Below are 115,788 nucleotides of genomic sequence, written 5' to 3'. Positions count from 1 at the left end.
AAATGGATAGAACTGCAGTGGTTTCGGAGAGGGTGGCGATTTATGTTTTAAGGCAAATGTGGAGAATCTCTGGCTATTGCAGATGTTGCTGATGACATCTCCCATCAGCCCTGCCCAGTGGGCATCCTTGCGAGAACCAATCAGAGTTTTAGTTTAGCAACATCAGCTCCTCCCTGCTTTAAAAGAAGGAAGGTGGTCCATTCGGGACTTCAGTAATATATTCCATAAATTTGTAGGCATGCATTTTAAAAAGGTAAAGGACCCCTGGTCCAGTCAAAGGCGATTATGGGGTTGCGGTGCTCAGCTCGCTTTCAGGCCGAGGGAGCCAGCGTTTGTCCACAGACAGCTTTCCGGGTCATTGGCCAGCATGACTAAACCGCTTCTGGCACAACGGGACACCGTGACAGAAACCAGAGCACACAGAAACGCCGTTTACCTTCTTGCCAAAGCAGTACCTATTTATCTACTTGCGCTGGCGTGCTTTCGAACTGCTAGGCTGGCAGGAGCTGGGACAGAGCAATGGGAGCTCACTCCGTCACGGGGACTCGAACCGTTGACCTTCCAGTCAGCAAGCCCAAGAGGCTCAGTGGTTTAGAGGCTCAGTGGTTTAATAACAATAAACCTTGAGACTTCGCCTTGAGGCTTCCGCTGGACTCGCTGCTGAGATGAAATGGACAAGGGGCTTCTCTTTAGACTTCGTCTGTGTTTACCCAGAAAGCTTAAAGTGGTTTTTGTTTCCATTGATTTTTGTTTGACTTGGGAATTTCTTGGTTTAACTTCATGAAGACATTGTGCACAACAGGAGAGCACAGACTTCCAGCAGTTTTTGTGTGCGTGCTTTAAATTGTAAAAAGGGATCATAATATGTAATGGGAAGGTGAGAGAGATTAAAGTTTTACTCTGGATTTACTTCTGAGTAGGCATGCATAGGCTTGCACTGCATAAATCCCTGAAGCAATAAAAGTGTTGACGCCTGCTGATCACATTCAGAGTAATCTGAAATCCTCCCATGGACTGAAAAAGACAACTGGAGATCTTGTCTCCTTAGAGTATCAGTTGAACAAAGTCTTTGCACAGGATACAGTGGTGCCCCGCAAGACGAATGCCTCGCAAGACGAAAAACCCGCTAGACGAAAGGGTTTTCCGTTTTTCGAGGCGCTTCGCAAGACTAATTTCCCTATGGGCTTGCTTCGCAAGATGAAAACGTCTTGCGAGTTTTCCCCCTTCCCCCCCCCTTTTTCTAAGCCGCTAATAGCGCTAAGCCGCTAAGCCGCTAATAGGGATGCTTCGAAGAGACTCGCGGAACGGATTATTTTCGTCTTGCGAGGCACCACTGTACTAACAGTGAAATCCTATATTTGTTTACTCAGAAATAAGTCCTACTGAGTTCAGTCTGGCCTATTCCCAGGTAAGTGGCCATAGGATGAAAGCCAAAGTCAAGAATGTCAAGTCTCTTTTGCCACTCTGCTCCTTCTAAGGTAGTTTGTCTAAGATAGTTTGTCTTTTTTTTTTTAATACATATTTATTAAGGTTTTTGAATAAAAATACATAAATAAACAACATTACTTATATTATAACATAGTTTCATCACTTCTTTGGACTCCCCCACGTCTCCCGCTCGCACTTACATCGTTACAGAAAATAAAAATTTTTCCAAGCAAATTACCCACTTGTTTACAATCTTATCTCCGCTCATTTAAATAAAATCTATCAGTTCTCCAATAAATTTATATTTTACTTAATCTCGCTTATCGTCAAAATCAAATCTAATTCAGTGGTGGGCCATTATTTATGATCTAGCATCCTTCTTAACATTCAACCAAATTGCAATATTTTTGTAGGTAAATCTTAAATTTCCTCCAGTCCTCCTCAATCCTCTCATCTCCCAGGTCTCGGATTCTACCAGTCATCTCGGCCAGTTGCATATAGTCCATCAGCTGCAACTGCCACTCTTCCAGTGTGGGTAAATCTTGAGTTTTCCAGCTCTTAGCGATAAGTATCCTTGCTGCCGTTGTTGCGTACATAAAAAATGTTCGGTCCTTCTTTAACACCTTCTGGCCGACAATGCCCAGAAGGAAGGCCTCTGGTTTCTTAGTGAAGGTATACTTAAATACCTTTTTCAACTCATTATATATCATTTCCCAGAAGGCCTTCACTTTAGGGCAGGTCCACCAGAGGTGAAAGAATGTACCTTCATGTTCTTTACATTTCCAACATTTATTATCAGACAAATGGTATATTTTGGCAAGTTTAACTGGGGTCATGTACCATCTGTATATCATTTTCATTACATTTTCCTTCAGAGCATTACATGCAGTGAAGTTCAGCCCAGTGGTCCACAACCTTTCCCAGTCCTCAAACATAATATTATGCCCGATATCCTGAGCCCATTTTATCATAACCGATTTAACCATTTCGTCTTGTGTATTCCATTTTAACAGCAAGTTATACATTCTTGATAATACCTTAGTCTTTGGTTCTAACAATTCTGTTTCCAACTTCGATTTCTCCACCTGGAACCCTACCTTTTTATCATTCTTAAAAACTTCTTTAATCTGAGTGTAATGTAACCAGTCTCGCACTTTATCCTTCATTTTCTCCAAACTCTGCAATTTCCAATTATCTCCATCTTTTTCTAATATTTCCCAATATTTTGGCCATTTGGCCTCCATATTGGGTCTTTTTCGGGCCTTGGCTTCCAGAGGTGAAAGCCACCTCGGAGTTTTGTTTTCCAATAAGTCTTTGTATTTTGTCCAGACATTAAATACTGCTTTCCTGACAATATGGTTCTTAAAGACCTTATTGATCTTAACCTTGTCATACCATAAGTATGCATGCCAACCAAAAGCGTTGTTAAAACCTTCCAGGTCCAGTACATCAGTGTCTTCGAGAAGTAGCCAGTCTTTTAGCCAGCAGAAAGCTGCGGCTTCATAGTACAGCTTTAAGTCTGGCAGGGCGAAGCCCCCTCTTTCTTTTGCGTCAGTTAGTATCTTAAACTTAATTCTGGGCTTTTTGCCCTGCCAGACAAATTTAGAAATATCTCTCTGCCACTTCCGGAAACACTCTGTCTTGTCCACAATCTGCAATGTTTGAAACAGAAACAACATTCTTGGCAATACATTCATCTTAACAGCAGCAATACGGCCTAACAAGGAAAGCTTCAATTTTGTCCAACTATCCAAGTCTCTCTTAATTTCAGACCAACATTTTTCATAGTTATCCTTAAATAGACTCAGATTCTTTGCTGTTATATTACCCCTAGGTATTTTACTTTTTTAACCACAGTTAGTTCTGTTTCTCTCTGAAACCGTTCCGACTCTGTATCTGTCAATTTTTTTCCCAGCACCTTAGTTTTCTGCCACCCGACCAAAATCTTGAATCAATTGTTGTACTATTGAATCAATTGTTGTACTCTTATTGTACTAGATTCTGGCTCCTGCAGGGTCAGAACCAGGTCATCTGCAAAAGCTTTAAGTTTATATTGTTTCGCTCCGACCTGAATCCCTTCCACCAACCGGTCCCCTCTAATCATATTCAAGAGCACCTCCAGAACCGATATAAATAACAAAGGGGAAATCGGGCAGCCTTGTCGTGTTTCTTTTTCAATTTTAAACTCTTCTGTAACCACATTATTTACTATCAATTTAGCCTTTTGTTCTGAATATATTGCATCAATCCCATTCTCAAAACCCCGACCCACTCCCATTTCTTTTAAATTTCCCTTCATAAATTTCCAAGAGATATTATCAAAGGCTTTCTCCGCATCTATAAAAATTAACACTGCTTTTGTATTTATGTCTGTTTGCAGAAGTTCCAAAATGTCAATAATGTTCCTTGTATTAGCAAACATGTGTCTACCTGGGAGAAAGCCTGCCTGGTCCTTGTGAATTACTTCATTTAAAACTTTTTTAAATCTGTTTGCCAGGACATCTGCGAATATTTTGTAATCCACATTTAACAGGGAGATGGGACGGTAGTTCTTAAGTTGTGTCTTTTCAGAATCCGATTTAGGTATTAATGTGATGAATGCCTCTTTCCACGAATCCGGCGCCCTCCTCCCCTCCATAATTTCATTGCTAACCTCCATCAGTGGTTGTATCAAGTAGTCTTTTAGTGTCTTATAATACTTGGAGGTTAGCCCATCTGGTCCTGGAGATTTGCCCAATTTCATGTTCTGAATGGCATTTTCAATCTCTTGAGGTGTTATTTTACTGTTCAGGAGTGATCTATTTTCTTGTGACAATTTTTTAAGTCCATTTTTCTCCAAAAATTGTTTAATCTCAACCTCATCCTGCGGCCCTTGAGTATATAATTTTTTGAAATATTTCTGGAAGCACTTTCTAATCTCCTTGGGGTTCTGAATGTTTCTTCCTTCAATTTCCAAATTTGTGACTGTATTTAATTTTTGTCTCTTCTTCAACTGCCAAGCTAGCAGTTTCCCACATTTGTTTGCCGATTCAAAAGTTTTTTGTTTCATTAATTTAATCTTCCACTCTATTTCCTGATTTATCAGTTTCGAATATTGTGCTTGATGAAGTTTAATTTCTCTCAAAATCGGCTGTGACTTCGGGTTTAGTCTTAACTTCTTCTCTAATTCCTTTATTTTCTCCAAAATCTTATCTTTTCTGTCGTTTTGTATCCTCTTCCTTACAGCATTCTGTTGTATCAAGAACCCCCTCATCACAGCTTTACTTGCATCCCAAATAGTTCTTTTTTCCACCATAGTGTTCAAATTTATCTCAAAATAATCCTTCAATGCTTTCTGGGCCTTCTTAATAATCTCCTGATCTCTGAACAAATTGTCATTCATCTTCCATCTGAAGGAGCCGGTTGGTAATAGTGTCATATCCATTTTCAGTGTGTTATGGTCGGAGCAGGTTTTTGGGCAGATTTCCATCTTTCTGACCTTGGGTGCCAGACCTCTAGTTATCCATATTTGGTCGATTCTTGTCCAAGTCAGCTGGGCTTCAGAGAAGAATGTTCCTTCTTTTCCCAAGGGGTTCTTCGTTCTCCAAATGTCAATCCAGTCCATATTGTCTGTCAATTCAAAGAAGGTCTTTGGTAGTCTGCCATCTTTTGTAACATTTTGACTTTGTGATTTATCCATGTTAGTTGATACGACCCCGTTCATGTCTCCCATCATAATGATGTTGTCATAATCCAGATAATCCAGCATAATCTCATGCAACTTCTTGAAAAATTCCGACTTCCCTTCATTTGGTGCATAAATTCCTAATATCAGAATCTTTTCTCCTTGATATTGTATTTCGATTGCCAAGATTCTTCCATGTTCATCTTTAAATAAAAATTTAGGTGACAGGCTCTCTTTTGCATATATCACCACGCCTCTCTTCTTTACTTTGTCCGAAGATATAAATTCCTGACCAAGTCTTTTGTTTATTAATACTTTTCTGTGGAGCCTAGTCACATGTGTTTCTTGTAAGCAAATAATGTCCAATTGTTCCTTTTTTAATATATGAAAAATTTTCCTCCTTTTTTCCGGAATGTTACAGCCATTTATATTCCAGCTCAAAAGTTGCAGAGACATCCTGAATAAATCTGATTATTTTTCTAGGGGTGGTACCTTGTTCGCTGGGTCTTCAGAATCCGAGGGTGCAGGCACCCCTGGTGCTCCAGGCCCTGAAGGTAGTTCAAGTCCTTTTTGAAGGTCCTCTCCGTAGGCGGTCAGAAACTTGTCTCTATCTTGCAGTGTTCTGATTTTAATCTTCTTCCCTCTAAAAGTGAAAGATAATCCTTGAGGAAAATCCCACCTGAAGATGATTGAGTTGCTCCTCAACAGTCTTGCTAGTTCCAAATAGTCAGATCTAAGGTCCAACAGCTGTTTAGGAATATCCTTGTAAATTTCAATTCTTTTGTCCAGAATATCCAGTGACTTTCCGTAGTGCAAACCTAAAATCTTGTCCCTTTCCTCCTTTGATCTCAATGTTATTAGACAGTCTCTGGGCTTCTCTTTCTTTATAAGTCTTCCAAGCCTGAAAGCTGATATGATTTTAAAGTCTTTCTCCTCTAAGTTCCAGAACCTGGAAAATTCTTTAGTCAGAAACTCAGCTAGGTTATCTTCTTCCACCTCTGGCACCGACCTAATCCTTAAATTGGTCTCCCTATTCCGCAGTTCTATCATAGAAAGATAGGTCTGGTGTTCACCTACTTGTTTGCTGAGTGGCCTCACCTCTTTTTCTAAATTTCCCAGTCTTTGGCTGGTATCCTCAGCCAATTTCTGATTTTCACCTGCAGTCTCCTTTAATTCTCCAATTGCTTGTACATTCTGTGCGACTTGTCCAGTTAATCTATTTAGACATTCTGTGTTTTGGTCAATTTTAGCTATGTGCTGATCAACTTTTTTATCCAAAGCTTCCAATTTTTCAAGAATTTTCTCTAACATAGAGCCAGTTGCTCCTGAGGCCATCTCTTCCAATTGTAATTCCTCAGTTTCTGCCCGTGGCAGAGAAGCAGCTTCTTCCTCAGAAGTCAAAATAGGCAAAGTAGGCAGAGTAGGCACAGATGATCTACGTGCCTGAGAGGCTGCAGTTAGAGTTGTTAAAGTCGTTTGTCTGGTTTTCGGTCCTTTTTTTCTTGCGCCACTCATTCCAGAGATATCTAAGAGTCAAGGTCAAGCTGAGTTTTTCCCATGAGAAAGCTACGGCCCAGATGGTAACAGTCAAACAGGAGGCCGGGAAAAGGAAAGTAAAACAATGTCACTGCTGTAAATCCCAGATCCTCTAGAGGGAGCTTAAAATGTCTTTAAGGAAGAAATCAATTCCAATAGAATTAATAAAGTCTAATTTAATGTCCAGGAACCTTCAATAGGGTAGGTTTTAGCAGAGTTAATATTTAAAAAGTCACAGTGTTTCAAACAGTGCTTACTGGTATTCCATAAGGTGTTTCAAAATAGCCAGTCCAACTCCCTCAGATTGTTTCAAAATTTAAGTTCAAAGTATCCAACCCTGCAGACTGACTGCTCAGTTACTCAGGCAGTTCCAGCACCTGGGTATCTTGCTTAAATTGTAATCCAAATGGAAGAAAGGTATCACAGTCCAAATAGAAGTCAAATAATCAGTTGCTTAAGATCCTTATTCTGCTTAAAAATAATTTCCACGGATGCTCAGATCAATTAAGTTGACAGTTCACTCTTTGCCTCCACTCCTCCCGCTCTTTGCTTTAAAGTTCAGTGTCAGCGGAAGACGGACTTCCCTTTTTTTCGTCACTCCGCTTTGCCAAATTCAATATCTTAAAGTCTCGAAGTTTGTAAAATCCAAATTACTCACGGATTGTTGCTTTCCGAATCAGAGGTTTGGGAAGAAAGGTCAGCGCTCACCGGCAGCAGCAACGCGGCTTCGCTCCGTTGATCGCGGAACGACCCACAGCGCCGCAACCCCCTCCGCGATCCGGAGCCCCTTACGGGGTTCCTTCAACGTTTTGGGGGCTGCTCCTGGCGCCCGCCGGGTCCCAGGACCACAGGTTTCTGCCACCTGTGGTTTTTCAAAGCGGGTCTCCGCTTCGCCGCAGCGGACGACCCGTTCTCAACGGAGCTTCCCTCTCCCAGTTAGAAGAGGGCAGCCATTGCCGTTCGCGCCGCCTCCGGAAGTCTGTCTAAGATAGTTTGTCAAGCACTCGGCCCTCACCTCTTGGTTCCTAGAAGTTGTCCTCATGCAACAGCAGCCACACCCTGGGACACTAGCCAATGAGTCTCAGACCCTCAGGGAGATGGGAACATCCCCTTCAAGGCAGATAGAGCTGAGAGACCAAGAGTGAGTCCACGGGTGAAGAAGGAGGTTTCTTCAAGTGCTGCAGAGGGAAGTGAGGGGCAGATGGGGCTCATCAACCTGGGAAGGCAGCCCATCTAGGAGAAGGAAAACTCTGGTCCTAAACCTCCGCTACCTTGCGGGATATCTTCAGGAGAAGAAAGGCTCGAGAGTGGCTGGGGAAACCATTATTATTATTATTATTATTATTATTATTATTATTATTATTACTAGGTAAAGGGACCCCTGACCAGGATGCTGGACTAGACTATTGGCCTGATCCTGCAGCCAGGCTCTTGCTGGGTTTTAATGTTAGGCTAGTTTCTGCACATGCTCTCACATACAAGCCTCTATCTCCTCTCCAGGCAAGCAAGAGACATGCTCAGAGTTCAAGGACTCGTTCCAGTCAGGCGAAATTATCAAGGACTATGCAGAGCAGAGCCAGCGAGGAATTGTGGCCGGGGGGAGAGGTCCAGAGAGCTGCATTCCTCAGGTTCCTCAACCATGAAGCAAAGCTTTTCCTGCAATTTAATATCTGTGCTGGAGAAAAAAAGCGCTTTAATTGAATGAATATGTGACTTCCATATAGCCGTGAAGAGCCCTGCCAGGAAATAAAAATCACACTGGTTCCCCTACTTATGGAGCCTCTTCTCTTTATTGCATCCCCCCAAACATACATCCAGAGTCTTATATGGGGCAGGGACCCATTTGTCCTTTGCTCATGTGACTCAAATACACCCAAGTTACGTTCCATTATAAACAGACACCAACGATGCGGTCAAAACATTAAATCCATTTCATTTTAATGGGGTAAAGGTAAAGGGACCCCTGACCGTTAGGTCCAGTCGTGGCCGACTCTGGGGTTGCGGCGCTCGTCTCACTTTATTGGCCGAGGGAGCCGGTGTACAGCTTCCGGGTCATGTGGCCAGCATGACTAAGCCGCTTCTGGCGAACCAGAGCAGCAAATGGAAACGCCGTTTACCTTCCCGCTGGAGCAGTACCTACTGTATTTTTCGCTCTATAAGACGCACCAGACCACAAGACGCACCTAGTTTTTGGAGGAGGAAAACAAGAAAAAAAAAAATCTGAATCTCAGTGAAAGCAGCAATCCCTCTTGCTGTTCTGGCTTCTGGGATAGCTGCGCAGCCTGCATTCACTCCATAAGACGCACACACATTTCCCCTTACTTTTTAGGAGGGAAAAAGTGAGTCTTATAGAGCAAAAAATACGGTATTTATCTACTTGCACTTTGACGTGCTTTCGAACTGCTAGGTTGGCAGGAGCAGGGACCGAGCAACAGGAGCTCAACCCGTTGCGGGGATTCGAACTGCCGACCTTCTGATCGGCAAGTCCTAGGCTCTGTGGTTTAACCCACAGCGCCACCCGCATCCCTTTTATTATTATATAACCCAACACAAATTCAGAGTTGAATCCCTAAGGCGGTTGGATGGCACCTTGTACGCCTCCTTCTGGCAACTGCAGCCAAGCTGGTGCCAAAGTTACTGCTCTTGTTTCCTTTGGACCACATCAGTAAGGCCGAGGGGGGGGGGGATTGTGTCGTCTGGCCAGCCCAGGACCTCACATTGCCACTGCTATTGCAGCGGTTTGACTTCACCCCCAAATGCACACTGCATTGCCTCTTGAGACAGACAGATGCCAACAACATCTGTTCAACAACAACAGTTCAAGAAGGACACTGACAAACTGGAACGTGTCCAGAGGAGGGCAACCAAAATGGTCAAAGGCCTGGAAACGATGCCTTATGAGGAACGGCTAAGGGAGCTGGGCATGTTTAGCCTGGAGAAGAGGCGGTTAAGGGGTGATATGATAGCCATGTTCAAATATATAAAAGGATGTCACATAGAGGAGGGAGAAAGGTTGTTTTCTGCTGCTCCAGAGAAGCGGACATGGAGCAATGGCTCCAAACTACAAGAAAAAAGATTCCACCTAAACATTAGGAAGAACTTCCTGACAGTAAGAGCTGTTCGACAGCTGCTGCCAAGGAGTGTGGTGGAGTCTCCTTCTTTGGAGGTCTTTAAGCAGAGGCTTGACAACCCTGATGGTCTTTCCTGCTTGGCAGGGGGTTGGACTCGATGGCCCTTGTGGTCTCTTCCAACTCTATGATTCTATGATTCTAACAACCGGGTAGGCATGCATTGCTACTTGTCAGCTTGTGAGACCGGTGCACCCATTGGCTGCCCTGCTCTGACATCATGGAATGTTCACGCACACTCTTAATGGCTCAGGTGACAGAGCAGCCATCACCCACCCCTCAGTGGGTATGGCAGAATGAATATGGCATATGGGGGCACAGTGATACAGTACACATGCCCTAGGAACAAGAAGGCAGTGGTGCAGGAGTAGAGCATGACAGCTGCATGTACTTGAGGCTGAGACGTTCTGTGGGGAAGAAGGATGGAGGTGAGATCAAGGTCCAGCCCCGAGGGCCTTCTGGCAGTTCCCTCGCTGCAAGAAGCCAAGTTACAGGGAACCAGGCAGAGGGCCTTCTCGGTGGTGGCACCTGCCCTGTGGAACGCCCTCCCACCAGATGTCAAAGAGAACAACAACTACAGTACCAGACTTTTTAGAAGACATCTGAAGGCAGCCCTGTTTAGGGAAGCTTTTAATGCTTGATGTATTACGGTATTTTAATATTTTATTGGAAGCTGCCCAGAGTGGCTGGGGAAGCCCAGCCAGATGGGTGGGATATAAATAATAAATAAATAATATTTTAATAATAATAATAATAATAATAATAATAATATAATTAAATAATAAATGAATAATGATGATGAGGATGATGATAATGTTAACCAAACAACAACCATCGCAATAATCGAACGCGAGGCAGCTGCTAAATGCACAGGAGCAGGGAAAAACATTTGGCAACCTTCCCATCTGCCACGGAGCAGGGGAAGAAGGAAAGGAAACTGGGCCACCCTGTTGTCCCCTGGCTCCAGCTCATCTGCTAAATGCACAGGAGCAGGAAGCGGCGAGCAAGCTGGCAGCACTCCTGCCGAAAGCACAGGAGCCCTGTCAGAAGGGGGAAGCAGGAAAGGTGGCGATCTCTGAGCAGCTCAGCACGGATCTGCGTTTCCAGCAGGAATGGAAGGGTTAAACATCCGAGCTGAGATTCCTAGAGAGGCCCAGAAATTGGGGAAGGAGTGGGGGCTCTCATACAGAGCAGGCTGTTACTTCCTGCCCAGCCTTCTTTTTGTGTGTGTGCATTGGGGAGGGGGGCGTATTGGCGTGTGTGCATGTATTTTGGATTTCCTTTTTTTTTTCCTTTTTCCAAATAGCGACTCAGGAACAGCAGAGGCGGTGAGAGAGGCAGGTAGCTATGCACATATCTATAGACCTATATTTTGCATTTTGCATTTCGCAGGAGCTGATGAGCGATTTGCAAGGCTGGAGGTGTTGGGTTGGGTCCCCCGGATAATTTATTATTAGTATTGTTATTTATGAGGAAGATCTGCAGCCTCCCTAGCTTCTAGAACAACCTTGCAGACCTTTTGATTTTTTTGAACGAACAGCCTGGATTGAATTCCCCTAGTTGCCCTCCCATCAGTTCTGACGTTTTGCATTCCATCTTTCGAAAATCCGCTCTCTCCTTGTCCCGAAACGCTGTGCTGGGTTTCGGATCAATTTGATTATTTCTCGTCGATTGTTTTGCGCGTGTGTTTTAAAATGTTCTGATGGGCGTTTTAGAACCCTGTATTTAAAGAAATGAATGAAAGTTTGAAAAACCAGTTATACATTCTTTGCAAGATGCAACCTGGGGCCTTTTAGGAGATGCAGGTTTATGACGTTCACACATTACATTAAAGCAGTGTACAATCTGTGCACTTGTGTACACCAATGGAAGATATTGTCCACATATCCACATGTATGTGCAACTAGTGCAGTTAAAGTGTTAGCCACCCTGAGCCCAGCCTTGGCTGGGGAGGGTGGGATATAAATAAAATAAAATATTATTATTATTATTATTATTATTATTATTATTAAAGTATACAAATCGACATGTATGATCTCTTACATGCAAACACTTACACGTGTAGAGGCAACATGTACCTGCCTTTAGTGTAATGTGTGAGCGAGTCTAAAATGAAGAAGGTGGAGGAAGGGTGGAAGTATGAGGATAACTCAGTGAGGAAAGCTCAGTCGTACTATTTGGGGGGACAGGGGGCAGGCAGGTATGGGGGGCTACCTGGTCCTGAATGGGGTAACTGTGCCCCTGAAGGACCAGGTGTGCAGCCTGGGAGTCATTTTGGACTCACAGCTGTCCATGGAGGTGCAGGTCAGTTCTGTGTCCAGGGCAGCTGTCTACCAGCTCCACCTGGTATGCAGGCTGAGACCCTACCTGCCTGCGGACTTTCTCGCCAGAGTGGTGCATGCTCTAGTTATCTCCCCCTTGGACTACTGCAATGCGCTCTACGTGGGGCTACCTTTGAAGGTAATCCGGAAACTACAACTAATCCAGATTGCGGCAGCTAGACTGGTGACTGGGAGCGGCCACCAAGACTATAAAACACTGGCTCCCAGTCTGTTTCCGTGCACAATTCAAAGTGTTGGTGCTGACCTTTAATGCCCTAAACCATCAGTGTGTTTTTACATGAGTAGAATGTGTCCTTTTATTTAAAATGCATCTCTGGGTTATTTGTGGGGCATAGGAATTTGTTCATAATTTTTTTTACATAATATAGTCCGGCCCCCCCACAAAGTCTGAGGGACAGTGGACCGACCCCCTGCTGAAAAAGTTTGCTGACTCCTGCCCTAAACAGCCTCGGCCCAGTATACCTGAAGGAGCGTCTCCACCCCCATCGTTCACCCAGACACTGAGGTCCAGCTCTGAGGGCCTTCTGGCTGTTCCCTCCCTGCAAGAAGTGAAGTTACAGTTAACCAAGCAGAGGGCCTTCTTGGTAGTGGCGCCCGCCTTGTGGAACGCCCTCCCACCAGATGTCAAGGAAATAAACAACTACCTGACTTTTAGAAGACATCTGAAGGCAGTCTTGTTTAGGGAAGTTCTTAATGTTTGATGTTTTGTCGTGTTTTTAATATTCTGTTGGGAGCCGCCCAGAGTGGCTGGGGAAACCCAGCCAGATGGGTGGGGTATAAATAAATTGTTGTTGTGGTTGTTGCAGGAAACTTAATCTCCGGGTCATGGGTTCGAGTCCCACGTTGGGCAAAGGATTCCTGCATTGCAGGGGGTTGGAGTAGATGACCCTCGGGGGTACCTTCCAACTCTGCAATTCTAAGGGGTTACCCCCCCCCACTGGCAATTATCAGTCTCATGGTTTCTAGGCACAAGCGGAGGTGTGGATGAGTCCTTGGAGGAAACAAGGAAGACCTGAATGCAACGGCACAGCTCTTCCTGCCCGAAATTCCCAGGAGCCATTATTCAGAAGCAATTACTACCTCTTGGAGTGGAAGGTCAGCGTTGCCATTCTGACTAGTAGGCATACTTCCTTTGTAAAGATGTCATAAAGGTAAAAAAGGTAAAGGGACCCCTGACCATTAGGTCCAGTCGTGGACGACTCTGGGGTTGTGGCGCTCATCTTGCTTTACTGGCTGAGGGAGCCGGCATACAGCTTCCGGGTCATGTGGCCAGCATGACTAAGCCGCTTCTGGCGAACCAGAGCAGTGCAGGAAACACCATTTACCTTCCTGCTAGAGTGGTACCTATTTATCTACTTGCACTTTGACGTGCTTTCGAACTGCTAGGTTGGCAGGAGCAGGGACGGAGCAACGGGAGCTCACCCCGTCATGGGGATTCGAACCGCCGACCTTCTGATTGGCAAGCCCTAGGCTCTGTGGTTTAACCCAGAGCGCCACCCGCGTCCCTTGAAGATGTCATAGAATCATATAATAGTAGAGTTGGAAGGGAGCCTATGGATCATCAAATCCAATCCCATGCAATACAGGAATGGTAACAACAACAACAACAACAACTCCAGTAACCTGGAGTACTGTGTCCAGTTCTGAGCATCACAGTTCAAGAAGGACACTGACAAACTGGAACGTGTCCAGAGGAGGGCAACCAAAATGGTCAAAGGCCTGGAAACGATGCCTTATGAGGAACGGCTAAGGGAGCTGGGCATGTTTAGCCTGGAGAAGAGGAGGTTAAGGGGTGATATGATAGCCATGTTGAAATATATAAAAGGATGTCACATAGAGGAGGGAGAAAGGTTGTTTTCTGCTGCTCCAGAGAAGCGGACACGGAGCAATGGTTCCAAACTACAAGACAAAAGATTCCACCTAAACATTAGGAAGAACTTCCTGGCAGTAAGAGCTGTTTGACAGTGGAATTTGCTGCCAAGGAGTGTGGTGGAGTCTCCTTCTTTGGAGGTCTTTAAACAGAGGCTTGACAACCATATGTCAGGAGTGCTCTGATGGTGTTTCCTGCTTGGCAGGGGGTTGGACTCGATGGCCCTTGTGGTCTCTTCCAACTCTATGATTCTATGATTCTATGAACAACAATTTATTATTTATACCCTGCCACTCTGGGTGGCTCCCAACAGAAAATTAGAAACACAATAAAACATCAAACATTAAACATCTCCAAGTCTTTCCTTTTCGTCCTGAATTTCTCACCATTCAGCTTCATCGGTTGATCCCGTTGGTTTCTGGTGTTCTCCAAGAGAAGGGAGAAACCTCCACACAGTGCATCATAATTTTATACATCTCAGGCCGGACATGCATAGGATTGTGCTGTAGGATTGTCACTAACGCATTCTCAGAAATCTGAACGTTTTGGAAAACAAAGCTTGGATTCAAAGCTTTCTACTTTCTCAAATTTTGGAATGTTTTCTTCTCGATTTGTTGGCAGGACGAAAGGGCCGTTGAGCATCATGGAGCCGCCCTCTCAGAGCTTTCTGCTCCAGTCCGCAGGGATACAGTGCCGGGTGAAGCAGGAGCCCGATGAAGGTTGGGGTTCGCCTGAATTCTTGACGGTCGTGCAGATCTCTGATGGGAGGCTCGGAAACCCGGACGCGCCGTGGGATGAGGCGGACGCTCCCATTGAGGGGGCTGGGAAAAAGCAACAGTCGGTGTGCGTTCCAGGCCTCAAAGGGGATTTGGAGCAGATGTATACTACCGGTAAGTGCCCAGTTCAAGTTCTTACAGAATAATAACTGTAACTGAATAATAATAATAATAATAATAATAATAATAATAATAATAATTTATTTATACCCCACCCATCTGGCTGAGTTTCCCCAGCCACTCTGGGCGGCTTCCAACAGAACACTAAAATACAATAATGTATTAAACATTAAAAGCTTCCCTAAACAGGGCTACCTTCAGATGTCTTCTGAGAAGGCCCTCTGTCTGGTTCCCTGTAACTTGGCTTTTCTCAGTGAGGGAACCACCAGAAGGCCCTCAGCGCTGGACCTCAGCATACGGGCAGACCGATGGGGGTGGAGACGTTCCTTCAGGTATACTGGTGTGAGGCTGTTTAGGCCTTTAAAGGTCAGCACCAACACTTTGAATTGTGCTCGGAAACATACTGGGATCCAGTGTAGGTCTTTCAAGACCGGTGTTATATGGTCTCGGCGGCCATAGGATTGTAGAGTTGGAAGGGACCCCAGGGGTCATCTAGTCCAGCTCCCCGCCTCCCCCCTGCACTGCTGTTTTATCTACAAAACAGATCACTCTGATCTGTGGGGCAGCTTCCCCTTCCGACACCCAAAGGTCTCAGAAAGCTTTTCCACCGTGACGCGGGGCTTTTAGCGTTGATGCCCCTGTTCTGTGGAGCAGCATTATTGTCAAGATACAATGGGTACCCACTCTCTGCCCTTTCCGGAAACTTCCATTTTGACAGGTTTCCGGTTAAACGAGTGTCTGCCGTACGTGTCTACTTATTGGGGTTAGAATAACAGCTAACAAATACAGTCGTACCTTGGAAGGCGAACAGAAGCTCCTGCAGCCAATCGGAAGCCCCGTCGGATGTTCGGCTTCCAAAAATAGTTTGCAAACTGGAACAGTCACTTCCAGGGTTGCGGCGTTCGGGAGCCAAAACGTTTGAGAACTAAGCTGTCAGATGCTGGTGGTGGTTGCTTGTGAGTAACCAGGCAGGAATTCGACCTGTCTTTTACAGGTTTTATTGTGCAAACTATTTACAGTGCAGATCCACAAAGTTCATGTCCGTCTTAGTCACTTGCCGAATCCGGGAGTGTCCCCTTCCGGTTTCTCCCCCAACATAAGAACTTAGGCACCCCAAACCTCCTCCTCCCCTCCTTGTGTTTCACCCCTCTGTGCAAGCTGGGCTACGGAAGGGGCATGCATCCCTCCTGGTCACCTGGGGCTCTCCGCAGCATCCTTGAGCCCTTTCCTCGCTCGGCTGGCCCCTTACCTCTCCACTGGAGGTGTGGCTTTCCCCACTGCTGGAAGAGGAACTGCTTCTCAGGAGTTTTGGAGGCTCTCTGTATCCCAACGGCCCCCCTGCCTCCCTCCCCTGTTCCGACGGCAGTCCCCTGACATAAGCTGTTCGAAAACCAAGGTACGACTTCTAAATATTTCTTCCACGTTGGATTAGATGTTGACAGAGCATCTCTGCAAGCCTATGAGGGTCGTGATGGAGAACGGGTGCCAGTGAAGGAAGAGGCCTTTTGCGAGTCGGATGCCCTGGAGGCAGAGGCCTACCGCCAGTGTTTCCGGGCCTTCCTCTACCGGGAGGCTGAGGGGCCGAGGGAGGCGTGCCGGCAACTCTGGGAACTTTGCCGGCACTGGCTGAAGCCGGAGAGGAACACCAAGGGGCAGATCCTGGAGCTCCTGATCCTGGAGCAGTTCCTGGCCATCCTGCCTCTGGAGATCCAGAGCTGGGTCAGGGAAGGCACACCAGAGACCTGCTCCCAGGCGGTGGCCCTGGCCGAGGATTTCCTCCTGAGGCGGGAAGAGGCAGAGGAGAGACAAGGAAAAGAGGTGAGGACAAGATCAGGAGGGAGGGAGACACCAGTGATACCTTAGCCTGGTGGTAGGGCATCTACCGTATTTTTCGCTCTATAAGACGCACATTTTCCCTCCTAAAAAGTAAGGGAAAATGTGTGTGCGTCTTATGGAGCGAATGCAGGCTGCGTGGCTAAGCCAGAACAGGGAGAGGGAGCGCTGCGCAGTGCTCCGTCTCCCTGTTCTGGCTTTGGGCTTACTTGCGCTCCCTCTAGCTATCCTGGCTTTTGGATAGCCCCCGTGAAGCCTCCATAGGGCAGCGGAGGCTTCGTGCGGCTCTTGCGGGAAGTGGGGGGAAAAGACAGAGCGCGTGACTCTGTCCCTTCCCCCACCTCCCAGAAAAGCCCCCAAGAACCGCGCTCCCTTTAAAGAGCGCACGGTTCTTGCGGGAGATGGGGGAAGAGGGCAGCTTACCCGTGCGTAACCTCTTCTGGGCAGGGGGAGCCTTCATCCCGCTGCCCGGGAGAGGGTTCAGCAGCTATCCCAGAAGCCAGATCCCTCTTGCTGTTCTGCCTTCGGATTCAGAATTTTTTTCCCCTTGTTTCCTCCTCCCCCCCAAAACTAGGTGTGTCTTATTGTCTGGTGCGTCCTATAGAGCGAAAAATACGGTAATTTGTGTGCAGAAGGTCCCAGGTTCAATCCTAAGCCTTCAGGTAATGTCCCCTGCCTGAAACGGTGGAGAACTGCTGCCAGTCAGTGTAGACAACACTGTGTTAGGTGGTCTCCCTTGGTATGACACAGCTTCGCCCGTTCCTAGTCCTTTGCAGGGGAGCCCACAGCTCAGCAGTAGAGCACCTGTTTTGCATGGACACAGTTTCCATTCAGTCCCAACATTTTCAGGTAAGGCTGGGAGGGAGGCCATGTGAAACCCTGGAGAGCTGCTGCCAGTCAGTGCAGGCAGTACTGAACTAGATGGACCAATGCCCTGCTTTGGATTCTGACTTAAATCTGGCTACTTTCAGGTGCTGCTTCACCAGGTGTCTGCCAGTCTCCCAGAATCAGATGGAGCTCCGTTGGGTATTGAAGCAAAACAGCTTTTCAGGGAACCTAAGCAGGAGGAGGTAGAGGACGACGACGAAGGCACCGAAACTGGGGGTGAGGATTCCTTTGTGTTGTCCCTCTTCTGGCATAGCCTGAGCGGTGGGGCGGCTCTGGATATGCCCTCGTGCCACTCTTTTCAAATACTGTTGAGCATGGCTTAGGGCCCTCGTATCTACGGGACCGCCTCTCCTGGTCTGCCCCGCAGAGGACCTTAAGGTCCATGAATAACCATAGTTTAGAAGTCCTGGCTCCGACCTGGTGGAATGCTCCGTCCCATGAGACTAGGGCCCTTCAGGATTTAACCTCTTTTCATCGGGCCTGTAAGACAGAGCTATTCTGCCTGGCCTTTAATTTGAATTCAGCCTGATCTTTTATTTCCCTTCTCTTCCCTCCCCCTCCCCTTTTATGAAGATTACCCACTCTGAGACCCCACAGCTAATTCTCCCCTGACCTCCTCGCTGGCCCAAGTAGGACCAATTCAGCCAGCTAGCCCTGGTGACTATCTAATGCTTATTGGATGGATTTCCCCCAAACTGATTTCTGAACTTTGAATTTTATTGTTATTCATGTTTTTATACTGTATTTTATGCTGCTTTTATAATTAAGTGTTTTAAATTTGTTGTTAGCCGCCCTGAACCCGGTTTTTGAACCGGGAAGTGCGGGGTATTAAAAAAAAATAAAATTATTATAGTAGAAGTGGGCTGTGCATAGCATGGATTGGCTGGCACCTGTGATGTCTCAAACCCATTTCCCTTCTCCATTCCTAGAGCAGTTTCGCAATCTGGGCCTGGTTTTGCCAAGTGGAAACTCCAACTAACGCAGAATGTGGTGGCTAGGCTGCTGCTGAGTGGGGAGGGAAAAGTAGATGGCCAAGATATCTGTGGCACCACTGTTAAAACATCTGCACCCGTTGCCTACCTGCTAGTGAGCCAGGTTGAAGATCCTTGTATTCATTTACAAATTCCCGAAAAACTTGTGCCCAGGATACCTTAGCGACCACCTGAATCTTTAAGACCAAGCTTGACTGTGAAATTTGCGGGGGGGGGGGGGGCGGCGGCATCAATAAGAAGCCAAACCTTTGGTGGTACAGTGGTGCCCCGCAAGACGAATGCCTTGCAAGACGAAAAACTCGCTAGACGAAACGTCTTGCGAGTTCTTGCGAGTTTTTTTTCTTTTTCTTAAAGCCGCTAAGCCGCTAATAGCCGTGCTTTGCAAGACGAAAAAACCGCTAGACAAAGAGACTCGTGGAACGGATTAATTTCGTCTTGCGAGGCACCACTGTATTTGCTCAGTTTTTCTGAATCCAACAGAAATCCTGCAGGCATCTTCATTAACTACTAAATGTTTCTTGAGAGGTTTTTTTCCCTAAATACAGTCATACCTCGAGTTGAATACGCTTCGAGTTGAGCACGTTCGAGTTGCGCTCCGCAGCAACCCAGAAGTAACGGGAGTGCGCTACTTCCGGGTTTCGCCACTTGCGCATGCGCAGACGCTCAAAATGACATCACGCGCATGCGCAGAAGCGGCGAAAAGCGACGCACGCGTGCGCAGACGTGCCATCACTAGTTACGTTTACCACTAGATGCGAACGGGGCTCCGGAACAGATCCCGTTCATATCTAGAGGTACCACTGTATTGCTAGACTAATGCAGACGGTTAAGAAAAAGAATCATTTCCATAACAGTGGCTTTACATTTCATCCTTGGCTTTTATTGTGTTTATATTTGCCACAATCTCCTTTGTTGTTTCTAATGGCATGTCTCTCCAAAAAGCCCTGTTATTGCGTGGCCTCTTTTGGGTGGGCCCAAAGAGAAGGGCCTCTGATGAAGACTGCCTGGTCTGGGCTGGTTCATATAGGGAGAGGCCGTCTTGAGGAACTGCAGCGCTGAGCCGTATAGGGCCAAAAGAGGTGCAGAATTTGTGAACCTAAAAACGTGTGGTTTTCCCTCGTTTTAAGAAAATAAATTACAACGGCAAGTGGCTAGTCCATAAGGAAGTATGGGTTTCATTTGCGCTCGATGCAGGATTTTGTCGTTTGTTTTGTACTTACAAAGAATTTTGGGTCATGCCCTAACATTAGGTTTGAGCATACAGTGGTACCTCAGGTTACAGACTCCGCTAACCCAGAAATATTACTTCAGGTTAAGAACTTTGCTTCAGGATGAGAACAGAAATTGTGCTCTGGCGGTGCGGCAGCAGCAGGAGGCCCCATTAGCTAAAGTGGTGCTTCAGGTTAAGTACAGTTTCAGGTTAAGAACAGACTTCCGGAACGAATTAAGTACTTAACCTGAGGTACCAATGTATTACACCGATCCTGGACCAACTGCACTGGCTAGCCATTAATTTCCGGGCGCAATTTAAAGTGCTGGTTCTGACCTATAAAGTCTTAAACGGCTCAGGACCGCAATACCTCAAGGACTGCCTCTCCCCATATGAACCTACCCAGACCCTGATATCATCTTCTGAGGCCCTTCTTTGTGTGCCTCCTCCATGAGAGGTCCGAAGGGTGGCAACATGAGAACGGGGCCTTCTCTGCAGTGGCTCCCCATCTGTGGAATGCTCTCCCCAAGGAAGTTCACCTGTTGCCTTCATTGTACACCTTTAGGCACCAGGCAAAAACGTTCCTTTTTAACCAGGCCTTTGGTTGATCTGTTTGACATCCCTTTTAAAATGTGGCTCTTTTCGGTGGGTGGGGTGCGTTATTGGGTTGGTGTTTTTATTCTCATCTTATATGTTGTGATCTTTTCTGTGAACTGCCCTGAAACCTCCAGGTACAGAGCTGTGTATAAACCCAATTAATAATAATAATAATAATGATAATAATGATAATAATAATAATAAAAACGGCCTCAGTCCAGTATACCTGAAGGAGCGTCTCCACCCCCATCGTTCTGCCCGGACACTGAGGTCCAGCTCCAAGGGCCTTCTGGTGGTTTCCTCACTGCGAGAAGCAAAGCTACAGGGAACCAGGCAGAAGGCCTTCTTGGTAGTGGCACCCGCCCTGTGGAACGCCCTCCCACCAGATGTCAAAGAGAAAAACAACTACCAGACTTTTAGAAAACAACTGAAGGCAGCGCTGTTTAGGGAAGGTTTTAATGTTTAATAGGTTATTGTATTTTAGTGTCCTGTTGGAAGCCGTCTCCATTTGCTTAACAGCAAAGCAACGTTCTCTTTTAGGGAAGTTTTTAAATGTTTGATGTTTTATTGTGTTTTTCCTATTCTGTTGGAAGTCGCCCAGAGTAGCTGTGGAGGTCTGGCCAGATGGGCAGGGTATAAGTATTATTATTATTATTATTATTATTATTATTATTATTATTATTATTAGTTTGCCTGTTTTATGTGTTTCAGCAGGTTTCAATTGGGCTCATGACGATGAGGAAGAGGAGAAGGAAGAGAAGCCGTGTCTGGGGACCCCTGAGCAAATGGAACCGCAGGGTTTGCCCAGAGAAAGACTCTCCTGGTGCGAGGAGAATGGAGGCATTTCTTCTCATCAGCCCGACTCAGAACGGAAGACCCAACCCGGGAAACGACCAGGCAGCTCCCTTCCTCCTTGGGGAGGTGACGAGGATCTTGGCGGAAGTGAAGAGGAGGAGGTCCTCCAGCCCGAAGAAGAACATTCATGCGTTCTGGGCGAGAAGTCCCTTGGTCACATTTGCCACCCGAGGATCCACGCGGGAGAGAAACTGCACAGTTGCTCGAAAACCTTTGCGCCGAGATCTGGGCTGGTTGCCCACGAGAGGACGGCGCTCGCAGGAGAGAAGTCCTATCCCTGCTTGCACTGCGGGGAAAGCTTTGACACGAGCTCCCATTTCTCCTGGCACTTGCGGAACCACGCCGGGGGGAAGCCGTACGAGTGCTTCAAATGCGGGAAGAGCTTCCGCAGCAGCCACTCCTTCGCCAGCCACCTGCGGAGCCACGTCGGGGGTGAGCCCCTCGAGTGCTTGCGCTGCGGGAAAAGCTTCGGCGCCCGCTCGGATCTGACCCAGCATATGGTCGAGAAGCCCTACCAGTGCTTGGATTGCGAGAGGAGCTTCGGCCAGAGCTCGCAGCTCGCCACCCGTCGGCGGGCCCACGCGGGAGAGAAACCTTTCACGTGCGGCGAGTGCGGGAAGATCTTCAGCCGCAGCTCGCACCTCCACGGACACCAGAGGATGCACTGCAGTGAGAAGGCCCACAAGTGCCTGGACTGCGGGAAAACCTTCAGCGGGAGGTCGCACCTCAACCGGCACCAGAGGATCCACACGGGGGAGAAGCTCTTCAAGTGCTTGGTGTGCGGCAAGAGCTTCTGCATGAACTCAGACCTGGTGGCACACGAGAGGATCCACACGGGGCACAAGCCATACAAGTGCACCGACTGCGGGAAGAGCTTCAGCCAGAAGCAGCACCTCACCAGCCACCAGAGGACCCACACAGGCGAGAAGCCCTACGTCTGCCTGCACTGCGGCAAAGGCTTCAGTGTCAGCTCCAACCTCAACACGCACGAGAGGACGCACACCGGCGTGCGGCCCTTCAAGTGCTCCGACTGCGGGAAGAGTTTCAGCCAGAAGTCGCACCTCATTGGCCACCAGAGGATCCACACAGGGGAGAAGCCCTACCTGTGCGTGGACTGCGGGAAGAGCTTCAGCTCCAGCTCGAACCTGATGGCGCACGCGAGAACCCACAGCGGGGAGAAAGCATAGGGTCCTCTGGGAGGGCCGCCGGAAATCCATCGGCTCCTCGGTTTTTAAACTACTCCGTTGACAAACGTTTCAGTTTTCGAACGCCGTAAACCCAGAAGTAAATTCTTGGGTTTTCAAACACACCTCGGAAGTTGAACATGCCATGCAGCTTCCGCTAAGTGCAAGATCCTGAAGTGTAAAGGATAAAGGGACCCCTGGCCGTTAGGTCCAGTTGTGGACGACTCTGCGGTTGCGGCACTCATCTCGCTTTACTGGCCGATGGAGCCGGCGTACAGCTTCCGGGTCATGTGACCAGCATGACTAAGCCGCTTCTGGCGAGCCAGAGCAGCGCACGGAAACGCCGTTTACCTTCCTGCTGGAGCAGTACCTATTTATCTACTTGCACTTTGACGTGCTTTTGAACTGCTAGGTTGGCAGGAGCAGGGACCGAGCAATGGGAGCTCACCCCGTTGCAGAGATTCGAACCACCGACCTTCTGATCGGCAAGTCCTAGGCTCTGTGGTTTAACCCACAGCGCCACCCGCATCCCTATCTGAGGTCCCATCCTGAGGCCTAGCTGTCGGCTATTGAGTTTTCAGTTTTTAAACATTTCAGAACTCGACTGTCTTCCAAAAGGTATTATGTTCGAAAACCAAGGTACCACAGTAAATCCGATGGACAAGGGGTCTCGGTCAAGTAAACGCCCCGCTTTCAGCAGCACTCATTCCAGCGGCTGCCGTTCAGAGACAGCCTCTAGACATGTCCTCCATGAATTTGTGTCACCCCATTTTAAAGCTGTCCAAATCTGGCCTCCAATGGGAGCAGATGTCATAGCTGAACTCTGTGCTGTGTGACCAAGTACCTCTTTTCGTCTCTCCTGAATCTCCCGACGTTCACCTTCATTAGGATAGAGGAAGCTGCCGCATCCCGAGTCAGACCATTGGTCTACTTAGCTCAAGACTGTCTACACTGACTGGCAGCCGCTCTCTGAGAAGTTTCAGTAGGGGGTTATCCTCCTGCCTCCCCGGAAGATGCTAGGGATTTTGAACCTGTGATTTTCTGCCTCTGGTTTATATTTACTCTCAAGAATTTGAATCCGCATTCTCCCAAATAGAATTCCCTTTTCCTTGTACCACCACCCCGATATTCCCAATGGGTGATATTGTAGGATTTGGGGATCTTAGGGGTGGGTTGGAGGGGGGGAAACTAAAGATATAAAGGACTGTGTATGGCATGTTGGTGCTCAGCTGTTGGTGACTTGTAAGGCAATAAAAACTAAGACAGAAGAGGGCGAAGGTTGATCTCTGAGGCCCCCAGACACAGGGTTAGATCTTACCAGCGAGGAAATTTCAGCTGAGCATTATGAGAAACCTCGATTCCGCACAGACTGCTCTTTTATCACAGGGGCATTCTGCAACCTGACACATTCAACGTGCGTTCTGCAGCATGCCAATAACAGTGCAATTGACATGGATTTATACTGGACTGTCCACACATCATCCTTTATCAGTTTGTTCCCGACCCTCCCACATTATTGCATCTACATTTTAAGAACATACAAAGTGGATCAGACCAGGGACCCATATAGTCCAGATTACCCAGTGGGAAGTCTAATTAATAATAATAATAATAATAATAATAATAATAATAATAATTTATTTATACCCTGCCCATCTGGCTGGGTTTCTCTAGCCACTCTGGGTGGCTCCCAGCAGAATATTATTAATAATAAAAAAGCGATAAAACATCAAACATTAAAGACCTCCGTAAACAGGGCTGCCTTCAGATGTCTTCTAAAAGTCAGATAGTTGTTTGTTTATTATTAAGCCAGACCTGAGTGCATCAGCACTTTCCAGCAACTGATATTCAGAAGTGTATGTTGCCTCTTAACTGTTGAGGCAGAGAATAGCCTTTGTGGCCAGTAGCCATTGTTTTGTTTAGTCCCCTTTTAAAGCCAGCCAAGTTGGTGGCCGCCAATGTCCCTTGTGGCCCTCTGCCCATTCTACTGTCTCTGTTCATGCCATCTCTCCAAGCGGAGACTGGACACCGGGGCATAAATTTCCCCAGCATATTATTTTTCCACAGAAAATTCCTCCGCTTCTTTCCCTGCTCTCCCCTGCTCAGTATGCAAGGAGTTGCAGGTGCTGGCATTGTCAAACTAAATGGCCGTGGGCTGGCTATGGGGCCAGGTGGGTCACTGAGGAGGCACGTGGAAGGCTGTGGGCCTGAGGCCTACTGTTTGAGAAACACTGGTCCAGAAGTCAGAGGGTTGAGCCAGGCCCTAAGATGCCAGGGTTGAAGTCCCTATTCAGCCATCAGGCTCACTGGGAGTCCTTGGGCTGGTCGCTCTCTCTCAGCCTGGTCTACCTGACAGGGTTGTTGAGAGGAAAATATATACAGTGGTGCCCCGCAAGACGAACGCCTCGCAAGACGGAAAACCCGCTAGACGAAAGGATTTTCCGTTTTGGAGGCGCTTCGCAAAACAAATTTCCCTATGGGCTTGCTTCACAAGACGAAATGTCTTGCGAGTTCCTGTAGTTTTTTTCCCTTTTTCCCCCTTTTCCTAAGCCGCTAAGCCGCTTATCAGCTGATCAGCTGATAAGCCGCTTAACAGCTGATCTGCTAAAAGCCGCTAAACCGCTAATAGCGCTAATCCGCTAAGCTGTCAATGGACTTGCTTCGCAAGACGAAAAAACCGCTATACGAAGAGCCTCACAGAATGGATTAATTTCGTCTTGCGAGGCACCACTGTAGATGAACAGAAGGACATAAATTTAATCCTTCAATGAAAGCCCCTCGGAGTTCATTTTACACTCCCAAGTGGTTATTCGTAGTAACGGTGGCAGCTGCCCCACATACAATGTCAGGTGTGGGGCAGGCGGCCATTGTTTATGAGGAATGAACTTCCGGGCCCAAATTTAGCCAATAGGGCCAGAAGTTCCCAATCCCTGCTGTTAATAAACCAGTGCCCCTTAACCCCAAATGGGCATGTGGACAGACTTCACCTCTTCCCATTTTTGAAGCTACTTTTTCTACTACAGTGGCACTTCGGGTTAAGAACTTAATTCGTTCTGGAGGTCTGTTCTTGACCTGAAACTGTTCTTAATCTGAAGCACCACTTTAGCTAATGGGGCCTCCCACTGCCGCCGCGCCGCCAGAGCACAATTTCTGTTCTCATCCTGAAGCAAAGTTCTTAACCTGAGGTAATATTTCTGGGTTAACGGAGTTTGTAACCTGAAGCGTATGTAACCCGAGGTACTACTGTATATGGCTTCAGGCCAAGAAATTTGGCTCGGCCTAATCTGGTTGCCAAGGAACATCGATGAAGTTCGAGTTCTGGAAAAAAACAAACCCAAGGATTTCCCCACCAGAAACAGCAGCCAGCTGGTTCACTTTTTGCTTTCTTTCTTTTTTAACTTGATGCCAGGGCTCGACGTTTATTAAAAAAGAAAGAAAATACTTTATTTTTAAAAATAGGGTTTTCGTTAGCTTTCAGCAATGGCAGAACAAACGGCTGTTACGGCGAAGCCTTCGGTTTGTTGACAGCGCTCTCTTTTTAACCCTAATGGGAAAGCATGGGGTGGGTGGGTGTGTGGAAGAGAAAACAACTGCCAAGAGATTAACCGAATTAAAGAATGAAACACGGCAAGCTGACAACTGCAAGCTCTTGTAGGGGATTGCAAAAGGCGAGAGTCAAGGGCTGTAGTTCTGAGGCCGCCTCCTGGTACGGGCCCTGGGTGTCAACGGCCGCCTGGGAACGCCCAGGCGGGAGGAAGAAGGGCCTGCAGGCCGGTGGCTGGATTGGGCCGTCCGTGGCGGCCATGCTTGGCGTGAGGGGGCAGTGGACACGGCCGCCGGAGTGGACGACTGCCGCTGCCATACGAGCAGCTCCAGAAGTTCTGTCTGCCGTTGCATGATGGCAATGATCTGCTCTGTGCCCACCCTGTCCCTCTCGCGGTCCTCCAGGTCTGCTTTGGCGTAGCCGTCGAGTGCAGAAAGGATCCTGTCAGTAGCCGCCTGCATCCGCAGGTCCGCTGCCATCGCCAGCTCCGCGGCCAAATCGTTCCTGGTCTTCTTGTGCCGGTTCCGGATGTTGGCGAGGCGTTCGGCGGCCGAGAGGCCTGTCGGCCCGGGCAAGGGGCTGTGGCAAGGGGTCGGGTGCACGTCTGGGAGCAATGTGGGAAGCGGAGAGGGGGAGAAACACAAAAGCAGAGTGAGGGCATTTTGAAAGGCTGCAAGGGATTCTGGGAAGGGGACAGTCAAGCTTATGAGCCTCGCTTGAAGGAGCTGGGATAGGGAGCCTGTGGCCCTCCCAGATGTTGCTCCAACTCACATCACCCTCAGAGGCCGGGGATGATGGGAGTTGTAGTCCAGCAACATCTTGGAAGGACACAGCTTCCCCGACCCTGCTAATATTAAACCCACTCTCTGGGTGTGGATCTTTAATGTATCAACATGCCAACTTCCTGGAAAAGACCAGGCGACCAACTCCCATCCAACTCCCTGTGGCGCTGCAGAATTCATTCAGCACTCTGAATTCATTCATTGAACATCACCATTCGGCATACGAAATTTATTCTGTATTCCCTCTTACCTGCTGTGGAGCCAGTGGTGGCTGGGCTGCCAGGGAGACTGGGCGGGGCAGGTGACAAGGGGTTAAGCAAATGATCGGCTTCTAAAAAACAAAGGGAAGGGCATTAAATATAATTTTGCATCACAATATACCTCCTCTTTCCACCCGAACCAACTCAGACCTTGCGTTCACCATCAGAGGCTCTGTGTGTTCTCCCACCACTGATGGGACGTGTGGAACGTGCTGACATGGGAACGGCCTTTTCAGTGGTGGCTCCTCTTTTGTGGAATGCTCTCCCTACGAAAGCTCACCTGGCACCACTGCTGTCTGTTTTTAGTCATCAGACAAAGGCATTCTTATTTCCCCCGTCAGGTATGTCAGCGGCCTTTGTTCTGCTCATCCTTTAAGCGGCGTGGGTAGGACTTATCCTTTTAAGCATTTTGTCAGATGCCAATCTTAGCTCTTGTTTATTGCCGTTTTTATGTCTGATTATAATGCTTTCATTTTGTTTTTTTTAACGGTGTGAGTCGCTTTGAGGAAATGCTGAGGCTGCTGATAGCCTTAGCAAAGGCCACTGACAGCAGTAAACCACAGCAAACAAATTGGAATTAACTCTTTATTCACAAAAACAGGAGTGTCAGGCCTAATGAGCAGAGCAACTCATCTCTGGCAGGTGTTGCCCCATGAAGCAGTTGCTGAGATTGAAGGTCCCTGCCTCTTCTCCTCTCCAGGGTTTCCCCCAAGCAATCTGAGACTACGCCTGCGTGAACCTTACTTCTCCCTCCGCCCTTTTCATGCCTCTCCTGGTTCTGGGAATCGGAGGGGAGCTTCTGGCAGCAGGAGGGGGAGACACCTGACCCATCTCTGCCTCTTGGCCTTCCTCCTCTCCTGCTTCAGGTTCTGCCTGATTCTAGACTTCTCTCTGCCACAGACTCTCCCCGCTCACTAAGTCCTCTTTGGCTTCCAACACTGCCTTCTCCCAGTCTTCTTCCTCATTGTCATCCCACCAACACTCCTGGGCTCTGAACCTTCTTCCCCTGTGGGTTCCCCAGCTGGTTCCGCCTACCATTCCTCTCCCATGACAGCCGCTAAACTTAGGTGGCTTAAAACAGCGGTGAGCAACTGCTGGGGTGGGAGAGAGATAATTCCCCGAGACAAGCAGCTGCAGAATGGCTGGATTTAATTTTAATATGCCAAACGCAGGATTTAGATGACGGCAATGCTGGGCTAACCAGGTCATGCATGGAGCGCTGGGCCAAACAGCAGGAGGAAGAGTTAGAGGATTTGCTGAGCTTACCGACATGAAAATTGTGCATCCTCTCAAATTAGCTCAAGGCTGGGTTTCCCACAGGAGGAGGAGGAAAGTGCGAAGTGGGAAACTGGCTCATAAGCTAAAACTAAAACTGAAGGCCAGAACGAAACCACAAAGAAGACTCCAGAGATAAGGATATAAGAAGAGTCAATGGCCCACCCGGTTCAGCATCCTTCTCTTAAGATGGCTGACAAGATGGGGAGTCCAGAAGAAGTACCTGTTTGCAGCAGTGCTCTCTCCCCTTCTGCAGTTTCTGGCAACTGGTATTCGGAGACGCACTGCCTCCGACAGTGGTGGCAGAACACAACCATCAGGGGTAGCAGCCAGCCTTATTCACCTTCGTGAGTTTGTCTCTTAAAGCCATCCAAGATGGCCGTGAAGGCCATGAATGTCCTGTGTGAGTGTCTGGAGGCAGCTGGAGGATGGATGGCGGCTAACAGATTGAGGTTGAATCCTGACACGACAGGGGTACTGTTTTTAGGGGACAGGGGACGGGCAGGTGTGGGGGACTCCCTGGTCCTGAACGGGGTAACTGCCCCTGAAGAACCAGGTGCGCAGCCTGGGAGTCATTTTGGACTCACAGCGATCCATGGAGGCGTAGGTTAATTCTGTGTCCAGAGCAGCTGTCTACAAGCTCCATCTGGTACGCAGGCTGAGACCCTTCCTGCATGCGCACTGTCTCACCAGAGTGGTGCATGCTCTGGTTATCTCCTGCTTGGACTACTGCAATGCACTCTACGTGGGGTGACTTTTGAAGGTGACCTGGAAACTACAACTAATCCAGAATGTAGTAGCTAGACTGGTGACTGGGAGTGGCTGCCGAGACCATATAACACCGGTCCTGAAAGACCTACATTGGCTCCCAGTATGTTTTCTGAGCACAATTCAGTGTTGGTGCCGACCTTTAAAGCTCTAAACAGCCTCGGCCCAGTATACCTGAAGGAGCATCTCCACTCCCATTGCTCAGCCCGGACCCTGAGGTCCAGCTCCAAGGGCCTTCTGGCAGTTCCCTCACTGCAAGAAGTGAGGTTGCATGGAACCAGGCAGAGGGCCTTCTCGGTGGTGACACCCGTCCTGTGGAAAACCCTCCCATCAGATGTCAAGGAAATAAATAGTTTTAATAGTTTCAATCAATGGAAGTTTGATCCTTTACATGAAGCTTTCCAAAACCTTAGCTTGCGAATACTTTGCTTTAGTCTATTTACAAAAAGGGGAGGCGGACTTCCTGTTTTGAGCCTTCCCCGTTCGATGCCGAATTAAGGTATTTAGAAATCCAATTTTTCCGTTCTACTCACGGGTTGTTGTTTAAAATCCAATTGTCCACAGGAAAAAGTCAGCGCTCTCCGACAGCAGCAATGCGGCTTCACTCCGTGAAAGAAGCGGTTGATTCAAAGCACCGCACCACTCACCCCACGTCACTCCGGATTCCCGATACCGGGTCTCCCCGCGAGTAAGGAGGGCGCAAAAGGTGCCAGCCGAATCCCAAGTTCACAGGCTCTTCCACCTGTGATTTCCAAGGGTCTCTGCCTTCGCCGTGGTGGTTCAGACCCTGCTTTCCACAGAGCAAGTTCCTCCCGATCGGAGGAGCTCCGCCATTGCCGGAGGCGGTAACCCAGAAGTCAAAAGCGATCTGACTTTTAGAAGACATCTGAAGGCAGCCCTGTTTTTAATGATGTTTTGTTGTGTTTTTAATATTCTGTTGGGAGCTGCCCAGAGTGGCTGGGGAAACCCAGCCAGATGGGTGGGGTATAAATAATATATTATTATCATTGTTATTTAAAAAAGGACTTTCTTCTGTCTCTCCTGAGCACCCCAAGAATTCTGCTTCGCTGGATGTCTTCCTCTGGGTTCCAGTGTGCCGAGAGAGGAAGAAAAACTTCTCTCTATCCACACTTTCTCCACACACTTCTATTGTGTCACCACACTGCGCACCCAATTATTCCTCTTTGTGCTGAGAGAGGGAAGGAGAAGGGGACAGAAGGGAAGTGAAACCTGACCTCTCGTCTTCACAAATAACCACAAAAAATGGGGGCACTTACCCGCAGCCGGCCGAGGGGTGCTTATCGGCTCCTCAGAGTCGTCCTCTGTTTTGCACACCACGGTGGTGGAATCCACCGAATCGACGAGTTCGATGGAGAACTGGGCAGAGGGGTCGAAAAAGTTCTGGGGCTCGAGGTAGTCCTCAGACTCGTGGGGGCCCCCCTCCTCCAGGCCGCACGGGGGACCATCATCTCCCCCAGACTCCTCCTGGTGTCCGTAACTCTGGGCCTGCCCCGCGGGTTGTGGCGCTCCGGAATCCAGAATCTGCTCCAGCTGGTCGTAAAAGGGGCAGGTGAGGCGCCCTGTCCCCGAGCAGTTGTTCTCTTTGACCTTCTTGTAGTCCCGGCGCATCGTCTTGGTCTTGGTGCGGCACTCCTGGGCTGTCCGCTCGTGGCCCCTCTTGGCCATCTCGTTGGCAATGACCTGGAAGGTGTCCATGTTCCGGTGGCTGCTCTGAAGGACCTGCTGGATCCTCTGCTCACCCCAGATATCCAGGAGATCAATCACCTCGGCGTACGACCAGTTGGTGCCGCGGCGGCTCATCTTCGGGAAATGTGGCATTGGCACGGCAGAGCCAGCTCCTGCCAACAGGGAAGCGGGAGAGGGTGAACCTCTGCTCTTTTTTTTTAGTTCAACTAAGGCAGAGGGGAGACACGGGTGGCTCTGTGGGTTAAAGCACAGAGCCTAGGGCTTGCCGATCAGAAAGTCGGTGGTTCAAATCCCTGCGAAGGGGTGAGCTCCCGTTGCTTGGTCCCTGCTCCTGCCAACCTAGCAGTTCGCAAGCACATCAAAGTGCAAGTAGATAAATAAGTACCACTCTGGCGGGAAGGTAAACGGCGTTTCCATGCGCTGCTCTGGTTCGCCAGAAGCGGCTTAGTCATGCTGGCCACATGACCCAGAAGCTGTAAAGCGAGATGAGCACCGCAACCCCAGAGTCAGCCACGAGTAGACCTAATGGTCAGGGGTCCCTTTACCTTTACCTTTAAAGCAGAGGGAGGTCTAACTTTCTATACCAAGCAGGCTGCAAGAGTACCTTGACACAGAACTACCTTGTTGCTCATTGTTGCAGGGAGCCGAGGCCAAAATGTGAGCCCCCCACCACAGCCCTTGTGCTTCCTTCACAAAGCCAGATAAACTGAGAAAGCGCTAGCTAGGCTTTGGGAAGGAGACAAGAGGATTCTAGGACCCTGTCAGAGCCCTCACACTTCCTTTCCAAGCCCAGTGCTTCCCTTACCTGCCTTTGGCAAGGTAGCATGAGGGCTTCAAATGTTGCCGAGGGCCGCCAAATGAGGCCTCAAGGGCCACATGTTGGACCACAAAGTTGCGGAGGCTCAAGCCCAGAGTCCAAAAGTGGCCCTGCAGACATATTGGCCTGGCCCTCAGGAGCCTCCCCAAGCCACACCCCCTCTTCCCAGACCATTCCCCCCTCAGGGGTTTTGCTCTGTGCCCTCTTAGGAATCATTCTGCATGGATCACTCCTTTTTGCTTGACCGGATGGAGAGAACGGTGCGTGTACAGAAAGGGACATCTCTTTTAGGGGGTGTGGAATGTAAGTCTACATTACAAAGGTTAAGATTACACCTGTTTCTTCGCCCACTTTTGCCTCTGCCCGCCCCCCCGTCACATGGCCCTCGGAGGGCAGCTCATTAGGGAACGCTGCCCTCAGGCCAACAACGGCTCCCCACGCCTGGTGTGTAGATGCATTTCTGAGCTAAGTAGACCCCTGGTCTGATCTGGTACAAGGCAGCGCTCTGTGTTTTCTTCAGCTCAGAAATTTGCACATGTCCTGCAAATACAAAGCTGCACACAGTTCTCCACCCGCCCCCTGCAAAGATGCAAAAACTGCTCCCTCGCCTGCTGGTGGTCCTGTTTCCCTGCCCTGCAGATAGATGTGGCACCCCCCCCCCCAAAAAAAAGCTGTAATCAGACAAAGCAGTAATGGTGGTGACCGACAGGGGTTTTCAGGACGCAAAATTCAGCACACATAATACACACATGCCCCTGGCTGGTGTCTCAGGGGCAGAATGAGCCCTTACCGAGTGAGCTGGCTTCCCTCTCCAGCCTCTGCTTGGCCTCCCTGCGGAGATACCGCCGTCTGTCCAGCAAGGTGTGGTCGGCCTCCGGGGAATGGACGTCCATCTCGTCAAAAAGGACCGGCACCTGGGAACAAAGCCAGAGGGCTGTTGGTTCACACATGCTAAGTCTTCTTTTATTTATTGCAGTGGGTGAGGAACCCCAGGCCTGAGAGCCTCTCCATCAGTGAAACATTGGTCCCCAGGACAGATCTACTCCACAGTACACATCAACCCTCCTCCCTGTTATTCTTTAATTCGTTTTTTGAAATATTTATATTCCACATTTTTCACTACAGTCGTACCTTGGATCCCGAACGCCTTGGTACTCAGACTTTTTGGCTCCCAAACGCTGCAAACCCAGAAGTGAGTGTTCCGGTTTGCAAACATTCTTTGGAACCAGAACATCCGTCGGGGCTTCCAATAGGCTGCAGGAACTTCCTGCAGCCAATCAGAAGCTGCGCTTTGGTTTCCAAATGTTTTGGAAGTCAAATGGATTTCCAGAACAGATTCCGTTTGACTTCCGAGATACCGCTGTATGTTAAATTTAAGAAATTCAATAAATACAACAGTAAAGACATCTATGAATGCTGGTTAGTAAAAAGAAATTGACACTGCAAAGCCCTATGGAGAAATCTCTGAAACAACCATGGGATATCAGCTCCGCCCAAGGTATGATGGAGAACAGCAACAACTGGGAAAAGATAGACATAACATCTTGCAAGGACAGGAAGAAACACCACAGGCAGAATAATTGCCACACGCAGGAGGAACAAGGATATAGTTTGAGTGCCTCACTTGTAGTTCTATAATTAATTTAATGTGTCAACACAAATAGAAGTCATTAATCTTGCAGTTGTTGTATATTATTATTTTGACCGGAATGTAATTGAAATTAGTAAGATTTTGGAACGCAGAAATTAAGAAAATCATCAAACCATCAATTCTAGCACGTGGGGGGTGGGGGTGGGACCTAAATTATATAATTTGGAATTTGAACAATTGGTATTAGTACAGTCGTACCTTGGAAGTTGTACAAAATCCGTTCTGGAAATCCGTTCTGGAAATCCGTTCTGGAAATCCGTTCCAGAAATCCGTTCTGGAAATCCGTTCAATTTCCAAAACGTTCAGAAGCCAAAGCACGGCTTCTGATTGGCTGCTGGAAGCTCCTGCAGAAAATCAGAAGCTATGGAAGCCCCGTCGGACGTTTGGCTTCCAAAAATAGTTCGCAAACCGGAACAGTCACTTCTGGGTTTGCGGCGTTCAGGAACCAAAACGTTCCAGAACTAAGCTGTTTGAAAACCAAGGTACGACTTATAATTTGGTATTGTTATAATGAGGCTATTACTGGATTATAACTGAAAACTAATAAAAATTATTACTAAAAAAATGACATTGCAAAGGCTTGTCTCAACGACACAGGCAACGTCTAAAAGCAGGAATGATTCCTGCTGTGCATCTACCCATAGCTGTCAACGTTTCCCTTCTTTTAAGGGAAATTCCCTTATTCCGAATAGGATTCCTCGCAAGAAAAGGGAAAAGTTGACAGCTATGCATCTACCAGCAGGGAGTTCCACAGGCCACAGCCTGTCATACTACATAGTAAAAGGCAACCAAACCTCAGGGGAAATGAGCAACCACAATAAGTCTTAAGGAGTTCGGTGGTCCTTAAGGCATTTTTGGTCTAAGTTGGTCAGGGCTTTGTAAATCAGCAGAAGCAGCCGACCTGCTCACAGGTGGGCAAGCACCTTGTTTTGATCCCCGGCTCCCTGCTTTTTACCTGCTGCTCCCGTCTCCTTGCTCCTCGTTGCCTCAGGATGAGCTCCTCCGGCTGCTGAGGGGGCCCCCATCCCGAATGAGGCGACTGGATGAGTCTCGGATGCTCCTGGCCGTGGGCTTCCCAGCACTGAGGCACCTCTTCGTCCAGCTCCTGCTTGACCTGCTCCGGCCCTGGCCATCCCAAAATGTCCCTCAGGCTCCCGGCCCGGATGACGCAAGGCCCTTTCGCCGGTCCATCTTCCTCTTCCTCATCCTCCTCTTCCATTTTTATCTGCAGCACTTGGTCTCCTGCCATCTGGAGTTTGACTGCCGCTGCCCGCTCGGCAGCCATTTTGTCCTTTCCAGCCTTGTGTCAACGTTGGCCTGCACCGGGTGTTGCTCACAGACCTCCCTCTCTTGCTGCGAGCATTGGGCAAACGGCGCCGGTTCCTCAAACTGGTCTCCCAGGGTCCTTTTTTTTTTCTTTTTCCGATCGTGCTACAAATTATTTAGGGCGTTTAGACATACAGATGTCAGCATCACACACAAGGTTTTGCTCCTGCAGGGAAGACATACAGAAAACCGAAGGCTGGGGGGAGAGAGAGAGAGAGAGAGAGAGAGAGAGAGAGAGATAGAAAAAAAAACCCCTAGAAAAATTAACCTGCTAAACTGATATTCCATGTCTGGGGTGGGAAATTTCTTTCATTTTTAGGGCCTTATATGCACATTTTGCTTTTGTTCAGTAGGCCAGTTTCTGCTCAAAGCTCTATAACCACATGATGGAATGATGGAAACAGAATATTCAGATTATTATTATTTTTAGCGGGGCAGCTGACAAAGGAGAAATATGAAACTTTTTGCCATGTAAATTAAAAAATACTGTATTTTTCGCCCTATAGGACGCACTTTTCCACCTCCAAAAATGAAGGGGAAATGTGTGTGCGTCCTATGGGGCGAATGCAGGCCCTATAGGGCGAAAAATACGGTACTCTGTTTTGTCAATCACAGTAACGTGGGCATTATTTTTGTGATTAGCCAAATCCTAAAAGGGAGCCAAAGGAAACTTGTGTGAAGCCCTGCTTGGTGCTTTTAAAACTAAACAAACACACACACACTTTCTTGTGGCTAAGACAAATTAATGACACCGGGTTCAGTGTCCTGTCCTGTTTCCTGGATTTTGTAATATCTTAACCAGTCCATGAAACGCAGGAAGTTTATTCTTTTGCACTGTCTTCCTGTAAGCTATGCAGCCAAGGCTCTTCAGTGGGGTTGGTGGAGAAATTTGATTCAGTCTGCTTTTAAAGGCGATCTTACGCAATTGGCATTTTCTGGGAAAAACACGCAAAATGAAACAGCCATCCTTTGAAATTTGTGCTTCTCCAATTTTTGCAATGCAGTCCTTCAGCCATGTAATGTGAACAAAAATGGATAGAGTAAAGTGTGCGTTGAAATGTGTATATTACTGAAAACAAAACAGAATTGCATTAGGAGAAACTGCATACAAAACTATGCATATTAGGAGTAACTAGCAGTAAAATGTGAATTGATTTTCACCAGGACTTGAAAATATAAATTGCAAGCTGATGCGGAAGTGTGGAGAAGAGAACTAAATACTAGAAAGTGAGATATTGAAAGAAATTGAATTTAATTTCTCTTCATCCCTACTCTTACGTATGTGCCATTAATAGCCTGGATAGTTCAGTTGGGTAGAACGTAGTTCTGATAACACCAAGGCTGCAGGTTCGGTACCCATATGGGACAGCTGCATATTCCTGCATTGCAAGGGGGTTAGACTAGATGACCCTCAGGGTCCCTTCTAACTCTACAGTTCTATGAAAAATATTAACACTCTGCATCCAAGCAACTCAAATTTCCCACTGCAAAACACTTGAATTCCGACGTTGGCATAAGTTATATGAAATGTGCATACGTACACTCATTGTGCTAAGAGGGGCCCATAGGAGGCAACTCAGCATGGCTTTAAAAGAGGATTAGATAATTTTGTGGATAAGGCCATCCATGTATATATAGATACAGATACAGATACAGATACAGATACAGATACAGATACAGATACAGATACAGATACAGATACAGATACAGATACACACACACACACACAGATAAAGACTCCATGGCACCTGTCATTCATAACACTTACTGAAGGGGACTGTAAAGGTAAAGGTAAAGGGACCCCTGACCATTAGGTCCAGTCGTGGACGACTCTGGGGTTGCAGAGCTCATCTCGCTTTACTGGCCGAGGGAGCCGGCGTACAGCTTCCGGGTCATGTGGCCAGCATGACTAAGCCACTTCTGGCGAACCAGAGCAGCGCATGGAAACGCTGTTTACCTTCCCGCCGGAGCGGTACCTATTTATCTACCGTATTTTTCGCTCTGTAGGACGCACTTTTTCCCCTCCAAAAATGAAGGGGAATCGTGTGTGCGTCCTATGGAGTGAATGCAGGCTCCTTGGCTTCAGCGGTAGCAACGTGAAGCCTCCAAAGCACAGAGGGAGCGCTCCCTCCGCGCTCCGGAGGCTTCGCGTTGCTTTCGCTGAAGCCTGGAGAGCGAGAGGGGTCGGTGCGTACTTGCACTTGACATGGTTTCAAACTGCTAGGTTGGCAGGAGCTGGGACCGAACAATGGGAGCTCAGCCCGTCCCAGGGATTCGAACCGCCAACCTTCTGATCGGCAAGCCCTAGGCTCTGTGGTTTAGACCACAGCGCCACCCACGTCCCAAAGGGACTGTAGTAGCAGACAAAAACTTAAACCACAATAAATGTGTGCAGTCATTAAGGTTTCATCAGTCTGTCTGTCTGTCTTTTGCTACAGGAGACTGGCATACCTACCATGACTGGAATCAGTAAAACGAACACCCCTGTCGCTTAGAACATTTCACTCTGTCTCAAAATAAACACACAGCTTCTGTTTGGCATCATGGGCATAGCCAGAATTTATGTTGTCTGGCTCCGACTATCAGATTCGGAATGAAGTGTCTGGACAACTTTTTTAAAAAAATTACTTTCTTTCGACCTCAAGTGCTCAGGAAAACCTGTCCAAATCTTTCCACAAATTATACTTCAAGTATTTTTATTTACGTACTTGATGGGGGGGGGCTGCTTTCTTGCCCACGCCTATGTTTAGCATTCAAGTAAACTATAGTCCTGGCAATGAAATTACCTTAGTCTCCATAGAGAACAGGCAGGGAAGAGTCGTGGGCTAGTGACTCTCAGGGCAGAAAACTGTCTGCTTAATGGAAGAGACAAACCAAACTGACACTGAACTTGGGAGAACCCACAACCTAGAAGGATGGCCTGGGAACAAGTATATGGGTCTGGTTTTTGTTGGCGTTTTAGTTTTGCAGGGGAAGTTCTAGACCCTCCAACTGTCCCTCTTTTCCAGAGACGGTCCTGGATTTACTGAAGCTGCCCCGCTTCCTGATTTGATCCCGGAATATCCCGCTTTTCCTTAGGACGTCCCTATTTTCATCACAGAAATGTTGGAGGGTATGAAGTGCTCACACACACACACACACACACTTTGAAATAATACACCCAATAAAAGCCAGATTTGGTGCAGGATCATAGCTGTCAACTTTTCCCTTTTCTTGCGAGGAATCCTATTCGGAATAAGGGAATTTCCCTTTAAAAAAGGAAAACGTTGACAGCTATGCACAGGATCCTTATACAGCATGTTCTTTTGCAGTTCACGATGAACCTCAACACAACTGCAGTTAATATATATATATATATATATACACACACACACACACACACACACACAAAAACAAACAAACAAACACAGTGGGACCTTGGGTTAAGTACTTAATTCGTTCCAGAGGCCTGTTCTTAACCTGAAACTGTTCTTAACCTGAAGTACTTTAGCTAATGTGGTCTTCTGCGGCCGCCGGAGCAAGATTTCTGTTCTTATCCTGAAGCAAAGTTCTTAACCTGAAGCACTATTTCTGGGTTAATGGAGTCTGTAACCTGAAGCGTATGTAACCCGAGGTACCATTGTGTGTGTGTGTGTGTGTGTGTGTGTGTACACACACATATACATACACACACATATATATATATATATATATATATACATAAAAGGTAAAGGTACCCCTGCCCGTACGGGCCAGTCTTGACAGACTCTGGGGTTGTGCGCCCATCTCACTTAAGAGGCCAGGGGCCAGCGCTGTCCGGAGACACTTCCGGGTCACGTGGCCAGCGTGACATCGCTGCTCTGGCGAGCCAGAGCCGCACATGGAAACGCCGTTTACCTTCCCGCTGGTAAGCGGTCCCTATTTATCTACTTGCACCCGGAGGTGCTTTCGAACTGCTAGGTTGGCAGGCGCTGGGACCGAGCAGCGGGAGCGCACCCCGCCGCAGGGATTCGAACCGCCGACCTTTCGATCGGCAAGCCCTAGGCGCTGAGGCTTTAACCCACAGCGCCACCTGCGTCCCTTTATATACATACATATATATATACACATACACATATCTATACACACACACAGTATATAAGTTACGGATTCACTGACGTGGGAAGGGTTTTGTGTGAGCCTTTTGCTCTGGCCTGGGTGGAAAGAGGGAGGGGACGTCACTCCCGGCTGACACCAGCTGTTCTTAACCTCCCTTGCGCCTACAAACATTCATTAAACTCCTTCCTCTCTTTTTTTGCAATTGCAATGAATACAACTCTGCCCCCGCTACCCCTCCATCATAATACAGTGGTACCTCGGGTGAAGAACTTAATACGTTCTGGAGGTCCGTTCTTAACCTGAAACTGTTCTTAACCTGAAGCACCACTTTAGCTAAGGGGGCCTCCTCCTGCTGCTGCTGCTGCTGCTGCGAGATTTCTGTTCTCATCCTGCAGCAAAGTTCTTAACCCGAGGTGCTATTTCGGGGTTAGCAGAGTCTGTAACCCGAAGCGTCTGTAACCCGAGGTACCACTGTAAATGGAAGCTGCATGCCACCCACTTGAGAGCTCACCTCTTCGGGGATCTGGCCCCCTTCCTACGGCGAGCAAGGGCTCGGCTTCCTTCTGCTGCACATGCAGCTGCTGCTGCGAGATTATCGATTATTGCTGCTTGCAAGGATTCCAACAGGCCATTTCCTCCCCTGCTCCCACCAGGAAGCCGCTTCCATGCTTCGCCAGCTGCAAAAAACGGGGGGGGTTGCTGTTTCTCAGGCTTTCTAGGCAAGCGGAGGAGCTCGCTCGGTTTAACCCTGCAGCGCCCCTCTGACACAAAACGGCGCAGGGAATAAATAAGAGCTTTAGGAGAGGCCCCACCCGCCCTACGCATTTATAACGCAATAACACCTGGATCGCTCCAGAGATGGGGGCTGAAACATCTGGAAGGCCGCAGCTTCCCCTCCCCTGCTATCATGCTAATATTAAACCCATTCTCTGGATGTGAATGTTGAATGCAGTCAACAGGCCAGCTTCCTGGAAAAAGAGGGAGATCTCAGCAGGCTTGGGCGGAAAGCAAAGTTTGCAGAAAAAAGGAAATAATAATAATAGCTGGGTGGGTGAGGGAGAATCCTAAGGGGGCTGTAACATCTGGAAGGCCGCAGCTTCCCCTCCCCTGCTATCATGCTAATATTAAACCCATTCTCTGGATGTGAATGTTTAATGCAGTCAACAGGCCAGCTTCCTGGAAAAAGAGGGAGATCTCAGCAGGCTTGGGCGGAAAGCAAAGTTTGCAGAAAAAAGGAAATAATAATAATAGCTGGGTGGGTGAGGGAGAATCCTAAGGGGGCTGTAACATCTGGAAGGCCGCAGCTTCCCCTCCCCTGCTATCATGCTAATATTAAACCCATTCTCTGGATGTGAATGTTTAATGCAGTCAACAGGCCAGCTTCCTGGAAAAAGAGGGAGATCTCAGCAGGCTTGGGCGGAAACCAACGTTTGCAGAAAAAAGGAAATAATAATAATAGCTGGGTGGTGGGTGAGGGAGAATCCTAAGGGGGCTGTAACATCTGGAAGGCCGCAGCTTCCCCTCCCCTGCTATCATGCTAATATTAAACCCATTCTCTGGATGTGAATGTTTAATGCAGTCAACAGGCCAGCTTCCTGGAAAAAGAGGGAGATCTCAGCAGGCTTTGGCGGAAAGCAAAGTTTGCAGAAAAAAGGAAATAATAATAATAGCTGGGTGGGTGAGGGAGAATCCTAAGGGGGCTGTAACATCTGGAAGGCCGCAGCTTCCCCTCCCCTGCTATCATAGAATCATAGAGTTGGAAGAGACCACAAGGGCCATCGAGTCCAACCCCCTGCCAAGCAGGAAACACCATCAGAGCACTCCTGACATATGAAAAAACAAAATAAAAAAATTCCTTCCAGTAGCACCTTAAAGACCAACTAAGTTAGTTCTAGGTATGAGCTTTCGTGTGCATGCACACTTCTTCAGATACACTCCCCTGCTATCATGCTAATATTCAGTGTATCTGAAGAAGTGTGCATGCACACGAAAGCTCATACCTAGAACTAACTTAGTTGGTCTTTAAGGTGCTACTGGAAGGAATTTTTTTATTTTGTTTTGACTATGGCAGACCAACACGGCTACCTATCTACTCCTGACATATGGTTGTCAAGCCTCTGCTTAAAGACCTCCAAAGAAGGAGACTCCGCCACACTCCTTGGCAGCAAATTCCACTGTCGAACAGCTCTTACTATCAGGAAGTACTTCCTAATGTTTAGGTGGAATCTTCTTTCTTGTAGTTTGGATCCATTGCCCCGTGTCCGCTTCTCTGGAGCAGCAGAAAACAACCTTTCTCCCTCCTCTATGTGACATCCTTTTATATATTTGAACATGGCTATCATATCACCCCTTAACCTCCTCTTCTCCAGGCTAAACATGCCCAGCTCCCTTAGCCGTTCCTCATAAGGCATTGCTTCCAGGCCTTTGACCATTTTGGTTGCCCTCCTCTGGACACGTTCCAGTTTGTCAGTGTCCTTCTTGAACTGTGGTGCCCAGAACTGGACACAGTACTCCAGGTGAGGTCTGACCAGAGCAGAATACAGTGGCACTATTACTTCCCTTGATCTAGATGCTATACTCCTATTGATGCAGCCCAGAATTGCATTGGCTTTTTTAGCTGCCTTGTCACACTGTTGGCTCATGTCAAGTTTGTGGTCAACCAAGACTCCTAGATCATGCTAATATTAAACCCATTCTCTGGATGTGAATGTTTAATGCAGTCAACAGGCCAGCTTCCTGGAAAAAGAAGGAGATCTCAGCAGGCTTGGGCGGAAACCAACGTTTGCAGAAAAAAGGAAATAATAATAATAGCTGGGTGGGTGAGGGAGAATCCTAAGGGGTGTGTATGTGTGAAAATGGCTGAGCGTGCTCAGTGGCTGCACAATTTGGACTGTTGGTAGGGAAATGCAATGGAGTATCCTGGAGGAAGGGCATGGCTGGCAAAAACCAGGCACAAGACAAGCGTAGAGCATAGGCCTAGCCAGGGGGCAGTTGCTCCACCACAAATCAAGTAAATAAATAAAAATACTTATCTAACTGACCAATTGTGTTGCAGATAATTTGGTTCTGCCCCCCCCCCCTTAACATAAAGCCTGCACCCCAAATAAATCCTGGCTACACCCATTGCATTCACTATTGGCACATATTTATTATTAATTTTAAATGAAATGAGCAGTGAACAATTGTATTTATTCCTTTATTCTATATTCCACTTAATCACCGACGTCTCTAATAAAATTGCAAAAAGATAAATCTGACAAAGTGGAACGATAAGAATTCGCCATAAAATCTAACGAGAAATGCCTGCTGAAGAAAGGAGGTCTTTGTCATGCGCCTGAAGTTCTGCAGAGAGTATGGCTTGGAATCATACAATGGTGGAGTCAGAAGGGGATCCTGGGGGTCATCTAGTCTGACCCCCTGCAATGCAGAAACCACAGCTAAAGGGTCCCTGGCAGATGGCCATTCCAAACTCTGCTTAAAAACCTCCAAGGAAAGAAGAGTCCACCACCTTCACCAAAAGCATCCGAAGAACTATAAGGGTGTTAAAAGTTGTTCAGAGGCTCTCATTCCCCTCATGGAGCTGACAGTTCCCAGAGTGGTTTAATAATAATAATAATAATAATAATAATAATAATAATAATAATAATATATTTATACCCCACCCTCCCTGGCCAGAGCCAGGCTCAGGGCGGCTAACACCAGTAAAATTACAATAATAATTTTTTAAAAACCAATTTAAAATACAGGTTAAAATATAATTTAAAATGCAGCCTCATTTTAATAGTAGCCCATAGATCAAAACCCTAAAGGGAGGGAAACATAAGGGTCAGACTGAGTCCAAACCAAAGGCCAGGCGGAACAGCTCTGTCTTGTAGGCCCTGCGGAAAGATGTCAAGTCCCGCAGGGCCCTAGTCTCTTGTGACAGAGCGTTCCACCAAGTCGGGGCCAGTACTGAAAAGGCCCTGGCCCTAGTTGAGACCAATCTAACCACCTTGCGACCTGGGACCTCCAAAATGCTGTCATTCGTGAAACTTAAGGTCCTCCGCGGGGCATACCAGGAGAGGCGGACCCATAGGTACGTGGGTCCTAGGCTGCATCCGTTTCCCTGGGTTCTCTCTGCAAATTGTACCTCTGTGGGGAAAACAGGGGTCGTCTCAGCAACTCTCAACACCCTTAAAAAAACTACTGCAAGTGGTATGTACGTCCAAGGGAGACAATGGAGTGTGCCTCTGGAGGTGAACTCAAACTGCTGGACAATCTGTCACTTTGCATTTCTTAGTAAAAAAGTATTGATCTGATGTGTAGAGATCTTTCCTAATGTAATTAGTTCAAAAGGGTTCTGGAAACTTCTCTGCGTGAAAGAAACAAGCAGAAGGTTATTTCTTCAGAGAAGCTGAGTACAGCTGGCTTAAATCGGTCCTGTTATCTCTTTCTGTCAAGGTCATGCTGACTATAATAAGAGGCCAGAGGGAGCCTGGGTCTCACACTTTCTCTTTCTGTCTCTTTTCCCCCTGGTGTGGTGTTTGGTACATAGATAGTGTTAAGGTTTTAGTCTTATTTTATGTTATTTTAAGTTTAAGTGAAGTCTGCTGCAACTGGATTTCTTATGGACAGTGCCAGTCCTGAATATATTGGATTTGTGACCATTATGCTCATTTGACTTCCATACCAGTAAAGCTCTGCTGGATGAAACACAATTGCCTCTGGCCTATTTTGGGGGGATCTTGCAACGTGTTTAAGTTTTTACTCTGCTAACTATACGTTAAGAGTTCTGCTCTGGATCGATATTGAGTAGAATTCATGACAGAATCACAGCACCTGCTGTGGCTGCAGGGACTAGTAACTTGTACCTGCTGCCTCCCGCATGGTAAGGTGTAGTTGTGGCAGCCATTTGCACTGTATTTCTAGATACAGTGGCAGTGGCGTAGCGTGGGGGGTGCAGGGGGGGCTGGCCGCTCCGGGTGCAACATCTGGGGGTTAGGGTTAGGGGTAGGGTTAGGGGGCGCAATTCCACGGGTTTGGGGGCGCAAATTACTTGCCTTGCCCCGGGTGCTGACAACCCACACTACGCTACTGTACAGTGGTACCTCAGGTTAAGTACTTAATTCGTTCCGGAGGTCCGTTCTTAACCTGAAACTGTTCTTAACCTGAAGCACCATTTTAGCTAATAGGGCCTCCAGCCACACTGCCAGAACACGATTTCTGTTCTCATCCTGAAGCAAAGTTCTTAACCTGAAGCACTATTTATGGGTTAGCAGAGTCTGTAATCTGAAGCGTATGTAACCTGGGTTACCACTGTATCAGCTGAGGCTGTTCAGAATGGTGCAACTAATCTGCTGACTGAATGTAAGGGTATCATTTCAGAGATATCAAGGTCTTACAATAAAAGCAATCTGTGATATACTGGATTAAAATATACAGTGGTGCCCCGCAAAACGAACGCCTCGCAAGACGGAAAACCCGCTAGACGAAAGGGTTTTCCGTTTCGGAGGTGCTTCGCAAAACGAATTTCCTATGGGCTTGCTTCACAAGACGAAAATGTCTTGCGAGTTCCTGCGGGTTTTTTCCCCCTCCCCCCCCTTTTCTAAGCCGCTAAGCCGCTTATCTGCTTATCTGCTTATCCGCTAAGCCGCTAAAAGCGCTAATCCGCTAAGCTGTCAATGGCTTGCTTCGCAAGACGAAAAAACCGCTAGACGAAGAGACTCGCGGAACGGATTAATTTCGTCTTGCGAGGCACCACTGTAAATGGAACGGCACCAACTTCCCCCGAGGTTAGCCTATCTACAGGAGGGGAGGGGAACCGGATGCCCACCAGATACCTCCGTTGGTTAGAGTGTGGTGCTGTAGAGGCCAAGGTTGCAGGTTCGATCCCCATACGAGACAGCTGCAAATTCTTGCATTGCAGGGGGTTAGACTGGATGACCCTCAGGGTCCCTTTCATGTCTACAATTACAGGGAACCAGGCAGAGGGCCTTCTCGGTAGTGGCGCCCTCCCTGTGGAATGCCCTCCCAACAGATGTCAAAGAGAACAACAACTACCAGACTTTTAGAAGACATATGAAGGCAGCCATGTTTAGGGAAGCTTTTAATGTTTGATGTATTACAGTATTTTAATGTTTTTTTGGAAGCCACCCAGAGTGGCTGGGGAAGCCCAGCCAGATGGGCGGGGTATAAATAATAAATTATTATATTATTATTATTATATTGCAATTCTGTGATGCTGGACTCCATCTCCCGTCATTTCTGACCATTGGCCATGCTGGCTGGGGTCACCCTACATATTTACAGGCCTCTGTGTGGGCTTTGGCTTCTTCCCCCAAATAATCCTGGGAGCTGTAGTTTGTAAGGGTGGTGACAGTTGTTAGGAAGCAGAATTGGATGCGTGTCAGAAATGTAAATAAATAAAGGGAACTTTTTTTTCATATGCGGTGGACATGTAAAAAGGTAGAAGAATATTGGGAAATGATCTATGATTAGTTGAAAAAATATTTAAAATAACTTTTCCCAAAAGACTGGACTCCATTTTGTTCGGAAAAATTTAGACTGAAGTCCCTTAGTGTCAACAAAATTTATTTATGTATGCAACAACGGCAGCAAGAGTTTGGTTAGCCCCAAAATGGAAAGTGAGGGAGGTCCCAGGCAAAGCGGACTCGCAATGTAAGATGGTAGAATATGCAGAGCTTGCAGGTTTAACATATAGAATAAGAGAGCAAGAAGAACCAATATGGAAAATATTTATTGAGGATATGGAAAACAACGGTACACAGCTGAAAGCGCTGGCAGCCTTAAGATAAAATCAACAGTGTAATTAATGTTTGAGCGATGTAGAAGTGAACGGACTAAAATGGCGACAGCAAAATATGCAGGAATGAAAGATAAATAAAATGAACCGAGGAAAGAGAAGGATGGAAGTCATGGGATATCTAACAGCGTGTAAAATGCTTATTTTAAGATTTAAAACTGAAAATTTAAATTTTTTTGAGAGTTGTTAGGCCTCCTTTCCCCCTCACAAGAGCTCTCTGTAGGAAAAACACTGAAGCCTAATTCGATTAGCAGAATACCTGGCCTCTAGCGGACGGGGCTTTCTTTTTTTTCAAATACAGTGGTGCCTCGCAAGACGAAAAAAATCCGTTCCGCGATTCTCTTCGTCTAGCGGTTTTTTCGTCTTGCGAAGCAAGCCCATTGACGGCTTAGCGGATGAGCGCTATTAGCGGCTTTTAGCGGCTTAGCGGATAAACAGATAAGCGGCTTATCGGCTTAGTGGATAAGCGGCTTAGGAAAAGGGGGGGGAGAGGGGAAAAACCCCGCAGGAACTCGATAGACATTTTCGTCTTGCGAAGCAAGCCCATAGGGAAATTCGTTTTGCAAAGCGCCTCCAAAACGGAAAACCCTTTCGTCTAGCGGGTTTTCCGTCTTGCGAGGCGTTCGTCTTGCGGGGCACCACTGTCATATTTATTACTTTTCTCAACAATTTAAACACTACAAAAAAGAAAAACAGTACAATACAACACCAACACACTAAACCAACAAAACAAAACAAACACAACTCAAAACACATCAAATAATTTCAATATCTTATCTTTCATTCACTTATTGTTTCATATACAGTGGCGCCCCACAAGATGAATGCCTCGCAAGATGAAAAACCCGCTAGACGAAAGGGTTTTCCGTTTTTGGAGGCGCTTCGCAAGACGAATTTCCCTATGGGCTTGCTTCGTAAGACGAAAATGTCTTGCCAGTCTTGCGATTTTTTTCCCTTTCCCCCCCTCTTTTTCTAAGCCGCTAATAGCGCTAAGCCGCTAACAGGGATGCTTCGCAAGACGAAAAAACTGCAAGACGAAGAGACTCGCGGAACGGATTCTTTTCGTCTTGCGAGGCACCACTGTATATCCAGTGAGCTGTTCACCTCACTGGATGAAAAGACAAACTCTGCTAAAGGAGAACATGGAATAAGTTAAGCGGGACGAGCAAGGAGATATTTCTCTGACAGGAGGCCAGATTTTTATTCAAGCCCCCAACAACGCTTGTCACTCCCAGAGCCCCCTAGGAAATCTGTTAGACCACTCTGAGAAATAAGAGCTCCGTGAGGGGAATAAGGGTCTCTAAATAACTCTAAGGTGGCCATATTTCAAACAGTGAAAAAATCTGGACAGAAAAGTTGTTGAGGTTGTTGACCTTTTTTTTTTTTTTTTTAGCAAATTCACCAAAATCTGAAAAATGAACTTTCTGAGCTATTTCTAAGGATAATCGACAAAAACAACACTGCCAACATGGACTGCCATATGTCCAGATTTCCCTGGACATTATTATTATTTCCACCCAGACACTGCTTCCAGCTGTGGTATTCCGGATATGTCCGGGAGATTCTGGACATATGCCAACCCTAAGCAACTCTCACCACCCTTAATAGCTCCCAGGATTTTGGGAGTGGCATGATACTGCTTTATCGTTTTGATGACGCCTCAGAGTGGAGACACTGAAACATAACTTAACTTTGGGCCAGTGGGTCTATTCTGCATAGGACCTCAATAAATCAGCAGTTCCCAAAATGTGGTCTGCAGGTTTCATTCAGGCATGCCCACATTTAATTTCATAATGACTTTTAAATGAATTTCTTTTTTTTTTAATAATATTTATTAAAAATTTTCCAGAATAAAAAGGAAAGATAGCAAGAAAAAAAGAAAAAACAAATATGATTTACACTTGGTTTCAGTGGCATCTTTCCCGGACTCCCCCCCCCTCCCCCTCTTGTATTCCATTTCCCTTAAATTGATTCCACAGATTCTTACCCCAAATTTTAAAACCTTATTTGTAATTTTAAATAAGCCATTTATTCCAAATTAATTTATCTTATTTATCTTAATGAACCATTTCTCCTTATATTTTATATAATTCCCTAAGATCGACCCCATTTCCCTTCCACGAATTTCCCTATTTTCAAACAACAAACATGAAAAAAGAAAAGAAAGAAATAATATATAATTTTACAGCCTTTGGATTCCAAATCTCTCCCCCCCCCCCATTCCCCGGTTCCAATCCCCAAAGTTCATCCATTGTCTACTGCCAGCCTGGTGTATCCACGTCTATATCTCAACTCCACTTTGCCGTCTTTTGATAGCTTTTAATTTCAGAAAGTCCAATCTCGAAAAAACTCTCAGAAAAAGTCATTGTTCTTCCATCCAGACCTCTATGTTTAAGAGTCTAACTTAAATTCTATTTCTTGGTCCTTTTAAAGTCTGGATGTTCCAAATACTCCGGCTTCAAATTTGGTCCAGCTCTTATTCCTCAGGTTGCTTTTTCCTGTTCTGCTGCAGAAACCTTCTAATTCAGAAACTTCTTGTTCTCCACAGAGGCTTTTGTTATTCAGGAACATAACTTGCGTCAAGTCCCTTCCTTTCTTCAATAGATAAATCCATTGTCTCCTTTAGTATAGAAACCTCTGTAGACAAAATAATGCTTCGTTTTTGCAGCTTTCCCAAGAGATAACAGATCCTGCTCAAATTCATAGTATTTTTCCACTTGCTGCTACTGTTGCAATGTCCCAGCCTCCCTCTAGAGGGAATATGGTAACTTAATTTCTTTCAAAATCAGACCCAAAAGTCAAATAACTTGTTGCCTTTATTTCCAATAATTTATGTCCAAATTCTAACAAATCTAACCAGCAAAGCCATCGTAACAAAGTTCTCTTTTATTTTCCTGCTTTGACAGCTACTTTGACAGCTGTCAAAGTTTCTGTGTCTCTTCACCAGTCTCTCATAGCGGATCGTTCCCGGTTCCCGGGGGGGTTGCATTTTAGTTCCCACAAATCAGTCTTCTCCTCCAGCACAATTATTGTAATTTCCCTTCGTGAAGTTAAAAATTTTTTTCAGGTAAACAAGTTCATCTCTCGATCTTAGTTGTCAAATCCTTGCGTTGAGATATCTACAACAGGGGGGGGGGGCGGACTTCCTTTTTGCACTCCCCCTGCTCGCTCCAAATTCAAAGATCAAATTTCCCTTTTAAGTCCAATCAATTTACTCACGGGTTGTTCCTTTTAGTCCAAATCCGAAATTTTCAAAGAAGTAGTCGTTGCTCTCCGCCGAATGGCATGCGGCTTTGCTGGGCAGGGGAAGCATTGGTCTCACAGCACCACACCACACCCCGTCACCCGCTCCGCAGCCTTTAAAAAGGCTCCTTCGCGGGTCGGGGGGGCGCAAACGGTGCCCGCCGAGTCACCAAGTCCATGGGCATCTCTGCCCATGGTTTTTGAGGGTCCCCGCGTCGCCGGCACGGCAGGACCCGACCCCTACCCAGCCAACTCCCTCCGGAGCTCGGAGGGAGTCCGCGCATTCGGCGATGGCGCCGACCCAGAAGTCTAAATGAATTTCTATTGCTTCTTTTATTTGCCATATTGTAATTTATTGCATTACCATTTGAATGTTATTGGACGCAAACAGACGCACGATTTAACAAATCAAAGCAGCAATGGAAATGCCCTTTTAAAATTACACAGCATCCAGCACAGTGCGTTACAATTGCTACAACAGGCAGCAAATCCATTAAGTGCCCCACCAACACTTTCAATTTTCAAGCAGTCCATATGGCGCAGAAAGTTTGGGAACCATGGCAATTGGTATTTTTTCAAAACCAAATAGAAATGGGGAATAGACTCATGTCCATAAAGGTAGTCATCATGGCACTGTGTGGTATGGTCTTAAAAATGAGGATAACAAACTCATTTTTTATTTTACTTCTGGAAATGTAAGCCATAGAGGTGGACGTCTTCAAAAATCAAGTTCATATTTCTAGATTTGTCTGGCAGGGCAAGAAGCCTCGAATAAAATTTAAGATATTAACTGATGCTAAAGAAAGAGGTGGATTTGCCCTGCCGGACTTAAAACTTTATTATGAATCAGCCGCATTTTGCTGGCTGAGAGAATGGATGCTTCTTGAGAACACTGACGTGTTGGATTTATAAGGTTTTAACAATGTTTTTGGGTGGCATGCATATTTGTGGTATGATAAGGTCAAAGCACATAAAGCATTTAAAAACCATATTGTCAGAAAAGCACTGTTTAATGTTTGGATAAGATATAAGGACTTGCTTGAAAATAAAACCCCAAGGTGGCTGTCACCAATGGAAACGAAGGCTCAGAAAAAGCTCAACATGGAAGCCAAATGGCCGAAATATTGGGAAATTTTGGAACAAGAGGGAGACAGACTAAAATTGCAGAGTTTTGAAAAATTAAAAAATAGAGTGCGAGATTGGCTTCATTATTACCAGATAATGGAGGCATATCATTTGGACAAAAAAATTGGCTTCCAGGTGGAAAAATCAAAATTGGAAACAGAACTGCTAGATCCTAAAATTAAGAACTTGTCAAGAATGTATAACTTGCTGTTGAAATGGAATACTCAGGATGAAACGGTGAAATCTGTTATGATTAAATGGGCACAAGATGTTGGACATAATATTATGATGGCTGACTGGGAACAGTTATGGACCACAGGTATGAAGTTCACGGCATGTAATGCCTTAAGAGAGAATATAATGAAAATGATATACAGGTGGTACATGACTCCAGTCAAGCTTGCAAAAATCTATCATCTGCCCAATAATAAATGTTGGAAATGTAAAGAGACCGAAGGTACATTTTTTCACCTCTGGTGGACGTGCCCAAGGATTAAGACTTTCTGGGAGATGATCTATAATGAAATGAAAAAGGTATTTAAATATACCTTTCTGAAGAAACCAGAGGCCTTTCTCCTGGGCATGGTCAGCCAAAGAAGGACAGAACTTTATTTAGGTATGCCACAACAGCAGCAAGAATACTTATTGCAAAGTACTGGAAGACACAAGATCTACCCACCTGGGAAGAATGGCAGATGAAGGTGATGGACTACCTGGAACTGGCGGAAATGACTGGCAGAATCCGAGACCAGGGAGAAGAGTCGGTGGAGGAAGATTGTAAGAAATTTAAATACTATTTACAGAAACATTGTAAAATTAATAACTGTTAGAAGGATGTTGGAATAATATTATATGATTTTAGCAGGAATGACATAAAGGATTTGGGAATAACTGACTGTTAATTGGTGAAAGGAGGAAAAGTAAAGTTACATTATATTAAGATAATTTACAGGACTAAAATTTTAAAAGAGGGAAAGGATTTGCTGAAATGGATCATTGATCTAGAATACAAAAAAGGGAGGTATGAGGTCAAGGAAATAAGCTAATGAAAGATAAGTAATGAGAAGATTTGCTGTATTTTTCTTTGCGTTTTTGTTTCTGTTTAATGGATTTTATTTTTCTGTTTTTTCATATTGTGATGTGTTGTCTTGTTTTTGTTTAATGTGGTATTTTTACTTTTTCTTTCTGTAACCTTTAAAAAATTAATAAATATTTTTTAAAAAAACAAAAATCAAGTTCAAACTACCCGTCCTGTGATAGGAAACGGGTAACAGCTGTAGCAGGGAGGAGAGAGAGAAAATAACTCCACAGATTGGAAATGATTCATTTGCTATTTGAATTTTTGCCTATCAATCAGTCAACTGTAAATGAACATTAAGAGGGAGACAGAAAGATGACATCTTCAGCTGAAATCTGGAAAAGTGACTGCTTGGATGGGAGACAGACCTGTAAGAAAATGTTGGTTCTGCAGTTGGACTGGTATGTTTGAGCTTCTGAGTTATTTTCTGACCCTAATGTTCCACTCCCAGCTTGTGTCAGTGGCAGACCTTGGCTTTCAAATTTGAGCAGTGCCCTGGGCAATACCAAAATTTGGTGCCCCTGCCTCTTGCCTTATAAGTCATTGTTGGGGGGGGGCATGCAGCACCCTCCCAGCTCAGCACCCAGTGCGGACGAACCAGTCGCACTCCCCTAAATCCAGCTCTGCTTGTGAAGTTGCTCAGATAAACGAGCTTGTCAAAGTGAAGAGCTCTAGGCTCTTTTGCCTCTTCCTGGGCCGGGCAAAATCTCATCCTGTAGGAAAGTGTTTATTTGAAATGCAGCAGGAATAAAAAGATATTTCCACACAAAGATTTATTTGTTTTCTCCCCCCCCATGGAGCATTTGCAGAATGTACAACCTGGGCAACATCGAGGTCTGCAAACACTGCTGGAAACACATCGTTTGCTGAAAAGAAGCAATTCTGTAGCCAGTGAAACGCCATGGTACACCTACACCAGCCTAACTTTCATCTGCCCAAAGTGTAATAAAACATGTCTCTCCTGCAGGTGCTGTAACTCTCCAATGGTTTGAACTTTACCTCCAAAGGCGCATGCCAACAACAAAACAAGGCTGTTCTGTTATTATGTTCTGCTATAGAGGAGGGGGGTGAGTTTGCTCCTGACTGGCCAGTGCTCATGTGACATCATACGTGATTACTAGCTCCTGACTGGACGGTGCTGATATGACCTCACACCCTGATGTGTCAATTTGTCCCTTTTCCGAAAAAATGATATGGGGGAGAAAGAGCAACGATGAAGGTGTCTTGGTGGACCACAAGCTGAACATGAGTCAACAGTGTGATGCAACAGCAAAAAAGGCTAATGCTATTCTAGGCTGTATCAACAGAAGTCTGGTGTCCAGGTCAAGGGAAGTAATATTCTCTATTTTGCCTTGGCCAGACAACACCTGGAGTCCTGTGTCCAATTCTGGGCGCCAGAATTTAAGAAGGATGTTGACAAGCTGGAATGTGTGCAGAGGAGGGCAACCAAGATGATCAAGGGTCTGGAAACTAAGCCTTATGAGAATCACTTGAAGGAGCTGGGTATGTTTAGCCTGGAAAAGAGGAGATTGAGATGAGATATGATAGTCATCTTCAAATAACTTAAGGGCTGTCTCATAGAAGAGGGAGCGTGCTTGTTTTCTTCTGCTCTGGAGGGGAGCACTCAAAACCAATGGCTTCAAGTTACAAGAAAGGAGATTCCTCCTAAGCATTCAGAAAAACTTTCTGATAGTAAGAGCTGTGGAACAGACATGTATGAGCTTCCTTGGAGCTTTCTAAGCAGAGGTTGGATGGCCATCTGTCATGGATGCTTTAGCTGAGATTTCTGCATTGCAGCGGTTGGACTAGATGACCCATGGAGCCCCTTCCGATTCTATGATTCTAAGTGACATCACACCCCAGCATGGCCGTTGTCTCCCACAGCACACACCCCGGAACAGCGCAGCCATAGTTGAAAAGTGCAAAACTTGGACCTTAAATGTAATCACATCAGACCCCGAACAGGCTTTGCCACAGAAGCAGAAACAGTTTGGGTCCCCACCCCCCAAGGTTCAAGTACCGGCATTTGATGCATCATGTTGTTTATGCACTGTGCTCTGTGAAGGAACGTGCACACCACAGAGGCTGGGAGCTGAGCAATTCTGGACGCACACATTCACAGCAAGTCAGATTAGTCCACTTTTCTCTGCAGGGCAACCTCTGCTAGCCTTGGGGCAAGTATGGGCAGGAGATTGGACGGTGGCTGCCAGCCATGGTGTGAAAGACTGAGAAAGACAGGATTTCCCATCATCAGCTGTGGGAACAGAGAGCCAAGCACATCCCCCCCACACATAACACAAACAGGTCTCCTCACACCGTTCTCACAGTCATTTGGAAGGAAGTAACTTGGGACTCGTTCCTGGCAGCAAGTTGCACAGCCAGAGAGGGACTTGGGAGAACGGAAAGTCTGCTCTGCCAACAGACCCATAAAATATTGAAAAATGAAAACTCATTTTTTTAAAAAAAGGGTTAAAAGCCCTAGATTGGTCAGCAGCCTGGATTTCTCTCTCTCCTTTTTAAAAGGTGTTTGGTTCCTCATACAACATAAAAACATTCTGTACTGCACAGATTCCAGGGTTTACTCCAAGGTTTACTCAAACTAAGAGTTTCAGCGGCAATCTGAGCATAGCTGTCAACGTTTCCCCCTTTTTAAGGGAAATTCCCTTATTCTGAATAGGATTCCTTGCAAGGAAAGGGAAAAGTTGACAGCTATGAATCTGAGTGTTTCTATGGCTTCTTTCCCATGTGGATTTTCTGACACAGATATATTTTAAAACCTAAGCACTGTCTTTCTCTTGCACCACTGTTCCGTATGTAGAAATTTCAGTAGCTGTAGAAGATTTTCCGGAGCTCAGGAGCAGAACCTGGCTTTGTATGGCTCCAGGACCAATTCATTGTTTTGTTTTGTTTTAAAAAACGGCCTCAAGTAGCAAGTGGCTATTCTTGGGTTCTTCCGTTCGTAAGCGATGGGAAAGTCTTTATCCTCCCGAGATCTTGGAAAGCTGAAGCCAATCAGAATAGAAAATAAAGGGCTGGATGGACAAATAATCTGAAAGGCAGTTTCAATGAGACCCCACTCCACTCCACCCAGTCTAGGATTCTGACTCTGGTCCTGTTAGGTTGATGAAGGGGGGGGGTGTGCAAAAGATGAGCCAAGGCAATCTGTCACAAGCACAGCAACTTACAGAGGGCGACCTGGAATATTTTAGAGTTGTCTAGAAACACCACCACTTGGCCCACTGTTGCTCATTCTTACAAGTTCGGGCAGTTTTCCTTAAAATGCCCTATTTTGGACAGAAGAAGGTGATGATGCAGCTGTCGAATCACCCTCGCATCCCGTATGTCCTGACCTGATGCAGATTCAAGTTCCGCCTTTTCGACGGAAAGATTTGAGCTCACAAGGGATGCTTCCCTTTGTCTAAAGCATTTACCTCAGCTGATTCCTCCATGGCTTCACTGGTGAACAGCAAATTTTTGAATAATGATCAAAAAAGCTGTCTGCAGCATGGTGTTTTGCCAAATATATTTTCCTCGCCACCACCTACAGACTAATAAAATCCACTGTTGTTTAAGTCCATACACTTTTATGGCCTTCTCGAAGTGTATGGGCACATAATTCAGGGTCCTGCTTCCTTAAGTGTGGATTCTCTGATGCTTAGTAAGGTTCTCACCTGAACAGAAGCTTTTCCCACAGTCTGAGCATTTATAGGGGTTCTCCCCCGAATGAATCCTCTGGTGCCTAATGAGGTTTGAGCTCTGGCTGAACCCTTTCCCACAGTCCAAACATTTATACGGCCTCTCCCCAGTGTGGCTTCTCTGGTGTACCACAAGCTGTGATTTGGTGACAAAAGATTTCCCACAGTCCAAGCATTTAAATGGATTCCCCTTCATGTGGATTCTCTGATGCTTAAGAAGCTTCATCCTGGAACTGAATTTTTCCTCACAGTCTGAACACGGGAACAACTTCTCTCCCTTGTGGGTTCTCTGGTGGACTGTCAGATGAGAGCTCTGGCTGAAACATTTCCCACAGACCGTGCACTTGAAGGGCCTCTCTCCTGTGTGTATTCTCTGATGGATGATCAGATATGATTTGGATATGAAAGATTTCCCACAATCCAAACACTTAGTACTATTCCCGTTGTTGTTGTTATTGTTATTGTTATTGTTGTTGTTGTTGTTGTTGTTGTGCAGCTTCTTTGTTGTGTGGATTCTCTTATGGGAAATAAGCTGAGAGCTCACCCTAAAGCCTTTCCTGGATGGTTTCTTCCCCACATGAGTTCTCTGATGAACAGTAAGGTGTGAATTCTGACTGAAGCTTTTGCCACAAACCAAACATTTGTAGGGTTTCTCTCCCGTGTGCATTCTCTCATGTATGATAAGGTAGGACTTGAAAATGAAGGATTTGCTGCAGTAGGAACACTTATGGGCTTTCTTTGCCTCATGAATCCTCTTGTGTGCAATAAGGTGAGAGCTGACCCTGAAGCTTTTCCCACAGTCTGAGCAACATAATGACTTTTTCCCTTTGTGAGTCCTTTGATGAGCGGTAAGGTGGGAGCTCTGCGTGAAGCTTTTTCCACAGGCCAAACATTTGTATGGCCTCTCTCCCGTGTGGATTCTCTGGTGGGTCATGAGGTGCGATTTGCCAAAGAAGGACTTCCCGCAGTACGAACACTTGTGGATCTTCTTGGCTGTGTGGATTCTCTTGTGAGCAATAAGGTGGGAATAGACTTTGAAGCTTTTCCCACAGTCAGAGCATATATAGAGGTTTCCTCTTGTGTGGATGCTCTGATGCTTAATAAGGTTTGTGCTCGAACTGAAACTTTTCCCACAGTCAGAGCACTGGAATGTCTTCACCCCAATGTGCGTTCGTTTATGAACATTAAGGTGCGAACTCTGGCTAAAACCTTTCCCGCAGGCCAAGCATTTGAACGGTTTCTCTCCTGTATGGATTCTCTGATGGATGATAAAGTACGATTTGGTAAAGAAGGATTTCCCACAGTATGAACACTTATGGGGCTTCTTGGCTGCGTGGTTCCTCTTGTGAGCAATAAGGTGGGAATTCACCCTGAAGGTTTTCCCACATTCATAGCATTTATAGGGGCTCACTCCAGGGTGGATTATTTGATGTTGGATAAGGCTGATCCTGGAACTGAAGTTTTCTCCACACTCAGAACACTGGAACGATTTTCCTCTTTTGTGCGTTCGTTGGTGGACCTTAAGGTGAGCCTTCTGAATAAAGGCTTTCCCACATTCCACACATTTATAGGGTCTCTCTCCAGTATGAACTCGCCGATGAATTATGAGGTGTGACGCAGCAAGGAAGTTCTTCCCACAGTCTGAGCATGTGTGTGATTGCCTTCCTGCGTGGATTCTTTTGTGGGTGATAAAATGAGAGTGCACCTTGAAGCTCTTCCCACACACTAAACATTTATATGGGGCCCCCTTCACATGGGTGCTCTGGTGTTTGGTAAGGTTGGCGCTGGAACAGAAGTTTTTCCCACAGTCAGAGCACTGGAACGGCTTCACTCCTGTGTGGATTCTCTGATGGACACTGAGGTTGGAACTCTGGGCAAAAGTCTTCCCACAGGCCAGGCACTTGAATGGCTTCTCTCCAGTGTGGGTTCTCTGATGATTGATAAGGTGTGCTTTGGCAATGAAGGATTTCCCACAGTCCGGGCACCTGTGTTGCTTCCTTTCCCCATGTCTTCTTTTACGAGAAATGCAGTGAGAGATCATCTTGAAGCTTTTCCCACCATCAGAGCATTTGTAGGGCTGCTCCACTGTGTTGGTTCTCTCACGTTTAATAGGGTCTGTCCTCTGCCTGAAGCGCCATCCATCAACCTTGAACATGCCCTTCTTCTTTGGCATGTGGATCCCCTGTGCTTCCCTGCTTTCCTCAAGGAGTTCATCACCCTCCCAAATCACACATGTTTCTGCTCTCTCTGGTGGGCCATTTTCCTCTTTCCTCTCAGGGTGGTGCTCTTCCTGCTCACGAAAACAGGAAGCCTTGCTTTCTGCTCTCCTTCCGTTCGGAGCCCCGTTTGGGTATGCTTGATAAAATCCTTCCGACCGGGGCGTCTCCGTCTCAGTGGCACTCACCCAATCTTCACCTGCCACAACAAAGGGGACATTTTAAACATGGCAGAAAAAACAAAGGAGTGCCCTGCTGGACTGGACCAATGGTCCACCTAGCCCAGCTTCCTGTTTCCTGTAGTTGGCCAATAAGATGCCTCTGGAAAGCACCCCAAGCAGCTGGCATTTAGAGGTACACTGCCTCTGCTCCTGGAAGTTCTATACAGCCATTCCACTTTATTATTATTATTATTATTATTATTATTATTATCCGCCCATCACCCCAAGGTTCCAGGGTGGGTTACAGCGTTAAAACAAAACACCAAAAGCAATTTATAGCAATTGACAATTGCTAAAAATAAGGTGGGTGCTAAAAATATAACCCTCAAGTGTCAAAAGTCAGTAGCCACTACACTCATGAAATATCTCATGAAACATCATTCAGCCCGGACACTTAGATCCAGCTCCAAGGGCCTTCTGGCGGTTCCCTCACTGCGAAAAGTGAGATTACAGGGAACCAGGCAGAGGGCCTTCTCGGTGGTGGCACCCACCCTGTGGAACGCCCTCCCATCAGATGTCAAGGAAATAAATAACTATCTGACTTTTAGAATACATCTGAAGGCAACCCTGTACAGGGAAGTTTTTAGTGTTTGATGTTTTATTGTGTTTTTAATATTCTGTTGGGAGCTGCCCAGAGTGGCTGAGGAAATAAAGAAGGAAGAAAGCAAGCCCAAATACTTGTCCTTCACTCTCGTTCTCTCTCTCAGTCCCCACGTGAGCCACGCATTTAAAGGAGTATCACACCACGTTAAACAGTCAAGGCTGCCCACAGAGAATCCTGGGAGCTGTAATTTGTTCAGGGTGCTGAGAGTTATTAGAAGGCACCCCTGCCCCCCCCCCCCGAAGAGCTACGATTCCCAGAGTTCCCTGGTTGGAGGAATTGACTGTTAAACCACAAGATAAGGCTATCAACAGTTACTAGCAGAGATGATCATGCTCTCCCTCTGAGTACCAGTTGCTAAGAATTGGAAATGCTGTTCCACATAGGTCCTGTTTGCAGGCTTCTCATTGGGTCATCTGATTGGCCATTGTGAGAACAGGATGATGGGATAGATGGGCCAATGGTAGAACTATTCTACCATTCTACAACTACTACTATAATAAATAATAATAATATTTTTTTTATTTATACCCCGCCCTCCCCAGCCAAGACCGGGCTCAGGGCGGCTAACAACCAATAATAAAAACAAGTTGATTAAAATACAATTTAAAAGATTAAGATACAACATTAAAACATTAAGATACAGCCTCTTCACAGGAGGAGAAAGGAAAAAAGAAAGAGGGGGAGGGAATAAAACTGATTCCAAGCCAAAGGCCAGGTGGAACAACTCTGTCTTACAGGCCCTGCAGAAAGAAATCAGATCCCGCAGGGCCCTGGTCTCATGAGACAGAGCGTTCCACCAGGCTGGAGCCGGAGTTGAAAAGGCCCTGGCTCTGGTTGAGGCTAATCTAACTTCCTTAGGGCCTGGGACCTCTAGGGTGTTGCTATATATGGACCTTAAGGTCCTCCGCGGGGCATACCAGGAGAGACGGTCCCGTAGGTACAAGGGTCCTAGGCTGTGAAGGGCTTTAAAGGTCAAAACCAGCACCTTAAATATGACCCTGTACTCCACCAGGAGCCAATGCAGCTGGAAAAGCACTAATACTACTACTATTATTATTAATTGAATTTATAGGTAAAGGTAAAGGTACCCCTGCCCGTACGGGCCAGTCTTGACAGACTCTGGGGTTGTGCGCCCATCTCACTTAAGAGGCCAGGGGCCAGCGCTGTCCGGAGACACTTCCGGGTCACGTGGCCAGCGTGACATCGCTGCTCTGGCGAGCCAGAGCCGCACACGGAAACGCCGTTTACCTTCCCGCTGGTAAGCGGTCCCTATTTATCTACTTGCACCCAGAGGTGCTTTCGAACTGCTAGGTTGGCAGGCGCTGGGACCGAGCAGCGGGAGCGCACCCCGCCGCAGGGATTCGAACCGCCGACCTTTCGATCGGCAAGCCCTAGGCGCTGAGGCTTTAACCCACAGCGCCACCTGCGTCCCACAATTGAATTTATATACCACCCTATACCTGCTGGTCTCAGAGCGGTTTACAGACTAAAATATAAAACCACAAAATCAATAATCAAAATAACAACACCCCTCCCCCCAAAAAACCCACATTTTAAAAGGGCATAGGATGTCAATCAAATCAAACAAAGGCCTGGTTAAATAGGCAAACTTCCCTGGGGAGAGGATTCCACAGACGAGGAGCAGAGAAGGCCCGTTCAGAGATGGAGAGAAATCCTTGAGAAAGTCACATAGATTTATTTATTTTTTTAAAATTCTCCTTTGTTTCATATATTTTACATGTTTACTAGTCCTTGGTTACTTGCTACTGCTGTTATCATGGAATCATAAAGTTGGAAGGGACCATCTAGTCCAACCCCTTGCAACGCAGAAAATATGCAGCCGTCCCTTACTGGGATTGAACCTGGCGCCTTGGCATTATTATCTAACCAACTATCCAGCAGATCTGGATGCAGAATCATAGCATCCTAAGAGTTGGAAGGGAGCCAAGGGTCATCTAGTCCAACCCCCCGATATGATGGGGAGTGGGTGGTGGCGGCAGCAGAAATCGCTCGTTCCTATCCGGACACTTGCTTATTGCCACCTGTTGGCATTTTGTTTGTTTCCGTGCCCACTGCAATGGTCAACCGCTGCCGTCGTTTTTACAGCAATTGGTTATTATACGTTTTAAGGAGTAGACACAGAGTAGACCCACTGCAGGGACGCGGGTGGCGCTGTGTGTTAAACCACAGGGCCTAGGACTTGCCGATCAGAAGGTCGGCGGTTCGAATCCCCGTGACGGGGTGAGCTCCCGTTGCTCGGTCCCTGCTCCTGCCAACCTAGCAGTTCGAAAGCACGTCAAAGTGCAAGTAGATAAATAGGTACAGCTCTGGCAGGAAGGTAAATGGCGTTTCCGTGTGCTGCTCTGGTTCGCCAGAAGTGGCTTAGTCATGCTGCCCACATGGCCTGGAAGCTGTACGCCGGCTCCCTTGGCCAATAAAGCGAGATGAGCGCCGCAACCCCAGAGTCAGCCACGACTGGACCTAACGATCAGGGGTCCCTTTACCTTTAGACCCACTGCAATTAGTGAACCTACGTCAGTCATGCCCATTAAGTGTAATGGGCCTATTCTGAGGAGGACTTGGATGGGGCCTAGCCCATGGTTTTACTGTTGGCCAGTCTCAGTTCACTGAAGAGAAGCCATTGGCGTTGTTTTTAAGTGAAAATAAACAGTCATCCTCACCTAGTGAGGTGGCGTCGCTGTCGTCATCCTCCCTATTGGCCTCTGTGTAACCAGGGCTCCGCTCCCCATTCAGTGGGGTCTCTTCTTCCTCAGAGAAATCCAGAGCAACCTCCTCAATTGGTCCCAACTCCTGAAATAAATAAATAAATAAACAAATAAATAAATAAAATTCTTCTACCCCACCCATCTGACTGGGTTCCCCTAAAAAGAAAGATAGGATCCCCCTTCAAGGAAGGATTTGGAAGCGGAGGTCGCGAGGGGTGGCGGCCATGGGAAAGTGATGCAGATTGTGCCCCAGTGTAGCCTGGAGGGACTGGCCCTACCGTTGGGCAGAGTGAGGCCTCCTCCTCAGCTGGTGCTGTGGGGCCAAAGGGACCCCTGGCTTGTTCAAGCAGTCATGGCCTTCACACACTAACATGGAACCTCTTTTAGGATTTTTATGCCAAGATACCTTCCAATATTGATCTAACCAGTGCTATTTTTCTAGAAAGAAGAGATGCGGGAACTCACCATGAACACCTCCCTCATTCTCTTAGAATGGCAATGGCTCCCACCTGAGAGGTGTCGAAACTGAGTTCCAGCTGAAGAAAAGCCCTGGATATTAGCTCACTTCCTTCCTCACGTGCCCCATGCCTCATCTTTTACTCTACAAACTTGCTTACTTCTCTTAAATTCCTTGAACTCTTAAGAGCGTGTTTATGTCGTTTCCCGGTGCGTGTTTCATGGTTTTATTTGCTCTTTATTTTTACGACATTTCTTGGTACACAAGAAAAAAGAAAAATATAAGAATAAGATGAGACGTGGGAACAGGAAGATAGGACTGGATAGAAATATGAACATTATTTGGACAGATCTGTGGATATTAACGCAGCAGTAAGAAGATGATTGGAATCCCCTTCGGATCTTGAAATATGCGTACCCCCAACAAAAAATTTTAAATTCGGCTTTGTAATTCGGAATTTATGTGATGTGATTTATTTGATTGGTCGGTTAATAAATTTAAAAAAAAAAAAAAAAGCCTGACAGGCTAAGCCTTTCTGGCCAACCAAACTGAGTTAAATGGACAACTTTATCAAGATTCTACTTTTAGAGCAAAATTCCAGGGTCGTCCATATAAAGGTTTCTAAATACACTGGGAGAGCCAGTGTAGTGTAGTAGTCAGTGAGAGAGCCCAGGGTTCAAATGCAGCCATGCAACTCACTGGCCGACCTGGCACCAATCCCTGTCTCTCAGTCTAACCTACCTCACAGGGTGTTTGTGAGGATAAAATAAGGAGGGGAGAACCTTGAGCTCCTTGGAGGAAAAGGCGGTCTATGAAGGTAATAAATACCGTATTTTTCGCTCTATAGGACGCACTTTCCCCCCTCCAAAAATGAAGGGGAAATGTGTGTGCATCCTATGGAGCGAATGCAGGCTCCTTGGCTTCAGTGATAGCAACACGAAGCCTCCGAAGCACAGAGGGAGAGCTCCCCCCGCGCTCCGGAGGCTTTGCGTTGCTTTCACTGAAGCTGCCTGAAGCCCCCAGAGTGCAGGGAACTCCCACTGCGCTCCGGGGGCTTCAGGCAGCTATCCGTAAGCCTTCAGAGCACAGCAGGAGTTCCCACTGCGCTCCGAAGGCTTGCGGATAGCTGCCTGAAGCCTAGATAGCGAGAGGGGTCGGTGCACACCGATCATTCTTGCTCTCCAGGCTTCGCTTCGCTGGAGAGGTGCTGCACAGTTTTCCCTCTCTGCGCGGCGCCCCTTCAGTGAAGCGGGAGGAGAAATTGAAGGGGCTCCGTTTCTCCTGCCGCTTCGCTGAAGGGGCGCTGAGCAGAGAGGGAGAGAATATTTTTTTTTCCTGTTCTCCCCCTCCTATGGTCCGGTGCGTCCTATGGAGTGAAAAATACGGTAAATACAGTGAATCACTGCTCACCCCCAAAAAAAATGCAGTGGAAAAGAGCGTCTAGAAATCTGAACAAGGAACAAACCATGCTGCAACTTTTTGTTGCAGAGCAAGCAACCCCCATCTCCTATGCCTAGGATATTTGTCTGCTTTCATCATACCTGGACAAGCTCATCAGGCATTGCTGTCGAGAGCAGGGGTGTAACCTTGAAGAGAGAAGCTTATGGCCAAGCTGGAAAGTCTAGACTCTCACCTGCTCTTCCCAACTCTCTCCAGCATACGCCCTCTGCAGGAAGTCCTCGGCCAGGGCCACCGCCTGGGAGCAGGTCTCCGGCCCATGTTCCCCGACCCAGCTCTGCATCTCGGGCGGCAGGATGCTGAGGAACTGCTCCAGGATCAGCAGCTCCAGGATCTGCTCCTTGGAGTGCCTCTCCACCTTCAGCCACTGACCGCACAGCTGCTGGAGCCGCCCATAAACACCTCTTGGCCCCTCGGCCTCCTGGTAGCAGAAGCAGCGGAAGTTCTGGCGCTGCCTCTCCCTGATGATGGCATCCCCACGCAAGATGGCCGCCTTGACCTTGTCGTAGTTAATCCTGTCTCTGGTGTCCAGGTTGCTGAAGATCTGCTCAGCTTCCCCGCTGAGGGCTGGCAGAAGATGGACCATCCAGTCATCTCGGGGCCACCGGCACGCTTCTGCCACTTGCTCAAAGGAGGCCAGGAAAGACTTGGTGTTGTCCCACGGGGTGGGTTCCTCGAGGATCTGTGGTGGGTATTCCAGGGTCTTCAGAAAGTCCTGCCACTGGGTTTCCCAAAGCAGCCCATTGCCAGTTTCCTGGTCTCCGGGAGGCCTCTGCAGGAATTTGCGGATGCTTCCGGCCTGGATGATGTAAGGGGTTTCTTCCAACCCTTCCCCCGAGGTGGAATCCGAGGTATCCTCATCCTCCATTTTAATCTGCTGGGGGACTCCTTGCTCAAGCTCTGCGTGGAACCGCAGGCCAAAGCCAGACTGTGTCCCTTCTCTGGCGGCCATCTTGTCTCGCGCCCAGAATGGCCTCATCCGAGTTCAGTTTCCCTCTTTATCCCAGAGGACTTCTCACTTCCTCGCTGAAAGTCGGAACAAATATCCAGCCTCTCCTTAGATCCAGTTTGCCATGTTAAGGTGGATGGGTGTCATTCAGCAGGCAGCAGAGATGAATCAGGTCTTCTTCTTGGCTAACATTTAGCTAGATAGACATTCCAGCTGAGCGGGAAGGGCTCTCTCTGGGATGGGAGAGAAGTAAACCAGAAATTAGAATAACTAAAAAAAAAAGCTCAAGGCAGTGACATGGCTCTTCCCCTCTCCATTTTGTCCTCACAACAACCCTGTGAAGTAGGCCAGGCAAAGAGGATATTGGACAGGACACAGATCAGGAGTGGGGAACTTTTGGCCCTCCAGATGTTGCTGAACTTTAAATCCTATCAGCCCTGGCAAACACGGCCAGTAGCTAGGGACGATGGGAGTTTGAATTCAGCATCAGCTGGAGGGTCACAGGTTCTTTCACACCTGATACTGATTTTAAAAAGTGGCAAGGCATGATTTTTAAAACCTTATAAATGTATGGATCTCTATATAAACTTCAAATTAGATTCTGGGCATGGGAGATGTCAGAGGAGTATAAAATTATGCACGGTTGTGGACTCTCCTTCCTTGGAAGTTTTTTAAGCAGAGATGAATACCCATTTGTCATGGATGCTTTAGCTGAGATTCATGCATTGCAGGGGGCTAGACTAGATGACCCTTGGGATCCCTTCCAATTCTGCAATTCTATAAAAGTGGATAGAAAGAGATTTCTCTCTCTCATAATACCAGAAATTGCAGACATGTGAAGAAGGAGTTTGGGAGATTCGGAACAGGCAAAAGAATAGAGTTAAACCATGTTATCTGCTCCCAATGATGCTTTATGGCTACAAAAGGAAATCAGGCAAGTTCATGGAAGGTATGGCTATGAACGGCCACTAACTCTGTCTCCACAATGCGAGGCAGAAACTCTTCTGAATGCCAAGGAAAAAGAAAGGATAGCCAAGGCAAAGCCTGCACAAATTTCCTGCTGCTCCACGCCTGCCAGAGTTGCTAGAAACATTTTGCCAGAACCTTGGGAGCCGTGGGCAGTCTCTGGTTCATTTGCTCCATTGCCAAATCAATACACTTGTTTGGAACAGCGCAAATGTCTTGGAAACAGGGCAGAATTGCAGCTCAGCACCGTGCTAGGAAACCTTGGATTAGAGCAGCAGCAATAGGGAACCATCTTTTATTTGCTATTATTATCTCCAGACTGAGGTTTCACATTCTCTGACAGGCAGGCAGCCTTCGGGGAAATGGATCCTCCCGTGACAGAAGTGGGCATGGCCAAAGTAAAAAATGGGTGTGGCAAAGGAGGCAACTCTTTCCTTTGAAGATCAGGGCACATTCCAGCCATGCAAGAACCCAGAGATTTTGACATCTACACACTCGCCTGCCATCCAGGAAAGCGAGAGGCATTTTCAGAATTTTGTGGCACATTCCACATGGGAGGTTCAGAACATGGCCAGTGAGAAGTGTGGCCTGGGAAGGGCCAGACAGAGAAGCCCACATTAAGCCTTCCTGGCAGGGCCTGATCTCACCTCACCCTCGGTTTAGAACCACCTGTATTACATTCAATAGTCTACGGGGTTTCCCCCGTGTTGTGCAAGCTTCAGGAGAGGGGTAATATCTCTGGTGGTGGACACACTGTGCTCCTTCTGGGGCAGTTTGTGCACCTCTGGTCCCCACCTGCACTCAACTCTCACCTGTGGCTCCTAGAAGCTGTCAGCATGCGACAGCGGCCACAATCCCAGGGAATGGCTTCAAATAGCCATCTAAACCAGGTGAGGGCAGCTGACGGGCTTCAAACCCTCAGTGAGTTAGGAACTTTCCCTACATGCGCAGACTCTGGCAGACTGAGCAGACGAGACTAATCATGGGTCCAATGGTCAAGGAAGCAGTTTCTGGATGTGCTGTAGAGGAAAGTGAGGGGCAGATGGGGATTGTCCAACCAGGAAGGAAGCCCATCTGGGAGAATGGAAACTCAGATCCTAAGCCTCCACCTTCTTGAAGGATATCTTCGGGAAAAGAAAAGGCTCAGGAGTAAACACTACACAAATCCGGAGTGGAGTCCCTAAGACAAGTTGCATGGTGTCTTGTACAGTGGTACCTCTGATTGTGAACGGGATCCATCCCGGAGCTCTGTTCGCAACATGAGCAGAACTGCGTGTATCACGATTTGCCGCTTCTGTGCATGCACGTGACGTCATTTTGAACATCTGCGCATGCACGAGTAGCGAAACCCAGAAATAACCCTTTCCAGTACTTCCCGGTCGCAACCTGAAAAGATCTAACCTGAAGCAAATGTAACAAGAGTTATGACTGTACACCTCTGTCCTGCAACTCCTGCAGCCCAGCTGGTATCAAATGTGTTGCTCTGCTTTCCTTTGGACATCAGCGAGGCTGAGAGGGGAGTCTTGTCGTCTGGACAGCCCAGGATCTCCAGACACACTGCCCAGACTTGAACCCCAGAGAGGTTACTTTGGTACTGCTAACGCAGTGGTCTGACTTCACCAAGACGGAAAAGGTCAACATCTCTATTCCTCTGGACTGCTACAAGAAAATCAAACCTTGATCGGAATCCAATAAATGTTGGTGCATTGGTCAGGATTTGGCCTGGTGTGCAGTGATGCTCACTGGCTCACCAGACAAACAGTATGGTGCGGGTGTGACCTTGGGAATGGGTGCCAACTTGCAAAAAGAGGAGAGTCATCACGGTTGGAAGACCGATTCACCCCTGGCCACCTGGGGTTGCATATTCCACACTTGCACATAGTCCAGGCATCCCCAAACTCAGCCCTCCAGATGTTTTGGGACTACAATTCCCATCATCCCTGACCACTGGTCCTGTTAGCTAGGGATGATGGGAACTGTAGTCCCAAAACATCTGGAGGGCCGATTTTGGGGGTGCCTGACATAGTCCCACTCCTCAGCTGATGGGTGAACACTGTAAAAGCAGCCCTGCAGGATCAGGCCCAACACCCGGCTTTCACAGAGGCTAACCAGATGCCCCAATGGGAAACCCACAAGTGGGACCTGAGGGCAACAGCCACACTCTCCACACTTCTGAATTCCAGCAGCTGTTATTCAGCGGCACAGGTTGAGGATCACCACTGCCGCTAGCAACCACTGGTAGCCTTATCTTGCCTGAATGTAGCTGATCTCCTTTTCACGCTTGGTGGCCATGAGAGAGCAATATAGAAAACACATGCTTACATACACGTATGCATCCCACTGCTATCAAAATCGAGGACACAGAAAAAAAATAGCTGGGGCCCCCCCAAACTAGACCTCCAGACTGGAGCCCAACTTTTCATTTTAAAAAAGCGTGGGAGTCCTTTCTTCGGTTTTCACCGGGCCAACCCCGCTTCCGCCTCCCTTTGCTTAACAGAAAAGCAGCCTTCTCTTTTAGGTAAGTTTTTTGATGTTTGATTGTGTTTTTCCTATTCTGTTGGAAGCCGCCCAGAGTGGCTGGGGAGGCCCGGCCAGATGGGCGGGGTATAAGTAATAAATTTGTATTTATTATTATTATTATTATTATTATTATTATTATTAGATGGGCGGGGTATAAGTAATAAATTTGTATTTATTATTATTATTATTATTATTATTATTATTAGATGGGCGGGGTATAAGTAATAAATTTGTATTTATTATCATCATCATCATCATCATCATCATTAATAATAAATAATAATATTTTGCTTAAGTGTTTAAATGCCTTGGTGGCTTCTTTGTTCTAGGCGCTTTTCCCTTTTTATTCCCTGGCTTCGGCGGCTGATTTTGCAGGGAGAAACTTGAACGCCAAGGGAGCAGGGGGAAAGAAGAAAAAGAAAGAGAGAAAGGCTTCCCCTGTTGGATTTCTGCCTGCCATTCTGCTGTCAGAAAGCGCAGAACCCCCAGGGAGGAGAGAGGCGGGCTCCCGCCTGCGTTCCCTCCACTGCTGCCTACTCACCACCCTCCCCTCGACAGCGCAGGCCGCTTTCCCTGGCTCGGCTCTTTCCTCCATTCATCCGCCGCTCAAGGCAATTCAAACAGGAAGGAACTTGGGCGTTTTTTTCCTCTCTCGCCCCCTTTCCCCAAACAAACACGTTCTTCCGGGGCCTCTCTAGGAGCCGCAGCTCCTTCTCCTTAACCCTTAGAGAGCCACGCGGAAAGGGGAGCTGCGGATCCTTATCTCATCCGAAGCTCGTAAAAATACTTGGGAGTCTTTCAGGGGGATTGTAGGAAGATATATAAGCAAGGAAACATATCTGTGGTATATATCTGAGGTGCATAGAAGATATGCAGATGACGCAACCTGGATGGCAGAAAATGAGGAGGAATTAAAGAAACTTTTAATGAGGGTGAAAGAGGAGAGCGCAAAATATGGTCTGAAGCTCAACATCAAAAAAATGAAGATCATGGCTACTGGTCCCATCACTTCCTGGCAGATAGAAGGGGAAGAAATGGAGGCAGTGAGAGATTTTACTTTCTTGGGCTCCATGATCACTGCAGATGGTGACAGCAGCCAGGAAATGAAAAAACGCCTGCTCCTTGGGAGAAAAGCAATGACAAACCTAGACAGCATCTTAAAAAACAGAGACATCACCTTGCCAACAAAGGTCCGTATAGTTAAAGCCATGGTTTTCCCAGTAGTGATGTATGGAAGTGAGAGCTGGACCATAAAGAAGGCTGATCGCCGAAGAATTGATGCTTTTGAATTATGGTGTTGGAGGAGACTCTTGAGAGTCCCATGGACTGCAAGAAGATCAAACCTCTCCATTCTGAAGGAAATCAGCCCCGAGTGCTCACTGGAAGGACAGATCCTGAAGCTGAGGCTCCAGTACTTTGGCCACCTCATGAGAAGAGGAGACTCCCTGGAAAAGACCCTGATGTTGGGAAAGATGGAGGGCGCAAGGAGAAGGGGGCGACAGAGGACGAGATGGTGGGACAGTGTTCTCGAAGCGACCAGCATGAGTTTGAACAAACTGCAGGAGGCGGTGGAAGACAGGAGTGCCTGGCGTGCTCTGGTCCATGGGTCACGAAGAGTTGGACACGACTAAACGACTAAACAACAACAACAATTTATTTCTACCCCGCCCATCTGGCTGGGTTTCCCCAGCCACTCTGGGCAGCTCCCCACAAAATATTAAAAATACAATAAAACATCAACCACTAAAAACTTCCCTAAACAGGGCTGCCTTAAGATGTCTTCCAAAAGTCAGAAAGCTTTTTATTTCCTTGACATCTGGTGGGATGGCATTCCACAGGGCAGGCGCCACTACCGAGAAGGCCCTCTGCCTGGTTCCCTGTAACCTTGCTTCTCGCAGGGAAGGAACTGCCAGAAGGCCCTCGGAGGAGGACCTCTGTGTCCGGGCTGAACGATGGGGGTGCTTGCTTCCCACGGAGGCATCTGATCAGCCACTGGGGCGGGGGAAGAATGCTGGACTAGACGGGCTATTGGCCTGATCTCGCAGCCAGGCTCTTGCTGGGTTTTAATGTTAGGCTAGTTTCTGCACATGCTCTCACATACAAGCCTCTATCTCCTTGCCAGGCAAGCAAGCGGATGCTCAGAGTTCAAGGACTCATTCCAGTCAGGCGAAATTATCAAGGACTATGCGGAGCAGAGCCAGCGAGGAATTGTGGCCTGGGGGAGAGGTCCAGAGCGCTGCATTCCTCAGGTTCCTCAACCTTGAAGCAAAGCTTTTCCTGCAATTTAATTTCTGTGCTGGAGAAAAAAAGCGCATTAGTTGAATGAATATATGACTTCCTTATACAGTGGTACCTCGGGTTACATACGCTTCAGGTTACAGACTCCGCTAACCCAGAAATAGTACCTCGGGTTAAGAACTTTGCTTCAGGATGAGAACAGAAATCATGCTCACGCGGTGCGGCAGCAGCAGGAGGCCCCATTAGCTAAAGTGGTGCTTCAGGTTAAGAACAGACCTCCAGAAGGAAGTACGTAACCAGAGGTACCACTGTGGCCGTGAAGAGCCCTGCCAGGCAATAAAAATCACACTGGTTGCCCTACTTATGGAGCCTCTTCTCTTTATTGCATCCCCCCAAACATCCAGAGTCTTAAAAGTGGGGCAGGGACCCATTTGTCCTTTGCTCATGCGACTCAAATACACCCAAGTTACGTTCCATTATAAACAGACACCAACGATGCGATGTCAAAACATTAAATCCATTTCATTTTAATGGGGTAAAGGTAAAGGGACCCCTGACTTAGGTCCAGTCGTGGCCGACTCTGGGGTTGCGGCGCTCATCTCGCTTTACTGGCCGAGGGAGCCGGCGTACAGCTTCCGGGTCATGTGGCCAACAGAACTAAGCTGCTTCTGGCGAACCAGAGCAGCGCATGGAAACGCTGTTTACCTTCCTGCCGGAGCAGTACCTATTTATCTACTTGCACTTTGAAGACCTTTTGAACTGCTAGGTGGGCAGGAGCTGGGACTGAGCAACGGGAGCTAACCCCATCACAGTGATTCAAACTGCCAACCTTCTGATCGGCAAGTCCTAGGCTCTGTGGTTTAACCCACAGCGCCACCTGCGTTAATGGGTTACATGCACTTAAATAAGGACAGATGCCCACAGAATAATAATAATTGGTTGACAGGACAACTTGTGGGTTCTGCGTCATGTTCCATTGTAAACGTAGGTCCCCCCCTGGTGAAACACGGGCAAGCTGTTAGCAAAACAGCCGTACCTTGGTTCTCGAACGGCTTAGTTGCCAAACATATCGGGTCCCAAACACCGCAAAGCTGAAAGTAAGTGTTCTGGTTTGCGAATGCTTTTCAGAAGCCAAATGTCCGATGCGGCTTCCGCTTGAGTACAGGAAGCTCCTGCAGCCAATTGGAAGCTGTGCTGTGGTTTTTGAACAGTTTCAGGAGTCGAATGGAATCCTGGAACAGATTAAGTTTGAGAACCAAGGTATTAGCAGATCCTTTCCACTGCAATAGCTGAAAACTGCCCGTTTGCTTCCCTTTTGACTATAAACTGCTGCATTTCCAATCGCAGCACGAGCTGTCACTTCCTGATGAAATCCCGTCGCTTTTTATACCACAAACACTCTGGTTTATTCCCTTTTATTCCATTAACATTGTGATGCAGCCAAAGAGATGGAATTAATGATGTATCGCTGGGGAAGCAGCACAGAACTAATGAAGTGGAATGACGTGTGGACGGTCCACTATAAATCTGCCTCCAATGCACTATTATTGTGTCAATCAATGAGAGGTTTCAGAAGACACACACACACGCGCAGAAAGAGAGAGAGCCCTCTACCTTCTTGATCATTGTCTTTTGTCATTCTCTCTTTATTCAAGAGAGGTAATCTTTGTACCAAAGAGAACAGTCATCAGCAAACTTGGGTAATCACCAAGGGTTACAGAAGTACAAAATACCATATTTTTCTATGTATAACACTAGTGGGAGGTATGCAGGGGTACGCATACCCCCATAATAATAATAATTTATTATTTCTACCCTGCCCATCTGGCTGGGTTTCCCCAGCCACTCTGGGCGGCTTCCAACAGAAGGTTAAAAATACATTAAAAACGTCCCTAAACAGGGCTGCCTTCAGATGTCTTCTAAATGTCATATAGTTGTTTATTTCTTTGACATCTGATGGGAGGGTGTTCCACAGGGCGGGAGCCACTACCGAGAAGGCCTTCTGCCTGGTTCCCTTAAACATTTTGTAAATCTTTGTACTTTTGTCCATTTACTGTATTTATTTTCCCAGATCTGAACTTATAAAATGGTGATTTTCTCGAGTCAAAATGAGAGTACCCCATAACATTTATTTTATTTTATTTTTCATTTTTAGGGGGGGGGAATCACTGTATAAGGCGCCCCCATGTATAAGACGACCCATATTTTTTTGAACCCAAAATTAATAAATCAATATTTCTTGAGCTTTTTTTGGGGGGGGGGGGTTTGCCACCACCAAAAGCTCACCCACCCACTGCCTATTTTTTTAAAAGGAAATAAAACATCATCTTACACACAGAAAAATACGGTAGTTGTTTTTTTAAACAACAACAACCAAAATATTAAGGGGTGTTGGGAAGCCCTACAAAGAACCCCAATAAATGCTGAGCATGCTCAGTGGCCACGGAATGCTGACTGGTAGTGGTGAAATCCTGGAAACTGGAGAGGCGGAATGGAATGGAGAGGCTTGGCTTTTGGACATTTTCCACACTGCAATGCTTGTTGTAGGCCCGTCTTGTACAGAGCTGGTTCCTGCTTACCAGATCCTTTCTTTAAAATTGAGACATCAGGGACTGACCACTACACTCAGGGCTCTACTGCCGAGTTACGGCTCCTTCCTCCCCCGCAAAAAAGCACAAAACAATCCCTAAACAAGATCCCAGAAATGATGACATCATGCATGCAGTAAAATCTAGGCATGTCACTCGGAAATACCCCCCCACCACCACCAAATCTCTCTGGGATTTATTCCAAAATTACATGTGGATGGGATGAGGCCATTAACAAAGTTCGTCTTTGTTCCTGCAGCGAAAATTATATAGTTTATTTACAAGGGTGGAGTTGCTTTCACTGATGATCACCCAGAAACCTTCCTACTGACTGAGCACCAATAATGCGTTGCCAGCACCGTGGGTTCGCTCATGTCTGGCAAGGTGCGCTTTCCGACTGAAGCTCCTACCGCAGTCTTTGCATTCATGTGGCTTCTCTCCCGTGTGGGTTCTCTCATGCGCCACGAGGGTGGACCTGGCACCAAAGCATTTATCACAGCATGCACATTTGAATGGTTTCTCTCCCGTGTGGTCCCTCTGGTGATTAAGGAGGTGCGATTTCTGACTGAAGCCCTTCCCACAGTCCAGGCATTTATGAGGCTTCTCTCCAGTGTGGATTCTCTGATGACTGTTGAGATTAGTCTTCTGGCTGAAGGTTTTCCCACAATCCGAGCATCTGTGCGGCTTCTCTCCCGTGTGGGTCCTCTCATGCGCCACCAGAGTTGATCTGCCACCAAAGCACTTCTCGCAGTGTGAACATTTATACGGTTTTTCTCCGGTGTGGGTTCTCAAATGTCCAGTAAGGAGGGAGCTCAAGTTGAATGTTTTCCCACAGACAAAACATTTATAAGGTTTATCTCCCGTGTGCAGCCTCTGATGATTTGTGAGCTGTGATTTGTTGCTGAAACTTTTCCCACAGTCTGAACACTTGTGCGGTTTCTCTAAAACGTGGGTATTTTCGTGGGCAATCAGAACTGACCTCAGACCGAAACTTTTTCCACACTGTGAACACTGAAAAGGTTTCTCTCCAGTGTGGATTCTCTGGTGACTACTAAGGTGAACCCTCTGACTAAAGCTTTTCCCACATTCAGAGCACTTATGGGGCTTATCTCCCGTGTGGGTTCTCTCGTGAGCAATAAGGACAGACTTGAAACTGAAATTTTTGCTGCATTCCAAGCACTTATATGGTTTCTCACCCGTGTGGATTCTCTGGTGTCTTCGAAACGTGGCGCTCCAACTAAAAGTTCTCCCACACTCAAAACACTTATAGGGCTTGTCTCCTGTGTGGATTCTCTGATGACTAATAAGCTGCGAGCCGGCGCAAAAGGTTTTCTCGCAGTAGGAGCATTTATAGGGCTTCTCTCCCGTGTGCATCCTCTCATGCACAATAAGGTTTGTGCTCCTGCTGAAACTTTTCCCACAGTGAGAGCACTTAAAGGGTTTTTCTCCCGTGTGGATTCTCTTGTGGATGTTAAGGTCCGATATCTGGCTGAAACACTTCTCACAATCCAAACATTTGTAAGGTTTTTCTCCCGTGTGAGTCCTCTTGTGCTTGATGAGATCAGTCCTCCAGCTGAACCTTTTCCCACAAATTTTGCAAGTCTTTTGTCTCTCACCTGCTGGAGTCTCCTGCCGGGCCATGGTTTCACTGAAGCTCTTGCGGAGGTCTGCTTCACTCTCTTGGCTTTCTCCTCTCCAGCTCTCAGGCCTGGACTGACTCTCAAATGTACTGTGATGATCCATGCACTGGGTAAGGCTGGCTTCTCCTTTCCCCGCTGCCAGCCTAGATAGTTCCACTCGATCGAAAAATCCAAGGACACCGTTTTCCTCTTCGTTTTCATGTAGCGTTGCTGTGGCAGAGGAACAATCGTTTCCTGCAAGGAAGAAAAAGAACCACACAACAGGAAAGGTTCTTAAAAAGCGTAATTTAATGTAGAGATAGCTCAACCTCATCCTCCGGACTCAGGAAGGGTAATACTTACCGTAACAAAAAGAAAACAAAATAGCTTATGTAGTCTTAATATATACCATATTTTTTGCTCTATAAGACTCACTTTTTCCCTCCTAAAAAGTAAGGGGAAATGTGTGTGCGTCTTATGGAGCGAATGCAGGCTGCACAGCTATCCCAGAAGCCAGAACAGCAAGAGGAATCACTGCTTTCACTGCACAGCGATCCCTCTTGTTGTTCTGGCTTCTGAGAGTCAGAATATTTTTTGTTTTGTTTTCCTCCTCCAAAAACTAGGTGCGTCTTATGGTCTGGTGTGTCTTATAGAGCGAAAAATACGATATTTTAAGAAGAGCTTTGTGGGATCAGGTCAAAGGCCCATTGAGTCCAGCATCTTGGATAACTTAGTTGGATAGAGAGCAGTGCTGATAATGCCAAGGTTGCAGGTTCAATCTGTAATTCCTACTGGCAAAACCTATTTGGTGCTTCGCAACTTTCTGACTAGTTGCAGGACCTTAGCCAGACCTAGCAGAGTAAACATAGAGTTCACGAAAGCAATTGGCAACTTGGCTGCAGACAGGATAGACGAAGCAGGAACCAGGAACTTGTAGTTAGGTGTCTACTGTATACAGTGGACTACTTACAGGAACAGAACAAAACACAGATCTTTAGCTAGCTCTCTCTTACACGACTCACAACTCCTGAACTCATACTAACACATTCCAGTTAGTAGGCCATTAATCATTGTTCCCATGAGAGAGCTTGACCAATCATAGAGCTGTCTCCATGCCTCTGTATCACCAGGCAGACTTACTCCTTCACATTGCCTTGGCTGTCTGCCAAACCCTAATTGACTCTGTGTGAGTAGCTGCACGTATTCAGATTCCCAACAATTCCTGCATTGTAGGGGGTTGGAATAGACGATCCTGAGGGCCCCTTCCAACTCTGTGATCCGCTTCTCACAGTGGCCAACCCAATGGGAAGCCTACAAGGAGGATCTTGAGATTCCCACAACTGGTATTCCGAGGCCTATGAAATTGGAGGAATAATAGCAACGGCTTTGTGACTAGTTGTTTTTAATTAGACTGTGGATTTTAGCTGTACTTTATATCTAATTTTACCTGTGCCCTAGGCTCAGAGAGCCTTTTTGGTCAAGCAGTCTTGAAATCTTTTGAACAAACAAAGATAGCCCTCATGGCTAGTAGCCATATGATATCAGATTCTCATCATCCCTGGTCACTTGAGAGTGTGTTTTAAGAGAGGAGAACTAGCCCCGCTGTACATCGGGGAGGGCTGTGTGGAGAGAGTGTCTTCCTTTAAATTCCTAGGAGTTTATCTCAGTGAAGACCTTACTTGGAAAATAAATACAACCCAGGTGGTTAAGAAAGCCCAGCAGAGACTCCATCTCCTCAGAGTATTGCAGAAGAATGATGTCAATCAACATTTGATGATCTCCTCCTACCGGTCAACAATAGAAAGTGTCCTTTCATACTGCATCACGGTGTGGTATGCTGGTTTGACATCAACTGATAGGAAGTGCCTACAGAGGGTGGTGAATACAGCACAAAATATTATGGGCTGCTCCATGAATCTGCTGGATGAAATAGTGGAAGAATGTTGCCTCAGGAGAGTGAGGAAAATTCTCAGGGATGATTCACACCCTGGCCGGCACTTTCTTGATCTTCTGCCCTCGGGCAGAAGATATAGAAGCATGATTAGTTGCACCAACAGGGTAAAGAACAGCTTCTATCCATGGGCTGTTAGGCTGTTGAACGAAAAGATAACAACAGGGCAACTGATTTTTGGGTTTGGTGGGTGTGCATCAGTAAATGAGGGGAATTAAGACTAAGAGAGCTGAGTAGGGGGGGGGCTCGTGTAATCTCACTGTATACAAGTTGTACAAGTGACAATAAAGTATTTCAATTTCAATATAGGGAAAACATATTCTTAAAATAAGTACAGTCATACCTTGGTTTTCGAACAGCTTAATTCTCGAACGTTTTGGCTCCCAAATGTCACAAACTTGGAAGTGATTGTTCTGATTTGCAAACTATTTTTGGAAGCCGAACGTCCAATGGGGCTTCAGCGGCTTCCGATTTTCTGCAAGAGCTTCCTGCAGCCAATCAGAAGCCGCGCTTTGGCTTTTGAACGTTTTGGAAGTCGAACGGACTTCCGGAATGGATTCTGTTCAACTTCTAGGATACGACTGTAGATCGTTTTTGCACGATACACGTGACAGCTGAATGGGAGCTCTTTATCAAGAGACAATCTCTCTTTAAGGAACGGTTGCTGACTGGTAGGTTGCTGTAGCTAATAAGATGCTGGAAAGAACAGGTCGTGACCCGATCCATCTTTGTTCTGAAGCAGCAAGAACCAAAATGATCCATCCCAGCACTTTTCAAGCCAACTGTAATTATTATCTATTATTCTGACTAGTACTATTTCTACAGCAACAAAGCTCATTCGTGGTGATTTGAGAGTTAGGCCAGCAAACAATCTAAAAGCGATCTGATACCCACTTCCTCCGGACTCTCAAGTAACAACAATACTTACTGACTATCTCGTTGGCCTTGTCGCACTCCTGCTTGCTCTCCCCAGAGAGGCCCACGTCCGCTGGAATCAGCTCTTCTTGGGGGGAATTCACAGATTCGCCCTTCCTGACTAGCCCTCTGTACTGTAACAGAGAGAAGATGCTGCCTTATATACCAAGCAAATTTACATGCAATGAGAGGCAGTGCGGTGCAGTGGTTAGAGTATGGGAGATGTGGGAGACTAGTGTTCAAATCTCCACTCAGCCATAAAGCTCTCTATGACCCTGTTTCTGGATCACTGCTGGATACAGGGATCAGGACAAGGGGCTAATAATAATAATAATACAGTAATAATAATATAATAATAACCCATCTGACTGGGTTGCCCTAGCCACTCTGGGCGGCTTCCAACATATGTAAAAATGTAATGTTTTGTCTATTGGTTTGTTTGTTTGTTTGTTTGTTTGTTTATTCATTCCACTACTGCACCTGTGTTTTGTTAACCCAAAAATGGAAAACGAGCGAGGTCCCAACTAAAGAAGAATGGCAACTTAAGCTGATGGAATATGTGCAGCTTGCAGACTTAACATATAGAATAAGAGAACAAGAAGAACATATGTTTAAAGAAGATTGGAAAATGTTTATTGAATATATGGGGGGAAATTGTGTACACCTGAAAACGCTGGCAGTGTTAAGATAAATTCAACACTGTAAATAAGTTTTGATGGATGTCAAAATGGAATACTGAATGGCTTTGTTTATGTAAAATATGCAGAGATTTATGGTATGCAAAATGAACCATGGAAAAACAAGGGAAGTCGCTGATATTGTAAGGATGTTTAAATGAGTATTTAAAATTGTGAAACAGAAAATCAAAGAAAAATTATATAAAATAAAAAATAAAAATGTAATGAAACATACAACATAAAAAAACTTCCCTATACCGGGCTGCCTTCAGATGTCTTCTAAAGGTTGTAAAATTACTTATCTCCTTGGCTCAGGGATCGCATAACTCCAACATATCTCTAATGAATGTAGAGACATCCTAAAGAAAAGTGGGACATTCTGAGATCAAATCAGAAACCGTGACGGCTTCTGTAAATCCGGGACTGTCCCTGGGAAATAGTAACACTTGGTCCACATAGCTGTCAACTTTTCCCTTTTCTTGCGAGGAATCCTATTCGGAATAAGGGAATTTCCCTTTAAAAAAGGGAAACGTTGACAGCTATGCACTTGGAGGGTCCATGACTGAGTATATAAGGGGTGAGAAGATCTTTGAGGTAACCACGTTAAATGAAACTAACATACTCACTCGTTCCTCTAGCTTTCCATCCTCTTCCTGCCCTAGCAGGAAGTCCTCGGCCAGGGCCACCGCCTGGGCGCAGGTCTTTGCGCCGCGATCCTTGACCCAGCTCTGCATCTCCGGGGGCAGGATGTTCAGGAGCTGCTCCAGGACCACCAAGTCCAGGATCTGCTCCTTCGAGTGCCTTTCCGGCTTCAGCCACTGGCGGCAAAGGAAGGACAGTCGGGCGCAAACCATGCGCGGCCCGTCCCCTTCCCGGCAGCGCAGTTGCCTAAAGTGCTGCCGGGACACATCCCTGCTGTCCGGGATATTGTCCAAGTTCTCTTCCTTCACCTGTGCAGCATCTGCCATGGCGGTGGCTTCCAAGAAGCCACAGGTCTTCTGCCCGTCAAGGCTTGGTGGGATCAGAGTTTCTCGTCTGGACGAGCCCTCCGAGGAAGCCATGTGTGCTTGGGTGCCCATGGCCATGCTGGGCGCTTCCTTCAACTGCGGGTTCCCCCACTGCAAGTGAGGCGACTCCACCGTCTTCAGGAATTCTTGCCACTGGGCTTCCCAGTGCTGCGCCAACCCCTCGTCCGGCTCCTCTTTGACCTGCCCTCGGTTTCGAAATTCACCCCCGTTGACCCAAGAAAGGCTCGTTTCCTCCACACTCTCCCTGGAGTTGAAGTCCTTTGAGCCTCCAGTCTCCATTTTCCTTCTTGGCAGCTGTCAGAGCTGCCTCCAGGTCCCAGCTCACAGAGGACCAACGCTAGGCTGTAGTTATGTACAAAAGTCTTTATTGAGATTCAGTCTCCATTTTAAAGCCGCAGCGTGCAGCTCTACGTCTCGACCTTAGACCGGCGAAGTCCTGTCTGAGTCTCCTCCCCCTCCACACCAGTTTAAGACTCTCGCTTTGCTCCACCTCTTCCTAAATTCCTTTCTCCTCTGGGCCCTCCTGCCCGCTAGGGTCTCATCCTTCCTGGACTCCTCTGACGCTGACCCTGACGATTCTTGCCCCTCTAGAGCACTCTCAAGAGAGAATTTGACAGCTGGAGTCAAGGAGCTCCTACATCTATTGTTAACATCAAAATAGTACTAATAATTGAGACACACACACCCCACCCAACCTGGCTGCCCGCCTCTCTCTCCTGCCCCTCCTGGCAATGGGATCAAAATGGTTAAAAACTGAGAATACTGCAAGATATTGCAACAAGCTAGAATTTGCAGTCCACTCGCTTCGCTTGCGGGTTGCAGATACCTTTTGCAGTTCACCTTCTAACAGGAGCCTTGCTCAACTGACAGCCTTCTTGACTTTCTGCTAATGCAGCCGCTTCCCAACAGGAAAGGCCTTTCCTCGCTGTTGCACTCAGCTGCATATATTCCTTTTTCCATTCATTTTTGGCCTTGCAAGGAAGCTCCGCTCGATCTGTTCAACCCTTTGGCTTGGCTCATATGGTAAGAATGTCATATGCCCTATCCCCAAGAGCCCACCCTGTTCCTGGAAGTCTGGAATTTGGCTTGGCTCATTTAAATTCTGAATTTTTTAAAAAAGACCAAATTATAACCCAAATTGTGTATATATATATATATATATATATATATATATATATATGTGTGTGTGTGTGTGTGTGTGTGTTTTATTTTAATTGGATTATGATTGCATATGTTAACTGGATGTTTTTTATTGGAAAATTAATAAAAATGATCAAATTCTGAATTTTAAATTGCTATAACCCACTCTGGGACCTGCTGGCCAAGGACGGGTAATAATACAGTAATAATAATAATAAGAATAAGAATAAACAATAAGAATAAATAATAAATAAGAATAAAAATAATACTGTATTTATGTATATGTTTATAAATGCTAGTCGCTTGGATACCTTTTGGTAGCAAGTGACTAATAAATTTTAATAATAAACAATTAACATTTAAAAACATATACCTATAAATATTACCTCACATCTACATCAATTCAGTGTTGTTGTTATAATAATTGTTGTTGCTTACCTTCTGCTGTGGATATCTTTCTCACAGGGCAATCCTATGTTTAGCCCCTTAAAAACAAAAATACTTCCGGGGGGGGGGGTGGCTTTGAACTTGAAAAGGCTGCAAATGACAATATTCCTCATGTAGCCCAGTCCTGTCCATCCATGTTAACTCTGAGTAAATCTCTTTTTTAAAAAAGATAATATTTATTAAAATTTTAAAGGTTACAAAAAGAATAAAGAGAGGACACCAAGTTAAGCAAAAACTAAACAACACATAATAAAAAAATTCCTTCCAGTAGCACCTTAAAGACCAACTATGTTAGTTCTTGGTATGAGCTTTCGTGTGCATGCACACTTCTTCAGATACACAGATACACAGTGTGCATGCACACGAAAGCTCATACCAAGAACTAACTTAGTTGGTCTTTAAGGTGCTACTGGAAGGAATTTTTTTATTTTGTTTTGACTATGGCAGACCAACACGGCTACCTATCTGTAACTTAAACCAGTGTTTCCCAACCTTGGGCCTCCAGCTGTTTTTGGACTACAACTCCCATCATCCCTAGCTAGCAAGATCAGTGGTCAGAGATGATGGGAATTGTAGTTCAAAAACAGCTGGAGGCCCAAGGTTGGGAAACCCTGACTTAAACAACACATCACACTAAGGGGGAAAAAATTATAAAAAAACAAAGAGCAGAAAAATAGCAACAATTAAAAAACACAACGAACCTTCCCATAACTTATCTTTCATTTGCTTGTTTCCTTGACCTCCTCGCACCTCCCTTTTTTGTATTCTACTCTGAGTAAATCTCAGCTGTTTTCAGCACCGGGTCGTCTTCCTCGTCGCCTCGCTCGATTGCATGGCTTTCTGCACGTGCTCAGATGCTGTGTTTCATCACCGCCGTTGCTGGGGTTTTTTTTGGATTTTTTTGTTTTTTGCACTTAAATAGTTACTCTACACATTTTCTTTTTCAGGAATTTCTTTTTTTTTTTTTTAATAATTTTTATTCATTTTTCAAACACATAATAAAAACAAATCACAAGACAAAAACTCAAAACGCAAAACAAAAGCGTACATAACAATTAAACCAATATAACTTCAAAACTGTATTTTCATACACCTTCTTTCCTTCGACTTCCCCATCCCTCCCCATCCCTGCATCCTTGTTTTATGGTTCTTTAGCAACCCTTTGGTCAATTTATCCTGATTCCCTTTCATTAAATTCCCTTTAGTTTTTTAGTTACAGCTGTAATTCTCTGTTTCTTACCCCTTGACATCTTAGCATTCCTCAATTTCTTGATCCCTAGCAAAAATCCATCCTGCCTCTGCCTTGTGCACCCAACAAAGCCGAGATCACCCAGTCCTGACCCCCTCCTTGCCACAGCTGTCAACGTTTCCCTTTCATCAAGGGGAATTCCCTTATCCCGAATAGGATTCCTCGCAAGGAAAGGGAAAAGTTGACAGCTATGCTCCTCGCCCCGCTCCCTCCATCACCCATTGTGCTAGAGCGGAGCGACAGCTCGTGTGAACGGCCCCTTTAAGAGTTGGGATCAATAGAGTTCCGGGTGCTAGAGAGGACCAAGCAGGTTTTTTGGGGGGTGGGGGTGGGGAGGGCCCCTTCCTTTCCTTTCCTGTCTGATGGAGAAGAAGCTGCACATTCTGCATGGCTGCAAGGAGGAGGAGCAGAGGTGAGAGCCTTTTGCGCAGGGAGAGAGGTAGCAAAGGGGAGAAGCAGGGGAGGAGCAAAGCAAACGTTAAAGGCGCTAGTCCCTTTGAGGCAGGCTGAAGATGCATCATGGGGGCAGGGCTCCTGTGCCTTTATTTTTTTAGAGGGGAAAGGATTACCAACTAAACCCGCCTTTCTCAACCTGTGGGTCCCCAGATGTTGATGAACTACAACTCCCATCACCCCTAGCTAGCAAGGCCAGAGCTCAGGGATGATGGGAGTTGTAGTCCAACAACATCTGGGGACCCACAGCGGTGGGTGGGGGGGAAAGGGGTCTTGCTTTCTCCTTTTAACAGACCTTTGACATGCAGGAGTCGGGAGATGAATGCTTTCTTTGCAGGGAGAAAAATATTGCATGCTGCAGATCATGCTGCCCTCCCCCCCCCCCCCCTTCACACTTTGGCACTCACTTTCTTTTTATGTATAAATTTTGTTTTTGCATTTTCTAGTTTACATAAGCAAATGAATTAAATACATAAATACATAATACCGTCTGACTTCCTCCCCGCATTGTGGATCTTAATGTAATGATTTTCCCCTCTGCATCTCTATCATAACTCTAATTTTTGATAAACCCATTGCCAATCCATAGTTAAAATTTTTACTGCAAGTTTTCTGTCAATCCTGCCGATGTATGTAGTTGTTGACAATAGCTTTTCAAAAAAAAATTACGTATAAACTTTATTAAAGACCTCTTTACTAAAGACCTCCTCTTCCTGGTTTCTAATTCTTCCTGTAAGGTTTGCCATCTCTTTGACACTCAGTTTCAGAGATGCACCAAAATATTTCATTCCCAGCCTTAGAATCATAGAATCTTGAGTTGGAAGGGACTCCAAGGGTCATCTAGTCCAACCCCCCGCAATGCAGCAATCTCAGCCAAAGCATCCATGACAGATGGCCATCCAACCGCTGCTTAAAAACCTCCAAGGAAGGAGAGTCCACAATCTCCTGAGGGAGACCATTCCACTGTCCAAACAGCTCTTGCTGTTGGAAAACTCTTCCTATGTTTAGTCAGAATCTCTTTTCTTGGAGCTTGAAGCCATGGATTCGAGTCCTACCTTCCAGAGCAGAAGACAAGCATGCTCCTTCTTCCATGTGACAGCTCTTAAGATATTTGAAGATGGCTCTCATATCTCTTCTCAGTCTCCTCTTTTCCAGGCTAAACATACCCAGCTCCTTCAAGCGCTCCTCATAAGGCTTAGTTTCCAGACCCTTGATGATCTTGGTTGCCCTCCTTTGCACACATTCCAGCTTCTCAATATCATTCTTAAACTGTGGTGCCCAGAATTGGACACAGTATTCCAAGTGTGGTCTGACTAAGGCAAAACAGAGTGGTACTATTACTTCCCTTGAACTGGACACTATACTTCTGCTGATGCAGCCTTACCTGTCTCTCCCCTTCCACATTCTTGTCTTCCTCCTCTCCTGGTATGCCCCGCAGAGGACCTTAAGGTCCATGAATAATCATAGTTTAGAGGTCCCGGGCCCTAAGGAAGCCAGATTATCCTCCACCATGGCCAGGGCCTTCTCAGTGATGGCTCCGACCTGCTGGAATGCTCTGTCCCACGAGACCAGGGCCCTGCAGGATTTAACTTCCTTCCGCAGGGCCTGTAAGACAGAACTATTCCGCCTGGATTTCAATTTGAACTTAGCCTGATCTTTTATTCCCCTTCCTTCCCTCCCCCTCCCCTTACCCGCTCTGGGATCCCACAGCTAATTCTCCCCTGGTCTCCTCGCTGGCCCAAATAGGACTAATTTAGCCAGGTAGCCCTGGTGATCATCTAATGTTTATTGGATGGATTTTCCCCATAAACTGATTTTTGATTTTATTGTAATTCATGTTTTATACCGTATTTAATGCTGTTTTTTTGTAGCATCAATTAAGTGTTTTAAATTTGTTGTTAGCCGCCCTGAGCCCTGTTTTCTGAACTGGGAAGGGCAGGGTATAAATAAATTATTATTATTATTATTATTATTATTATTATTATTAGAGAAAAATGCCATGCTGTCAGTCATCTGGAAAACCAGCAGCTCCCGAAGATGCCCTCTGCTTCGTCTGAATGGGTAGCTTGTCCGGCATTCCCCAGGATGAAACAGTTTCGTTGACATACTCTGCTGAGGAATTGCAGCAGGACTGGAGGCTTGGACTTTGATAGTGGACTGAGAGAGGCCTGAATCTTCCCTTGGTGGGTTTTGGCTGGGGCGAACACAGAAATGGCGACGGAACAGGAAGCGTCGGCAACCCTGGGCCTCCGTTTCCAGTCTGCACCGGAGGATGTGGCTCTGCCCCCCGTGGACCCAGAGGGTCAGGACTCGGCAGCAAGGTTGGAAGGGCCTCACAAACTGCACCACACTGACCTTCGTGGGGGAAAAGAGGACCTCCTGAGCTGCAGTGGGGAGCAGGCGGTCAGAAGACCCAAATGGGGCAACCCACCACTTCTGCTTCCAACCCCTTGGGATGTCACAAAGACTTGCCTGCCTGCCTTGGATGGGCTGGCCGATCCGAGCAGAGAACAGGCCACACAACTCCTCCCAGGCCACGGTGGGGAAGCCAAACCAGCCTCCAGCTGCTTGGACTCTAAGGTGGGCTACACAAACTCACGGGGGGATCCCTCGGAAAAGGGTGCCGTCGCCCTGGAGGGACAGCGGCTGAACTTCCGCCAGTTCCGCTACCAGGAGGTCGAGGGACCCCGGGAAGTGTGCAGCCAGCTCTGGTACCTGTGCCATCGGTGGCTGAAGCCGGAGAGGCACACCAAGGAGCAGATTCTGGAGCTGCTGATCCTGGAGCAATTCCTGGCCATCCTGCCGCCGGAGATCCAGACCTGGGTGAAGAGAGGAGGGCCCGAGAGCTGCGCCCGGGCGGTGGCCCTGGCCGAGGGCTTCCTGCAAGGACAACGGGAAGCTGGGAGTTGCGGGGAGCAGGTGAGGTCAGATCTGTCCTGGACGAGACTTTAGAAAATGGAGAAAGAGAGCAAAGGAGAGTTGGCTGCTCCCAGATGTATTTTATTCCACTGATCCATCACTTCCCATAGAATTGCATGGAGAAGTAACTCATTAGCAGGCTGTGCCTGAAGGAAGTTATTTTTCTTATGCATTCATGATTATTTGTGCTCTGGAAGGTATTAAGGCAGTGAAACACAATCTGCCTTTCGAGTGGCATGTGGTCTAAACTACTGAGCCTCTTGGGCTTGCCGATCAGAAGGTCGGTGGTTCAAATCCCTGTGACGGGGTTAGCTCCCATTGCTCTGTGCAATGCTTTTTTCTAAAAAATGTTTATGGGTACTCTCATTTTCCTGCTCATGTTGAAATACTGCCCCTCAGTGAGGCTAAACTGACATTCACAAAATGTTTAGGGGTATTTTCTGCATTCCCCCAGAAAAAAGCACTGGCTCTGCCCCAGCTCCTGCCAACCTAGCGATTCAAATCCCCGCGACGGGGTGAGCTCCCGTTGCTCTTTCCCAGCTCCTGCCAACCTAGCAGTTCGAAAGCACGCCAGTGCAAGTAGATAAATAGGTACCGCTCCAGCAGGAAGGTAAACGGCATTTCCATGTGCTCTGGTTTCTGTCACGGTGTTCCGTTGCGCCAGAAGCGGTTTAGTCTTGCTGGCCACATGACCCAGAAAGCTGTCTGTGGACAAACGCTGCCTCCCTCAGCCTGAAAGCGAGATTTGCACCTGGAAATGTTTTGCAGGTGAACATGTAGTGTCCTTTCCAATCCACGCGTGGCCTGTAACTTTTTAAAACTGCAAATGTTGGGGTGTGGGTGTGCCACTTTTGTTGTGTTGTAGCGCAGGAGCATCCCTTCTGGTCAGCAATAGCACAGTGACATTGGGGCAGCAGAACAGCTAGTAAATTGGGAATGATGTGTGGGCAGTCCAGTATAAATACACCACAAATGTGGCTGCTAGGACCACATAACACCTGTTCTGAGAGATCTGCTTTGGCTCCCAGTACGTTTCTGAGCACAACTCAAAGTGTTGGTGCTGACCTTTAAAGCCCTAAACAGCCTTGGTCCAGTATACCTGAAGGAGCATTTCCACCCCCATCGTTCAGCCTGGACACTGAGATCCAGCACCGAGGGCCTTCTGGCAGTTCCCTTTCTGCAAGAAGCCATGTTACAGGGAACCAGGCAGAGGGCCTTCTCTGTGAGAGCCAGTGTGGTGTAGTGGTTAAGAGCGGTGGACTCGTAATCTGGGGAACCGGGTTCGTGTCTCCGCTCCTCCACATGCAGCTGCTGGGTGACCTTGGGCCAGTCACACTTCTCTGAAGTCTCTCAGCCCCTCACCCCACAGAGTGTTTGTTGTGGGGGAGGAAGGGAAAGGAGATTGTTAGCCGCTTTGAGACTCCTTCGGGTAGTGATAGAGCGGGATATCAAATCCAAACTCCACTCCTCTGCGGCGCCCATCCTGTGGAACACCCTCCCATCAGATGTCAAGGAAATAAGCAGCTATCCAATTTTTAAAAGACATCTGAAGGCAGCCCTGTTCACGGAAGTTTTTAATATTTAATGCTGCATTGTTTTTAACACTCGATTGGGAGTCGCCCAGAGTGGCTGGGGAAACTCAACTAGATGGGCAGGGTATAAATAAATTATTATTGTTGTAAATAAATTGTTGTTGTTGTTGTTGTTGTTATATTATTCCTTTCAAGCTCATCCAATCCAACTCCTGTTTCAAGTACTGTGGTACCTCGGGTTAAGTACTTAATTCATAGAATCATAGAATCATAGAATCCTAGAGTTGGAAGAGACCACAAGGGCCATCGAGTCCAACCCCCTGCCAAGCAGGAAACACCATCAGAGCACTCCTGACATATGGTTGTCAAGCCTCTGCTTAAAGACCTCCAAAGAAGGAGACTCCACCACACTCCTTGGCAGCAAATTCCACTGTCGAACAGCTCTTACTGTCAGGAAGTTCTTCCTAATGTTTAGGTGGAATCTTCAGTTTGTCAGTTTGTCAGTGTCCTTCTTGAACTGTGGTGCCCAGAACTGGACACAGTACTCCAGGTGAGGTCTGACCAGAGCAGAATACAGTGGCACTATTACTTCCCTTGATCTAGATGCTATACTCCTATTGATGCAGCCCAGAATTGCATTGGCTTTTTTAGCTGCCGTGTCACACTGTTGGCTCATGTCAAGTTTGTGGTCAACCAAGACTCCTAGATCCTTTTCGTTCCAGAGGTCCGTTCTTAACCTGAAACTGTTCTTAACCTGAAGCACCACTTTAGCTAATGGCTCCTCCCGCTGCCACCGCACGATTTCTGTTCTCATTCTGAAGCAAAGTTCTTAACCCGAGGTGCTATTTCTGGGTTAGCGGAGTCTGTAACCTGAAGCGTATGTAACCTGAAACGTCTGTAACCCGAGGTACCACTGTACAGGACTTCTCTTGAAGAATCCTGGGAGCTATAGTTTGTCAAGAGTGCTGGGAACTGTAGCCCTGTGAGGGGGGGTGAATTCTGGGTATGTGGGTGGGGGGGAAGTCCTGTGCTTTAAATGCAAAGACACCAGTCTGGAGGGGCCATAAAATCAGTTTTTAAAAGATGTATTTCTAGAGGAGGCAGCAATGCTTCTGAACACCAGGTCCTCATTGGCCCTGTGATGGAAATCCTCGCTTCTTTTTTCCCCCAGGGGGTTTACCAGCAGGAGATGCCCGTGGATCTCCTTGAAGATGGTCAGGTCCCTTCAGAGACAGGAGAGAAGCAGCCGGGTGCAGAGGTGAAGCAGGAGGGCAACAGGGCTGGCAGCTGCATGGGTAGGTGTGCTGACAGGACACGCTGAATTTTCCAGCTTTCAAACCCCCCAAAAATCAGGGGTGCTAAAAAGTTGTAACATGACTTGGGGCTTCAAAAGATATTTTGGTGGGATTAATGTAATTCAGTTTTGCTCGCTACGCAAAATGTGTGTAAAATGGCACAAAAATTACTAATCACGATTTCCAAGTACTTGCGGTTTTATTATATATTAATATTATTTTTATAATTTAGTATCATTTAGCATTGCGTGACATTTTCAACCAAATTTCCTGCAGTTGTTCCTGAGATCAAGGAGGAGGTTTCCATCTATGTTTGCAGACCACCGGGTGCCATTTTGATTTAACCACAAACGTTTCATAACTGCACTGTTTTTAACCTGTGGTTTAAAAATGGATCCAATTTTATGTGTTTGTTTGTAAGAATCCCTGAGCAGCCCTGCATACGAGGCTACTAGCAGGAAACAGTTTGCCAAATGGACCTCTCTTAGTTCTCTGAAGGCCACCCTGTTTAGGGAAGTTTTTAACGTTTGATGTTTTATAGGGTTTTTAATATTCTGTTGGGAGCCGCCCAGAGTGGCTGGGGAAACCCAGCCAGATGAGTGGGGTATAAATAATATATTATTATTACTATTATTATTATTATTATTATTATTATTATTATTATTATTATTTTATTTCACTCCCAGATGACAGACAGATGAGAGAAATGGAGGATTCACAGGTGAAAATTGCAGAACCAGTGGAGCTGCCAGACAAGGGGGAAGGAAGGTGTTTCCTACCGACAACAGAGGAAGAAGAAGAAGATGCTCCTTCGACGCAGCTTGGACCCAAGAGGAAGTTGGGAAAGGGCCCAGACGAGAGCGTCGCTTGCGGAGAAGCCTCTGTTCACCTCGGCGAACCCGCGAACCAGCCGGAAACTCCCCGAGGCAAGCGGGAGACGACCTGCGGCGTTTGCGGGAAGAGCTTCAGCCGCCGGACGGGCCTGTTGGCCCATGAGAGGGTGCACACGGGCGAGAAGCCCTACAAGTGCCCTCACTGCGGGCGCAGCTTCCGCTCCAAGTCCACCCTGGTGGTTCACCAGAGGACCCACACGGGCGAGAAGCCCTACCGGTGCCAGGCCTGCGGGAAGAGCTTCCCGGTGACCACGCAGCTCATCGAGCACGAGAGGACCCACTCGGGCGAGAAGCCCTACCAGTGCGCCGAGTGCGGGCAGAGCTTCCGCCAGCGCTCGCACCTCAAGAACCATCAGAAGATCCACACGGGCCTCAAGCCCTTCAAGTGCTCGTACTGCGGCAAGGGCTTCAGCATCAGCTCGGACCTCATCCGGCACGAGAGGGCCCACACCGGAGAGAAGCCCTATCAGTGCCCGGACTGCGGGAAGCGCTTCTGCAACAGCTCACAGGTCATCACGCACCGCCGGGTCCACACCGGGGAAAAACCCTACAAGTGCCTGGAGTGCGGGAAGGGCTTCGCCGTCAGCCAGCAGCTCATCCGGCACCAGGCGGTCCACACGGGGGAAAAGCCCTACCAGTGCCTGGAGTGCGGGAAGACTTTCGGCGTCAGCACTCTCCTGGCCGGGCACCTGAGGATCCACACAGGGGAGAAGCCGTACGAGTGCTCCGAGTGCGGGAAGCGCTTCCGCCTCCGCTCGACGCTCATCACGCACCTGAAAATCCACGTGGCGAGAAAAAGTTAGGGCTGGAAGGGGAAGGGGAAGAAAGAGAGGGGAGAGTTTGTGTAAAGAGGAATCAGTGCTAGGTAAAAAGGTTCGAATCCCCACAAAGGGGTGAGCTCCCGCCTTTGAAAAAAAGAAAAAGGTAATGGACCCCTGGATGGTACCACTGTAGTAACATTTTGGTGTTTTGCAACTTTGACCTGTTGCAGGACCTTAGCCAGACCTTAGCAGAGCATACACAGAGTTCTCGAAAGCAATTGGCTACAGGCAGGATGGATGAAGCAGGAATCAGTAACTTGTTACTTATAGCTGTGTTTATTATTTACAGCAGACTTCAAGTTACTACAGTGGTACCGGAATTACATACGCTTCAGGTTACAGACTCCGCTAGCCCAGAAATAGTTAAGCCACAGGGAATTGTAACTCTCTGAGGGGAACCAAGGGTCTACTAACAACTCATCAGTATCCTTAAAAAAAACCACAGCTCCTCGAATTGCTTGAAGCCAGGATTGCTTGAAGTGCTATCGTAGCACTTTAAATGGATGGGGTGCGTGTGGCTGCTGACCCACCGATTTAAGACTTCGAAATGTCGAAAGCGCATCTCGTACAGCACCCTAGTTTGCACATCGCACGAAGCCAAGCCACACAAGCTCCCAGGGACGCTTCGCTCCTCGCCCAGTAATTTGCAGCTGTGCTAAGCTAAGCTTGGCTTGGCGTGTCCCCCAAACCAGGGGTCATGGTTGAACTAGCCGTGGTTCAGACTAACCATGATTTGGCCTGTGGTTTACGGCTTGTAGTTAGGAAAAGCTAGACCCACAAGCCCAGGTTGGGATGGAGTGCCAAGCTAAGCTACGGCTTACAATCATCAAATCATATAGCTGGAAAGGACCCTAAGGGTTCTCTAGTCCAGCCCTGCAATGCGGGAATCTCAACTGAAGCATCATTGGCAGACGGCCATGCAACCTCTGCTTGAAAACCTAGGTTCAGTCTAGAACAGCAGCCAAGCAAACAGGATAAGGAAGGTGGCCGCAATCTCCTCTCCACACATTCAAGCTAATCCAGTGTTTCCCCAACTTGAGTCAGCTGTTTTGGGACTACAATTGCCATCATCCCCGACCGCTGGTCCTGCTAGCTAGGGATGATGGGAGTCGCAGTCCCAAAACAGCTGGAGACCCAAGTTGGGGAAACACAGAGCTAAGTCATGGTTTGCTTGGCATGACACGTGAAACCGGACTATCTTAACAACAACCCTGTAAGGTAGGTCAGCACAGAACCAATAGCGGAAAGACGAGATAGATTGGCTGAGGCGGGGGCAGCTCAAGAGTACCACGGGTGGGCGCACATTTAGATTTTTCTGAACTAGAAGAAGAAGAGTTTGGATTTGATATCCCGCCTTTCACTCCCCTTCGGGAGTCTCTAAGCAGCTAACATTCTCCTTTCCCTTCCTCCCCCACAACAAACACTCTGTAAGGTGAGTGGGGCTGAGAGACGTCAGAGAAGTGTGACCAGCAGCTGCATGTGGAGGAGCGGAGACACGAACCCCGTTCCCCAGATTACGAGACTACCGCTCTTAACCACTACACCGCACTGGCTCTCTACAACTCCCATCAGCTCCAGCAAGCATTGGGGTGATGGGAGTTGTAGTTCAGCAACATCTAAGCATGTGGTTTGAACCTCGTGTGGCTTCTTAGCGTTGTGTTCTAACTTTTGAGGAAGGCCGAAAGAGGGTTTGTGCGAGGAGATGTTTGAAGAACTTTGAAGAGCTACGGAGTAAGGAATGGAATATTGCTTGGAAGGTGGTTACGAGGCAAAGGGTGTTTATGTGGATATTCGGCGTGTTAACATTTGACCTGTAGTGCAAATGTGAAAAAGCACCAAGGAGGTGATCTGTAGGCAAACTGAGCCCAAGAGGGGCGTCCAGGAAACCCTTCCTTCCAAATAAATAAGCTCCAAACTTCCTGTCTCGTGTTTTCTGTCTGGTTGGTGGCAACCTTTTTCGTGTCAAGGCCCCCCCCAAAAGGGCCTGGTGTTGGGCGAGGCCAAAAGCGAGGGGCCATTTCCCCCCTCCTGCTGCCACCCCCTTTTCTCTCTCCCTTTCTTTGACAGTCATGAGGATGTGTCGGGAACTAGCTTCTCATGGGGCTTTTGAAATTATTATTATTTAATTATTATTATAATTAATTAATTATTAACAATTTATTACCTGCCCTTCGCACCACGGCCCCAGGGAGGGTTACAACCATTAAAATGCAATATCAAAAATAATTCAAAACAAGTTAGGAAATAAGACGGGTCTTTAAAATATACAGGCGCCAAATGCCAGGGCAAAAAGCGTTCAGCAAAATTAGGTCTGGAGTCTAGAAGGATACGATACGATACGATACGATATGATATCTTTATTGCCATTGTCCTATGTAGAACAATGAAATTGAAAAACTACATAAAACTATATAAAAACTACATAAAACATTCAAAACCCCCTAAAAACTCTGAAACCCCATTTTAAAATACACTATACTATAGAGTATTTTATACTATAAAATAGTATAAAATATACTATAGTATAGTATAGTATACTATAGAAGGGACGCAGGTGGAGAAGGGACGCAGGTGGAGAAGGGACGCAGGTGGAGAAGGGACGCAGGTGAGAGAAGGGACGCAGGTGGCGCTGTGGGTTAAAGCCTCAGCGCCTAGGACTTGCTGATCGAAAGGTCGGCGGTTCGAATCCCTGCGGCGGGGTGCGCTCCCGCTGCTCGGTCCCAGCGCCTGCCAACCTAGCAGTTCGAAAGCACCTCCAGGTGCAAGTAGATAAATAGGGACCGCTTACCAGCGGGAAGGTACCGCAGGGATTCGAACCGCCGACCTTTCGATCGGCAAGTCCTAGGCGCTGAGGCTTTAACCCACAGCGCCACCTGCGTCCCTACCTGGCAGCATAGATTTGATCTAAGGATCATTGACACAGATGGTAGGAGGACAAACATTTGGCCCTCCAGCAGTTGCTGAACTACATCTCCCATCAGCCCTTGGCCATGCTGGCTGCGGCCAATGGGAACTGTAGTTCAGCATCTGGAGGACCAAAGGTTCCCTACACCTGATTTGTGCTGGTGGACATCCTTTTAGGGTGGGGGAGGCGTGTTCTTGAGGTGGGTGGGTCCAGAATCGAAAGTTGATGTCAAAGGGGTGGGTAGGGTGCTGGTGGATAAGCCCCCCTTTCTCCTTTGTCTTTACCCCATCTCCCCCTCCTTCTCACCAACATGAAACGAAGCTGAGGGCCGCATGAAATTGGACTGAGGGCCAGTTGATTATTTTTTTTTTAAATGGATCTCTTCCCACAAGGCGTTTCTGATTAAGTATGCCACAAAAACATATACAAAATGATTGTGTATATAAAAACAACTTTAAAATTGCATATATGGATGCAATTAAAAGCCAATTACATATATTTGGAAACAACATGACATGGGTAGAGTCAATTCAAATCCAGTCCAGATACAAACTGGAATTTTAAAGACATGCAGTCACCTGTTGTGCCATCTTACCTTGTGACAAATGTCTGATGTTTTGAGGAGGCACCCTGAAAAAAGGGACTGCCCAAAGCAGAAGGGGTGTAACCCCCAACACACCAGGGTGAGCTCTCTCTTGGGCAGCATCGAGGGGATCCTGTTGCAACGGTATTGTTCAATAAAGATCAGGCCTACTGGCTGCTCAAGGATTCCCGGAGGTCCCTGCAGGTCTTTGGATTGCAGGGAGAATTTGCATTAGCTAAAATTCCCCCTAGTATTTTTCCGTTATCAGTGCTGAGGGTTGTTATGCGGCACCCCTGTTCCCTTCCGAGAGCTATGATTCCCTGGGAAGAGGTCAAGACTCCCGGTGATCAATCAAACCTGCATCTGGTTAACCTCGGCACGGCACGGGGACGTACCTGCCAATCAAACGTCGCTGAGGAAAACCAGGTGTTGAGTGGCAGAGCTGCCGCTGCTCGGCCTCTTCATTCTGTCGCCATCACCAGGAGTCTTGGCTTCATGGCGGGTTCCGGCTTTGTGATGTGGGTCGGATTTATGAGCCGGGGGGGGCGCATCCGGCCCCCGGGCCTTAGTTTGCCGACAAAGGACAATAGTCCCACATCACGGAACACAGTAGTACAAAACATCCTGTCTCCGTCACTTCCCACACTGTGGAATGAAAACATACACAGTCATGTGATAGACAACAATCCCATGATTGCAGACATGGAGCAAGAATCCTAACAGGCTACCCAGCTCTAGGAAGGTTAGAAAATGTTCAATAGGGAGCCCATAATCTGGTGAGACATACCTTACAATAACAGTGAGTTGATAAACATGGGACAGGACAGATAAACTGAAGTACTCTGCAGTTTTTAAATCCTCTAAAATTGATCCTCTTACTTTAAATGCCATCATTTGGATAAATTCATCACATATTGTTTTAGAAAGGTAGGATGTGACACCTGAGCCTCCATTTCCAAATTCTTTTATATGGTTTGCTAGAAAATGATCAAATTTTGCAATAAATTCAAGTTGTTGTTTAGTCGTTTAGTCATGTCCGACTCTTCGTGACCCCATGAACCAGAGCACGCCAGGCCCTCCTGTCTTCCACTGCCTCACGCAGTTTGGTCAAACTCATGCTGGTAGCTTTGAGAACACTGTCCAACCATCTTGTCCTCTGTCGTCCCCTTCTCCTTGGGCCCTCCATCTTTCCCAACATCAGGGTCTTTTCCAGGGAGTCTTCTCTTCTCATGAGGTGGCCAAAGTCTTGGAGCCTCAGCTTCAGGATCTGTCCTTCCAGTGAGTTCAAGTAATCCAATGTAATTCCTGTTGTGGGGAGAACCGAATCTTTCCTCATCTCCTCTGAAGGTAAACCATGCTCTGCCAGAGTTATTATGCCTGCAACAACTCATTCAAGAACATGTTTCCAGTGCTGCCGTTCATTATGTATCTGTTCTGCTAGTTGACAGTCAATTGTTGAGCCACCTATTCTTCTTGTAAGATATGCTACTGAAGCTGTTCTATGGTCTTCAGAGTTTTCATGACTTGGAACTAAATAGGTGTTGCGCCAATCAGAAAATCCATCTGATGATAATGGTGTGGAAGAATTTGAAAAGAGCTTGCACACAAAACCAGTTTCTGGTGAATATACTATCCATTCTCTAACCAGTATTTTTTGTCATTAGTTGTTTGGGATAGAACAAGCTCTTTGAAAAATATCTGCCTTGGTTTGCAAAAGACCTCAGACTTTTCAAATAAACCATCTGAGTGCTGACACTCTGACGGACCTTTTTCTACCTAGTATACAATGTCGTCTTTGCTTAAATCACCCCATAGCCCAGTGTTTCCCAACCTTGGGCCTCCAGCTGTTTTTGAACTACAACTCCCATCACCCCTGACTAGCAAGACCAGTGGCAAGGGATGGTGGGAATTGTAGTCCAAAAACAGCTGGAGGCCCAAGGTTGGGAAACACTATAGCCCAACACCATTCTGTTTGCATTTTGATGTTGAATCTTCTGCGCTTGTACTACTCTCTGGTTGGTCAATCTGAATATTTCTTGCTTCAGTCATAGAATCATAGAATCCTAGAGTTGGAAGAGACCACAAGGGCCATCGAGTCCAACCCCCTGCCAAGCAGGAAACACCATCAGAGCACTCCTGACATATGGTTGTCAAGCCTCTGCTTAAAGACCTCCAAAGAAGGAGACTCCACCACACTCCTTGGCAGCAAATTCCACTGTCAAACAGCTCTTACTGTCAGGAAGTTCTTCCTAATGTTTAGGTGGAATCTTCTTTCTTGTAGTTTGGATCCATTGCTCTGTGTCCGCTTCTCTGGAGCAGCAGAAAACAACCTTTCTCCCTCCTCTATGTGACATCTTTTTATATATTTGAACATGGCTATCATATCACCCCTTAACCTCCTCTTCTCCAGGCTAAACATGCCCAGCTCCCTTAGTCGTTCCTCATAAGGCATCGTTTCCAGGCCTTTGACCATTTTAGTTGCCCTCCTCTGGACACGTTCCAGTTTGTCAGTCATTGAAGCAGATTCTATAGAACCAGATGTACCAGGTTCTGTATCAGGAATGGGACGAATATCACATGACTGACTCGCTGTGGTATAGTATTTGGGTTCATCAGGACCCTTATCTGTCTTTGTAAAGAAGCTATCTAATTTTGGTCATTTGCTCAGGTCTTCTTCAGCTTTCTGCTTCTCCTTCCTCTTTTGGTCTCCACTTTTGTAACTTCTGGTTGACATTTTAAAAACTGTAAGTAAAATACTTAATATAATTATAATATTTATATATAGCATTATAGTAGCAAGTGGGGGTAATAGGGAATTGCACTAGTAAATCATAATATAGGTCTACTAAATAATAAAGATGAATGATTTGAGGAGAAGGGCTTTCTGCTCCAAAGTGCACTGGGCTTTCACTATAGGGACCTGGACCAGGGTGGTCGCTGTGTTCATTTGCTTCCTGGTGTCCTCTGGACTCATGCTTTTCATCTGGAATCTCAGCTAACAAAGAAAAGTTTATTAGGGATATTTCTCCAAGGAAACAACTTCCCCTCAGTGGGATTTCTCCGTTTTGATCTCTCTCCTTTTACCTGCAGGTGATGGTGAAATTTTTTTTTTTAAGCATTATGCATGTGGGAAACCCATAAGCAGGACCTGGGAACAAGATCGCCTCCCCTTCTAGAGTCTCCAGCAACCGCTATTCAGGAGCATAACTGCTTCCAACCTCTGAGGCAGAGCATATAACCACCCAAAGTCCTATCCTCCAGGAATTTTATCTCTTCCTCCAGGCTTTTCAGCCATTGCAAGGGACCACACTTTATCAGGAATATAGGAAGACTTCACAATGTGGAGTAATATTGATTAATAACAATAGCCAAGATCGCACCAGGCATTCCTATCTAGGGAAGGAGCCCCATAACTTGTCTGCCGCACCACAGATGGTGCCTTCTGCCAGGCCAGCCCATTGGTCCATCGAGGTCAATATTGCCTCCACTGACTGGCAGCTGCTCTGCAGGGTCTCCAGGCAGAGGGCCTTCCTAGCCATGCCTGCAGATGTCCTGGCCAGGAATGATGGGAGTTGTAGTCTGAAGCAAACAGAGGGCCCCAGGCTGGCAATGCTGAAAGGGTCTGTTTCAATCTGTTTTGTTTTTTAAAAAATAATTTTTATTAACCGACCAATCAAATCAAATCAAATCAAATCACATCACATCACATAAATTCCGAATTACAAAGCCGAATTTTATATTTTGTTGAGGGGACCCATATTTCAACATCCGAAGGGGAATTCTGTTCATCTTCTTGCTACTGCGTTAATGTCCAAATCAGTCCAAACAAAGTTCATAATTCTATCCAGTCTTATCTTGCTGTTTCCACATCTCATCTTGTTCGTATATTTTCTCTTTTTTCTTTATGATCTCTTCTGATAATCTCCTTAAGCCGATAAACACCAATAATAATCCTGTGTGAATTTTTCCGTTCATCCAATCCTCAAATTGAGATGGTTTCCATATATCATCGCATTCATAGATAACATCGCTCTTTCCATCATTAATCACAGAACTGTCGTTCTTAAGTCCCTCTGAGGAGTTTCACCCACAATATGAAATCAGCTCTATTTCTCTATTTCTCATCCCAGACTTAAGTCCTCCAACAGAACTTCCCAATATGGCGATGGTATTTTTAACTGCGTCATTCCAAAGCCCTTATACATTCCACGCTCTTCTTAAAGCATGCTTTGGTTAGAAAGTTTATCTCCACACAGACATAAATCCACAGCTTAAGTCCTTCAAACGACATTTCTGACTTGTGGGGAGGGGATTCTTGTTTAATCACATAGAGGAAAGAAAGGAAAGTTTTTTCCCCTCCCCCATCCAGTCCTTTTGCCATACCAAGTCTTGGTGTATCTTCATCTGGTTAATTCTTGTTCTTCTGACTCGTCTTGTTTATCAGAGATCTCTTCTGTTAGGAGTCTTTACTCCCCCTCCTTCCTTGAAATATGTGCACTCGCTTCATCCTAATCGTTTCTTTTGAAGTTCTTGCAGCTAGCGGCGCGGATCAGAGACAGCGTCCAGGAGCACCGAGATCCACAGGAGGGCATTCTGCCTAGTGCCCCCATCCCCACAAATTTGGGGGTGGTATAGGGCACAGCAGGCAAGGGTAGCCCCCCCCAATCTGGGGGGGGGTAGGGAGGCTATTTACTTCCATCACAGCCTCCTAATTACCTTGTGTGGGTCGGAGAGATGTTATTGTCAGCCATCTTCTGATGCGCCCCCTAGTGGCCCCTCGGGTCTGTTTCAATCTGAAGTTCTTTGCCAGCATGCTAAAAACAAATTAAGTCAAAATTAGCAACGAGACTTTTAGGAGTTCTTTTCACGGAATCAAGTCCTGTTTGCTAAATCAGAACTCCCATCCATTTAGGGCAGAGGCAGATTTTCTCCAATTCAAAAATGACAGGAAGCCTACGAATGAAAATGTTACGGTATGAATACCACAACTTACTAGGTACCTGTGTGTTTGTGTGTGTAATCAAAAGCATGGGAAGCAATCAAAATTGGGAATTGACATTCACTGCTACTTGAGAAAATATTCAGCAACTGCAAAGCCTGGAGACATTTAAAAAATAAAAATAAAATAAGGAGCACGTGATCACTGAGTCATTTCCAGGAAGGGAAACTCCCAGTAACTGAAAACTGAGAAAGTGAAACTTAACTCGGATCTTCGGTGCGAGGGAGCCATGGCTGCTGCAGGGGGTCACATCCAGCGTCTCCGTGATGAAGCCACTTGCTCCATCTGCCTGGATTACTTCAAGGATCCAGTGACCATCCCAGAGTGTGGGCACAACTTCTGCCGATCCTGCTTGATCCAGCGCTGGGGGGAATCGGAGGCAAAGGCTTCCTGCCCTCAGTGCGGAGAAAGAGTCCAGAGAAGGAGCCTCATCCCCAATCGGCTACTGGCTAATGTGGTGGAAATTGCCCAGAATCTCAGCCTTCAAGAGGGAAAAGAGGAAGGAGGGAAAGGAGGAGTCTGCGAGAAGCACCAGGAGCCCCTGAAGCTCTTTTGCAAGGAGGATGAAGCCCCCATCTGTGTGGTGTGTGACAGATCCAAGGAGCACAAAAGCCACGAGGTGATTCCTCTGAAGGAGGCTTTTGAGGAATACAAGGTAGGAGATCCCTGGATCTTGAGGGGGAGAAATAGCTGTGGAGTCATCTTGGGAAGTTTCCTTTTTACTTCTCAGCTCCAAAGTAGGCATGGCTGGGAGGAGGGAGCTGAAGTCTTTTTCTCTGCCAGGGGGACAAAGGGATCTCCCTTGATCATTGGCAAATAAACTTGATGAATGGAGGCTTCGTGTAGGAGTGGAGGAAGACATCCGGAATTGTTGTGTGCTGATACTCACAGAGACATGGTTAAATTCAGCTATTCCAGACACAGCTGTTGAATTACAAGGTTTTACAATGTACCGGTGGGACAGAACACAGGATTCTGGCAAGAAACAAGGTGTGTGTGTGTGTGTGTGTGTGTGTGTGTGTGTGTTTATAAATCAAAACTGGTGTAGGGACTCAAGTTGGATACCTGCTGTTCCCCAGATGTGGAATTTCTGACAATTAAATGCAGACCTTTCGATCTTCCCCGGGAATTTACAACAGTGGTGTTAACAGCGGTGTACGTAGCACCAACTGCAAATGCATGCAGGGCCATGAGTAGTATGCATGAAAACATCAATGCTAAATTGAGCAGATACCCGGAGGCTGTGCACATCATTGCGGGGAACTTCAATCACACACATGTGAGGGCAGTACTCCCAAAATCCCATCAGCACATTGAGTGTGCAACAAGGGGAGAGAATACTCTTGACAAGGTGTATACGAACATTAGACGGGCATATGAGGTCAAGACCTTGGCGCACCTCGGTGGTTCAGATCATGTGTCCCAAGCCACTGTTCCACCCTGTCTGGAATCCACTAGCATTATACCCCTGCCAAAAACATCAAAGATAAGACAGTCTGAATGATTTTCGCCCTGTGGCGCTGACACCCATTATAATGAAATGTTTCGAAAAACTGGTGAGGAACTGCATCTTATCTTGTCTGCCAGTGGGACTTGACCCTTACCAGTTTGCGTCCAAGGCAAAGAGATCCACAGAGGATGCTGTGGCAATGGCTTTACATGCTGTCCTGACTCATTTGGAGAAGCAAGGGAACTATGCGAGACTGTTTTTGTAGACTTTAGTTCTGCATTTAATACTATTCTTCCGCATAGATTGGTGCCCAAATTATTAGACCTGGGACTTCCACCATGTTTGTGCAGGTGGATATTAGATTTTCTATCAAACCGTTCCCAAAGGGTCAGGTTGGGTTCCCACGTCACTGCGGATCTCATCACGAACATGGGGACGCCACAGGGGTGCATTGTTGAGCCCACTTTTATATATGCTCTATACAGCTAACTGTGCCCCCAAATACCCCAGTAATAAGATCATTAAGTTCGCAGACGATGCAACGGTGGTTGGTTTAATCACGGCTGGAGAGGGGGAGGCGGCCTATAGGAAGGAAGTTGAGCAGTTGGGAGTGGTGCAGGAAAAACAACTTACTCCTTAACTTAAAGAAAACAAAAGAGATCATTGTGGACTTTAGGAAATGTAAACTGAATATTCAGCCACTTATTATTGAGGGGAAGTGCGTGGAACAGGTCTCGGTGTTTCGATTTCTGGGAATGGAGTTGAGAGACAACCTAACCTGGGGAGAGAACAGCAAAGACCTGGTGAAGAGAGCACAGCAGAGGTTATATTTTCTGAGAATCCTCCGGAAAAAACAATCTCTCAAAGGACCTGTTGATGGCATTTTACCATTGCACTGTGGAGAGCGTACTAACTTATGGTCTGTGTGTGTGGTTTGGGAGCTGCACAGCCAGGGAAAAAACAATGCTATCCAGGGTTGTAGGGACGCAGGTGGCGCTGTGGGTTAAAGCCTCAGCGCCTAGGGCTTGCCGATCGAAAGGTCGGCGGTTCGAATCCCTGCGGTGGGGTGCGCTCCCGCTGCTTGGTCCCAGCGCCTGCCAACCTAGCAGTTCGAAAGCACCTCCGGGTGCAAGTAGATAAATAGGGACCGCTTACCAGCGGGAAGGTAAACGGCGTTTCCGTGTGCGGCTCTGGCTCGCCAGAGCAGCGATGTCACGCTGGCCACGTGACCCGGAAGTGTCTCCGGACAGCGCTGGCCCCCGGCCTCTTAAGTGAGATGGGCGCACAACCCCAGAGTCTGTCAAGACTGGCCCGTACGGGCAGGGGTACCTTTACCTTTACCTTTATCCAGGGTTGTAAGGACTGCAGAGAGAATAATTGGGTGCACTCTTCCCACCCTAGATCAAATCTATGCTGCCAGGTGCCATAAGAAAGCGGCAGAGATAGCACATGATAGTACGCACCCCGGAAATGATCTCTTTCAGCTTCTGCCTTCTGGAAGAAGATATAGGGTTATAAAGGCCAGGACTAGCTGCCTGAGAAACAGTTTCTATCCAAATGCAATTCTGGTTCTAAACACAGCATAAGGGGTCTCTATAGTATAGTGTATTTTAAAATGGGGTTTTTGAATGTTTTATGTAGTTTTGTGGTAGTTTTATGTAGTTTTGTGGTAGTTTTATGTAGTTTTTATGTAGTTTTATGTAGTTTTTCAATTTCATTGTTCTGCATGGGACAATGACAATAAAGATATCGTAATCGTAATCCCTTGATATCCCTGAGTAGCATCTGCAAAGACTAGGTAGAAGTCTGTAAGGAAGGGGTGACCTAACTGGGTCCCAGAGCCCCACAGGGATGCCACAGAAAAAAGGTAGCTGGTCCAGGGAGCCATGGACCCAAAAAGGTTGAAAACCTCTGGACTTTTATTTCCTCGAATAAATTACTTTGCTATTATAGCAAGGCCAGTGGGCGCAAGAAGCCAGCATACTATTCACCTCCTCTCTGTGTGTCTCAATCAAACCTGAGCTTCCCCTTTTCTCTTTAGGAAGAGATCTGTAGCCACCTGGAGATTCTGAGGGAAGAGAGAGAGGAAATTCTGGCCCATCAAGCAGCCCTGGACAAGGAAAGCAAAGACCTCCTGGTAAGCGCTGCTTTTATTATTAGGGAAAGAACAAGCACTTGAAGAATCGAGTCAGGACTCAGAAGGGATGGGGAAATCTGCCCATTTGAGCTTCTCCCCATTTCTCATTTCTCCATATCAGTCTGTTTATTAATCTATTATTCTGAAAATGAATAAGATGTTAGGATAGCTACCTCCTTGTATAAATATTCTGATCTGTACTTTACCCTCATACATACATATTTTGTGAACATTACCTGGCTTCGTCAACCTTGAAAAATTCAGAGGTGTGAATTTCAAAGGATTGCTCTGTTTTGGTCTCTATATTTTTCCAGCAATAGCAAATTAGGTAAGTTCACCTTTGAATGCTACTAAATAGAGTTTATTTCCCCTTGTCATTTATTATGTGAATAGCAGTCAAGGAGAAGCCTGAGGACTTGTGAGCTGAGAGGGTGGAAGTGGTTCAATTCAAATCCTGATTTACCATAAATATTACTAAAGAGGTGTCTTTCTAAATGTGTGCTCTAGTTCATTTTTAGGAAACTCAGGCTATTTTGAACTTTTAAAGAAAACAGGGGAGCTATGGGAATGAACTCTGCACTTTGTCCTCCTCTGTTTCTGCTGCATTCCTACACCTAAATGGCCCCAGTCTAAGCTGAGGGGTGTTTTATGTCCATGGATGAACTCGGTTATGCCATGCCCGAAAACATGCAGGGAACATCCGTGGCTAGAAAAAAAGCTCCTTGCTTTAGGCTGTACCTCTCTGTGAAATAGATATCAACAGAAACAGCAATGGAGAGGGCTTCCCCTCAAAATATAGGTTTACTTCTTTAGCCACTGGAGGGTTCATGTCTCTGAAAAATCAGAAGTGTCCTCCCTGTGGAATTCTCACAATTCTCTTCCTGATGTTTTGAAGGCTGAGCACCTTCCACACTCAGACCTCCTCTTTTCTTGCAGAAAATAACAGAATCGGAGAGGCTGAAGACTGTGGAGAAGTTAAGAGAACTGCGCCAGTTCCTGGAAAAACAAGAAAAACGTCTGCTGACTCATGTGGCAGAGGTGGAGAAGGAGATTGCAGGGAGAAGGGATGAGCAGCTGGCCAGACTCTCCAGGAAACTCTCCTCTCTTGAGAGGATCATCCAGGAGATGGAGGAGAAGAGTCAGCAGCCAGCGAGTGAACTCCTGCAGGTAAGATGGTGGCAGGAACAGCCCAAGGCTCCAGGAGAAGGCTGCCCCTTTCATGTATGCAAGGAGTGCAGGTGCTGAGTTGATGGAGCCTCTAGTCAGGTTTGTAATGGACAGGAAGACCCAAGAGACCTGGGATGCTTAATTCACCAGAATGCAGAGTAGAGATTCGTCTGTGTTCTTGATGGAACAGGAGCTGATCTTCTGCTCTTTGCTGATGCTTTGTCTCCGAATGCCTTTCAGCTGGGGGGGGGGTCTACGTCTGGGATGCGTTCAGGCCTCCTTCCGACATGAGCCAGTCTCTTGACCAAGCTTCTCTTCCCGTTCCCTCCACAACTTCTGGGTTGATCCCCTTCCCCATGGATACAGATCGGCTCAAGAGCAATACAGAGGGACTCATCCAGACTGCCGCTTGTCCCACCCCTTTCCTCCAGAAAAACCCACTGTTTACTGCTGAATCAGAGCAAACATCAGCCTGGTTTTCTCCGGATTGACGTTTGCTTTGATGTTGCACCAAGGAGCAGGTGTTTCCTGAGGGAAAGCGGCAGGGCAAAGGCAAAACCACTTGAACTCGTGTTTTCTGGCCACAGGAAAAGCAGAAGTGTGGGTGAGCTCAAAGAAACACTGAGCAATTTTATTACCCCTTTGGAGGCATTTTATGCTGCAGGTGCTTTTTTTATTTCCCTTTGAATTGGAAATTTGGGGACTTCTATGGAAGACAATCTGGGACAGTACCCTGGTAGGATTATCCTGTAGGCTTACTTACGTCTGAATTGTGCAATGCAAACTGGATTAGAGTTAATAAATTAGACATGAGATGGGTTGGAATCTTCTGTTAAATCCATAAATGTGAGATTCCCTTAAATGCTGGTGGATTTTCATAAAGATTTTAAACAATAATTGCAAACTGATGTGGAATTGGAAAAATTCATAATTTCAGACTGGAAAAATAAAAGCAGCGAGAAACCAAAACTGGCTGATTCCGCCATCCCTACCCAAAACCTTGGCGTGAGCCAGGCAGACTGACATCCGAGGGGCAGGGTCTGAGGGGTCTTCCTAGTGTGGCCTGTGGTGTGCAGTGAATTCCCTTCTCTTTTCCCCTCTAGGATGTGAGAAGCACCTTGGAGAGGTAAGTGGATCTGGCTCATTTCCATTAGCATCACTCTTTGAAGCTGAGATGCAAGAACCTCAGACATGGCCCTCCAGGGGCTGCAGGGGGGAGACTGGAGGACTCACTCCCTGCAGCACCTCACAGGTGAAAGTAGAGCCCCCTCTTCGGAACTTGTAGCACCCCAATTCTCCCCAATGAATTAGCACCATTTCCTTTGTGAGGTTTGGTTTTACTTTTGTTGTGATGTGGGGTTTGTGATTTCAGCTCTCTTGACATAATATGCTGGAGACAGTTCTCTAGTAACACTTCTTTATTAAAGCAAACAAGACTGGGGCCTGAGGAGGGGAGAGCTACATTTATAGGGACAGGGAACTAGCTAGAAAGGCTACATTTTGGAGGGAACAATATCAGGCAATCACAGTCCTGCCTTTTGGAGGAAACCAATAAGACAGAGGATCCAAATACAGCAGCTTAAATGAACCAATAGTAGCTGTACCCTCTGGAACCAAAAGGCAGTTACTTTACCCTAATGCAAATACAGACAATAATAATACAGATATAAAATCCTTTGACTCAATACACAACACCTTTTACAATGTGTATAATTTGTTTTGTTTTGGTCCGAATGTCCTTTAGATGAATCAATTGATTTGGTTGTGCACCTGTGGAAGTTCTGTCTCAACTTCTGCAATCATCTGATTCTAGAGCAGAGGTTATCTAATATATCAAAGCAAGAGATCCCCAAATTCCAGAAACAAATATTCTGAGTATACTCAAGTGTCATTAAGAGAAGGCTGTGTTACTGGCACACACAACAAGGCCAATTATATTCCTGGGAGCAACTATTGCCTTAGTTCAGGGATGTCCAACAGGTCGATCACGATCCTTTTAGTATTCCTTTTAGATCCCCCCCAAAAGGTCAACAACTTTGGCCAACCCTCCCCCCTAAAAACTCAACAACTCCTGGCAATGACAATGGGTAGATCACATCACAGTCAGTCTTTTTTTTAAAAAAATAATAATTTTATTAAATACAAAATAGAAAAAAATATACAAAGAAGTAAAGAAAATACATGTAACCAAAGGAAAGTTAGAAAATATAAAGAATACAAATATCTTACCTCTTCACATGCATATAGTTATTTACACATCTGTAAAGCAATGTTCTCGAAAAAATGAAAGATGAAATTTAAGAGAAAGAGAAAAGAAAAAGAAAGTCAAAATGAAGATTTTAAAAATAGATAAGTACCGGTATTCACTATACACAAATCTGTATTTACGTTCAATTATGTAATTCCATCTTATCCATATCTATCTTAATTATAATATTTTAAAAAGACTTCTACCACTTGCCCTGCGCGTTTTTTATAATCCATTCACCATAGCCTCTGTTCTTCATGTTTTTCTTTTAGGCCTCCTTAATATCTCGCTTTATATTTTTTTATGTTACTCACAAGATTATTCTAAACACAGCCAGATTTGGTTAGCCGAGCCTTGGTTTTGTAAGTAGTCATTTAGACACTCCCACTGTTTCATGACCATAATTTTGGGTTTTCTCCTTATTAGATCTGTCAATTTTGCTAGCTCCAAGTACTCGCCGAGTTTCCCCAACCATTCTCTTTTTGTTGGAATGTTATTCTCTTTCCAATAGTTGGCAATCAAAATTCTTGCCGCTGTTGTCGCGTATAAGAATATATTAGTTTTATCCTTTGGGATATCTTTATCCAAAATTCCTAGTAGATATGCCTCTGCCTTTTTATTATGTGACATCTTTATTAATTTTTTTATCTCGTCGTGGATCATGTCCCAAAAGATTTTAATCTTTGGGCAAGTCCACCACATGTGCTATGATGTGCCTTTTGTCCTGTTACATCTCCAGCATTTGTTGTTGTTCGTTTTATTCATTTTTGACAGTCTATCTGGGGTTAGGTACCATCTGTGATGTATTTTCCTATAATTCTCCCTTAATAGAACACATGCTGTAAAGTTTATATTTTTCTCCCAAAAGGTTTTCCAACTTTCCAAATCAATCTCATAGTCCAAATCGTGCTCCCATTTTAACATATTTTCCCCTTTAGTCTCTTGTTCTAAGGAAACTTTCCCTAATAATCTATACATATTTGCAAGTATTTTTTGGTTACTTTGCAATACTTCTTTTTCAAATTTTGAAGTTTTTTTTTTCAAATCCCCTCATTTTTATATCCCTTTCGTATGTTACTTTCAATTGGTAATATTGTAGCCAATTTATTCCATATGTTTGTGATTCTTCATAGGTTTTTAATTTGATGTTTCCGTCTATATCTTCTAGTAGGTCTCTATATGTTGGCCAAATCTCTTTAATGTTGTGTTTGCCTCTATAGGGGAACCTACTATGGAGTTTTCTCGATAATTTTTTTCTTTTGTTCTTTCCCAAACATCAAAAAGGGCCTTTCTTACTAGATGATTTGTAAATCTTTTGTGATGTTCTTTTTTACCGTAGAATAAGTAACCATGCCAGCCATATATTTTGTCCCAACCTTCTAACATCAGGACCTCATTATCTTTTAGTAATATCCATCTTTTTATCCAACACCAACATGCTGCTTCAAAGTACTTTTTTAAAATTGGCACTGCGAATCCTCCGCTTTCTTTTGGGCCCGTCATTACTTCTGATTCTATTCTTGCTTTTCCCCCCTGCCATATAAAATCTGAAAGATCTCGTTGCCAGCTTATAAAGTATTTGGTTCCTATTATAATTGGAACCCTCTGGAATAAAAATAAAATTTTTGGAAGTATAAAAATAAAATTTTTGGAAGTATTCTCATAGATATTCTTCCTCCTAGTGATAGTTTTAATTTTTTCAATTTTTCCATATTTCCTTTAATTTCTTTCCATTTTTTAACATAATTATCTTTGAATAAATTTGTATTTTTATTTGTAATCCATATCCCTAGATAGTTCACTTTATTTTCTACTTTTAATCCTGTTGTTTCCTCCAATTCCTTTTTTTCTTTCTCACCCATATTTTTTGTTATTAATTTTGATTTGTCTTTGTTCAGTTTAAATCCTGATACATCGCCAAATTCTTTCATTCTTTCTAGTGCTTTTTTAATACTTTCTTTTGGTGTTTCGGTTGTTATAATCACGTCATCTGTGAACACTCTTACTTTATAACACTGTGTGTCAAAACTTATACCTTTTATTTCTTCATCCTTCCTTAAAGCTATTAGTAGAGTTCCCAATATTGTTATAAATAGAAGTGGAGATAAAGGGCATCCCTGTCGTGTTCCTCTCTCAATGTCAAATTCTTCTGTGATTTTGTTGTTTATGATTAATTTAGCTCTTTGTTTTTTATAAATTGCTTGAATTCCATTCATAATTCTTTTTCGTAGTTTTAAACTTTCACAGGTTTTAATCATAAATTTCCATGAGACACAGTAACATTGAGATTTGTTTACATGGATTCATGTCGGCGTATTCTAATAGATCTATAATTATTCTGTTGTTGTTGTTGTTGTTTAGTCATTTAGTCGTGTCCGACTCTTCGTGACCCCATGGACCAGAGCACGCCAGGCACTCCTGTCTTCCACTGCCTCCTGCAGTTTGGTCAAACTCATGCTGGTAGCTTCGAGAACACTGTCCAACCATCTTGTCCTCTGTCGTCCCCTTCTCCTTATGCCCTCAATCTTTCCCAACATCAGGGTCTTTTCCAGGGAGTCTTCTCTTCTCATGAGGTGGCCAAAGTATTGGAGCCTCAGCTTCACGATCTGTCCTTCCAGTGAGCACTCAGGGCTGATTTCCTTAAGAATGGATGCGTTTGATCTTCTTGCAGTCCATGGGACTCTCAAGAGTCTCCTCCAACACCATAATTAAAAGCATCAATTCTTCGGCGATCAGCCTTCTTGATGGTCCAGCTCTCACTTCCATACATCACTACCAGGAAAACCATGGCTTTAACTATACGGACCTTTGTTGGCAAGGTGATGTCTCTGTTTTTTAAGATGCTGTCTAGGTTTGTCATTGCTTTTCTCCCAAGGAGCAGGCGTTTTTTCATTTCCTGGCTGCTGTCACCATCTGCAGTGATCATGGAGCCCAAGAAAGTAAAATCTCTCACTGCCTCCATTTCTTCCCCTTCTATCTGCCAGGAAGTGATGGGACCAGTGGCCATGATCTTCATTTTTTTGATGTTGAGCTTCAGACCATATTTTGCGCTCTCCTCTTTCACCCTCAATAAAAGGTTCTTTAATTCCTCCTCACTTTCTGCCATCAAGGTTGTGTCATCTGCATATCTGAGGTTGTTGATATTTCTTCCGGCGATCTTAATTCCGGCTTGGGATTCATCCAGTCCAGCCTTTCGCATGATGAATTCTGCATATAAGTTAAATAAGCAGGGAGACAATATACAGCCTTGCCGTACTCCTTTCCCAATTTTGAACCAGTCAGTTGTTCCATATCCAGTTCTAACTGTAGCGTCTTGTCCCACATAGAGATTTCTATGGAGACAGATGAGGTGATCAGGCACTCCCATTTCTTTAAGAACTTGCCATAGTTTGCTGTGGTCGACACAGTCAAAGGCTTTTGCATAGTAAATGAAGCAGAAGTAGATGTCTTTCTGGAACTCTGTAGCTTTCTCAATAATCCAGCTCATGTTTGCAATTTGGTCTCTGGTTCCTCTGCCCCTTCGAAATCCAGCTTGCACTTCTGGGAGTTATTATTCTAGTATTGTCCTTTATTTGTCTGGCTGGCAAAAATCCTGCCTGATCTTTTAAAAGTATAAATATTGCATCAATTTGTCCCCCAGATTTTTTCGCCTCTGAGTAATGGGTTATGTCTTTTACACTTGGGTTTTTTGTTCTCCAGGCATCATATAGGTTAAAGTTCTCAGTTAAATGGAAAAAAGAAAGTGGTAATCTACCTGAATCTGACATTCTTTCTCTTTGCGTTCTATCCATTTTGATCGATGTCACCCCATTTAAATCTCCCATAATCACTATATTTTCATCCACATAGTCCCATAATCTCTCTTCCAAGTGGGACCACTGTGATAGTGGTCACAATCGGTCTTTTTATACTGTGAGTAGATCGCAGTCTCTTGGGAGTTAGAAGTGCCTGCCTTAGTTGTTTCCTTCTAGACAAACCAGTTCTGTCACTCTGCCAGCCACACCACCCTGTCCCAAGCAAACTCCTGCCCCATAGTCCCCCTTGGGAGGGGGCGATTTCTCACCAAGGAGCAGGAATTGGCTATTTTCTTGACCATATTCCAGCTGCAGTGTTTCAATTCAAGGTGTCTCTCAGGTTCAGAGCAGAGGTTTTAAGGAACATTTCTTGTTTCCCAACAGAAGTGCATCTCTTTTTCTTCCTCATCCCTTCTCTGGGGACATCTAGAGAAAGGAAATGTGTGCTGTGCTGTCATCACCCTCAGACAATTCCTGCCCCTTAATACCATATGATTCTGCTGCTTCCACAGCCAGCTTCCTCCTCTCAATTCCTTTCTTTTCCTTTAACAGAAATTGTGGATTTGAATGGGCTGACATTGTTTTTCTTTTCACCAGGTATGAGAAAAGAGAGAGTCCAGAGAAGCCACTGGCTTTCCCTCCAGATCTGAGGAACAGGATCTTGGAATCCTGTGATCTAAATCACCTTGTGGAGGATACAGTGAAACAATGGAAAGGTAATGAAAAATGGCTGCCAGGATTTCACACTGGGAATTCTGTTACTTCTTCAGAACTGAACATGCCTGGCTCTTATTGCATGGAATTGAGTAACCCCAGGATCCCTTCCTTCTTGGTGCTCCAACCTTCATTTCCTGTCCCCCAGAATGGCCCATGTATATTGTGACGCTGGATCCTGTAAAGAAAGCCTGAACCAGAGTGTATCTTTTTTCAGTTATATGGAGCCTCCTTTTCTTTTGGTTACCAGTCTACACAATCTGACATTGTCCTTTTGGAGGTTCTCCTGCTCTGAATGGAGTCAATTTAAGGATGCTACATTATGAAGTGTTACTTGTGTATGGAGATTTATTTCAGGTGGAAGAGTGTTGCCCTTACACTTTATATCTTTTTGCTTCCTCAGATGCTGTGTTATTCAGAAAACCGATTCAGAAAGGTAAATTTCTAGGGGAGGAACAATTTCACAGGAGGGATAGGGACTGATATTTCTTGGTTGTTGAACTGTCTGTTCTGCAGACTTTGGGACCCCCATCAATGGTGTAACTCTGGGTAACAGCCCTCTAGAGGTGTTTGGGTTCTTTCCTTGTCCCATGAATGAACTGGGAGGGGTTTGAAGGCTTGGACTGGGGGCAGAGCTTGTCCCTGCAAACAACCTACACACCAGTCTGAGTTCCATTCCTGCCTATAGACTGGTATCCTGGTTTCACCCTCAATTTTATAGATTTTGCTTTCTTTCATAAAATGTATATACTGCTTGTTTGTAGGGGAAAGCCTCAGAGCCTTACAATATCTTAGGTAAAGGTAAAGGTACCCCTGCCCGTACAGGCCAGTCTTGACAGACTCTGGGGTTGTGCGCCCATCTCACTTAAGAGGCCAGGGGCCAGCGCTGTCCGGAGACACTTCCGGGTCACGTGGCCAGCGTGACATCGCTGCTCTGGCGAGCCAGAGCCGCACACGGAAACGCCGTTTACCTTCCCGCTGGTAAGCGGTCCCTATTTATCTACTTGCACCCGGAGGTGCTTTCGAACTGCTAGGTTGGCAGGCGCTGGGACCGAGCAGCGGGAGCGCACCCCGCCGCAGGGATTCGAACTGCCGACCTTTCGATCGGCAAGCCCTAGGCGCTGAGGCTTTAACCCACAGCGCCACCTGCGTCCCTTACAATATCTTACAAAAGCCCTTAAGGAGGATCCTGCAGGGTCAGTCCAATGTCCATCTTGTCGAGTTCTCAGAATATCCCAATATTCTTTCTTTTCTTTTCTTTTTTCTTTTTGGTTTACAGTAACCCATGAAATGTTTTCTAGTGTGTTAGACTCAGATCTTAGGCACCTGGCTAAACTAACCTGCAGCAGAGAATCGCGACAGAGCAGCATCTTAAGCTAGCAAAATCCCTTCTCTTGTGGCTGAACTAAAAGGACGCTGGCTCAGCTACAAGATCTTGGAGAAGGAGTCCAGGAGGGCAAGAGTTAATATCCCCCTGCCCTTCAGGAGAGTCCATATACAGATGTTAAACAGTTTAATAAATTGTTCTGTGCACACTTATGTTCACAAAGATGTGAACATGAGCCCAAATACTTTCATGTGGCAAGCAAGGGAGCAACAGGTATTCTTATTATTCTTTTTTTGTTGAAACTTAAGAACATTGCTACTAGCAATATGGGACACGGGTGGCGCTGTGGTCTAAACAACAGCGCCTAGGGCTTTGCCGATCAGAAGGTTGGCAGTTCGAATCCCCATGAAGGGGTGAGCTCCCGTTGCTCGGTCCCAGCTCCTGCCAACTTAGCAGTTCGAAAGCACGTCAAAGTGCAAGAAGATAAATAGGTACCGCTCCAGCGGGAAGGTAAACGGCATTTCCGTGCACTGCTCTGGTTCGCCAGAAGCGGCTTAGTCATGCTGGCCACATGATCCGGAAGCTGTGCCCCGGCTCCCTCGGCCAGTAAAGCGAGATGAGCACTGCAACCCCAGAGTCGTCCGCAACTGGACCTAACGGTCAGGGGTCCCTTTACCCTTTACCTTTACCTTTACTAGCAATATATCACAGCTTGTATAGCCTACATAGAGTAGGTGTATTTAAAATGAGAGTTGTCATAGCAATCTGTAGTTAAAAGTAGAAGTTGGCCAATGTGTCTTCTTATTTGCTCTTCAAAATATGGCAACCCCACACTTGCCTATCATGACTGTCGGGTAACCTTTTGAGTTATCCCCCTCTTCCCTCAGGGAACTAGTCTTATGGTATATATTAAATCCAAAAGAGAAGCGTGGAATAAGGAGTCCTTTGTAAAATTGCCCTGCCATCTGCCCCCTCTTCCTTGGCGGCAAGCCCTAATCTTCCAAGATGGTTGGGAGGAAGGCAAGGAGAGACCAAGTGGGTGAGAGAGATGGAGAGCAGGAATAAACAGGCTCCCCACTTAATGCGATTTTGACTTGTGGGCACAAGGGCCCAGAACGTGACCCCCGTGAAAGTGAGGGGAGGCCTATATGTGGTTTTGTGTTGTAATTTTATGCTGTGAACCACCCTGAGACCTGTAGATGAAGGGCAGTAGGCAAATATAATTCATTTTTGCTGTTGTTGTTAGAAGAGGGGGGTCTCTTCCCATCCCAACCAGATGTCCCCATAGGCCAATTCCCACAGAGATTGTCAGAGGAAAGCAGCTTCTCTCCTCTCCTGCCTCCTCCAATTCTCCTCTCTTCCCCCTTACATAGCACAGAAGAGCTGAGTAAAAGGTTTCCTGGGTGGTTTTTCCCCTTAGAAAATGTCTGGGTTTAGAGAAGGGCAGGAACAACAACAACAACAACAACAACAACAACAACAACAACAACAACAACAATAATAATAATAATAATAATAATTTATTATTTATACCCCGCCCATCTGGCTGAGTTTCCCCAGCCACTCTGGGCGGCTCCCAATCAGTGTTCATTATTGCTATTGTTGTTAGAAGAGGGGGGTCTCTTCCCTGTTATTCTAAAGCAGCAATGCTGCAGCAAGCAAAGGCTATAGCAGCCAAGTCTGCTGCTTGTGGCTGCAAAGCCAGACAGGATGTATGTGACTGTTGCCATGGAAACAAAGGGGCAGTCCATTCTGTACTGAGCACCGGATGTTAGCTCAGTGTGTGTGTCATATGACCTGTACAGGATGTACATGGGTGGAGTTATGGAGTTTTCTCTCTGTTTGTTGAACAGAGCAGACATGTTTTCTCTATATGACTGCTGAAGACAGGAATAAAACATGTAGATACATTTCTGTCTGTGTCTGATTCCCCTCCCTGGGGATATGCTGGAGAGCAGGGAGGAGGAGAAGCAGTTTGGTGTGTTTTTCTCACAGCCTGAGGAAAATCGCCGGAACGGACCTCGTGTGTTTTTCCTACCGGGAGTCGCCGGAGGGAGGTCAACAGAATTCAGCCGGTGCCTGGAGAGATAGGTACATACCTCTGACTGGGCCCTGAATTCTGACATTCCCATCCCAACCAGAGGTCCCCATAGGCCAATTCCCACAGAGATTGTCAGAGGAAAGCAGCTTCTCTCTTCTCCTGCCTCCTCCAATTCTCCTCTCTTCCCCCTTACATAGCACAGAAGAGCTGAGTAAAAGGTTTCCTGGGTGGTTTTTCCCCTTAGAAAATGTCTGGGTTTAGAGAAGGGCAGGAACAATATACATTGAATATAAGAAAGTAAAGGAAATTGATTTAAAAACCATAAAGGAAGATATTTATTCTGATGAGAGTCAGGGGGTCTCAGTCTAGCATGCGATGCAAAGAAATCCCCTTGATCTGAAAGGGAATCTGGGTTTTTGGGGTGTTTTTTATTTATCTATCAGGATGTCCGTTTCTGTCTCTCAGCTGACTCTGCCTATTCTTCTCTTTCCCTCATCTTCTCCCCAACAGCAAATGTCACTCTGGATCCAGACACAGCCCATCCTGAACTCATCCTGTCGGAGGATCGGAAAAGCGTGATACATGGAGACAAACCTCAAGCCCTGCCTGATAATCCTGAGAGATTCAGCGAGGAGTTTTGTGTGTTGGGGCATGAGGGGTTCACAGCAGGCAGACATTTCTGGGAAATCAATGTGGAAAGTGGGGGAGAGTGGTTTGTGGGGGTTGCCAGGAAGTCTGTGAGGAGAAAGGGCTATTTTAACCTCAATCCTACGTGGGGGATTTGGGCTGTGTCGAAGTCTGTGGGGGATCTGGGAGGGGAGTACATGGCCTGCACCTCCCCTAAATACTCTCCTCTGTCCCTGAGGGAGGAGCCCAGGAGGATCTGGGTGACTCTGGACTATGAAGGGGGACGTGTGTCTTTTTATGACGCTGACTCAGGAGCCGAACTCTACACGTTCTCAGGAGCCTCGTTCTCTGGAGAGACCCTCCTCCCTTTCTTTTCTTTGTGGGAAAATGAAGCCCACCTCTGTATCTCCTGAGGAGACTAAATCTGTCTCTCAGGCCCAGCAGAGGTTTCTCTCCAGACCAGAGTGACTGACGTAAAAACCATTTACCCGCCAAGAGCAGGTTGGGCAGTTTTCCAAGGGCCCTTTGAGAGGATTCATTCCAGTCAAAATCAGCAGAAATAACCAAACAAAAATGGGTTGCTCTTGCTTTGCATTTTCCTTCCTTTTCCCAGAATTCCCTCTGCAGCTTACTTCTTAGAGAGACAGTAATACTTTTAACAGTCCCAACAAATAATCTTATCCTCAAACAGGCTCCCTTACCTTCAATCTTCTTTTCCTTTGGAGATGTCTGATTTGGCAGAGCATGAGACTCTTAACCCCAGGGATGTGGGTTTGAGCCCCACGACGGGCAAAAGTTTCCTGCACTGCAGCGGGTGGGACTAGATGACCCTCAACTCTGCAATTCTAGGAAACCTTCCTCTCCCCACAAGACCTCATGCAGCTGTGAAAATTCATGCATCATTGGATTAATAGATGACTGAAAAATGAACCCCTTCACCCACGTCAGGCAGGATAGCTCCTTGCTCTGGAGACCTTAGATGGGAAGAAAATGAAAAAGAAATTGAACAAGGTGTCAGCTTCAAATGCCCTCTGCAAATACAGCCTCTCCATCTCCACATTTTGACAGAAATAAACCTCCTTGCATTGAGTGGGGCTTCGGCCCATTTCTATGTGTTTCGTGTGGATGCATTAACGTTCCTTATTTACTTGGACATAGGAAGGGCTTCGCCCCTGTTCATTAGTTTGATTTTGCTGCAATATATGAATATGTAATGTTTAATGCTATTTGGAACAAGGTATATAAACCCAAAGCCCCCAGGGCTCTGGGCCCAGGCTCTGGAAAACATTCCACTGACTATTGCTCAGCAATAAATTTTTACTTTCTTTTTCTCCACTGCCGTGTCTGTCGATTCTTGAGCATATTTTGAGTGGGCAACAGGTATTCCTTATATCCTTGCTACAGTACCTGAGCTTGTTCCTTTCCTCCCCCCTCCCCACCCCCTTTCCTTTTATGTCACCTATTTTGGCTTGTTTTTCATTGATCTGTGAAATTGCATTCTCATTTCCTCCGGTTAAATGTGTTTCGAGTGGATGCATTAACGTTCCTTATTTACAAGCTGGATTCTGTATATCGGGGGCATCTAAGGGATTGTCCTCTTGATAGTGCTGGACTCCAACTCCCCTCTGACCCATCAGTATGGCCAGGGGTCAGAGAGGATGGGAGTTGCAGTCCGGCAGCTTCCAGAGGGGGCCCCATGGGCTGTCCTGCCTTATACATTTCTCAGGACACCATCCCTGTGTTCCTCAGACCCCCCCCCCCAAAAAAAAACCACACAATGCTACCCCAAGGAGGGTATTTTCGGCAGCAGGTGCATCTGATTTCTCTCCTGGGATACTAAGAGCTAGAAAAACAAATGCCTATGGAATTGACCCCTCTGAAAAATCAGACCGGACTTTCTCTGGCTCCACTATCAGGGCCGCTGACTACTTTTTAAAAAATGTATATAAATATATTTATTAAGGTTTTACAAAACAAAAAAGGTTACATAATATATGACACACGAACCAAGAATAAAAAAAGAAAAACGAAATAAGAAAAATACAAGGAAAAAATTTCAAAATACGAAATATAGAAGAAAAGAAAAAAAAAAACACTTAAAAACATCTTTTCATACCTTATACTTCCTTTACTTATTTCCCTGACTCCCTCACACCTCCCTTTTCTGTATTCCAATTCACATTATTTAGTTCAGCAAATCCTTTCCCTCTTTGTTTTAATCTTAATCCAATATCTTAACACATTATAACTTTATATTTTCATCTGTTATCAATCTACTGACCAGTGCAACTTGCTCTCCTTTTCCTGCGTTTTCCACGTGGTCGTGGCAGATGTCAGAATAAATACACCTCCTCCCCCCCCCCCCCCGCCTAAGGGCCGTCTCCCCTTCCTCCATCCCCTACATGATGCTGGCGACGTTTGTGTGTCATCATAAGTTCCCTGTGAGCTTCCACTCACCCTGTGGAAGGACACAAAAAAGTGTCCCATTTGGTCCAGCACCCAAGAGGGGCCACCCAGACGCCTGTGGAAAACCTCCACGCAGGACCAGAGAGCAAAAGCAGCCTTGCCCCCCCCCCCCCGGCAGTTTCTAGCATCTGAGATTTAGAAGCCTGCTGCCTCTTGTTACGGCAAAATCTGGGTGCGAGGCTGCTCTGCCACCCAGCTCATCGGACTAAGTCCGTGGGTCCCTGCGGAGGAAAATGAGCTCAGCCGGAGACAGGAGCAAACAGCAGAAGATCCAAGTTTATTGCGCAACAGGTTCAAGGCGAGATTGAACAGTGAGAAAGGGGTGACAAGAGTTTTTGAAACTCCCTCCATGTCCCAGAATACAGTGCAGAAAACGTCACGAATACATCACAAGAGGTGGGATTACACAGATCAGCACTTCAGGAAAGTGGGTGGGGGTTTACACAGATCATCACTTCAGTAAGGTAGGGGTCGCACAGATCAGCACTTCAGGAAGGGAGGGGGAATATGCAGAGTTGGAGATATGCACAGATAAACACTTCCCGGGGATGAGAAAACAATGGTCTCAAATATGCATAGTCTGTCACCTGACATTGCCTGGAGGAAAGGCTGATCAGAGCCATTTGACAGGATTAGGGTCTTAACACCTTGCTGGAGGGATTATGCTGGACAGGGGAGGTGTGATGGAGTCCTAGAGAAATTGAGCAAACTGGCACGTTGATTTTCTATGAATTTTATAGATTTTAGTCCCTTTTGACATTGACAATTGGAAATAAATTGATATATTGTAGCGAAGAAGAAGGTGAAGAAGACATGCCCCCCCCCTTCCGTATCACTCTGAACTGTGGAGGCAGAGCCGAGCCATTGGGCTTAAG

The 115,788-nt window shown here is 46.4% G+C and overlaps 5 protein-coding genes and 1 long non-coding RNA gene across 13 annotated transcripts; 3 read left to right on the top strand and 3 right to left on the bottom strand.

Moving 5' to 3' along the window:
• Positions 1-10,544: 10,544 nt before the first annotated feature.
• LOC307208011 (uncharacterized protein) lies at positions 10,545-23,700 on the top strand. Of its 4 annotated transcripts, none has more exons than XM_079962306.1 (5): positions 10,545-11,093; positions 14,590-14,858; positions 16,297-16,682; positions 17,669-17,801; positions 21,096-23,700. In XM_079962306.1, exons 2-5 carry the CDS (start codon positions 14,612-14,614, stop codon positions 22,424-22,426), a joined length of 2,097 nt encoding a protein of 698 aa, XP_079818432.1. In that variant the 5' UTR covers positions 10,545-11,093; positions 14,590-14,611; the 3' UTR covers positions 22,427-23,700. The 4 variants fall into 4 exon arrangements, with proteins under 4 accessions (XP_079818432.1, XP_079818431.1, XP_079818434.1 ...); XM_079962305.1 differs by having other exon boundaries at positions 10,546-11,097; XM_079962308.1 differs by having other exon boundaries at positions 10,548-11,097; positions 21,099-23,700.
• Positions 23,701-25,793: 2,093 nt separating this feature from the next.
• On the bottom strand, positions 25,794-39,308 carry LOC307208626 (uncharacterized protein). 3 transcript variants are annotated; one of them, XM_079963430.1, is made up of 6 exons: positions 39,142-39,308; positions 34,183-34,749; positions 32,367-32,490; positions 30,330-30,911; positions 27,000-27,080; positions 25,794-26,571 (listed from the first exon to the last, which is right to left on the bottom strand). In XM_079963430.1, exons 2-6 carry the CDS (start codon positions 34,510-34,512, stop codon positions 26,099-26,101), a joined length of 1,590 nt encoding a protein of 529 aa, XP_079819556.1. In that variant the 5' UTR covers positions 34,513-34,749; positions 39,142-39,308; the 3' UTR covers positions 25,794-26,098. The 3 variants fall into 3 exon arrangements, with proteins under 3 accessions (XP_079819556.1, XP_079819557.1, XP_079819558.1); XM_079963431.1 differs by having other exon boundaries at positions 34,183-34,719; XM_079963432.1 differs by having other exon boundaries at positions 30,330-30,908; positions 39,142-39,307.
• A 12,328-nt stretch (positions 39,309-51,636) lies between these two features.
• On the bottom strand, positions 51,637-77,995 carry LOC307210955 (uncharacterized protein). Its single transcript, XM_079967157.1, has 6 exons — positions 77,305-77,995; positions 76,015-76,135; positions 71,845-73,390; positions 62,431-63,241; positions 60,296-60,425; positions 51,637-56,988 (listed from the first exon to the last, which is right to left on the bottom strand). The coding sequence occupies exons 1-6, from the start codon at positions 77,983-77,985 to the stop codon at positions 54,512-54,514; spliced, it is 5,766 nt and encodes a 1,921-aa protein (XP_079823283.1). The 5' UTR covers positions 77,986-77,995; the 3' UTR covers positions 51,637-54,511.
• Positions 77,996-79,364: 1,369 nt separating this feature from the next.
• Positions 79,365-80,613, bottom strand: LOC307209239. Its single transcript, XR_013835462.1, has 3 exons — positions 80,542-80,613; positions 80,064-80,231; positions 79,365-79,436 (listed from the first exon to the last, which is right to left on the bottom strand). It is a non-coding gene; the product is annotated as an uncharacterized lncRNA (long non-coding RNA).
• A 1,013-nt stretch (positions 80,614-81,626) lies between these two features.
• On the top strand, positions 81,627-94,295 carry LOC307208512 (uncharacterized protein). Of its 2 annotated transcripts, XR_013835187.1 has the most exons (4): positions 81,627-83,914; positions 86,618-86,741; positions 87,428-88,587; positions 93,989-94,295. XR_013835187.1 is itself a non-coding variant. In XM_079963152.1 (3 exons), the coding sequence occupies exons 1-3, from the start codon at positions 83,207-83,209 to the stop codon at positions 88,435-88,437; spliced, it is 1,842 nt and encodes a 613-aa protein (XP_079819278.1). In that variant the 5' UTR covers positions 81,627-83,206; the 3' UTR covers positions 88,438-90,373. The 2 variants fall into 2 exon arrangements, 1 of the variants encoding a protein (XP_079819278.1); XM_079963152.1 differs by lacking the exon at positions 93,989-94,295 and having other exon boundaries at positions 87,428-90,373.
• Positions 94,296-97,112: 2,817 nt separating this feature from the next.
• Positions 97,113-113,782, top strand: LOC307208705 (zinc finger protein RFP-like). Of its 2 annotated transcripts, XM_079963582.1 has the most exons (7): positions 97,113-97,597; positions 100,434-100,529; positions 101,466-101,696; positions 102,800-102,822; positions 108,336-108,454; positions 108,856-108,888; positions 112,331-113,782. In XM_079963582.1, the coding sequence occupies exons 1-7, from the start codon at positions 97,172-97,174 to the stop codon at positions 112,858-112,860; spliced, it is 1,458 nt and encodes a 485-aa protein (XP_079819708.1). In that variant the 5' UTR covers positions 97,113-97,171; the 3' UTR covers positions 112,861-113,782. The 2 variants fall into 2 exon arrangements, with proteins under 2 accessions (XP_079819708.1, XP_079819709.1); XM_079963583.1 differs by lacking the exon at positions 108,856-108,888.
• Positions 113,783-115,788: the final 2,006 nt, after the last annotated feature.

Source organism: Podarcis cretensis (assembly GCF_951804945.1).
Source record: "Podarcis cretensis genome assembly, chromosome: 2".
NCBI classification, from domain to species: domain Eukaryota; kingdom Metazoa; phylum Chordata; class Lepidosauria; order Squamata; family Lacertidae; genus Podarcis; species Podarcis cretensis.
The sequence above is the reverse complement of the archived record's forward strand: the minus strand, read 5'-3'. Positions and strand labels throughout refer to the sequence as shown.

Coding starts and splice junctions, on each gene's coding strand:
- LOC307208626 (XM_079963430.1), bottom strand. CDS start 34,512: ATGGCTGCCGAGCGGGCAGCGGCAGTCAAACTCCAGATGGCAGGAGAC. Junction 27,081..30,329: donor CACCCCTCGGCCGGCTGCGG/GTAAGTGCCCCC, acceptor TTTGTTTTTTAG/AAGCCGATCATTTGCTTAAC. Junction 26,572..26,999: donor CACCACTGGCTCCACAGCAG/GTAAGAGGGAAT, acceptor CATTGCTCCCAG/ACGTGCACCCGACCCCTTGC.
- LOC307208705 (XM_079963582.1), top strand. CDS start 97,172: ATGGCTGCTGCAGGGGGTCACATCCAGCGTCTCCGTGATGAAGCCACT. Junction 101,697..102,799: donor CAGCGAGTGAACTCCTGCAG/GTAAGATGGTGG, acceptor TTTCCCCTCTAG/GATGTGAGAAGCACCTTGGA. Junction 108,889..112,330: donor CAGAAAACCGATTCAGAAAG/GTAAATTTCTAG, acceptor TCTCCCCAACAG/CAAATGTCACTCTGGATCCA.
- LOC307208011 (XM_079962306.1), top strand. CDS start 14,612: ATGGAGCCGCCCTCTCAGAGCTTTCTGCTCCAGTCCGCAGGGATACAG. Junction 16,683..17,668: donor AGGAGAGACAAGGAAAAGAG/GTGAGGACAAGA, acceptor GGCTACTTTCAG/GTGCTGCTTCACCAGGTGTC. Junction 17,802..21,095: donor CGAAGGCACCGAAACTGGGG/GTGAGGATTCCT, acceptor TATGTGTTTCAG/CAGGTTTCAATTGGGCTCAT.
- LOC307210955 (XM_079967157.1), bottom strand. CDS start 77,985: ATGGAGACTGGAGGCTCAAAGGACTTCAACTCCAGGGAGAGTGTGGAG. Junction 76,136..77,304: donor ATGGAAAGCTAGAGGAACGA/GTGAGTATGTTA, acceptor TCTCTGTTACAG/TACAGAGGGCTAGTCAGGAA. Junction 60,426..62,430: donor GAGAGAGTTGGGAAGAGCAG/GTGAGAGTCTAG, acceptor TATTTATTTCAG/GAGTTGGGACCAATTGAGGA.
- LOC307208512 (XM_079963152.1), top strand. CDS start 83,207: ATGGCGACGGAACAGGAAGCGTCGGCAACCCTGGGCCTCCGTTTCCAG. Junction 83,915..86,617: donor CTGGGAGTTGCGGGGAGCAG/GTGAGGTCAGAT, acceptor TTTTTCCCCCAG/GGGGTTTACCAGCAGGAGAT. Junction 86,742..87,427: donor CAGGGCTGGCAGCTGCATGG/GTAGGTGTGCTG, acceptor TTTCACTCCCAG/ATGACAGACAGATGAGAGAA.